General features: G+C 40.7%; 4 protein-coding genes and 1 pseudogene across 5 annotated transcripts; 3 read left to right on the forward strand and 2 right to left on the reverse strand.

Moving 5' to 3' along the window:
* Positions 1-21867: 21867 nt before the first annotated feature.
* On the forward strand, positions 21868-61969 carry SNRNP200 (small nuclear ribonucleoprotein U5 subunit 200). The gene is made up of 45 exons (XM_020988505.2): positions 21868-22090; positions 22800-22963; positions 26635-26806; positions 27350-27542; positions 29579-29634; positions 34021-34119; positions 34521-34673; positions 35403-35502; positions 35669-35805; positions 36216-36299; positions 36405-36578; positions 36978-37115; positions 37573-37728; positions 38600-38770; positions 39915-40108; positions 41341-41464; positions 41928-42077; positions 42440-42550; positions 42919-43050; positions 43216-43404; positions 43677-43874; positions 44288-44440; positions 44578-44658; positions 44927-45010; positions 45652-45758; positions 46041-46159; positions 46498-46652; positions 47318-47507; positions 47737-47910; positions 49234-49394; positions 49850-50077; positions 50665-50856; positions 50954-51132; positions 51428-51579; positions 52069-52177; positions 53546-53654; positions 54110-54299; positions 56138-56302; positions 56508-56629; positions 56842-56985; positions 57073-57249; positions 57601-57761; positions 57894-57975; positions 61288-61380; positions 61521-61969. Exons 1-45 carry the CDS (start codon positions 22046-22048, stop codon positions 61662-61664), a joined length of 6411 nt encoding a protein of 2136 aa, XP_020844164.1. The 5' UTR covers positions 21868-22045; the 3' UTR covers positions 61665-61969.
* Positions 61970-63136: 1167 nt separating this feature from the next.
* On the reverse strand, positions 63137-67224 carry CIAO1 (cytosolic iron-sulfur assembly component 1). Its single transcript, XM_020988494.2, has 7 exons — positions 66724-67224; positions 66008-66156; positions 65524-65635; positions 65322-65410; positions 64631-64832; positions 64432-64519; positions 63137-63639 (listed from the first exon to the last, which is right to left on the reverse strand). The coding sequence occupies exons 1-7, from the start codon at positions 66860-66862 to the stop codon at positions 63399-63401; spliced, it is 1020 nt and encodes a 339-aa protein (XP_020844153.1). The 5' UTR covers positions 66863-67224; the 3' UTR covers positions 63137-63398.
* Positions 67225-67309: 85 nt separating this feature from the next.
* On the forward strand, positions 67310-82727 carry TMEM127 (transmembrane protein 127). The gene is made up of 4 exons (XM_020988486.2): positions 67310-67475; positions 67678-68007; positions 79717-79881; positions 80156-82727. The coding sequence occupies exons 2-4, from the start codon at positions 67764-67766 to the stop codon at positions 80461-80463; spliced, it is 717 nt and encodes a 238-aa protein (XP_020844145.1). The 5' UTR covers positions 67310-67475; positions 67678-67763; the 3' UTR covers positions 80464-82727.
* Positions 82728-102524: 19797 nt separating this feature from the next.
* On the forward strand, positions 102525-124156 carry STARD7 (StAR related lipid transfer domain containing 7). 2 transcript variants are annotated; one of them, XM_078149663.1, is made up of 9 exons: positions 102525-103348; positions 103818-104012; positions 115008-115216; positions 115554-115603; positions 116978-117088; positions 117171-117253; positions 117981-118080; positions 119784-119868; positions 120945-124156. In XM_078149663.1, the coding sequence occupies exons 2-9, from the start codon at positions 103948-103950 to the stop codon at positions 121127-121129; spliced, it is 888 nt and encodes a 295-aa protein (XP_078005789.1). In that variant the 5' UTR covers positions 102525-103348; positions 103818-103947; the 3' UTR covers positions 121130-124156. The 2 variants fall into 2 exon arrangements, with proteins under 2 accessions (XP_078005789.1, XP_020844123.1); XM_020988464.2 differs by having other exon boundaries at positions 102525-104012.
* On the reverse strand, positions 113064-114975 carry LOC110209787 (ubiquitin-conjugating enzyme E2 L5 pseudogene; annotated as a pseudogene).
* Positions 124157-144179: the final 20023 nt, after the last annotated feature.

Raw genomic sequence — 144179 nt, forward strand, 5'->3', positions numbered from 1 at the left:
TTGCTTGTTATCTCCCCAATTAGATTGTGAGGGCAGAAACTTTCTTTTGCTTCTTTTTGTGACCCTGGGGCTTAATAAAGTACCTGGCACATAGTAGGAACTTAATAATTACTTGTTGATTAGCTGTTTATTGATTGACATACTTCAGTCAAAGTAACTTACTACAGTAGATTGAATGTAGAAGCAGATATGAGAATCAAGTTATTTTCTATTAAGTCAGACAGTAAAGAGATTTGAAAAACATGTAAAACAATGGTACTCTTCTCCCTTAATTTTGTTTTAGAAAATATTGTTATTTTTCTCAAAAAAAGCTATTTGTGTTAGCATTCAATGGGTTTATTATTTTTAGTGAATTAATAAGTATTTTAAAATTTTATCAATTTTCAGTAATAATACAGTAAATATCAATAGATGTAACCCTTGCAAACAAAAGCCCTTTGGAGTTCTCAATAAATAAAGGAGTCCTGAGACCAAAAGCTTTGAGAACCACTGACATACTAGGCATTGGCTATGATGGGGCACTAACGATGAACCCCCTAAAAGGCCCTGGACATTCCCACATGGCCCAATCTCTAGCATTTGCCTGGGACATCTGGCCCACCCCAGCCCACTTAGATTACTTAATTAGCTTACTTGACACTCCTTAATCCCATCCAGATCTTCCTATAGTCTTTCTGTATAAAAGTGTCAATCTTGCCCCCACTAAATTGCTCAGATTCTTAAAATCTGGCCTGCCTGTGTTGGCGTCACAAATAGCACAGACTCACTAGGAGTCTGGCCCACTTTTACTGATGTTACAATAAACTCAGTACTTGGACTGAAAGAAGGCTTGAGTGGTTGAATTCTTTCGAGGCGGACCCTCACCTTGTATCCTTGGACTTCAGAGTTCCTACCACCCCTAGACCCCAACAGTTAGGCACTGTTGAACAAAAACACAAACATGGAAAACAGTCCATACCTTAAAGGAGCTTAGCTTGGGGGGGTGGGGAGTGGGGAAGGGAGGGGAGAGTGTCTTAAGACAATGTATACACAGTTAAGCATATACAAAATATATACAAAGTAATTGGATGATACTTAAACCCCTGAGCCTGGAAAAAAATCTAGGGACTCTAAGGCAAAGAAGAGGGAGTACATTCCTTGCATGGGATTTAGCCTGGGGGTCAGGGGTGGGGAACCTGCAGCCTCGAGGCCACATGTGGCCTTCTAGGTCCTTGGGTGCAGCCTTTTGACTGAGTTCAAGTTTTACAGAACAAATCCTTGTTCTGTGAAGTTTGAATTCAGTCAAAGGGCAGCACTTGAGGACCTAGAGGGCCACATGTCACCTTGAGGCTGAGTCCGCAGGTTCCCCACCCCTGGCTGGGCAAATACATAGCAAAAGGAGATGGAATGCCTTATATGAGAACAGCAGATAGACCAATGTGACTGGAACATAAAGAACATGAAGAGGAATAATGTGCAATAATCCTGGAAAGGTCAGATAGGACCACAGTGTAAGGGACTTTAAAGGACAGATGAGTTTGTAGTCTATCTACAGATTGTAAGGGGCCTCTAGAGCCTCTTGAGTAGGGAAATGACATGGCCCATGGTCAGACCTGGGCTTTAGGAATATCAATTTGTCATCTGAGAAGAGAATGTATTAGAGAAAGGAGAGGCCTCGGGCAGGTAAGCCAATTAGGAAGCTATTAAGAAGAATGTGAACAAGAATGGTGGCTGCATGAGTGGAGAGAAGATTGATGTCAGAGATGTTAGAACTGACAAAACTTGGCAATTGGGATGGACATAGGGGGAGAGAGACACAGACAGACAGACAGAGACAGAGACAGAGAGAGAAAGACAGAGAAAGACAGAGACAGAGACAGAGACAGAGACAGAGAGAGGTGACCAGAAAGATGGTGATGCCTTCAAAAGAAATAGGAAAATTAGAAAGAGGGATGAATACATTGTGACACCATTTTTAGTAATGGAAAGATTGTCCTGGCTAATGGGGGTAGGGGGAGGAGTGATTTAGGGGTTTGAGAAGAATCTTACCTGTCTCAAATTCCTTTTAAGGTTGTAACAGAATAATCTAATCAGACAATTTTAGGTAAATAAATTGCCTGGCCAATGTTTATTGGCACTGAAGAGGAAAAAATCATGAGGGTGAATGGTAAAGAAGAAATCTAAGTGGTAAAGAAGACAAAAGGAAACTTGGGGAAATTCTTCTCCTCTGTGTTCTGCATCTCAAATCTCTTGGCACTTTTCTGTCTAAAGCACTCAGACATTTAAGAATACCAGTAATTTGAATATAGTCCTTCAATCTTTCCATTGCCTGTAACAAGAGTAAAACAAATGGGTTACACCTTTTGCTTATCTTTCCACCGCTTCTACAAGTCAGACAATTCTAATAAGTCATATTGCTATACGAGACCAGCAATAATGTATTTCCCCCACCTGCTTCCTGATGCTGATTAATAATAACTCACTTCAACACGCTGCCTTCTGACACCTCAGAAAGTAACCTTCTAGCAGTAGAATGTCAAGTGGGAATGTGGGAGGAAGGTGGGACATTTACTGGAAGGAAGCAGTAGTTCTATCCTAGGCCTAAAAAAGCTGTTATTCAGTGCCTTATTTCACATACACTTAACCACACCTGACTGATATTTGAAATTGTGAATCCTGAATCCAGATTCAATGAATTTTCTGGGTATTTCTATCTTGTGCATTCAAATTAGACTATAAGCTCCAGAAGAACAAGGATTGTGTCTTCTGTTTCTTTGGTAGCCCTCTCAAAAGTGCCTGATGCAGTGCTAAATCTGTGGTGAGTATTTAATATCGTTCCATGATAATCTGGAGTGAAGTTATTCTAGAACAAAAGCTGGGAGTCTTTATTCTTAGGGGGAAAATAAGCAAAATTTTACATTATCTAATTCCAAAGATTCAATTATCTTTATGTAGATAACTCCAAAACTATCCAGATATATCCAGATTGTACTCATCTTCTGAACTCTAGTCTTGTCCTACCAACTGCCTGCTGGACATGAGAGATGCATTTCAAAGTCAACATGTCCAAAACAGAACTCATTATATTTCTTCCCCTACCCCCAATCATCCCTCCTCCAATTTTTTTCCCATTTCTGTTAAAGACACAACTATCCTAGTCATCTAGATTTTCTTTTTTTAATGGTATTTTTTTCCAATTACATGTAAAGACAATTTTTAACATTTATTTTTTAAATTGAGTTCCAAATTTTCTCTCTCCATCCCTCTCCTCCAAGCAATTGATAGAGTTTATGTAGGAGTCATCCAGATCTTTCTTCTCCCTCAACCTCCATATTCAATCAGCTGACAAGTTTTGTTGATTCTAACTCCCCATCTTCTCTAGTTTCTGTCTCCTTGTCTCCATTCACATAGCTACCACCCTCGTTCAGGCCCTAATGTCTCTCTAGCCTAGACTATTGTAATAGCTTCCTAATTGGCCTTCCTCATAGTCTACCCCTTCTCCAATCCATCTTCTACATAGCTGCCAAACTGAAATTCTTAACAAAAGGTCCAGAATATCAAGGCAACTAATGAAAAGAAATGCAGGGGAAGGTGGCCTAGCTGTTCCAGATCTTAAATTGTATTATAAAGCAGCAATCATCAAAACTGCTTGGTACTGGCTAAGAAACAGAGTGGTGGATCAGTGGAATAGGTTAAGTATGCAAGTTGCAATAGTCAATGACTATAGTAATCTATTATGTAATAAACCCAAAGACCTCAGCTTCTGGGATGAGAACTCACTATTTGACAAAAACTGCTGGGAAAACTGGAAAAGAGTATGGCAGAAACTAGGCATAGATTAAAATCTCATACCATATACCAAAATAAGGTCAAAATGGGTTCATGATTTAGATATAAAGGCTGATACTATAAGCAAACTGAGAGAGCAAGGAATAGTTTACCTATCAGATCTATGGAGAACAGAAGAATTCATGACCAAACAGAAGATAGAGAACATTATGAAATGCAAAATAGATAACTTTGATTACATTAAATTAAAAAGGTTTTGCACAAACAAAGCCAATGCAACCAAGATTAGAAGGAAAGTAGAAAATTGGGAAATAATTTTTACAACCAGTGTCTCTGATAAGGGCCTCATTTCTAAAATATATAGAGAATTAAGTCAAATTTATAAGAATACAAGTCATTCCTCAATTGATAATGGTCAAATGATATGAACAGGTAGTTCTCAGATGAAGAAATTAAAACCATCTATAGTCATATGAAAAAATGCTCTAAATCACTATTGATTAGAGAAATGCAAATCAAACTGAAATTCTTACAGCAAAATTTTTCACTCAAAAATTTTCAATGACTCCTTAAAATTAAAAATAAAACCTCAGTCTGGAGTTCCAAGATTTCTACAATCTGGCTGTCATCTTCTTTCCAGTCTTATTTCTTATTATTTACCTTCTCTCACTATCCATTATTTTCATCAATGTAGCCTGCTAGCTATCCCCCATTTGTAACATTCCTCCTCCTGCCTCTGGGTCTTTCCACAAGTGGCTCCCCGTGTTTGGATGGCCCTTCTTCCTCCTTGATTCTGCCACAAAGAATCCCTCCCTATCTTCCTTCAAAGAGTATCTCAGGTACCACCTCCCATCTGAGATCTTTCCAGATTCTGCAGAGTGTTCTCCTTCTTGAAATTACTTTGTACTTATTTACTGATACACATGTACCATGTCCCACCTCCCCTAGTAGAATGTAAGCTCGTTGAGGGGAGGGAATATTTTATTTTTGTGCTTTGAATGTAGATAGCACTTAATTTATGAATTATGAGTTAAATCTAAAAACACCAAGAAAATGTTGGCCAACGAGAGATGTCATCTTAGCTTGGGGCCTTCGGGTAACTTTGGATTACTGTGATGATGACATCAGCAGAGTACATCAGCAACTTTTGGCCGAGAAGGAGGAGAGGGGTCAGAAGTACGAGCTGCCTGGACCATACCTGTACCTTAGTCATAGCTTCCCAGACTCTGTTTGATCAAGACTATATCAAGACTAAGTGCTTATGAAATTCCCCGAAGTCAGAACCTATGATTAGACTAATAAAAGGAATGTCTTTTTTTTTTTAAATTTCTCTGTTTTCCACCTCCCTTCCTTAGGCAACCTAACCACCACCTGTTACCTGAGAACCTCCATATTAAAGTTGAACTTAGTGTGGACACCCAAACCACTTAGCCCACTGCAGCTCAGAACTCCTAACCTCAAGAGATCCAGCAGCGTCAGCCTCCCCAGTAGCCAGGATTACTGGTGTGTACCACCGTACTAGGAAAGAACATCTTTTTGTTAATGAAGTTGAGAAAGAATATATCTCTCAGTTTATCAGTGACTGAAGAGACATATCAATAAACATGTGTCTCTGATGAACTGGCTAAAACCTAAAAGTAGATTGTTTTTCTTCCACATTGGTCAAGTGTACTCATGTCCACCCACTGGTAATGCAGAAATCTGTGAGAAAGTGTTCTCCATATGTGCAGGACATGTGTGAGAGGGAGATCCTTTCTTTTCACTTTGTTTGCTATGCCATCTGATTAAATATCTAGCTACAAACAAATGAGTCCACTGGCTGGCTTGTAAAAGTAAACATGTCAATGAAGACTTCGGAGCTATGGTTTTCAGACTGTACTCACCCACAGAGTGTCTTAAACCTAGAATAGAATTTCTGGAGTTCTATATATGAGGGGGACCCTACATGCTACCTTTTGGGGACTAAGTCAAGAATTTCATCTTTAGATTCCCTCATACTATAGGCATCCACTGAAGGTGTCCTTGCTGTCTTCCTGCTATACTATGTACTGCTCTCTCTTATCTGCCTCCTCCCACCCCCCCAACCCTCCCTCTCTTTCTAACTTTGGCTCTGAGAACTATAACCAGATCAACCCTACCATTTCTAGAAAGGATCAATCAATCATTTCCCCTAGAACACCAATCACCATCCCTCTGACTTCCCTTTCCAAAACAATCCTTCCTGGTCACCACTCCTCTTTGTGTGTGTGTGTGATCATCTCTTATTAGAATGTAAACTTTTTAAGAGCGAGGACTGTCTTGCTTGCTTGCCTTTTTATCTTTAGTACTTAGCACAATGCCTGGCACATTGTTGCTGTTGTTCAGTTGTTCAGTTGTGTCCAACTCTACATGACCCCATGGACTTTTGTCTATGGGGTTTTCTTGGCAAAGATATTGGACTAGTTTGCCACTTCCTTCTCCAGTGTGCCCCCATTTTACAGATGAGGAACTGAGGCAAGTAGCAGTTCAGTGATTTGCTAAGGGTCACATAGCTAGTAAGTGTCTGAGGCTGGATTTCAGCTCAGATTTTCCTGACTCCAAGCCTGGTGCTCTATCCACTGCACCACTTAGCTGCCCATCTGGCACATAGTAAGCACTTAATAAATGCCCTTTCCTTAATTCATTCAAGATTTTTCTTTCCTTTTACATATTTTTTCCTTTCATAGGCTATGATTGGAGCACAAGATTTTCTGATGCAACTTTTACGAGCCAGACTAGCTGTTCTACTGCAACTATTATATGATTATGTGATCAATATTCACATTTGTTGTATTCCTGTGTTCAATTTAAACAGAGAAGAAATTAGCAAAATGGGTGTTATATCAGTAGATAACTGGCAACTAGCAGCAGGCTTGGAGCCTCACAGTGGACTCAGTTTTAGGGATATCCACTGATGATGACAAATATATTGAAAATGGTAACGTGGTGCTATGGACAATTTAGGGAGATATGAAGAGCTTACCCACGTGTACAAGGAGGTAGGTAAAGCCCTGTCTGTCTTCTATAGATTAGTTGAACCACTAACATATCTCAGCATTCCTAGAGAGACAGAAATAAAAAAAGGTATCTAGAAAATGATCACTAGGCCTTTCACTGAATATGGGTAGTTCTAAAAGGATTTGAAACCCTCAAGGGCAAAGTAAGACTAACTGCCTGTGGATAAACTGCTTATGGGAAGAGGGAGAGATTGACACTTGAGCTGAAAGCAGCTAAAATTGGAACTCATACTATATTCCTACCAGTACACGCACCTCACTACCCCAAGCTAAAACACGTCTTGGATGACACACATGTCCCACTGTGGAGGAATTATATAAGTCTAAAGCACTGCTTATTGCTACCACTTCATAGCAGTGGTCAGGAACGGACATGGAGAAATGTGGGAAACTCTTGGAGGACCAACATTCAATCTCATCCTTGCATAAAGCCACTGGACCTCTGTATGATGGAACACTACAAAGGTTAGAAAAGTGATTTGGTGGAACAGCAAGCCTAGGTCCAGGTCATCAATATCTACCTGCATGAAGGGCTTTGTGTTGCAAGTGGATGAGCTGCTTCAGACAGTCAAAGGATCAGTGAAGATAGAAGAAGTGGATGCTGCCAAAAGTGGGCAATAGATGTAAATTTGTCCAGTGCATTGGCACAAAGTGAGCAAAATATTCTGCCTATGAGAATCTATTCGTTTATCTGGCCATCCATGAAAGGGATAGAAAGCAGGAGGTATGTGGCCAGGTGCTTCAGAGAAGTTATCTGAGGAAAAAGTCCCAGGACGAGAATACAGGTCTGTAACTGGGGAAACTGACTTTAACCAGCTCTAGAATACCTTCTCATGCAAATAGCACAGAAGCAAGGTAAGTGACTGCCCTTCATCATCAGACTCAGAAACAAGAGCTTATGCAAAGTCTGCTGAGAAATAGAATGACAGGAAGAAATTCTTCTCCTGGAAATGCAAAGGATCATGGGAACAGAAGTTACAGGAGTCTGATGTCATAAGCAGAGCACAGGTGGAAAAGCAGAAATATAGTCTGTTGAAACCACAGCCGAGACGGACACGGGCATGCTGAGTGTATTCAAGAGGCAAAGGAAGACTTGGCAGAAGTTTCTGATAACTGCCAAACCAACATCAGAAGATGGCAGCATGGTCCAGGGGTAAGGACTGACCTAGACCCCAAAGAACTTAATTAATACACCACTACTAACCATCCCTGGGTCCTTTTCTACCTGGAATCACAGGACCTTGTGTAACAGTGGCAGGGAAAATTGAAGATATGAAGTGTCCTGCATATTGGACAGTATATCTCAAGTAATAAATTTCAGAAAGGAAACTTGCAAAAGATATCAATGCAACTATATATGCATAGGCCTCTGTGGGCTAAATGAGAAGGATTTCTATTGTTTGTAATAATCAATAGGAGTTCAAAATTTCCTAATAAAATCATGAGGGTCAGCAAAAAGGTAGACACTGTGGCTGTGGTTTGTACAGACCCAGTGAACATCTCTGGAATGTCAGCACTGATTATGACCTAGCCTAACCTATTCAAAGTATTAGCTGAATACTGCAGGCAGTGAGTTGAAGGCCAATATCTGAATATCCTCTCTATCCATGCTTCCTGTGTGGAAGCTTGTAATTGTCAGAAATGAGAAGTGGCAAAGAATATCAAAGAGGCACATAATAATCTTGATAGACCATGCTGGCTGGTACTCATTATTTTTCTTCCTTTCTAAATGTTCAAACATTCTCTTTAATAAAATAAAATATTGATATTTCTAAAAATGAAATGTAGCAATAAAAACAGAGGATGGCATAAGATCTACAAATGCAATAGCATATAAATGGGATAGAGGAGATAGTTGAAATATTGTACTCCAGAAACTCTACCTTCATAAGCAACAGAGAAAATAAAGAAGGAACAAGTAAGTGTATAACCCAAAACTGAATGGAAGGAAAAAGGAATAATGGGAAAGACAAAACAAAGGAAAACTTGTTAGAAATGATGATGACAAAGAAACGTTACTCTAAATAAGAGACTGGAGAAAAGAGGGGAGAAAAGATTTTGAACCAATGTTCAATTGAAAGAGTGGTGTTAAGGGGTAGCTAGGTGGCGCAGTAGATAGAGCACTGGCCCTAAAGTCAGGAGGACCTGAATTCAAATCTGGCCTGAGACCAAACACTTGACACTTACTAGCTGTGTGACCCTGGGCAAGTCACTTAACCCCAGCTGCCTTAAAAAAAAAAAGAATAAAAAAGAAAGAATGGTGTTAAGAGACAGGAAGAAAGATAAAGAAATGAAAAAAAGCAAGGAAGGAGGGAGAGAGAGAGAGAGAGAATTAATCATTTAAATAAATTCAACAAACTTCAGATAGGAAAGGTAAATGGTAAATAAGGAAAAGTATGTGGGAATAGACTCACTTCAAAGTAGTGTAAGCAAAACTAATCACAGGGATAAAGTACTAACTTAAAAAAAAAAATGGAAAGAAAACATAAACTTAGATATGAAGAAGTAAGTAGTGCAATAAAATGAGAGTGGAAGATTGGAAAACAAAAGAAAATCCAACAATTTTCTATAGATAAGATACAGTTCTATAGAATAAAGACACATAGAATGGGAAAATGTATATTAAATTCCTTGACAAATGCAACCTCAGATATGATCAGGAGGTACCGAACAAGGTGAATCATAAAAAATGAAGATGTATCTATCTATCATAAGGTTCTTTGCCACTGTCCTATCTTGCACTGAGATTGAAGAGTATTTCCCACAGATGGTGAGGATTGAAGATGATCCTATTTGAGAATGATATTGTGCTAATTGCACCAAGTCCCAGAAAACTTCAGGACCTCCTCAGTAACACCTATGAATATTCAGAAGAGATTGGCCTAATCCACAGAGTAAATAACAAATAGATGAAAATTAGGACTTGTCTAGACCATAAAAAGCTTTTTGATGTCCAGTTCATTGAATTATTACATCAGTAAATATATCTAGGACCAGGCATTGCAGGTGAACCATGAATTTGTCCCATGAATTAAAGAAAGAGAGCAGATTGGATTACATTTGAGAAATTCAGCAGTGGTTTTAATGATCCCAAGGTATTCCCCAGTACAAAGACCCGTTTGTTCTATGCACAAATCCTAGCAATGCTCTGTGGTTGTGTGTCTTGGAACATTATGGTTTCAAAGGAATTAAAGTTATGAGTAAGCTAAAGAACAATGAAGATAAAGTCGTAACTAAGAATGCAACATGAATCACACCCTCATTTGGGAGGCAAATATGGGACACTGCTCCTATTGGATGAAGACAGATTCTGGGATATTGGTGTGAGGCTGATTCTGAGGAGGTTGTAAGGGTGTGGGTTGGGGATAGGGGAAAGAACTAACCCACAGGGAAAGAACTAACCCATAGGAACTGGGCTTCCTATTTTAACTAATCATTTTTACAAACTAAGCACTAAGCTCTGTAGTGTTTCCATACTGCTAAAGGCTGCAAGTCTTGAACATCCTCTAAATTCAACCTTCTCCCCAGTCATAGCTCTAGAGTGACACATAGAGAGTTCAAGTAAGCTGCAGCTTGTTCATACTGATGAACTATGTTTAAGAAGTAGCATTAAGGCTATCACTGAAAAATACAAATATGATTTGAAAAAATAGATGGGCTGGTCCGTGGTACAAGCAACACAGAGCAAATGGATAGCTTAAGATCTCCGGTGATAACTTTAAGGTTGAAAAATATGTAGAGATAGGCCTCCAGCCTGGTGGATAAGCTGTCTGTGGGGGCTCTAGGAAAGAATATGGATGAGAATAGCACAAGATAAGAAGGCATGAAGGGTTTCAATCTGTACTAATGGAGGGAACATCTACTTTGATGAGGGCACAGGTTGATAGAAGAAGGTATCTAAGGCATAGAAAATAGTATACAACTCTGAAATATGAGCATTCACAAATTCAAAAGATCTATATCATGCCAACATTTAACTTTTTCTACATGCTTTACATGGAGAGGCAGCATAATATATGTGTGTAAACATGTATATGTGCATATATGTGTATACAGTGTATACATATGTGTGCTGATAGATCTATAGATCCATCAATAGATAGATGGATGGATAGGTACATAGATGCGATAGAACTAGCCTTGGAATTAGAAAGACATGAGTTTAAGTTTCTACTACTGGCTATATAGATGGAACTCTGAGCACATCGCTCAATATCTCAATACTCTAGAGGCAATTCTCTAAGGTTAAAAGGTACAGAAAAGGTACCTGCATAAGTAGACATCTGGAAGTTCCCTACACCAATTAAATCACAGCTCCAGTTCCTAGCCTATGAATTGAAAATCTTAGCTACCAGGCCTTAAATTTTTTTTTAAATTTGCTATAAATTTCTGCCAGGAATTGAAATTAAATTTACTGGCCTGTAGTTTGAAATGTTTCCCTTCCCATTTCTGAAGATCAGAATATCATTTGCCCTTCCCCAGTCTCAAGACACTTCTGCTACTTGGGAGAATCCCTCAGAGATCGCAGACTTTCAGTTCAACAATCATATCTGCAAGTTCTTTCAAAACTCAGAGACGTAATTAATTTAGGCCAAGTGAAGAACTCAGGGTATCTCCTTATTTATTTGGGTTTCTTTAGTCTTTCCCATTCTGGTAGAGAAGACTCATTGAAGAAAAAAAAGAAATGAAATAAAAATTAAGCAGTTCATCATTTTTCTTGCCATCCACTACAAGGTAAGGATCCTATCATTTCCTGATTCTTGTCTCCGATACAACCCAAAAAAGCTATTTTGGTGTCCTAGTGCTTATCACAATCCTCATTATACTGGTCTTTAGCCTTCCTGACATTAATCTTTCTGGACCTTGTCACTCTTTTATATTCTTCTGCTGTTACTTGCCTTGGCTCTCATCTCTTATATATATGTCCCTTTAAAAACAATTCACTTTTAAGGTTTGCAGAGCATTTTCCTCAAAACAATCCTGTGAGATAGGTAGAGTAAGTATTTTTATTCCCATTTTGCAGACAAAGAAACTGAGGCTCAGAGAAAGTTGTTTGCTCAAGGTCATATAAGTAGTTATCAGTAAATAAAGATTTAATTACTTAAGGTACTAGAGACTGCTAAGCACTGGGGATAGAAAGAGGAAAATAAAAGTCACTTCCCTTGAAGAGCTTACAGACTATCACCAAGCCAACACGTTCGTGTGTAACAGAGACACAAAAAAGCTATGAAGCAGTTCAACCATTTTGGAATGTAATTTGGAATTATGCAAATAGAATGATTATAATATGTATACCCTCTGACCCAGAGATTCTATGACTAGTGGCTGTATACCGCAAGAAGACCACAGATAAGAAGAAAGTGCCCCTATACACCAAAATATTCATAACAGAACTTTTTGTGATAGTAAAGAATTGGAAACAAAGTAGATGCCCATCAGTTGAGGAACAGCTAAACAAATTGTGGTACGTGAATGCAATGGAGTATTACTGTGCTATAAGAAATAAATCATATGGTGAATACGGAGTAGGGAAAGACTTACATGAACTGATATAACGTAAAAGTAAGGTGAGCCAAGGAAAGAGTATACACAAGGACTAAAGTGTAAATCATGGCTCTGCTACTTACTACCCATGTGACTTCAGGCAACTTGCTTAACTTCTTCAGGACTCAGTTTCTTCATGTGTAAAATAGGAAAGCTGGACTAGGTAGCCTCTCTAATAATAAAAAGAGTTTTAAGACTTGCAAAGCATTCTTGTCTGTAAAATTGGGATAATCATAGCACTTACACCGTAAGTTTATTGTGAGGATCAAATGATATAATTTATGCAAAGTGCTTTGCAAACTCTGAAGTGCTACATAATTGCTTGCTACTATTATTGTTGTTGTTGTTATTGTAAAGACTTGTAGAAATAAGAGTTTTCCTCTCCATAGGAACATTTATATTGGCACTAAAGTGAGAAAGACTGATAAGATCTAGGGAAGGCAGTGCTTATGATCATAGGCTCCTCTTGGACATAGTCCCCATTCACAAGAGCCAATAAGAGATTACTGCATCCTTTATCTAAAAGAATGAACCCTTCAGTAAAAGGTCATAGCAATATGTCCACTGGCAGCAACCAGGCCAGAGGACCCATCCATCCCCCTCCATGTTTCATAAGAAGCGCTCCAATCAGAGGGCAGCTAGGTGGCGCAGTGGATACAGAGCCAGCCCTGGAGTCAGGAGGACCTGAGTTCAAATCCGACCTCAGACCAAACACTTGACACTTACTAGTTGTGTGACTCTGGGCAAGTCACTTAACCCCAATTGCCTCACCCCCCAAAAAAAAGAGAAGAGAAGAAAAAAGAAGCACTCCAATCCAATCTTCCATTAAATAAATGAATCCCAACTAAGTAATTAATAAAGTAATCTCTGGGAGTAGGAAACTGGTTTAATATGAAGGCAGTTTGTTAACAACAGAACAGGTGTTCTGGAATGCACAATGGAAAGTTAGGGACAAATTCAATGGGGACATCGGAGGGTTAAGGTTGACATATGGGAATAAGGAAACAAGGAGAGTTGACCAGAAAATTATAGATAGAAAGGTGAATACTTTGTACTCTCCTTTTAAAGACTACTAAGTGGGTCTCACTGCCCAATCCTCTCTGGCATCAGACTCCCCTACAATTGAAACCTGTACATATGAATCCAGAACAGGAGACCACTGTGGGAGAGGGGCACTCAGCAGGCTGCAATGTGACTTTTATATGTGTACATGTTGTTTTCCTCAATCTAACATAAGCTTCTTGAGGCTAGGAGCCATTTCATTTTGGCTTTGTGTCCCTTGTACCTAGCACAATTCCTGGCCCAAAGCAGGGATTTAGTAAATGCCAGTCTAATTGAATTGACTTATACCTCTAAAGTTCCAAAGTAAAGCTACTCCACATAGAATCCCAGGGAAAAACAACATTAAAATTTGAAGGGGAAAGGAGATAAGCTGTTTTCTAGTGAGCAGCATTGTTTATAAACATCTGGAGAACTGATTAACATTGCCAAGGGTAGCTATAGGTTATTCTGTGCCCATACTCAAAGTCCCCACTTAAGTGTGACAAAAATCATTTAATTCAGACTGACATTTCACATTTACTTCAGAATCTTCTGAGCTTCCCTCTGCCTAGTCCTCCTACTCTTCTCTATTCCATCTCCCACCCTATGTTTCTTTAGATTTTGGCCTCCCCCTGTCTCAATCTTATTCTCCCTTTTGTCTTACTCTCTCCTTTTTTGGTTAATTCTCTGTCAGCAATCACAAGGACAATAAAGAACACCAGGATACATATTTGTAGAGATTGAGAATTAGAAACTAGTAGTGTTATTGAAAACAAAGGATGATAAAGATACAGAAATGGACTGACCCTGAGACTGGATCCAGAATAACATGGTAAAGGCAGTCAGGCCCAATTAAGACATATTAAATGGGGATATGCCCAACTATGTAAGGTTAGATCAAGATGACAGATCAGAATGAGGTAGAGAAGACAGAATCAAGTCACTTATTGATGGTAAAAAGTTGGTCAGAGACTAGTCAAGTTGACTGGAACTTGAAGATATAAATATTTTTGGGCAGGGTCAAGAATCCTGGCATCAGAAGCAGCTGATTGATTTAAGATTGGGAAAGGAATATAATAAGCCTGTATATTGTCACCTTGTTTATTTAACTTATATGTGAAGTACATCATGTGAAATGTCAGGCTGGATATTTATCCAAAAGTCAGAATTAAGGTTGCCCAGAGGAATAACAATCTCTATATGTAGATGATACCCTCTGATGGCAGAAAGTGAAGAAGAATTCAGAAGCCTCCTGATGAGAGTGAAAGAGGAGAGTGTGAAGCTGGCTTAAAGCTTAGCATTAAAAAACAAGCAAACAAACAAACAAACAAAAACTAAGATCATGGCAACTGGTCCCATCATTTTCTGGCAAATAGAGGGAGAAGAAATGGAAGCAGTGTCAGATTTTATATTCTTGGGCTCAAAGATCACAGCAAACACGAAATGAAAAGACACCTGTCTGGACAGCATAATAAAAAGCAGAGACATCACTTTGTCCATATAGTCAAAGCTATGGTTTTTTCCAGTAGTAATGTAAGGATGTGAGAGTAGGACTATAAGAAAAGCTAAGTGCCACACAATGGATGCTTTCAAATTGTCGTGCTGGAGAAGATTTTTGAGAGTCCCTTAGACAGCAAGGCAATCAAATCAGTCAATATCTCTAAAGAAACTAATTCAGGCTGTTTATTGGAAGAACAGATACTGAAGCTAAAACTAAAATACTTTGGCTACATGGTAAGATGACAGAAAAGACCCAGAAGTCAGGAAAGATTAAAGGCAAAAGGAGAAGGGGACAGCAGAGGATGAGATAGATAGATAGAATCATGGAAGCAATGAACATGAGCTTAGATAGACTTCGGAAGATGGTGGAGGATAGAAGGGTTCTATGGTCCATGGGGAAACAAAGAGTTGGACATGACTGAACAACCGAATAACAAATTTCTTTTGATACTTGTGAGATATATATGTGTGTAAATTTCAACATACTTCAGCTAATTTTGTAAGGGACTGCAAAATTTCTGGCCCCAAGAAAGATTGTAATCTGCCTTTTGAGCCCACAAAAGCTTGATATAGAAGACTTGAAGAGTGAGACATCTTCCTGCTAGCAGGGAGTGGTATTTACCCAGCTTCTTCAAGTTCCTGGAGTCAAGCCCCTGATTTTGAACATTAATGAACTTCTGAGAGAAGCCATAGTGGGTGGCAACATAAAAGGAAGCCATTGAAACCATCTTGCCAGACTACAAACTAATAGATAGTTATCTCAAACACTTTATGGAAGATCAGGATTGAGAAACCAAGATGGTCTGATGGAGGTCATGTATGAGCTGAGGACAGCATGAGCACAAGTATGCAAAAATGGTAGGCCCAGGCTGGTGAGACACATAAAACCTGAGCCACAATGCTTTCCTTCCCCTTCTCATCCACAAAGGATATATGGGGGGGGGAGAAATCTATTTACCATTTACTTCCTGACCGTTCACTTCCTGTTTCCATTGTTCCCTTCTAATCTCTTTGTCAGTACCTTATGTGTTTTGTGTGTGTGTGTGTGTGTGTGTGTGTGTGTGTTTTACCCTAAATGTTTACTTTGCCATTTTAGCTATGATAAGCCATTTTAGCTATGATAAATTTGTTTGGCCAGCAAACTTAAGCTATTTGCTGTAGTTATTGAATAAATTACAGAAGAAAGGAAGAATTCCATTTCTTAAAGATGGGAAATACTTTTTTTGTTAAGTGAAATTGGGTGGGGAGTGGGGAAGGAAAGGGAAAGCGGGGAGAGGGAGAAAGAGAGAGGGAGAGAGAAAGAGAGACAGAGAGACACAGAGAGAAAGAGAGAGAGAGAGAGAGAGAGAGAGAGAGAGAGAGAGAGGGGGAGAGAGACAGACAGAGAGAAGAGAGAGAGAGAGAGAGAGAGAGAGAGAGAGAGAGAGAGAGAGAGAGAGAGAGAGAGAGAATGAGCACCATACTGGAGTTCCGTAGACTAATTAAATAAAGGTACCAGAAATCACAGACTCAGAAAGTCTATGGATTGGAAAAGAATAGCTGCTTTTAGTCCAAGAGGCTTTGAGTGGCTAGTTCCTCTCTTACACCTCAATGCCCCCTCCCCTACTCTCATTTAAAGCCAAAATTTCTAGTTCCAGGGAGGAATGTTGAGGATATCCAATCCATACCCTCAGTTGGAGTTGTATATGTGTCAACTCTACCTGGCTGCTAGCTCCTGGGTAGGAGGATACCTATCTCCACTCACAAGCTCCACCTTGTGGTTAGATATATTTTCTCCCAAATCTTTACCCTCTCCCTAGTTACTGGCTCTTTACTTAATGAACTCAAACATACCCAAGTCTCCCCCATCCTAAAAACCTTCACAAGACACCACTACTTTCTCAAGACATTATCCTCTCTCTGTCCTCCCTTTCTTGGTCCAGGTCCTTGAAAGACTTGTCTGTACTTGCTGCTTCTACTTCTCTCACCCCTCAATCCTTTTCTGTCTGGCTTTTAACTCCATCAACCAACTAAAATTATTGTCTCAAAAGTGACCAATGCTTTCTTAGTTGCAGATTTGATAGCCATTTCTCAGTCAATCCTACTCAAGCCATTTGCTTCATTTGACACTGTCAGTCACTCTCTCTTCCTGGATACCCTCTTCTCTCTGGGTTTTCATGGCACTCTCTCCTGCTTCTCCTCTACGTACTTCTAATTCTTTGCTGATCCATCTTCCACACCATGATCCTCATCTGTAGGTGTTCCCCAAGGGTCTTTCCTAAGCCCTCTTTTCAATTCTCTCTGCACTCTCTAATTTGATAACCTCATTAGCTTCCATGGGTTTAAATATCATTTCTAGGTTGGTTGGCTGGTCGTTGTCCTTTGTTCTTGAAGAAGACCAAATTGACATCATTATATTGGAGTCAAGGTACAACATGTTCAGCTATGGCCGATCAGAGTGATACAAGCTCAGAAGGCTCTACCACAGGTCAGACATAAATAGTCCACATGAACATCTGGAATGGAGATGCCTCAAAATTCACACATCTCATGTTTCTTTCAAGCTACTGCAATTCTGCTTCACTCATCAGTACCTTCTTTGATGTGAGCACGCCATGCTGGGTGGCCCTTTGCCAGTGTCTCCCATGTCATGCAATCAATTTCAAAGTTCTTCAGAAAGACCTTGTAATAGCTTCTTCTGACCTCCATGTGAATACTTCCCTTGCATGAGTTCTCTGTAAAATAGTCTTTTGGCAAACATACGTTTGGCATTTGAACAACATGGCCAGCCCATATGAATTGGGCTCCCTGAAGGAGAGTTTGAATGGCTGGCAGTTTAGTTCAAGAAAGGACTTCCATGTCTGGCACCTTATCTTGCCAGATAATCTTCAGACTCTTCCTAAGACAATTAAAATAGAAGCAATTCAGTTTCCTGGCAGGGCGCTGATAGACTGTTCAGATTTCACAGGCATACAACAATGAGGGCAACACAACAGCTTTGTAGACTTTCAGTTTGGTAGGCAGTCTTCTTTCCCACATTTTCCTTTGGAGACTCCCAAACAGAGCTATCTAGGGCAATATGTACATCAACCTCATCATCCATATGTGCATCCCTGGAAAAACTGCCAAGGTGAGCAAACTTATTCACAGCATTCAAAATTTCCTCATTTGCTGTAACCAATGACTCACAGGTCTAAATATCTAGCTTTAGGCTGGAGCGCCAGTCTTGTAGCACTAATTCCATTTTGTACATTAAAACTGGATGTTCCAGAGATACTTCAAACTTTACATGTGCAAAACTGAACTTATCTTCCCATTCAAACTCTCCTCTCTTCTAACCTTCCCTGTTTCTATTAAAAGACACTGTCATTCTTCTAGTCTCCCAGGTTCACAATTTTGGTGTTATAGTTGGTTCCTTACTCTCCCTCACTTCACATATGCAATCAGTTGTTATATCTTGCCATTTCTACCTCCCCATTAGAATCATTTATATTTGACACGTACGTTGTTTTCTCAAAAAAATTTTTTTTCACTCCAGTTGTGTACTCTAGTTATTCACTCTAGCTGCCCACTCTCCCCCTTAGGAGAATGAGATGCTAAGGATCTAATCCTATTGGAAACACATAGGTAAGAACATTTTTTGTAAGTAGATGACTTCTATGCTTAAATTTAATGGCCACATAAATGAATTTACTTAAGAGATGCTTATTTTACTCCAATTATAATGAAAGCTGTGGAACAGGGTGTGTAAATAGACTAAGTAATTAAGACTACTGCTCTTAAATCTTCTCTAAAGATAAAGGCATATTTAAGGTAACTCATGTAATTTGCTTGCATTTCAGAGTGTTAACATACACAAATATATAACTACTAGCTTGCAGATGACAACCCCAAGTACTCATCTACTTAGTTCTTTAGGGTATGGAAAGGACTATAAATTCAGTCTAAATAACTTAGATTTTATATATTTACATCTTCTTATAGTAACTTAGATGTATTCCAGGATCAATCTCTTAAAGATTTAATATTGTGTTCATGTCTTCTACTGACCACCTGCCATGATTATAGAAATTTGTCATAAAAGGAAAAAGAAGGACCAGAATTAGCCAAATGGGAAATTTTTCTATTCAAGAGGAAATGTTGCACTGGGGAAATCAGTTGGGATAGTCCTACTTCAGCTCACATAAAATCTCCTGACTTTTTCCTGGGACAGAACTCTACCAGCAGTAAGTGCCAGATGTCACTCCCACAGGGCAGCTGAAATTATGAATCATTAGCTCAATAACATTTCCTGATTATTATATCTGGAATCAAATTCAGACTACCAATTACGGTCCCATGAAATTCAACCTTGAGGCAGCTAGGTGGCACAGTGGATAGAGCACCTGCCCTGGAGTCAGGGGGACCTTAGTTCAAATCTGGCCTTAGACACTTGACACCTACTAGCTGTGTGACCCTAGGCAAATCACTTAACCCTGACTGCATCACCAAAAAGAAAAATAAAATCAGCCTTAATAGGCAAGTTTCATTAATCCTTGCTTAGAGCTGGATTCAGTTATTGTTACTCTCATGTTGTTGAGAATAAGTATTGTAGATTAACCTTTTAATTAAGTCCCTAAGACTGCAGTCTGTTAAGATTAGGTTGATTCAAGATGTGATTTCAATATATACCATTCCAGGTATAACTTCATAAATTTCATAATCACAAATCATCTCCCAAACTTCATAAAAGGATGTTAGTAACATATGGGGAGCTCTCATTTTCTTAATAACCATAATCTGAAGTTTCATAGCCTCTACAACAGCAGAATCATTCCTGGCAGAGTTGCTGTTTGTTTGTCCTTCGTTTTTTTCAAAGAAGACCAGTGATAGCACCGGTGATGTCTTGCATGTGAATTGGATTTAAGTGGGGCAGAGTTATACAAAGTCATCAACTTCACTCTCTTCCAGAGTCACAGAAGTCCAGTGGCAAGACAAAAGTCAAGAAGACTGGTGATGCCCTGGGACGTAGTGGATGAATTGGCATCTTTGATGCCTGACCAAGCTCTAAGTACTCTACAATGCCTGTTTCAGCTGCCTTCATGGCCATTAGAACAAGTTATTCCCATCTGCCCATTCCCCTGGGAGAAGTCTTCACATGTTTGGAGTAGACATCCCTCTAACACGCCAATGGATTTGAGGTCTGTCAATCTGGTTTAGTCCATCTGCTGAGATGGTTTTACTGATGTGTGGCTGCTGTGCATGCAACAGCTTCTTGGAGACACAGGTTAAAGACAGGTGAAGGTGGACACCAAAGGCGGATGAACAATCTTGGAAAGGGCTCAGTAAGGCCTTACATCAGTGGTGCTACTCTCCTGAACACCCCATACACCTGGGTTGTCTAGAAAAACAAAAGTCATTTTAATCAGGCTCCCCCTATTTGGTCTTTCCCCTGTAGACCATGTCACTCTTAACTCTGATGAAGGAAAAGCAAGGACAAGAGACTTGTCCCACTTGGGAGAGGTCCAGCCCAAGCTGGTTAATAAGCAGATGCCTTAGGGGCTGAGAGTGATTACATTACTTGATCTTAGCCCTTCTGAAACTTCCTGGTGAGCTTAGACTGAAAAAGTGAGCTCTGACCAAATAGTGAAAAGGATGGATTTCAAATTAATATGATACAGCATGATATTAATTTTTCTCAATAGTGAGACATGTTCTTTAAGACGATGAGATCATAGACTGAGAGCTGCCTATAGACTAAATAGAGGCTATTTAGTCCAGAGTCCATTCCAGATTTAAATCCTATGTCCCTAAGTCACATCACCCAGGTCAGCCCTGGAGCTTCCATTGTGACTCACCAGGTATGCCCAGTATTGATTTACTGGAGGTCGCCTGGAAGCTCACACCACCTCACATTGGAAGCTCACATTGGAAGTACCCTCCTGTCCTTGCAAGTCTCTCTCTCTATTTGGCTGTTTCCTGCCAGAACTTCCATCTTAAAGAGGAGACCCAGGCCCATCAATAAAGATTCTCCGGATTCTTTTACACAGAACTTTCTCTACCAAAACAACACCCCACTCCTATCTCCATTCCCCTTCCCTTCCTTCTTTGTCTTCTCAATTAGACTATAAACTCCTGGAGGAAGGAGCTTTCTTTCTGCTTGTATTTCTATTTCCAGGGCTTAATGCAGGGCCTAGCATATCCTAAGCACTTAATAAATAACTGACTAAGCCACACCTAAGATTCATTCCCCCAGGGAGAGCCACAGAAAAAAACTCCCAAACTTCAGAGGAAGAGCAAGCATCCTCATAAGGTAGTCTTCTAGCAAAATCACTGCAATGTGGACACCTCTGTAATCACCTCCGTGATACAGAGCAAGCACTTAACTGTTTGTGGACTAATTGGGGGCACACACAGTTCATGAGCTTTTTTCAATAATTTTTTTTAAAACAGCCAATATTTACACAACTATCCACTTTAGAGAGGAAACTGAGGCACAGAGAGGTTGTTACTTGCCCTGGGTCCCGCAGCTATTGTATTTTAAGAATCCGAATTTTAATTTTGATAACTTTAAGAATTCGAATTTTAAGAATATTAAGAATTCTAACAGAGGTCTTCCTGACTTCAAGAGCAGCTCCCTCTAACCACTATATATCCCTTAGTTGTCCCAGTCAGGGAAAAGTTTGCGATATCGGTCTTGTATAAGGAATGACCTGTTTTTATTGATATGTTTATTTTAAATTTGCCTCCAAGGCGGAATAAGAGAGCGTAACATTCACTGCGGTTGAATTTCGGCTCCGTTCGAGGTTAACTATTGCACATGCGCACGGGCAAGCTATTCGTCGCAACGCTGCGTGCAAACAGCAACCCAGCAGGGCAAAACGACCGACAGCGACGTCACGCAAGACACGTGACTCTCGTGAGACATAAGAGAAGCCTGCTTTCTCGTTCCGGGCTCTTAAGAGACTTGGGGTTTTGTGCACATGCGCACTTCCCTTTTTACCACCTCCCAACTGAGGAGGTCGAGTAAACTGGAAGCGGAAGTGATCTGCTTTCGGCTCCTTCCTTCCCTGCTTCTATCAAGCGTTTCTGTGGTGTGTTCGTTGTGCTGGAAGAGTATAGTAGAAGGAAAGCGGGGCTTTGAGAAGATAGAGTCGACCCTCTGGGCGTCTTGCCGGAGCACTTGAGCAGGCTCAGCCATGGCGGATGTGACTGCCCGGAGCCTGCAGTATGAGTACAAGGCTGTGAGTGTCAGGCCCCGGCTCGGCCTGGGGTGGGGGGAGAGACGGGAAGAAATCCCTGCGAGTCTGGGGGAACTGAAGGAGGGAGGAGTAAAAGGAGGAGAATGGGTTTTAGAGTCGACCACGTTCCAAGGAGTCGTGAAGGGGAGTCCCTGAAACAGAGTCTGAGTTTGGAGACTACTAGGGACACTCATACATACTGAAGGAATAGGAAAAAGAAGGATGGGACCAAGAGACTGGACTCTTAATATGTTATCTTCCGCCGTCAGACACACCTGTGTGCCTAGATTCCAAGTTGTGTACTTACTGTAGGTGCTACTTTCAGGACGCATTCCCGAGAATGGGGAATTTTCTTATTTGGCAAGTTACAGTAATTTGTAATTTGCTAATTTAAGCCAGTAGGTACCATATCTACGTGTATTGTTATGAAGTATCCGTGCACAAGTGCGTAGTTGTTCTCTCTTTAAAATATTTTTGCCTATCTATTTTTAACATTCATTTTAAAAATTGTTTTTGAGTTCCACATACTCTTTCTCTGACCTTCCCCCACCCATTGAGAAGTGCAAGCATTACGATACTCATTATACGTGTGAAACCGGTACATATTCTCAAGAATTATCATCTAGGTAAAGGGAAACATTTACAGGAATTGGGTCTACCTGTGCCAGCTCCCACTCTTGTTCTAGCTGTGTTAATATTGTGATTATTCCAGAACTCCAACCTTGTTCTCCAAGCTGACCGCTCTCTTATTGACCGAACACGTCGTGATGAACCAACAGGGGAGGTACTTTCACTGGTGGGGAAACTGGAGGGTACTCGAATGGGTGATAAGGCACAAAGGACCAAACCTCAGATGCAAGAGGAAAGAAGAGCCAAGTGAGTATATAGAGAATTCCTTCCTCTTCCTTGAAACCACCTTCTGGTTTTCACATATCTTCTGTTGAAATGCTTGAAGCTTGAGTATAGAACTACTTGACTGGAAATCCCCAGAGGATTTAAGGGATCCTTCTAAACTTTATGTCACATGTAGGTACTTCATAAGTGTTGTTTTACAAGGGAATGAAATATAGAATGCTAGCAGTGAAAGATGTATTAGAGTTCTTGTAGTCTATACCCTTCATTATACAGAGTTAGTCAATAAGTTTTTATTACCTATTCTGTGACAGGCATTGTTCTGCAGGTGCTATACCTACAGCTCCTGAAGATCCGTAAAGGAAAGTTCTTGCCACCAAAGTTCTTGGCATTGTCAAATGACAACTGCTGAAACTGTTATAATTTTATTGATAGACATGACATTAAAGATGCAGACATTAGTTATATGCTTTGCTACTGCACCCAGCAGACCATGGGACCGTTCTGTTTGACTTGAAGCTGAGACTTTCTGTATGTCTTGTTTCCCTTATCAAGTTGAGTTTTTCAGGAGCAGGGACTGTTTACTGTTTGTATCCCAGCACTTTATATAGTACTTTGCACATAGTAAGCCTTTAATAAATGCTTCTTAAAATGCACTTATTTATTCACTAGGGATATAATTTTTTTTTTCAGCCAAAGACAAGGTTTATTGAAGATTCCCCATGTTGGCCAGAGTCTTAAGGAATCTGAACGTTTGTGACACGGTATTGGCTAGATTTTGAGAATCTGAGCCAGGGGATATAAATTTTGAAAAATGAAACAGTCCCTACTTAAGTTTACAGTCTGATGGATGACACTCATATGATATGTACAGAATAAATGTAAAGATAATAAATAAGAAATAGTTAAACACAAAGTAGCCTGGGAGGGAAGACAGTAGTAGTTGGAAGCTCAGGAAAGGCTTCGTGTAGAAAGTGAAACTTGAGCTACATCTTGAAGAAAGAGCGAAATTCTGTGAGGTCAGGAAGGGGTGCATTCCAGAGAGGGGGATATGGAGGGAAATGCAGTGTCTCTTGTATGAGGAACAGAGAAAAATTGAGTTTGTCTGGATCTCAGAATTCAGAAGAGAGAGTAAAGTCCAGTGAGGTAGGAAAGATAAGTTCAGGCCACTTTGTGGAAGGCTTGAAAAGCTAAACAGAAGTTTTTATATTTGAAACTAGAGACAGCGAGGAACTCCTGGAGGTGGTTGAGTAGGTGAGTTACATGGTCAGATTTGTACTGAAGGAAAATCACTCTCCCAGCAGTATAGATGATGGACTGCAATTGGAAAAAGTTTGAGGAGGATGTTGCAATAATCTAGGTAAGATGATGAGGGCAAACTAAGGTAATAGCTGAGTGAGTAGAGAGAAGGGCTCAAATGCAAAAGATATTGTGGAGCTGGAAATGTCAAGATTTGACAACTGACTGGATATGTGGAATGATAGTGAGTAGTCTAGGATTATACTTACTATAAACCTGGGAGACTGGAAGAATGGTGGTGTCTTCAACAGAAATAGGAAAGTTTGGAAAAGGGAAGTATTGGGGAGAATTTAGGTTCAGTTTTGGGCATGTTAAATATGACTTATCTCCAGGACAGATTTTGTAACATTCACCAGGTACTGCAAGACTGAAGCTCAGAGAAGACTGCATCTGAACATATAAGGAGAAAAGAAAAGAAGGCCCAGGACAGAGCTTTGAGGAATGCCCACAATTAGGGGCTGTGATATGAATGATGAGCCAATGAAGTAGACTTAGAACAAGTGATTCGAAAATAAGAAAACCAGAAAAGAGTAGTGTCACCAAAACACAGAAGAGAGGGTATCAGGAACAGAGAGTGGGCAATAGTGTCAGGCACAGCAGAGAGGTTGAGAAGATCAAGACTGGTTAAATTTGGCAATTAAGAGATCAATGGTAATTTTGGAAAGAGCAGTTTCTGTTGAGTGATCAGATCAGATGCCAAATTGCAGTGATTGAGAAGAGGAAGTAGAAGTATAGGGAGTATGTAGAGCTTTTTTATTTACTGGGAGGAAAAGGGACATTGAAAAGCTTGTCTAAGAAGGGAGTCGATACAGAGGATGATAGCTTGAGGGGATGGTAGGGTCTAACAAAGATTTTTTAAGGATAATAAAGACATGAGACTGTTTGAAAGCAGTAGTGAAGAAACCTGTGGATAAAAAGAGATTGAAGACTTGAGAGAGTGGGGATATGATTGAGATTGAAGTCTGTTAGGGAGGATGGGAAGGAATCGGATCAAGAGCAAATCTGGAGGGATTGGCCTTGCCAAGGAGGACCGTCTTACTCTCAAACTGGGGGAAAGGAGTAGAGAATTGGAGATGATTTGAAAGGGAGAGAAATAGGAGCTTACATCAAATGGCCTCAATTTTCTTAGTAAAATGATGGGAGGGTCTTCATCTCGGAGCAGGGAAGCAGGCAATATGGGAGGTTTATGAGAAGAGAATATTTGGAATAGTTTCTATGGTGAGTGAAATAGGAAACCAATTAGGGAGGAATGGAAGGATTACCTTGCCATGGTGAGGGCCTAGTTGGAATTGGATATCACGAATTTATAAAACCAGCTTGTCTGCATGACTTCCCCAAGCTTCTTTTCCTCTCAGCTTATCTTCCTCTCAGAAGATGTAACTGATAAAGTGACTTGCTCATAGAGAGGGAAGTACTTAATGACAGAGCTGATATTAGAATCTACGTCTTTATCCCTGTTGCTTTACTGCTTCATATTTGGCAATGAGATGATTTATTGAAAATGAAGACAGGGCAGCTAGGTGGCTCAGTGGATAGAGCACCGGCCCTGAAGTCAGGAGGACCTGAGTTCAAATCCGGCCTCAGACCAAAGACTTGACACTTACTAGCTGTGTGACCTTGGGCAAGTCACTTAACCCCAATTGCCTAAAAAAAGAAAAAGAAAGAAAAATGAAGACAAAATAGTTTCCTGCTGTAGCAAATGTTCCTACAGAAAACAGTAACCCTTCATTAAATTTTTAAAAAATATTAATAAGTTGGGGCAGGTAGGTGGCACAGAGGATGGAGCTCTGGCCTTGGGGTCAAGAGGACCAGATTCAGATCTGGCCTCAGACACTTGAACACTTGCTAGCTGTGTGATCTCAGGCAAGTCACTTAACCCGAATTGCCTCACCGAAAAGCCAAAAGATATATATAATATGTTTCTTCTGTAGAACTGGTTCTTTTTTCCTAGCACAGTGTCTTCAGGCTTTTTCCCTTCTCAAAGATACTTACTAGATCATTTAGTTAATTATCTTTTGCTCTCAAGTTTTCTGATTACAAAAAATAAATTTCCCACATATGGGAAAAAGTGATCAAAATAAAATTGCTTTATGTCACTGAGAAAAGGGATCGGAAAATATGAGTAGTAATCGAGTGTTGAATATTTAAAATTTTAAAGCATTTGGTGAAAAGCTGGCATGGAAATTTACTGGCTGTCATTAACCATAGCAGGATGATTCCTGAAGTTAAATGAGGCCAGTTTGATTTACATTGGGAAGACAAATTCTGTTGTGTTGTTTCCACAAAAAGAAGCTGAAAGGGAGAAGGATGTGTTTTTTAATTAGTCTTATCATGTGGGTGAGAAAGTGATAGGGATAGGTCTTGATCAGCTTTCTTTCTTGGTTCACCCCACTCAGACGAAGAAAGCGTGATGAGGACAGGCATGACATCAATAAGATGAAAGGCTATACATTGCTGTCAGAAGGCATTGATGAGATGGTGGGTATCATCTATAAACCCAAAACCAAGGAGACCCGTGAAACCTATGAGGTGCTACTCAGCTTTATCCAGGCAGCACTGGGGGATCAGGTAAGTTTCTAGGCAGAGCAACTGAGGGAAGATGCCATGTTTATGTTGAGAAAATCAAGGCACCTGACATTCTGTTTTCTGATAGGGCTTCTTCCATATCAGACTGTCTCAAATTAACTGCCTCTTTAGGTTGGGGGCCATCATATGTCTTTAAGACAGTGCATTGAAGTAGATGGTAAAATAATTGCCAATAAGTGTTTTGGAGTTTTCTAGGGACTAAGTATACTTAATTTACAGAAGACATGGGGTAAATTGGTTAGGGGAAGCTTCTGTCCAACTTGCCAAAGCACTTACCTTTTCCCTTCTAAAAGCAGTTTGTGCTTCCCTTTAAAAGAGCAATAGTCATATTTGTGCGATTTTGAAACTGTGTGTATGTCTTTAACCAAAAGAACCACAACTGCTTTATGTCCTACAAAGTATAGTTTTATAGAGAAATTTTAAAAATTTAATGAGCTATAGGTTATTTGTTAAAGTTTGTAGTGGCTTGTTGGCTAGCTTACGTATCATGACTCTAAAACAACACGTTTCTTTTTCTTCCATCAGCCACGGGATATCCTTTGTGGTGCAGCAGATGAGGTCTTAGCTGTCTTGAAAAATGAGAAACTCCGTGACAAGGAAAGAAGAAAAGAGATTGACCTACTGCTGGGCCAGACAGATGATACCCGATACCATGTGTTGGTGAATTTGGGCAAAAAGATCACAGATTATGGTGGAGACAAGGAAATCCAGAATATGGGTAACATAGCTCTTTAAAACCTGTGTTCCAATCTTGTTGGTTGATTTACTTGCTAACCCCTGGTAACTACATTCCTGAGGCCATATATTTTCCTAGGATCTAGTAATGATTCTTTAGTTTGGTTGTTCTTGTGATTCATCTGTATTACAAAATCGTTGTTTATTGTCCCAGAGGTTTAAGTATGATTAAGACTTCAGATATAGTCTGGGTAGTTAGGAAAACAGAACTTAAAAGCAACCCCACTGGATAGCTGTTGCCTGGTTGGAATAGAAGTATTTGGGCATAAAAGAAGGCTTGCTTAAGTGGAATGTGATAGCTGCCTTCGAGTATTTGGAGCATTGTTATATGAAAGACTTGTTTTGCTTGGTCCTAGAGCAGAGGTTCTCAAACTAATTTGGCTTACCACCCCCTTTTCAAAAAAAATTTGCCTCATTTAAAAAACATATATATATATATTTTTTTTTTAAAAGATGCATCTTACATATAATAATTTATTGTAAATTTGTAGGTTTTCTTTCCTGCATTGCAGTTTTGATGATGCAATATTGCATCATGTAACCGTATAGTATTGTACTGAAAACAAATCATTACACACACATATTCCTGCTGATGCATGCTGGACTTCTCAGCAATGTGCAACACACTTGCCTGCCCCAACACTTACTCGTTAAGTCCTGTCATCAGATTTGACCACTGATTGGTTATACCTGGCATTTTGTGTGTTTATTTGGAAAATAATGTAATCACTATGACTTTAGCTCTGTAACACAACCGATGAAATATGTACGAATGTTTTTTCAAAAATGTCTTCTCTTTCCTTATGCTTCCACCACACCTTTATTTTTGTTCGATGTCCCCCAATTGCACCTGAGGCTACTACCCCTTCCCCACCCCACCCCCAATCATTCCAGCACCCTGCAGGGGGAAATATCACCCACTTTGGGGACCCTTACCAGGTAGAACTAGGAACACTGGGTGAAAACTGCAGAAAGGCAAATTTCACCTGAATATTAAAAAAAACCATTTCTTGATTAAGAAAATTAGTGCTACCCAAAAATATAATGGCTGACTGAAAGGTCATGTGTTCTTCATTAGACATCTTCAGGCAAAGGTAGCATAACCTCTTGTTGAGTCTGTTGTAGAGAGTGTTCTTACTCAGGTCTGTTGAGACTAGCTTTCCTTTTAGGTCTCTTTAAACCAGCAGTTCTTAGCCTTTCTTGTGTCCTGGACCACTTTGGCAGACAGGTGAAGCTTTCTCAGAATACTGTTTTGAAGGCATAAAAATAACATACATAGCATTACAAAGGAAACCAATTATATTAAAATAGTGATTAAAATATTTTAAAAGGCAAGTTACTGGATTGCAGGTTAAGAATCCCTGCTTTAAACTCTTAAAGAGGCAGCATGGTATAGTGCAAGAGTAGGAAACCTGTGGCCTTCTAGGTCCTCAAGTACAGCCCTTTGAAAATGCAGTCCTTTTACTGAATCCAAACTTCACAGAACAAATCCCCTGTAAAATTTGGACTCAGTCAAAAGGCCACACTCAAGGACCCAGAAGGTCACATGTGGCCTCAAAGCCACAGGGTCTCCATCCCTGGTGAAGTGGAAGGAACACTGGAAGGAGTTGGATGAGATCAGGATTCATTCCCACCTTCCCCACCTCTTGAAGCTTGCTTCTTTATCTACAAGATTGAAACAGTTATGCCTGCAGTTTTTGCCTCAGAGTATTTGTGAAGGTTAAGTGAGAATGCATGTAACGTATTTTGGAAACTTTAAGCTGGTATATTAAATTGTTATTAAGAACATTTCTGAAATTTTGGGATTCTGCTCTTTCATGAAGCTTGGTGACTTTTTTCTTTCTGGTATCTATAGGGTTGAAGTTTTTACCTTGAAGTGATAAATAATGGTGAATTCCCAACCATTGTTCTAGCATTCCTGAAGATAATTAAGGATACTGTGAAAGGCACAGACTTACTGTCTTATCTCCCTGTCTTTCCTTAGACACTCACTCTTAATTCTTTCATTTTCCTTTTTAGATGATAACATTGATGAGACGTATGGTGTAAATGTGCAGTTTGAGTCAGATGAAGAGGTAAGTGATGAGCTGTGAAACTAATTAATAATAGTTCTGCACTTTTCTATCTTTCATGGTATTGGCCTAATGAGGTGGCTAGGTGGCACAATAGCTAGAGCACTGGACCTGGAGGCAGGAAAACCTGTCTCAGTTTTCTCATCTGCAAAATGGGAATAATATTAGCACCCACCTCCTGGAGTTGTTGTGAGGATAAAGTGAGACCATATTTGTAAATTGCTTTGCAAAGTTTAAAGTGCTGTATAAATCCTAGCTGTTATTATTACTGCTACCATTAGTATTATTATTAGCTTCCAGGGAGTCTCCTGTCATGGAATCCTTTTTAAAATTTTGAGCCCCTTTCTTATAGCCTACAAACATGCCTATTTCTTCACCCATACTCAAAAAACCCTCACTTGATCTCTCTATCACTTCTAGGTATCATCCCTTATCTCTCCTATCTTTTGTGTCTAAACTCCTTAAGAAAGCCATCTACACTAGGTGTCTTCACTTTTTCTCATCTCACCTTTTTCTTAACTCTCCATAGTCTGACTTCGAACCTCATTCAAATGAAATTTCTTTATCCAAAGTTGCCATTGATCCCTTAATTGCCAAGTCCTTCAGTTCTCATCTTTCTTGTCTTCTCTGCAGCCTTGGACCCTGTCCATCACCCTCATCTCCTTGATGTTTTCTTCACTAGGTTTCTGTGATACTATCTTAGTTCTCCTACCTGTCAGAACACTCCTCAGTCTCCTTTGCTAGATCTTCATCTAGATCATGCCTGCCTACCCTGGTTGTCCCCCAAGGCTTGATCCTGAGCCATTTTCTTTGTCTCCCTCTATTCCATTTTGCTTGGTGATCAGTTTGCTCCCGTGGATTCAGTTGTCTCTATGCTAATGATTCTCAGATCTGCTTAATATCCAATCCTAACCTTTCTTCTGACTTCTAGACTCACATTTCCATCTGCCTCTTAGACATCATGAACTGAATGTCCCATAGATAACTTAAACTCAGCATGTCTGTAACTAAACTTATTATCTTCTTCCTCTCCCAGCCTTGCCTTTCCTTATCTTTCCTATTACTGGAGGATGCCATTATCTTCGCAGTTACCCAGGCTCGCAACTTGTGTGTCATCCTTGACTCCTCACTTTCTTGTTTTTTATATTAATTTTTGCCATGCCCTGTCAGTTTTACTTTTACACTTTTCATGTGTACTCTTATCTTTCCTCTGACACTGCTACCATCCTAGTGCAGGCCATTATCACGTCATGTCTGGATTATTTTAAGAACCTTCTGGTTAGTTTCCCTGTCTCAAGTCTCCCCATTCCAGTTCATCCACCATTCATCTGTGAAATCGCTCTTTCAAAGGTGGAAGTCTAACCATGTCACCCTGCCTCCTTCAGTATATCCCCCTGGCTACCTATTCCTGCTAGGATCTAATCCAAAATTATCTGTTTGGCATTCAGAGCTCTTTATAATTTGGCCCCCTCCCATATTTCCAATTTTCTTAGATCTTACTACCCTAAGGTACTCTGCAGGCCTGAAACACTTGCCTTCTTCCTGTTCCTTGTTCAAGACCCTCCATCTTCCAACTCTGTACATTTTCACTGGCTGTCCCCCATGCCTGGAATGCTGTCCTCTTCATCTCTGCCTTCTAGCTTCCCTGGCTTCCTTTAAGTCCCAGCTAAAATCTCACTTTCTGCAAGAAGCCTTTTTTTTATCTCTCTTAATGCTAATACCTTCCTTCTGTTGATTATCTCCAATTTGTCCTGCATACATCTTGTTTGTGTGTAATCGTTTGCATGTTGTCCCCCATTGACTATGAGCTTCATGAGAGCAGGGATTGTCTTTTGCCTTTCTTTGTATACCCAGTACTTTGCACAATGTAGACACTTAGTAGTTGCTTAATAAATGTTTGCTGCGTTGGTAATAACTTGCTGCCTGTACTCATACTCATGTATCTTAACATTGCTCTTTGATTCACCTGAAATTGAGTCCTGAGATCATGTTGCTCCATGATTCACAGCCATAAGTATTGCTAGGAGAATACTACTGTTAAAAAGATTGGCTTTTGTGGAATGGAGCAATTTGGAATTACTGAAGCACCATGCTGTTGACTGACTGACTTTCCCAAATGCAGTCTGTCTCCCTCCTCTTCTATCCCTCCAGCTTGTTGTTTTTTGGGAGCACTTGTCCAAGATACATGGTCTAAAAGGATAATTCAGTGTGCTACCTATTCAGCCACATTATCATCTGGACAGTGCATTTTTTTGGGTGACCATGAATCTTATCTCATTGAAGGCGTATCTGTAGTGTTCTAACATTCAGTGCAACTAGCATATTGTTATCTGCAAAAAAGAATATTAGGTGACTCTCACCATTTATAGGGAATCTTCTGTTTTATACTTTGCATTTGAAGTGTTCTATGACACTCACACATACCATTGACAAGCATCTCTGTTTGGTGGTAGTGCTCAGGCTCTTTGAACAAAGTTATCTCTGTATTATAGACAGGAAATACTGCATTGAAGGAAAGCTTTAAAGTCTCTGTTTGCTCTACCCAATCTAGTGCTTTTTGGGTAATAAGCAATAACAGTGACATCCTTAATTCTCTATACCTTTGAGACTGAGAATGTCATCTGCTATAGCAAAGCTTCTGTGAAAACTTGCTGGTTCCTTTTCCCATTGTTTCATGAAGTTTAACCTTAATGTGTGCATAAAACATTTCCGTATGATTTCATAGCAGTAAGAAAGTAGATGTCTATTAATAGTTGCTGGGGGGAGTGGGTCATTTTATTTTTTGCTAATAATACTTTGTATACCCCTATCTTTTTCTTTTGGAATCATCTCTTTTTTGATACTTTCTGAAAATTGATCCCTGTATTGCCTCTAGCCCAGGTTATTTTTACTCTGCTTCTTTGGTCAGGTCTAACTGCTCTACCTGAGTTAATCTTCAGTGTCATTTTCACTTATCCATACCACTTGGGTTCTACACCTAGTTTTTGTTCTTTCCAGTTACGTATATAAAATCTATCAGGATTGATCTCTTGGCTTAGTGGGTTCTCCCTTCAAGCTTTATATGGCTTTGCTTTTGTCTTCACTTCTTTTTTCTGTTTTATGAAGCAGTACTCTTTATAATCTTCCATCCTCTTTTATAATATTTTATGATTAAGCTTTTATTCCACACTGTACTGCTTTTGACTGTCATGGCTCTCCTTGTGGCATCTCATGTCATGAAATGAAGTGCCACATCGTATAGTTCAAGAAGCTTGTAATTTTGAGTCTGGGGACCTGCTTCTAAACATTGTGTGGGGCAGCAACCCACAGACCTTCTCTTAGCTTCAGTTTCCTTAACCATACAATGAAGGTATTGAAGTACGTAATCTCTAATATTCCTTTCAACTTTCAACTTTGAATTCTAGTGCACATTGCTGTCGTTGATTTTTAAAAAAATATTTTAACATTTTTATTAAAAGTTTTGAGTTCCAAATTCTAGGTCATACGTGTACATTTATGTAAAATATTTCCATAGTAGTCATCTTGTACAAGAAGACTCGAATAAATGAGAGAAGGAAAGTGAAAAAATAGGATGCTTCCCTCTGTATTCATAACAATATCAGTTCTTTGTCTGGAGGTGGATAGTATGCTTCATCATTACTCCTTTGAGATTGTCTTGAATCATTGTATTGCTGAGAATTGCTAAGTCGTTCACAGGTCTTCATTGAACAGTATTGCTGATACTGTGTACAATGTTCTTCTGGTTCTGTTCCCTGTGCTTCACAGTTCATGTGAGTCTTTCCATGTTTTTCTGAAATCTTGCTTGTCATTTCTTACAGCACAATAATTTTCCATCACAATCATATACCATAACCTGTTTAGCCATTCCCCAGTTGATGGGCATCCTTCTGATTTCCATTTCTCAGCAACCACAAAAAGTGCTGCTATAAATATTTTTGTACAAATAAGTCCTTTTTTCCTCTTTTGGGATGTTTTTGGGATGTAGATCTAGCAGTCACTGATTGTTTTGCTCTTCCAGGTGTATTACTGTAAGACTTTTCATCTCATGTTACCTGCTTATTCTAAAAAGCTTCATTAGTCCAGAATTTTAGTATTGGAAACCCACACCATTAGAGACTGTCTCTTTTCATATTACCCCATTGAGGTGATTACTCCTTTGAGGAATGATACCCTGTGGATTAAGTCATGGGTTTGGAGTAAGAAAGAGATGAAAAATGAGATTAGTGAACTCATATGACTCTGTCTTCTGTGCTTAATATAGTTTTGTTGGTTCATTTGGTATTTTCATCCTAAGGATTCTGCTGTAAGAAGCTAATTTGAGTGATTTAGGACTGGTAGACTTTTATAGAACCATCAAGGTCTGCTCTCACTCATTAAATATATCTACAGGAAGGTGATGAGGATGTGTATGGGGAGGTGCGAGAAGAAGCATCTGATGATGATATGGAAGGGGATGAGGCCGTTGTGCGTTGCACCCTCTCAGCCAATGTGAGTACAGCCTCTCTCCTCTTTTCGCAATCAGTGGAATAGACTGAAAGTAGGGCTGATGATCAGTTTATTTCTTGGTGTAGCATGCTATTCTCACCCCCTAGGTTATAGAGGTAAGCTTTTAATGATACCTCTTTGAGGGTGAACCCAAAGGTGAACAGCTAATCTCTTGATTCTCATAATTTTTCAGGAAGGGGAAAAAAAAATAATTGCCTAGAGCCTAGGATTGATGAGCTCCTACTTCAGTTGACCATAGGGGAAAATTACTTAACTGTTTTTGAAAAGATATCAAAGGCAAAGTTGACTTTGTGGTTGGGAGTATGGCTTGATTTCAAACATTGGAGAAAGTAGTTGGGACGTGTTAAGAAGTATTGAGTTAATGATCAAAGTTATTTTTGTAGCTTGTAGCCTCGGGTGAGCTGATGAGCTCTAAGAAAAAGGATTTGCATCCCCGGGACATTGATGCCTTTTGGCTACAGAGACAACTTAGCCGTTTCTATGATGATGCCATCGTATCTCAAAAGAAGGCAGATGAAGTACTAGAGATCTTGAAGGTATGTTGGGGGTAGTTAAGAATAGTGCCGTTATTTTAGATAAGTGGCTACCCAATCAATCATGCTTTTTATTCAGTGGTGTGACTACATAGGGAAAGTGTATGGGATGTTCAAGGAAGACTAGCACCTCTGGTTTGAGGGCTTGCCAGGCCCTTTTCAGGGCTGCTCATCCACCTTTGATGTCCACCTGCTTCACCCAACTTTTACCTGTGGCTCCAAGAAGCTGAAGCAGGTGCAGTGGCCCCTCCCTGGTGAAACAGTCTTGGCAGTTGGGCTAAACCAGGTTGAGGGTAACTGACAGACCTCAAACCCATTTGTGTGTTTGGGGGATGTCTGTCCCAAGCAAGTGAAGGCTTCACCCAGTGGAATAGGTGGGTGAGAACAATTTCTTCCAGTGTCCATGAAGGTGACTAAAGCAGATTCTGTGGAGTGCTTAAAGCTTGATCAGACATTGAAGACACTGAGGTCATTCACTGTATCCCAGGTCATTACCAGTCATACTGACTTTTGTCCTGCTACTGGACTTGCATGACTCTGGAAGAAAGAGTGAGGCTGACAATTTTGTGCAACTCTGCCTCATTTAAATCCAGTTCACGTGCAAGTGAATACATCACCCATGATGTTGTTCGTCCTCTTCAAAAAGACAAGGCTGAAACAACAACATAGGGAAAGTAATGTGGTAAGAACAAACTGCTATGTCAATTCTAATCATACCTTGTGTCTATGTAGACAGCCAGTGATGATCGGGAGTGTGAGAATCAGCTGGTTCTGCTCCTGGGTTTCAACACATTCGATTTTATTAAAGTGCTGAGACAACATAGGATGATGAGTAAGTATTCTTGGGGTTCTGTCTTTTCATTTTATATGTGTGTTTGAGACTATTGTTTTCATCTCTATGATTCCCATGACATAGTAACTTGGATTCCCCATTATCCAGTTATTCCTTCTCTACTCCATTTATTTATGTTTCATCTTTTTTATTTTCTGTTTGGCAGTCTTATATTGTACTTTGCTGGCCAGTGCACAGAGTGAAGCTGAAAAGGAGAGGATCATGGGAAAGATGGAGTCTGATCCAGAGCTCTCTAAGTTCCTCTACCAACTCCATGAAACTGAAAAGGAGGATCTGATCCGGGTAAAGTTTTGGCCGTAATTTTTTATCTGCTTTCTGACTTCGGTGATTGTCTTTGAAAGAATTAAAACATTAAATGGTTCCTAAAGAGCTAAAATGTGGAGTAGAATGTTATTCTGGCCACTTGAGTACATATTAGTGGGTTCACATTAGATCTGGTGAGTTCAAATAGGCCATAGTGAAAAGACCATAAATGCTTTACTGACACTATATGGTTCCTTTTACTCCAGACTGCCATACTGGCTAGAGGCTGTCCACATGCTTTTGTGAGCACGCTGTGGCAAGTGTCTGAAATGAGGACCTTTCTATTTTAAATTGTTATCATTGACCCTTTTTGAGCTAAGTTTGGTTTAAATAGGTGCTTTATAAAGAGCGTAAGGTTGAAGGTGATATCTGTCTTTTATACACTCTAGGAAGAGCGGTCCCGGAGGGAACGTGTACGTCAGTCCCGAATGGACACAGATCTGGAAACCATGGATCTAGATCAGAGTGGGGAGGTAGGTCAGCAAGGCTGTTTCAAACAGCTGACACAATGCAAGTATTGAAATTTAAGAGGGTAAAAGAAGCTTTCTGGTGAGTTGTGCTTTCTTTGATCCTTCTAGGCACTGGCCCCAAGGCAGGTTCTAGACTTGGAGGATCTGGTCTTCACCCAAGGGAGCCATTTCATGGCTAATAAACGCTGTCAGCTTCCTGATGGATCCTTCCGTCGCCAGCGCAAGGGCTATGAAGAGGTACACGTACCTGCTCTGAAGCCCAAACCCTTTGGCCCTGAAGAGGTGAGTTCCTTTATTGATAAGCTATTACCTTGGTCCAACCTCATGTTTATTTTTCAGTTTGAGTGTTTGGGCCCTTTCTGGGATCGTGGTTTTCTTTTAGTTTTGTAGCAGACTCTGAGCTGAGGACAGTGTTAGGACTTATCCATAATGACACTACATTTTACATGGTTGAGCTTATTAATGTTTATGCTTTGAAAGTGATGAAGTCATTTGAAATTCAAACATTAAATGCCATACCTGGTATATTTGCCCATTTTGACAAATTAATGTCGTCTTTCCAGAAGCTAGTGGTTCAAGGAAATTGTGGCGTTCAACAGAGTCAGGTTCTTTTTAGCAATGTAGACTACCAAATGTTTGAGACTTTTTCAACGCGATGTGTGTGCCATTTTGTCTTCTTAGCAATTGCTGCCAGTGGAAAAGCTACAAAAATATGCCCAGGCTGGATTTGAGGGATTTAAAACACTCAATCGGATACAGAGTAAACTCTACCGTGCTGCCTTGGATACTGATGAGAATCTGTTGCTGTGTGCTCCCACGGTATGAACCCCACAGATTCTTCCTCTTTCTTTTGAGATCAGCTATACAGTTTGGTCAAGATGCATCTGCATTTTATTAGTGGAGGGATTTTGAACCAAAAATGAATAAGGACACCTAGGTGGTACAGTGCACTGGCCCTGGAGGCAGGAAGACCCGAGTTCAAATCCAGCCTCAGACATTTATTAGCTGTTGACCCTGGGCAAGTCACTTAACCTTATTTGACTCAGTGTCCTCATCTGAAAAATGATCAGGAGAAAGAAATGGCAAACCACTCCATATTCTTTGCCAAGAAAGCCCCAAATGGCATCATGAAGAGCCCGATAGGACTGAAACAACTAAACAAATGACAAAATCCAAAGTAGGATACTGTTATATAGTCACCTGAGATGAGGACAGGAATGAATTTAGCTTACTTTGCCCTCTTACCCCACCTCATGTTTTTTGCTGTTTGTCCTAGGGTGCTGGCAAAACTAATGTGGCATTGATGTGTATGCTCCGGGAGATTGGGAAGCACATTAATGTGGATGGTACCATCAATGTGGATAACTTCAAGATCATCTACATTGCTCCCATGCGTTCGCTGGTACAGGAGATGGTGGGCAGCTTTGGAAAGGTAATAGTATAGAGCCTTACAAAAAGTTAACTCTACTCTGGACTCTCCCAAGACCATTATTGTAAAGACTTAACTACAGATTTAAAACCTGCAGACCAACTTGATTCTTTTATTTACTAATAATAGTGAAATGTGACTTGGTATTGTTAACCTTATTTCAGAGTCCGTGGAGTGGATAGAGGTAGGTCATGAAGCCAGTCTGACAGAAATTAGTTTTGAGCATTTAGATTCTTGTTTGTGGTTTTACAACTGCATCACAAGCTTGATGTTCTGTGATATGAATCCTGTCTTGGAAATTTTTGGGTATCAGCAGTGAAAATTGCTTTGTGATTGTCTTTTGCCAAGGTTTTTCCCACTTTCTCATTCTCAGTCATTTTTTTTCTTTACTAGTTGATTTATTTTCATCACCACAATATTTGTTAAATGCTCATATCACATGGCAATTGGATAAATGTTACCTAAGCTGTTTATAGGTCCTCAGTTTTTTTTCTCCTTTTGATTGAGATGTATAGTGCTTCCAAAGGTCCTACCTTAGCTTTAATTTTTCACATATAGACATAGATTTAACAGTGAGGGTGTGAATAGGGTCAGGAAAACTGAGTTTATGCCCTATCTGTGTGACCATGGACAACTCACTTAACCTTGAATTGCTGATCTGTATTGGTGGAGGGAATTTCCATGCCAGGGGTACTTGTACAGGTCTGGGCCAGAAATTCAGAGGTGATCTGCTTTGGCTGACAGCTTAGTCAGTAGATTAATTGAGCTGCCTATATCCCAAAACAAGATTTGCTCTGGGTTGTGACGTATGTAATATAATAGATCACCTCTGAACTTTCCTCTCTGAGATTCCTCTTGATTCTTATTTCTTCAGCGCCTTGCAACATACGGTATTAATGTGGCTGAGCTGACAGGTGATCACCAGCTGTGCAAGGAAGAAATTAATGCCACTCAAATCATTGTCTGCACCCCCGAAAAGTGGGACATCATTACCCGAAAGGGTGGGGAACGTACCTATACCCAGCTAGTACGCCTCATCATCTTGGTGAGTAGAGAGCCCCTTCTGGATTTACCTAGGCCTATACTTACTAGTTTTGAAGGAATAAGAAACAATCTCTAATCAGAGAAAATAAGGTGAGTCTAATATTGTGGCTAACACAGGCCTTATGCTCTTAATGCTATTAGTATGAGACTGAGGCTGATAGAAAATCTTGAGCTAAAAGTAGAGTCTTCCAGTTGTTCAAGTGCAGGATGCCTCAGAAAATGACAGGGAGAATCAGTAAAGGAACTCAGAGTGAGGGTGTCTGAATTGGAAGCAAATCCTTTGCCTAGTCCATCCCTGAATCAGAATGTCCTCAGCTTCTCTTGATAGGAAGTGGCCACCCAGCCTTTGCTTGGAGAGCTTTAGAGTAGAGAAAGCCACTCCCTCTTAGAAAGCTATAAAACTGCTTTTTTTGTAGCTTCCCCTTCAGGTCGTCCTTTCGATCATGTAAACCTTTTGCTTCTGATGAATGAGCATATTTATCTTCGAAAATACTAACTCCAGGAGTGTAAACATTTGGAGAAACAAAGTAAACTTTGGCATAAAATTGTTTGATACCATATGTCTAGTTAAGAAATTTACCTCTCTAAGTACATTAAGAAATTTGTTGCCAAGGATGTTATCTTTCCTGTTGGGAAGTTTTCTTTCTTATAAATAAATGGTAGCTTTATCCGTGCCTCTTCTAACTTTTTTTGCTCTCTTTGGTTCAACGAATGTTTGTGAAGTACAGATTACGTGCAAGACATTGTGCCATGTACTGTGTACATTTTTCCTCTTAAAAATGCAGGATTCCCAGGGACAGCTAGGTGGCGCAGTGGGTAGAGCACTGGCCCTGAAGTCAGGAGGACCTGAGTTCAAATGCGGCCTCAGACACATAGCCCTTACTAGCTGTGTGACCCTGGACAAGTCATTTAACCCCATTGCCTAGCCCCCCCCCAAAAAAAGTTCAGTATTTCCTCTGATATTACATGATGATTGATGCCTGTGCCCTTTAGTGAGAGATTGAGTAAGATACCCCATTTCTTCTTAATACAGGCATTATAAACAATTAGTTGGTGGTATAATATGTTTATTAGAAGGAAAAAATTGAGTCCAAGGGATTTTTTCTCTTGTAATGAGGTTAATCTGGTTTGCATCTCATCTCTAGGATGAAATTCATCTTCTCCATGATGACAGAGGTCCTGTCCTGGAAGCTTTGGTAGCCAGGGCTATCCGAAACATTGAGATGACCCAAGAACGTGTTCGGCTCATTGGGCTCAGTGCTACCCTCCCAAACTATGAGGATGTTGCTACATTCCTTCGTGTAGACCCTGCCAAGGGCCTTTTTTACTTTGACAACAGGTATGGAATGGGAGAAGACCTTGAAGCTGTTACCCAAGACTTTTCCCTCTACTACTTCACATACAGTCAGATATTTGGACAGGAGATCCCTTGCTTTGGGTCAAGGAGGAGAAGCTTTGAGGGGAGTTGTGGAGTAAATATGAAAGGCATTTTGGGAAGTGGAATTTAACATTTGTTTTCTGAGAATGAGGGAAAAGACTTCACTTTGCCTTCTCCCCACTCTCCCAAAAAACAAAACACTTATATCACTATTGCTTTTTTTTTTTTGTTAAATTTTAAGTTCCTGTCTCCCTCCCACCCTGCACTAGAGAAGGCCACCATCTGACACAGATGGATGTGTGTATGTGTATGTATATGTATATGTATATGTATATGTATATGTATATGTATATGTATACATAACACCATACTATGCATATTTCTGCTTACCAGTTCTTTCTCTGTAAGTGGATTGCATCTTCCTTCATGGGTGCTTTGAAGTTGATTTGAGTATTTATAATACTCATAATAATTTAGTCATTCACAGTTGTTCTTTGAACAGTATTGCATTACTGCATACAACATTCTCTTGATTCTTTTCATTTCACTTTTCATTATTTCATGCAGGTCTTTCCATGTTTTTCTAAAAATCAAACAGTTCATCATTTCACAAAGCACAGTAATATTCTATCATGATCATATACCACAATTTGTTTAGCCATTCCCCAATCAATGGGCATACCCTGAATTTCCAGTTTTGCCACCACGAGAGCTGCTATAAATATTTTAGAACATATAGGTTCTTTTCCTTTTTACCTGATCACCTTGAGAAACAGACTTAATAGTGAGATTTCCGGGTCAAAGGGTATGTACACAGTTTTATAACTCTTGGGCCATAATTTCAGATTGCTCCCCAGAATGTTTGGATCAGTTCACAGTTGTACAAACGATGTTTCAGTGATCAAATTTTTCCATATCCTCTCCAGCATTTGTCTTTTTCCCCTCCTAGCTTTTAGCCAATCTGTTAGATGTGTATCTCCAAGTTGTTTTAGTTTCCGTTTCTCTAATTAATGGTTTAGAGCCTTTTTTATATGACTATAGTTTTGATTTCTTCATAGAAAAGCTGCCTATTTATATTCTTTGACCATTTATCAATGGGGGAATGACTCATAGTCTTATAAATTTGACAAAGTCCTCTATATATTTGAGTTATGAGACCTTTGTCCGAAAAACTCTCTACTGTTGTTTTTAAGCTTCCGTCCAGTACCTCTTGAACAGACATACGTGGGGATCACAGAGAAGAAGGCAATCAAACGTTTCCAGATCATGAATGAGATAGTTTATGAGAAGATCATGGAGCATGCTGGGAAAAACCAGGTCGGTTGCATGTTCCTTAATTTGATTTCAGATTTAAGCAACTTGAGTCCTTTGGGTTTTCTGCAGACCTGTTAATAATTGTAGAGGACTGAGATGCATTTAATCTTCCTAAATCCTAGATTTCTGATCCTGCCGCATTCTAGGGTCAGTTGAATTCCAACTGAATTCATCTGGGAAGATGCCAGAATATTAAAAGGTAGTTGAGACACAGTGGATAGAATGCTAAGCCTGGAGTCAGGAAAACCTGAGATCAAATCAGGCTTCAAGACACTTACTAGTTGTTCTCAGACAGACAATATTATTGCTTTTCCTTAGTCCTTCTCAGAAAGCCTTGACTTACTGTCTTTTTGCAGTATTGGGTAACTCAGTGTTTACTGTGCTTCTTACTGAGTTTTCTGGAGGTGGTAAAGGTGGCTCTTGGCATTGCACCTCTTGACATTGACATCATGTAATTTCCTTACAGGTGCTAGTATTTGTTCACTCTCGAAAGGAGACAGGAAAGACAGCCAGGGCCATTCGGGATATGTGTCTAGAGAAGGATACACTGGGCCTGTTCCTCCGAGAGGGCTCTGCCTCCACTGAGGTTCTTCGGACAGAAGCTGAGCAATGCAAGGTGAGAAGGAAAAGACAGGCTCCACTCATGGCTTGTACCTGCTGGGCCAGATCCTGGCTTCACACAAGCAAGTCAGTAGTAGTATCAGCAGCTATTCCATGTTGTGTCCTAAGAAATTGTTGAAATGGTGACCCTGCCTCACTTATGCTTGGGATCTTGCCCTGAGTATTTTTCTTTCCAAATGTGGAGTTACTGTGTAGATAGGATTGTGAAAACTCAGTAGTCAACTTTGCCTTCATCTGTGTGCAGTGTGTGTTTGGAGGTTGCAAAGAGAGTTTGGTGACATGGAATGGTTATGATTTCAAATCAAATCAGAACAAGAAGATGGGGCTCACCTACTAACTGTTTTTATTGTGCCACAGAATTTGGAATTGAAGGACCTCTTACCTTATGGCTTTGCCATTCATCATGCTGGTATGACCAGAGTTGACCGAACACTTGTGGAAGATCTTTTTGCTGACAAACACATTCAGGTGAGGGAAAATATGGCTGACATACATACCTCAGTGGTGACCCAGCCAATTACTTTGTAAAGGCCCTGTCCTTTTTTGGCTGGTGAGGGGGGGAAAGGGGGGGGGGGCAAGGCGGGAATGGGGTAGAGTCACATTTTTAAAGTATCTCACAACTTCATTTTAACTAGAGACCTCATTGCTCTGGTTCCAGAAGCCATCCATTACCTGGACATTGCCAGGCATGTGAGATACCAGAAAAGGTGATCATCCCTTTCCTAGGGCCAATTCCCAGGTATCTAGAGAAGTTAGAGCTGCATATTCTGGTGTTGCTGCCTGTCACTAACAAGACAGCCTTCGGTTATCTTTAAAGCATTGTCTTTCCCCTGTAGGTTCTCGTCTCTACGGCAACTCTGGCTTGGGGTGTAAACCTCCCTGCGCATACAGTCATCATTAAAGGCACACAAGTGTATAGCCCAGAAAAGGGGCGCTGGACGGAATTGGGAGCATTGGACATTCTGCAGGTACTGGGCCTTTAGCTTAGGAGTATTTCTGTTAGAAAAAAGTGCTTTGTACAAGGGTGCTAGGAGGATGCCAGGATAGTAAAAGCCCAGAGTTTTGAAACCCTTAAGCCGAATAAAAAAGCTTTCTTCCATCCTCAACTCAATTTCTTTTTCTGATTGATCTAGATGCTGGGTCGTGCTGGACGACCACAGTATGATACAAAAGGGGAAGGCATCCTCATTACCTCTCATGGGGAGCTGCAGTACTATTTGTCCCTGCTCAATCAGCAGCTGCCTATTGAGAGCCAGATGGTATCAAAGCTGCCTGACATGCTCAATGCTGAGATCGTCCTGGGGAATGTCCAGAATGCAAAGGTAGGAGTTGCTCTGCCCACTAGATATTACTTTCTCATATCCATCCTGAACTCAAAGGCAGAAGAATAAGCTAGCACCTTTAATCTTGATCCTACTGATTGATTACTCAGTATTCAGTGATGCTTTCTCCTTTACTCAATATTCAGTGATGCTTTCTCCTTAACACCTCTTTATTTTTTTGTAAGTGCTCACTTAGAAGATTTTGAGGCTACCAAGATCTTGGGGATTGACAACTACTTCTCTTCCTAAGATGAGTGCTTTTCTTTTTACAGGATGCAGTAAATTGGCTGGGTTATGCCTACTTATATATCCGAATGCTCCGTTCCCCAACCCTCTATGGCATTTCACATGATGATCTTAAGGGGGATCCCCTGCTGGATCAGCGCAGGCTAGATTTGGTGCACACTGCAGCTCTCATGCTGGATAAGAACAATTTGGTCAAATATGATAAGAAGACTGGCAACTTCCAAGTAAGGAGGATGATTTTTAGGCCTAATGGATTGGGGAGAGGTTCCAGACCCAGGGAAATGTTACTTTATTCAATGTGGACTTTAACTTGGGTTGTACCCACTTCCTATCCAAAAACATAGATTGTCTGGTAAAGTACAGAAGAGCATTTCAATAGTGTGGTTGATTCTTGAACTCAGAACCTCCTGATCTCATTGTGATGACTTCTGAAAATCTTTCCTTTTGTATCAGTTGAATTAATATGGAAAGCTTGTCTTTCTTTTCACTGTGGGCATTAGAAATGTGTCCACTTGATTCAGCTAGCTCAGGCACACTGGTGAACTCATTGTCCGTGCCTGTGGCCCTCTCTGCAAATGTACCACAAAAAGGGATTTAAACTGTTTACCAACATTAAATCAAACTTTCCTTCTCATAGGTGACAGAGCTTGGCCGTATTGCCAGTCACTATTATATAACCAATGATACGGTGCAGACCTATAACCAGCTGTTGAAACCAACTCTGAGTGAAATTGAGCTCTTTAGAGTGTTCTCACTCTCTTCAGAATTTAAAAACATCACAGTGAGAGAGGTGAGTCTCTAAAAGTCAGTCTGAAAATGATTGAGATTTGATACTCTGTGCATTGGGACCTAGAAGATTACTTTCTGTGAACATTAGTTTTCTTTCTGACTAGTTTTCTTTCTGATTCCTTTTCTGGCCTATAACAGGAAGAGAAGCTAGAGCTTCAGAAATTACTAGAGAGAGTTCCTATTCCTGTGAAGGAGAGCATTGAGGAACCCAGTGCAAAGGTAAGCCTCTTAACACTTAAACTAAAGCACTTGCCCAGGGATGAGGATCACATGGTTTTCATAGCTCCCAAAAGAAATGTTAAGATTTAGGATAACTGTTTTGGTAACCTGCTGAACTCTAACCTAATGCCTTTTACCTGTCCCTTTTGTACAGAATAACTACTGTCTAGCATTGGGGAGGATGCCTAGAGTAGGAATGTAATTCACTTGATACTGTACATCAGACCACATTGGTTATATTGCTTTCCTCTACTTTTCCCTTCTACAGATCAATGTGCTTCTCCAGGCCTTTATTTCACAGCTAAAGCTTGAGGGTTTTGCACTGATGGCAGACATGGTATATGTTACACAGGTGAGTTCAGAGTTGAATTTCGTTGTAACAGGTAGAGTCCAGCAGTTTATAATTTCCTGATCTCCTATGTCTGTGGGTGGGGTGGGGATGGAGCTTGTCAAAACTTACTGGTTGTGGTTCATTGTTGCTGTGATGACCTAGTTTCTTATGCTTTGTTGACCCTGAGGATCATGAAAGGGTGAGGCTGCTAGAGGAGATGGTAGTGGTGGGAAAAGGTGGGGAAGTAGTCATATAGCTATGCCTCTTGAGGGCAGTTCCTTCTTGCTAGTGTCACAGCATTTATTAATGACCAAAGGATGACAAAAAGCCTCTCCAGTTTTATTGTTCCCATCTGTTAAAGTCACTCCGTAGCCTCAGGCTGCTGGCAAGAGACATCTTTGCTACATCAAGCAGTGAACCTTGAATTAAGCTACTTAAGATTTTTACAGATCAGCTGTCACAGAGATCTGTCCTTCCTCAGTAGCACCTCAGTAAGCATGGAAAAGGAATAAGAACTATGTTATAGCACAGGAAGAGGAGAGAAGTGAGATTTTTTTGTGAGCAGATACGGGTGGTTGGATCACAGGATGAGCTCATCCCTACATAAGCCTGCCAAGTAGATCCGACACTAGTAAGAGCTAACCATAATTTTCTTTTTCTAGTCGGCTGGTCGGCTAATGCGTGCCATCTTTGAAATCGTCTTAAATCGAGGTTGGGCACAGCTGACGGACAAGACTCTGAATCTGTGCAAGATGATTGACAAACGCATGTAAGGAGCTTGTAGGCTGGAAAGTTAAATATCATGGATTGCAGTAAAGAGTAAATCACCAGCTGTGATTTCGGTCTGTGAATCTGGTATCTGTTGGTTGGAATGGATATGAAGCAGCACAGTTTATATCATCTTTGGCTTCTGCGGACTTATTGGAGCTTGTGGAATTAGGATTAACTGTTGGGTAGCAAGTGTATTTGTCAGAGCTTAGATGTGTCTTCTATAACCTTGTCTTGTCTTTTGGGAATGTGACCCAGTGGCCTTCATTTCCTTCCTGGATAGGTGGCAGTCCATGTGTCCTTTGCGCCAGTTCCGGAAGCTCCCTGAGGAGGTGGTAAAGAAGATTGAGAAGAAAAACTTCCCCTTCGAGCGGCTGTATGATCTGAATCACAATGAGATAGGTGTGTGAAATTCTGGTCTTTTTTGCCACATTGGCAATAAATATGAGTTGAAATGGAAATAACATTCTTATATCTAAGCCCATCCTAACTCATACCTCTTTTCCTGTACTCTGACCTAATTCTGTCCCTATCACTCACCTCTCACCTGACCACTAGGGCTTTGTCTTTGAGCTTTTAAGTGACTGAAGTGCAAATTTGCATTGTGATCAAAAGAAGCCAGCCAACCAATACATAAGCTGCTGCTGCTGATCTATAGTAGTCCTTTGGTCCCTGATTATATAGTGCATCAGGTTGACTGGGCCTTCATCCACTGAGCCACTTCTTGGGTCTTTTCATAGGTGAGCTTATCCGCATGCCCAAGATGGGGAAGACCATCCACAAATATGTCCACCTGTTCCCCAAATTGGAACTCTCCGTGCATTTGCAGCCCATCACTCGTTCTACCCTGAAAGTAGAGCTGACCATAACCCCTGATTTCCAGTGGGATGAAAAGGTGAGGTTTTACTTTATTATGACTGATTGTTCTCAGAGTGATTATGAGGAGATTGAATGAACACAGAAACATTTGTTAAGTACCTACTATGTGCCAGTCACTTTGCTAGGCTCTAAAAATACAGGGTGCAGCTACTAAAAGCTTAGATCTGCACTAGGACTTTTGGGGTGCCTTGTATAGCTACAAGAGTGAGTCAGTCCCTGCCCTTGTGGTTGGAGCTTCCGTTCTACAAGAGGAGAAAACACATTGGAGAAGGGAGGTGTGGACTAGGGGACCAAGTTTTGATCTGGAGAGTCAGAGGGTTTATGAATGGAGCCATAGGGCAGTCAGTTGCCGTGCTCTTTCCAGTAGTAGTGTTACTATTGATTTCATTAGTGTACATGAGGCTAGAAAAAAGGTGGGGATGTGTGTGTGTATGTGTAAATAGTGGCAGGGCATATGTCAGAGTTTGAGGTCAAGTCAGCAAGCATTTATTAAGTTCCTACTATATGCTAGGCACCATGTTAAGCAATGATGACACAAAGGAAGGTCAAGGCAGAATCTGCTCTCAAGGAGCTCACAATCTAAAGGGAGATTACAGTTTCCTGGAGTGGCTACTGGATGGGATGCCAGCCAGTGAGTTCAGGGCATTATCCTCGGCTGACCCTGTGCCTCTCTGTTGGAAGGTTCATGGTTCATCTGAGGCATTCTGGATTCTAGTAGAAGATGTCGACAGTGAAGTGATCCTGCACCATGAGTATTTCCTGCTCAAGGCCAAATATGCACAGGATGAACATCTCATTACGTTCTTTGTTCCTGTGTTTGAGCCACTTCCTCCACAGTACTTTATTCGTGTGGTGTCAGACCGCTGGCTATGTGAGTACTGCCTTCTTCTGAAAGCCAGCTCCTTCAACAAGAATATGTCCCCTTTGGCCACTGATCTCACAGTATCTTTTTTTTTTAACTGTTCCGGGGAGGATGTGGTATTACATATTGTGATAGTGCAGAATTACAAACCTGGAGTTTCCTCTGCTAACTACTGGCTTTGAAGGGGTGTGTAGTGGAGATTGATAGGAATTCTAACTCCTGATTTCTTATATGGTAGCTTGTGAGACCCAGTTGCCTGTCTCCTTCCGTCACTTAATCTTACCTGAGAAGTACCCGCCTCCCACAGAACTTTTAGACTTACAGCCATTGCCCGTGTCTGCCCTGAGGAACAGTGCCTTTGAGAGTCTCTACCAGGACAAATTCCCATTCTTCAATCCCATCCAGACTCAAGGTGGGTATCAAATCACCAGACAGTACCTCCTTAGTTGAACCCTGTGTTGAGATTAATTCAGAAATAAACCTATTTTTGCCAAAGAAGGCACATTTCTCTTGAGACTTGTTTTTCATGAAAGCTAGCTGTTGGGAAGACCCAGTAAACTTTCTTTCATGGTAGCACTTGAATCCAGCATCAGAATTTAAGAGTTTCAAAAGCTTTGCCATCTCAGTAACCAAAAGAACCATCAAACTTTTGCTGCTTTCTGGGATTTATTACAGTGGATCCAGCTTTTCTTCAAGTGCTTTGTTATTTCTTTGGTTCTCATAGCTAATGCCAAAGACATGTAATATTCATCAAATTTAGTGCTTGACCACATACCTAGGGTGCTTGAATGGTTTATCTTGTAGGGTAAATGAGGGTTCCTTACCTCCCTGTCCAGTGGTCCCCAGAACCATTATAATAGCCCAGATACTCAGAAATATTTCTAATGACCAGAGTTAGGGATGCAATTTTTAGCAGCTCTCCCCTTTTCAGTCATTGATCTTTGGGGTAAAGACAGTGCCAGAAAAGCAGGATAGAAAATGGCTTATTTGGGTTTTTTACTTGCTTCGGGGTTCATTGTTAAAATGGCAGAAACTCTCTCCTTGGATCTTGAGCTGTTTCTCATTCTCATCCATTGTGTCTCTGGTTACCTGAGTTTTCTTCTCTTCTTCATTAGCAACTGCAAAAAGGAAAATAGCTAGCATTTATATGGCTCTTTAAGGTTTGCAAAGCACTTTACATATGTTTTCTCATTTGATCTTCATAAGAACCCTATGAAGTGGTTGCTATTATTTATTCTCATTCTACAGATGATGAAACTGAGGTACCAGAAAGAGGGCATGAGGGGGGCAGAGCCAAGATGGTGGAGTGAAAACCAAAAAGAGGGGATATGACTTTCCCAGTGTAATAGTGTCTAAAGCATAATTCAAATTCAGGTCTTTCTGAGTCCAGCACTGTATGCACTCTATCTCCTACCTGCCTTGAGAGGGACAAAAGATGAGGAAAAAAGTGGGATAAAGTAAAATAAGTTGATTATTTTTAGTTTAGTATGCCACTTGACAGCTGAGATTTCTAGCCTATCAGTATTGGCAGTTTGCTTCCACTGGTTTTGTGTGTGTGGTGAGAACTTAGTAACTTCTTATTGAATGAATGAACCAAGTACTATTGTACTAGTGATGATATAGCACAACTTGTCTTGCAAGAGCAACATTTTTATACAGATTTTATGGCCAGTATTCTGCCTGGTCCTCCCTTCTCCTCTCTTAGCCTTGACATTGCCATTCTTTTGGCTTGTAGTGTTTAATACAGTGTACAATAGTGATGACAACGTATTTGTGGGGGCCCCCACGGGCAGCGGGAAGACCATCTGTGCTGAATTTGCCATTTTAAGGATGCTCTTGCAGAACTCCGAAGGTCGCTGTGTCTACATCACTCCCATGGAGGCTCTGGCAGAACAGGTAAAAATATTGCTAGCCTTTCTCTAGTCATACCCTCCCTGGAAGCTATTCATAGGATCAGAGAAGGACCCTGGAGACCTGCCCCTGAGCCTCATTTTGGATAGATGCTCAGACACAGCTGGATCATAGGTATCAAGGATGGGTTTGAAACAAGGTCGTCAGACTTCATATCCAATCTTTCTGTTATTCTGTGGTTTTTCCCTTGTTAATCCTCATGAAGGTTCCCCTACCTCTGAAACCTTCAGCTGATAATTTCCCCCTTTTATGTTTCGTTTTCTTCATTTGTGCACTGTGGGAGAAGGGATTCTTCGGTGAATTGGTGAAGGTTTGTAAAGTACTTAGACACCTGTAGCTAAAAAAGTAATCTTGTGACCTGTTTGTCTTCTGAACTTTCTCTCAGAATGATTGAAGTGATAGCTTGAAGAGTCTTATTCCTTCTGCTCTTCCCCCGCCAGGTGTATATGGATTGGTATGAGAAGTTCCAGGAGCGACTTAACAAGAAGGTAGTACTACTGACAGGAGAGACTAGCACAGACCTGAAGCTTTTGGGCAAAGGCAATATCATTATCAGCACTCCTGAAAAGTGGGACATCCTCTCCCGCCGCTGGAAGCAGCGCAAGAATGTCCAGAATGTCAACCTGTTTGTGGTGGATGAGGTCCACCTCATCGGGGGTGAGAATGGGGTATGTACATTGTCTGTTAACAAAAATGGGGGGCTAGTACATCTCAGTAGGACATTGTGGTTTTGGGATGCCCATACAGGCATGGGGACAGTTTCCTCATCTGATGATATTTGTCATTTGTCTTCTTAAAAATTCACTGGAGAGGAGAGGACCTAAATACTTTTTGTAGAGGTCATGGAATATGATCTGGAATGTTTTCTAGTGAAGAATGACTGCTTTGGGGGATAAATAATGGAAGAAATGAGACCCTTAGCTTTGAAGAAAGGATTAATAGTAATTGTAGCATATGTTTATTTAGAGCTTTGTAAATATATAAAGTGTTTTACATACTCATTCAAACCTGTGATTAGCATCATTCAGTTATTGGTATACTTCTTTTGCAGATGGTAAACTGAGGCTTGGGTATAGCTAGTAAATGATGGAGGGAGAACTCAAATCTAGGTCTTTGTGACTCTCAGGTCCATTGCTTTTTTCCATTATGGATGGATTTGAAGCTGTTGGAAATGAAAAGATGGGTTTCTAGAGGATTGACTGGAGTAGTAAGTTGATAGCCCTTTCCTGAATTCATTGTCTTATTTCTCTTACAGCCTGTACTTGAAGTGATCTGCTCTCGTATGCGCTACATCTCCTCCCAGATAGAGCGACCCATTCGCATTGTGGCACTTAGTTCCTCCCTTTCTAACGCTAAGGATGTTGCCCACTGGTTAGGCTGTAGTGCCACTTCCACCTTTAATTTTCACCCCAACGTACGTCCTGTCCCCTTGGAACTGCATATTCAGGTGAGAACTACTCTCATCATTCCCACCTGCCATTACATATCCAGGGAGCAGCAGACTTTATGACATCCATCTTTCCCCTTTTCCTTTTGGTTCTTAGGGCTTCAACATTAGCCACACACAGACTCGCCTACTATCTATGGCTAAACCAGTGTATCATGCCATTACAAAGCATTCGCCCAAGAAGCCTGTCATTGTTTTTGTCCCGTCACGCAAGCAGACACGCCTGACTGCCATTGACATCCTCACCACGTGTGCAGCAGACATTCAGCGACAGAGGTACGCTTCTTAGGTAGCAGAGCTCTTGTGGGCAGAGGCTGCTTCTGCTACCTTGCTTGGGGCCAGCTCTGCATTCCCACCTTGGTGCAATGGTGTCACGTTCTGTAGAACTGCCAAATTTCCTGGAAAGTTCTATGTCCCTAGGTAGGTCTTTGTAGAGGTGTAGGCATTCCTTCCATTCCTTTCATGGTGTTGGGCAAGACTACGAGTATACTGACCCACCACCAGAGGCAGAGAATGTGAAGCTTCATGCCTGAGATATCTTTTGCTTTCTTCCCATTGCTCCTATGGGCAGATTTTTGCATTGCACAGAGAAGGATCTAATCCCATACCTGGAGAAGCTGAGTGACAGCACCCTCAAGGAGACACTACTGAATGGCGTAGGCTACCTACATGAGGGGCTTAGCCCTGCAGAACGGCGCCTGGTGGAGCAGCTCTTCAGTTCAGGTACGGAACAGAAAGAAATCACCACAGGAACCATCTTGGACTTCATCAGCCTCCCCTTAACCTTGTCTTTGTTCACTTGGCACTTCATTGCTGGCTTTGGTTTTAACACTTGCTTTTCTTATTGTTTCTCCATCTATATCACTTATTATTTGTTCTTCACAACAGGCCTTGCAGCCTTTAGGAAGCAGCCTGGTAACTCTTCCTTTTTTTTGTCTTTAGAATCTATTGCTGGCCTCCATTATTAAGTTATGAGATTTCCTCCTTTCTTTCCCTCTTCCACCCACCAAACCAGGGCAAGGGTGCCTTTGAATTAAATATCTGTGGTGCTGGGCACGTTGCCCTGAAGCAGTGGTCAGTTTGTCGAAGAGTAATATGTGGCAAGTCTGCCTTGGTGTCTCTAGGTCCTAAATGTCATAACATAGCATGGAAGCCACAGGTCCTGCCTCAAGGGAATCCTTGGACTCATCTCTACTTCCCTGTGCTCCTCAGGTGCCATCCAGGTGGTCGTGGCCTCTCGAAGCCTGTGCTGGGGTATGAATGTGGCTGCACATCTGGTGATCATCATGGACACACAGTACTATAATGGCAAGATCCATGCGTGAGTACAGTACTTCTCTACCCATGGGTTTTACCTCCCTGCAAAGCAAAGAGAATACAAAATCAGTAGCTACGGATACATAAATATCATGGAAGAAATGTAATTAGTGAAGTGAAAATGCAGCCCAGTTAGTACTCATTTTAGTCAAGTTACGGTGATAATTGTCTCTGTCCTTGTTTACCCTAAGGGTCACTTTTGTGATGATAGCCACTGCTGTGCTGCATTTTGAGAAATTGTGGAGAAGATTACAAGGGATCAAGACATAAAGAAATGCTGAGAATGTAGAAATAATATATAAACCTTTTTCTAAAAAAAGAGAAAGGAAAAATAGGACAGAAGATGTGAGGGAACAATTTTTTGGGGGGGAAATCTGAACACATTTGTAAACTAATATGGACATAGGAAAAAGAGAATGAAAATGGATCACTTTTCAGTTCAACTGATAAAATGGTACAAGACAGAAAAAGGGATGATGGCTTAAGCACTGTCCCAGAGGAGTCAAGAAGGAGATAGCATTTAAGAGCATGGGGTAGAAAAAGTATTAGCTTTAGCAAGGAGGTAAGAATACCTTATCTTTTGAGACAAGAGAGGAGAGGACAGGCGAAGATCTTGAGAATTTTTTTGTGGATGTTGGAAGATGAGCAGGCTCTTTTTAAATAGCTTCTATCTATTGAGTCAAATGGGAGACTAGGTTACTTGCTTTGGGAGTAAGGGGTGAGACTCTAAAGATAAAAGATTTAAGACAGTTACTATGAGGAATGAGATAGGGAGGTAATGAGATTGCTGAACTCACACTAAGGGCATTTTCATTTGCATATAAAGTGAATTAAATGATATAGTTTTGTAACTCGTTCCAAAGATCTGCAGCAGCCCAGGAACAGAAATGGAGGAAATGGATGATGGGGATTAATTACTCCAGGGTTTTGAGGTTATTGGGAATGGAAAAGGGTCAAGGGATAAAGGATCCTAGAATGGGGGGGTCTAGTGAGTCCCTAAGCAATGGCTATCCAAAGGGTCTATACTGATTGTGGAGTCCGTTAAAGGGAGTTTTGTAGTTTTTGGTTTGGGGTAATTTTTGCCACTTTGGTTGAACTCCCTTGGAACCCTAAGCCATGAAAATGTGAAATTTACCCTTAAACATTTTATTCTTAAGTCAAAAATTGCTAACATAAATTACATGCAGATAAAAGAAACTGTAAAATGTAAAACTCATAAATAATAGCAGTTTTACCTGTAACTTTCATCCTACTGTGGGAACATTTTAAATCTGACTTGGCATTCAAGGGAGAATGATCAGGATTTTTCTTTTTCATATTATCTCTCTATTTATACCTGTTTTATTTCCCTTCTTGGCTTCTGTCCTGTCAGTTATGTGGATTATCCCATCTATGATGTGCTGCAAATGGTGGGTCATGCCAATCGACCTCTACAGGATGATGAAGGACGATGTGTCATTATGTGTCAGGGCTCCAAAAAAGTAAGTCCTGGGGATATGAAGAACTCTGGAGAGTTAGGTCTCAGAGCACCCAGTCACATTGTTAGTTCTCTTCTTGATGATGGCTTCATTCACATCCCAGATATCTCTGGTGTTGTCTACTCCCCAAACTCCTTTTGAGTTCAGTTCCATGAAATCAGATCAAGATGTTGGATTCTTGCCTCTCATGTTTTCTGCTGCTGTTTAGTGTTCCCTCATATTTAACTCTTACCTCTAGCTGGTTCTGGCTGCTTCTGTCCGTCATCATCTGTTTCTCAATGTTTCAGTGCTGCTGCCTCCTACTTCCCTAAGAAGGAGATGGTTGAGTCAGTGATTGCTACTTGCAACTTTAGCTGCTTCTGGTCTCTCTTATCACCGTCTCACAAGCAGAGTTCATGCCTTACTGATCAGCCCAGTAGGGTTCTTATTTTTCATTCTACTGTTGCCTTTTCTCATAGGACTTCTTTAAGAAATTTCTGTATGAGCCACTGCCAGTAGAGTCTCATCTGGACCACTGCATGCATGACCACTTCAATGCTGAGATCGTTACCAAGACCATTGAGAACAAGCAGGATGCAGTAGATTACCTCACCTGGACATTCCTATACCGGCGCATGACCCAGAACCCCAACTACTACAATCTGCAGGGTGAGCTCAATGTTTTGAAGCCATCTTCACCGTGACATTTCTAGCAGTAGTTCTGAGCATCTAGCTCATTGGCCCTTTCTACACATCTTTTTTTAAAATTGATTTATCTTTTGTTTTTACATTACCTAAATTTCCCCTGATAATCATACTCCCCCCCCCCCGAAAACTATCCTATACGACAGAATTTTAAAATTGAAAAAGAGAAATTCAACAAAAAAGTGATCAGTACATTGGGAAAATCTGACATCATATGCAGTATTCCATACCTGTTTTATCATTCTCACCCCCCCCTCCCCCCCAGCAATTTCTGCAGAGAGGAGAGGGGTATCTTATCATACCTCTTCTTTAGAGCCAGCCTTGTTCTTTATAATTTTGTAATAGTCATTTTAAATAAGTTGTTATTGATACCTTTTGTTCTTCTTACTTCACCATAATTTCCCCCAGTATCCCTCCTGTTCCCTCTCTCAGAGAGCCATCCCAGATCACAAAAAATGTTTTTAAAGGAAAATAAAAGGTAAAAAAGGAAAATCAGTGTAAGTGATCAGTATATCAAAAAAAAAAGAGTTTGAAAATGAAATGATTAACACTTATGGACCTCCCACCTCTGTAGAGATGTTGATATGTCTTTTTATATCTTTTTGAGCCACACTTGTTCTTTAAAATTGTGCCACATTTACTTTTGATTTATGTGTTCTTTCTGTTAACATTGTAGGCATGTATATTGTTTTCTTGGCCCTTCTTATTTCACTCTGCATCAGTTCATGTAGATCTTTCCATGTTTCTCTGTATTCATCACTTCTGAAAAAAATTCATCATTTCTTTTATAGCACAGTAATATTCCATTACATTCATGAACCACAGTTTGTTTAACCATTCCCCAATCAATGGGCATATACTTTGCCTCAGTTTCTTGGCTGTCACAAAAAGTGTTGTTGTAAATATTTTGGTTTATATGGAGGCTTTCTTCTTATCAGTGGCCTGAATTGATATACCTCGGATTGTAAACCTGGTAATGGAATCTCTGGGTCAAAGGGTAGGGATATTTTAATCACTTTTTATACTTAGTCCCAAATTGTTTCCAAAATGGTTATAGTGATTCATAACTCCACCAACAATGCACCGGTTTGCTTGTCTTCCCACAACTCCTTTAACATCGATTGTTCCCATCTTTTGTCATCTTTGCCATTTTGCATGGTGTGAGGTGAAACCTCAAGATTGTTTTGATTAATATTTCTCTTATTAATGATTTGGAGCATTCTTTCCATTCATGTGGTTGTTAGTAATTTTCAGTTCTTTTGAGAACTGTTTATTCATAACCTTTGACCACTTAACCAACCTATAGTATTCAGTTTCCATTGTTTTTTAATTATTATTTTCCATTTACGTTGTTGTAGTCATAGTGTGTATTGTTTTTCTGTCTCTGCTTACTTCATTTTGCATCAGTTCATTTTAAGTCTTTCCATGCTTCTTTGTAGTCATCATTTCTTACAGCAGAGTAATATTCATATTATACATTTTGTTTAGCCGTTTTCCAATTAATGGGTCTCTGATTTGTTTCCAGTTCTTTGCCACTGCCAAAAAAAATACTACTATAAGCATTTTGGTGTTTGGGGAGCCTTTTTTTTTTTAAATTCTTAATCAGTAACCTCCTTGAGATATATACCTAGCAGTGGAATTTCTTCTCAGTGGATGTAAACATTTTTGCCACCTTACTTGGATAATTCCAATTGCTTTCCAGAATGGCTTTCCCTATCCACAGATCTGCCAGCACTGTTAGTGTAACGTCATCCAATACAATCCCTCCAGCATTGACTGCAACTGATCTCTTAAATCTATAGGCATCTCCCATCGTCACTTGTCAGATCACTTGTCGGAACTGGTAGAGCAGACATTAAGTGACTTGGAGCAGTCCAAATGTATCAGTATTGAGGATGAGATGGATGTGGCACCTCTGAACTTGGGCATGATTGCTGCTTACTACTACATCAACTATACCACCATTGGTAAGGGAACCTAGAGTCATCTGAGGGAAAATTGTGCAGGAAGAATCTTGCCTAAGGAAAAAAGGTGGCCACAGGTGCCTTACCCAAGACCTTTAGATGTGATAAATTATGTGAAATATCATTGTAGTTCCAGGGTGTTGGGAATTTCTTTTCTGTTTCCCTCTCCAGCTGTCCTTGACTTTCTACCAACCTCTTCTCTCCCCAGAGCTTTTCAGTATGTCTCTGAATGCAAAGACCAAGGTGCGTGGGCTCATTGAGATCATTTCCAATGCAGCAGAGTATGAGAACATTCCCATCCGACATCATGAAGACAACCTGCTACGGCAGGTAAGGATATAGAGAATACTAGGCACAGCTTTGAGGGTGTGACTCTGAAGTCCATAATAACCCATCACAGAAAATCCCATTTGTAGAAATTACTTAGTTATAAATCTGGGGCTTAACCATTTAACCAGAGGGCTGAATGTTTCTACATGGCTACTTTGAGTAAGGAGCAATGACACTTAAGCATCACAGTATTTCTTTTTCCCTCTTACCAGTTGGCTCAGAAAGTGCCTCATAAGCTGAACAACCCCAAGTTCAACGATCCCCATGTTAAGACCAACCTGTTGCTTCAGGCCCATTTGTCCCGTATGCAGCTAAGTGCTGAATTGCAATCTGACACTGAGGAGATCCTTAGTAAGGTACTGTGGGATTGAAGGGGGTGGGTAGTGGAGGGAAGTAAGGCCATAGTTGCTGTGCCTGATGTGCTCTTGTTTCTCCATCTCTAGGCAATCCGGCTCATCCAAGCCTGTGTTGATGTCCTCTCTAGCAATGGTTGGCTGAGCCCTGCTCTGGCAGCCATGGAACTGGCTCAGATGGTTACCCAAGCCATGTGGTCCAAAGACTCCTACCTGAAGCAGCTGCCACACTTCACCTCTGACCACATCAAACGATGCACGGACAAGGTAATCTGAGACTCAGACTGGGAGCATTAAGGAGATGCCTGAGGTGGGAAGCACCTGACATCTTAGCTGAATTTTCTGGACTTAAGCTTTATCCAAAGTCAAAGGGAACCCAGCTGTAATATAAAAAATCTCTGGTCCTCGTTTGGCAATGAAGGGGCCACACATTAAGATCTTAGATGAAGAGAGGTAACATACTTACCTCCCAGCTGTGAGCAATGTTTCCTGTGGTTAAGAAGTAAGACCTGGTGCTGTTAGTGAAATTAATGAGTTCCTACAGTAAGTTTTCCTTTTTATTGGTATTTTTTCTCCTTTTCTCCTGGATCTCTCTGACCCTCCATTGTTCTCTTATAGGGAGTGGAGAGTGTCTTTGACATCATGGAGATGGAAGATGAAGAACGCAACACACTTCTTCAACTATCAGACAATCAGATTGCTGATGTAGCTCGCTTTTGTAATCGCTATCCCAATATTGAATTGTCTTACGAGGTGGTGGAAAAAGAGAGCATCCGCAGGTGAGTTGGGAGGGTCCAACCCCTGGCCCCAGAAATACTAAGGACTACACAGTCCTGGGTGGGTGGGAGGCAGCCCTTAGGTTTGCTCTGAGCCCACTGCATGGGTGGTGATGTCCTTTTTATTTCTTGCAGTGGTGGGCCAGTTGTCGTGCTGGTGCAGCTGGAGCGAGAAGAGGAAGTCACAGGTCCTGTCATTGCTCCTCTTTTCCCGCAGGTAAGCTTTTCAGATTTTACTAACATACAAGTTTGAATCCCTTTTTACTAGCCAGAGTCCAAACATACATTGAGGAAGAAGACATTTAGACTTAGTAATATTGCTTTAAGAAGCAGAACTGCATAGTGCTTAGAGAGCCATCCTTGAAGCCCCGATGTCCTTTTGGGTTCGGGTCTCACCTTTAACATATACTTTGTTGACCTTGAGTAAGTCACATAACCTTAGCTTCTCTAAAACTGGAAGTTAGAGAATGGATACCAGTCTGTGTTGGCAGAGATATTTTCTTGCCAGGAGTACCAGGCAAATTTTTAAAATACAGACTTATGGTGCTAGAAGTCCCTTGGGGTCATTACAAGCCACCCCATGGCATTATTCTGTCTCTTGCACCTGGAGCTGGTCCTTTATCTTTCCTTCAACCACATTTCTAGAGCTGGTTTTAGAACCAAATATTGAGTGGGGAAAGTTATGGAAAGTATGGTAGGACTGGTGAGTAGACAAGCCCTTTTTCTAGGGTTCTAGAAGCCATCCCCCTGCTTAATGAGTGTTTCAGACAAAGGACTAATGCCTCTTTTTTCTCCTCCAACCTCATTCTGGGAAGGTCCACTCCATCAGAGGTATTAACTGCATGGCTGTACGATTGCAGAGTGCCACTGGAACCAGATTAAAATGTAATCAGGATGTGTTTACCAAAATGAGAATACAACCTAGATACTGTTAATGTGTGGTTTTCTAAGTCACTATGCAACTTCAGGAATCTGTTTCTATTTGAATTTGATACCCTGGCTCTACGTGATAGCTTGTCATCAGGAAGCTTTGTCTTGTATCTGATTTAACATTGGTGGATATGGAAAGTAGATGATTGCTGTTATTAATACTTCAACTACCTGACAGTGTTAGAAACTGAAGTATCTGGATTCATGAGTTTCTAGATAACTGAATTAAATTAAGTTCAAACATTAAGTTTTGCTAGATACTCTGCCAGGTATTGGAGTTCTTTCTTGTAAGCATCAAAAACTGTTTTAATGGTTTTTGATGAAAATTTGGAAGTGATTTTAAAAAAAAAGTTTGAACACTTTCCTGCCTTGGTGACTTAGGTTAATTGTAAATGTTATCGTACTTTGCTGTAATATACATGGACGATTGGGGGCTAGTAAGATATGTTGGGTCTCAACCTCTTCACACCTTATTAAGACTCTTGATGAGTTTTTGTAGCCAAAATAACTCTTCACCTGACAACCACACTACTCAAGATGAACCTCTCTGAACTTAGGCCGGCCTTTAGACAACACATCCCATCCATTGTTAGGCCTGTATCTAAAGCCATTTTCAGCTGCAGTGCCAATGTCTTCGCCTTCACCTTTGAGAACCCAGTCATCTCTATCCCATTGAGTCACTGGAGTAGAACTTGAGTGGAGGACCATAATAGTCCTCATTTTGATTTCTGTACCCAACTGAGTGTGTGTGTTATTCTCTCTTTGAGTCAAATCTTATGAGAGTAAGGTTCAAATAATAATTGCCTCACTCTCCTTTCCCTCCACTGTAATAGGTCTTTCATTACCCCATTCTGCCTCTCTTCCCTCTTCTCCCAGTGCTGTCCTCTTTCTCACTCTTAATTTTTTTCCTAATGTATATTCCTTCTAACTGCCCTAATAGTGATACAGTTCTTAAGAGTTACAAGTATCATCTTCCCATGTAGGGATGTAAACAGTTTAACCTTATTAACTTGTTGTTTTTTTCCTTTTTATGCTTCTCTTGAGTCTTATATTTGAAAATCATATTTTCTCTTCAGCTCTCGTCTTTTCATCAGGAATATTTGAAAGTCTTCTGTGTTTCATTGAATTTCCTTTTTTTTTCCCCCCAGAAAGATTATGCTCAGTTTTTCTGGATAGTTGATTCTTGGTTGTAATCCAAGCTTCTTTGCCTTCTGGAATTTCATCTTCCAACCCCTCCAGTTCTTTTAATGTAGAAACTGCTAACTCCTGTGTAATCCTGTGACTTCTTGATATTTGAATTCTTTCTTTTCTGGCTGCTTGCAGTATTTTCTCCTTTATCTGAGGGTGCTGGAATTTGGCTATAATATTCTTGGGAGTTTTCATTTTGGGATTTTTTTCAGAAGGTGATTGGTGGATTCTTTCGAATTGCTATTTTACCCTCTGGTTCTAGGATATCAGGGCAGTTTTCTTTGATAATTTCTTGAAAGATGCTGTCTGCTTTGGGGTTTTGGGTTTTTTTTTTTATCATGGCTTTCAGGTAGTATAATAACTCTTAAGTTATTTCTTTTGGATCTCGGATCAGGTCAGTTGTTTTTCCAGTGAGGTATAAATTTTACATTTTCTTCTGTGTTTTCATTCTTTTGATTTTGATTGATTTTTTTGTATCTCTTAATTGGCTTCCATTTGCCCAATTCTGACTTTTAAGGAATTATTTTCTTCAGTTGGCTTTTGTACCCCCTCTTCCATTTGGCCAGTTCTGCTTTTTAAGGGGAGTTATTTTCTTCAGTGAATTTTTCCAGTTTTTGGTGCTTCCTTTACCAAGCTGTTGACTCTTTTCATGATTTTCTTGCAAACTCTCATTTCTTTTCTCAATTTTTTCTTCTACCCCTTATTTGATTTTTAAAATCTTTTTTGAGCATTTCCAGGAAGACTTTTTGGGCCTGAGACCAATTCATATTTCTCTTATGAGGTATTGTATATAGGCCTTTTGACATTGTTGTCCTCTTATGAGTTTGTGTCTTGATCTTCACTGTCACCACAGTAGCTTTCTGTGGTCAGGGACTTTTGCTTTTTGCTCATTTTCTAGCCTATTTCATGACTTTTAAAGTTGAGCTCTGTTTCTGGGGTACAGAAGTCACTGCCCCAAGCTTCTTGTCCTGGGAACCAGGTGACTGGTCACTGGCTTGCTGCATTGGAGCCTCTGGGACTGGTAGCTCACTGTATTGGGGTGGGGGAAGGGAATTAGGGGCTAGCAGCTCACCTGCTGGTGCTAGAGGCCTCACAGCTGGCGTGCTGAACCAGGAGGCTCCAGAATTCATTTGGAGGCTGGATTTAAAGTTGTTTCAAGGGAAATTGAGGAGAGCTCAGGCAACTTCCTACCTTTTCTCTGATATATTCAATAGCCCTCATTTATATAGCACTTTAAAGAGCTATGTGCTTTCCCTTTAACAACCTTGTGAGGTGAGTAGCCTTTTATAGACAAACTGAGACTTAAAAGACAGGAAGTAACTCATCTAGTTATGGTTAGTAGTACTACAATAAATGGTGACCACTGAATTATCTTTGTTTATTAAAGTCCTTACTTTGTTCACTTTTATAGAAACGTGAGGAGGGCTGGTGGGTGGTGATTGGAGACTCCAAATCCAATAGCCTCATCTCCATCAAAAGGTTGACACTGCAACAGAAGGCCAAGGTGAGTGAATTGTTCGGGCCTTTCCTGGTGGGGAAGGAGCAGACTCAGGGGAGGTGGGAAGAAGGGCAGGATGGGACAAGACTAGGTTTTCTAAATCCTAGAACTGCTCATCTTCATTCTTGCTTCCTTTCTCCCTCTAGGTGAAGCTTGATTTTGTGGCTCCAGCCACTGGTGCCCATAATTACACTCTCTACTTTATGAGTGATGCCTACATGGGTTGCGACCAGGAATACAAATTCAGTGTAGATGTGAAGGAAGCAGAAAGTGATAGTGATTCTGACTGAGTCCCAGGGCATTCATTTACTCTCAGAAAAATGCTAAACTGGGATTTGAAATGTGTAGTTGTCTGAAACCCTGGATTTTCAGAGATCCAGTAGGTGAGGGAATCATGCTAGTGTTGGCTTAGCTGTCAACATTTTCACCCTTTATTATTTTGTTTAACTGTAGGTCCCCTTAGTAATTTGAATGTCTGCTGGTTTTTGTTGGCTATGCTGAAGAATGGAACTTGTACAGTATTTTTTAATGTGGTTCTTTGTAGGTCTTTTCTGAGTTTTGAATATTCTAGTAAAATAAAGACTCCCTGACTTGACTATCTTTACTTTTTGAGGTGATTCTATTTAGTAGTAAAGGTTCAGGGACAGCCCCTTGGCTAAGATAGGTCTTCCATCCTGTTCCATTGGCCAGACGAAACTCCTCAACACAGCAAATAAGTGCCTTACAAGGCCAATTGCTACTCCCAGATAACCACTCCAGAATTTTTGGTCAGGGTTCAAGTTCTCATTACATTCTTCATTAACTGAAAAAAAGTGATGGCAGAAACTGGGTTCATGGTTTAGGAGATGATGGGGGTGGCTAATTCTAATCAAGCTAACATGTTGGCCAGTAGTACCCCCAACTTCCTTGGACCAGCCATCCTACAGGCTGGTCAGCATTATGAAGTCTTGTAGTTTCTAAGCACCAGGGGGCAGTATAAACTGCCCGGTGAGACAATGAAGTCAGCTGTTATTCCAGAGAGCTTTACACACAGCTTTCTTCATTTCTTTTCAAATCGTATGCACGGTATCATTTTAAGCAGGTGATCCAGGCAGGCTTAAGAAGCCAAAGTTGCATGTGCTAAATCTGTGGGTTTCCTTGAATTGCTGCTTCTTCAAAAGCATGTGGAAGCTGGAAGATATGCTAAATCTAATCTGAAGGAGACTTGAACATTTTTTGGTAGTGAGTTATTACTTGGGTTCCAATTAAAACAGGTTGTGGAATGCAAGGCAAACTTCAGTTCTGGCCCTGCCTGCCTTCTGCAAAAAGCCTTTCCTGGTCCTCAACCTTCCCTCTGAGATTACCTCCTAAATTTATCCTTTATGTAACTTGTTAGTATATAGAGATAAATAGACATGAAAGTGCTAATAAGAATATAAGTCACTCATTCCTACATCTGAGCAGGACCAGCTCTACTGGGTGGTCTATTCCTAGTTTTCCTGTAGTCCCTGGAAATTTTTCTGTGGGTCACAAATAGTTACAGTGATCATAAGACTGGCAAAAATGTCTTGGGAAACAGAGATACAGAGCTGAAATGAGAAGTGACTTTACTGAGGGGTATTTCTAGCATACAGTACTGTCACTGTCTCTTAAATAGTCAATTTAATTCACACACCTGGGTGAGTTTCTCAAAATGAAAGCCATGAAATTGGATGTATACACAGTATAGATATTTAAATAATTAACATTCCATACCCACCTTAATGCAGAAAAAAGCTGAGGATAAGATTTTTAAAACATTTATTTTACACAAATGAACTAGGGGCCCAAGTCAAAGGATGGAAATATTAGTGATTCTGGAGCAAGGCTAAATGAGTAGGGGATTAAGTTCAGACATGAAGAGAGTGAAGCTAGCACTGTGCTCCTTCAGACTTTTTATGTAGTCTGAGGAAACTGACTCTCATAATTTTTTTTTCCCCTCTGGGGAAAATCAACATTATCCCTCTGCTAAAAGGTTCAAGGGATGTGTGTGGGAAAGAAGGGCCTTAGAGACTTTCCGGTTGTTGGTATTTCCAGAAAGCCATCTCACCATCATCACTGCAAGAGGCCAGTAGTCCTGGCTCCTTGGGGTTCCAAGCTACGCAGTTCACATCCTGGGAGTGGGCTTGGGGTAGGTGAGCTGTTAGGGAAAAAGATGGCTGCTGAGGGTCAGAGCTGGGGTCTTCTTCAAATACCCGGATGGCATCATCACCACAAGCTGTGGCCAGGGCCCCTGTCAGGTGGCACCTAGAAAGAAAGGGGTTGCTTTTCAATGCACAGATAATTTTTTTTTTTTTGGCAAGGCAGTTGGGGTTAAGTGACTTGCCCAAGGTCATACAGCTAGTAAATGTCAAGTGTCTGGTCTGAGACTGAACTTGAACTCAGGTCCTTGTCACTCCAAGACTGGTGATCTACCAGCAGCGCTACCTAGCTGCCCTGAATAGGTCAATTCTAAGCAGAACTGGAATCATGATGTTGGGAGAGACACTAGTTTTCCCAACTTGGACTCAAAAGTCCAGTCTCCCTTTAGGATTAAGGTCTTGTCTTCCTTGAGCAGACCTAGAGACCAACCCATCTAATCCTAACATTTCTAAACCTCTATGAACATGCTTACATGCAATTTTAGAGGTAGCTTTAGCTTGGTAGAGATTGAAAGAAAAGTCTCCTAAGCTATATTCAATACAGAGACTGATTACTGAGCCAGAATTCATGCTGAAACTACTTTCCAGTCTTCCTTAACACATACTTCATAAGGGGAAACTAACTCCATATACTCCAGACACAGAGGCACTCAAATATTTCTTGATAGTAAGATACTAAATAATGACTAAGAAATAGTGTTCATATCATCACAGCCCAACTTAGGCTGATCTCCAGGCCTACCCATCTTCTCTCTAAATATTCCCAGATCATCGGTTAGTGCGCACTTGTTACATCAGGAGGTACTGGCCAGATCTGGCAAAATCAAAAATCCAGCTCGATCCCAATGAGTCAGTGCAGGCTACGTGTATACGCGCTTCATGAATGAACGTGACTTACCAAGAAACGTCATAGACAGTTCTAGAATGGAAGCCAGATAAGGTGCAGATACACTTCCACGTAGGGTCAGAGCCATTGCAGGCCACTCCTGTTACAGAAAGTCTCCAGTTAGCTGGAAAAACATCCAAGTTGCTTCTTGTAGCAGAATGTTTTCCAGAGGACTCTGATAGAGAAGCCATTCTCTGCCTTGGCAACTCACCTTGCTCGTTGCCTGGTAGGTACTGGCGCCAAATGCGCACAGTTCGGTCATCACTGCAGGATGCCAGGCGCTGGCCACTGGGGTCAAAGGACAAGCTCCACACTGTGGACTCGTGGCCCTCCAGGGTAGCATAGCATACCCAGTCATCCTCCTCCTCCCGGTATAGCTTTACTGTGTCATCATAGCTGGCTGATGCCAACAGCTAGAAGAATACACAGGATATATCAATACTGCTAAGCCAGTTAATGATAGCGAGCATTTGTATAGTGCTTTCAGATTTGCAAATATCACCAGTGTCACATTTACACACATTTCTTTTGATCCTGACAGGCAGCATCACTCCTATTTTACAGATGATGAAACTAAGGCACATCACATAGCTTGTAGAGGTCTGAGACAGCTCTGAACTCAAGTTTTCTGACTCCAAGTCTATCCACTGTACCACTTAGTGTTAAGGAGTTATGGAATAACCACACTGTCTCTTCCCACTAGCCCCACACGCTCTTACAGCCTAGAGGGGTTTTATTATGTGTTTCTAAGAGTAGTTTCAAGGTTTCCATTTACAGCATACAACAGTTTAGAGTCCAAGCTCAAGAGAGACAGAATTAAGACTGTTTAACATCAGAAATTCTCAAAGTCTCATATCTGGGCACTTTCTGTCCCAAGAGTTGCCCCTACCCCAGACTCTTACCTCTTGGTTAGGGTGCCATATCACATGTTTAACATCCTGTGTATGTGAATTCAAAACACTGACACACTCATATTCATCCTCTTCATCAACTGTAGGAGGTAAGGACACTATGAGCCCAACATCCAAACCCATAAAGGCTACATTAACAAGGATACAACTGACTACCTTTCTTAACTATCTCCACACAAGCCATGCTACTCACCTTCCCAAACCCAGACACTCTTGTCCCGGCTGCAGGTAGCCAAAAGGCTACCAGATGGGGCCCAAGCTACTGACTTGACTTCATTTTCATGTCCTTCAAGGGTGGTTACACACTGTGGAAAGTATAGTGGGTGAAAGTCAATAGAAGGAGAAGGTCCAGGGAGGCCTTTCTTGATTCCCTCAATCACTATTGTTTCCCTCCCCACCCCCATCCTAGATAATTATTTGTATATGTTCTGCATTTATCTGTATTTACATTCCAAACTCATGGAGCGCCCCATTTTTGTCTTATTGCCCCAACATGCAGCAAAATGCCCAGCACCCATATAATAAATAATAGCAATAATAATAATTACTTGTTCAATGATAATAATAAATGCTTAATGGAAATGAACTAAAGCCAAGCACAGGTGGACTCAGGATTTAATCATCCTCAGTCAGAAAGCTAGAAGAAATCCTACACACCTACTCTCCAGCCTAGTTACCTCGAAGTCATCCTGGTTCTTCTTCCAAATACAGGTGGTAGCATCAAAACTTGCAGATGCCAGGTAGTTCCCACAAGGGGACCAGGCCACCTTCCTCACAGTGCGCTGATGACCCTCGGCCAGAACAGATTTACACACCCAGCCATCACCTAGAGAGAAAGATAATGCAGGTCACAGCACCAGCCGAGGAGCTTGATGTGGGGAGGAAGGTGGCAGAAGGAAGACACAACAGATTGCTTATCTTAGAGAAAACAACTGATGCATTAGCACCAGGGATACCTCCCTTACTTTTTTGGGGGTAGGGGGAGATTAAACTTGTCTCCAGTGACATGGCTGGTGGGATGGGGTAGGGGAGGGGAAGAATCTGGGAACAATTCCAGGACGGTGGATGGAGGAGGGTAGCATGACACGCAAAAACTTGGAGCCAGGAAGACCTGGATTCGAATTCTGCTGATACTAGGCATCAAGAGCAAGTCACCATAACCTCTCAGCCGAATTTCTAGCCTTTAAAAGACGAGGATCACACCTGTAATTTTCCCTCATTCAACTAGATAAGGAATGCACTGCGTTTCGCAAACTTTGAAATGCTGTTGGTTACTATAATTATGCAAGGCCCCCGATTGGGGGGCTTCCTCTTGGGGTGACACCTAAAGAGGGGCGGGGGAAAGGGGAGGACGGGGACAGCGTCCAGGACCAAGGGCGTGCGGGGCCCTTACCCTCCTTGCCCCAGATGCGAATGCTGCGGTCGCCGCCGCACGAGGCCAGCAGGGTGCCGGCAGGGTTCCAGGCCAGGAACCAACAGCGGGAGTCTGGGTGGGCCGGCACGCGGGCCAGGAGCACCAAAGAGTCCTTCATGGCGGGCGCTCAAGCTCGGCCGGACCCGGGGCCCCCCGCCCCCTTGGAGGCCGAGTCAAGGTCCGGTTGGAACTCCAGCAGTAACTCAGCTCCAGAGTCCCGCGGCGACCCCCAGGTCCCGTCCACTTCCGCTTTCGGGCCCCGAAATCTCCTGGGAACTGTAGTGCCCGCTGGGTCCGGCTGCCGCACTACCTTCTGGGTGTTGTAGTTGTCTCCTGGGGCCTCGGAAGCACGGTCGGGTCTTCTACAGCCTCGAGCCGCAGCGGGCTCGCATCCCGTTCGCGGGTAAGCAAACAACGGGATCTGCCCGACCCCAAATGGTCCCTGGAAGCAATACAGGAGCAGCAGAGGCGGGGCGGGGGGAGGGGAGAAGAGGGGAGGATGCTTACGAAACACGTACGCGGCGTCATGACGAGTGGGCCAGGGAAAGGAGGGGTGGGGGCGGGAGGGGGGAGCGGAGGGAGGAAGCCGGAAGTGGACCGGGCTCTGGCCGAGTCCGAGCGTTGTGGGTTCGGGCTCCGGGATCGCTCGGCCGGGGAACCTGGCGAGCGGACCCGGGGCGAGGAGCGGAGGGGACGGGCCCGGAGCTGCTTGGCGCCACCCCCAAGCGGAGGTGAGCGGAGGGTTGAGGAATGGATGGATGGTCTAGGGGGTGAGGGCTGCCCTGGGATTGCCGGTTGTACCCCCCCCCAGCTGGAGTGACGGTCTCCTGCCCCCTCCCCGCCTAGCGCCGGGTCTCCGGCCCCCCCCCCCGCTGTGCCGGGGCTTGAGCCGGGCCGCCCCGCACAGCGTCCTCCTTCTCTCTTCTCACCCAGGCTTTCGGTCACCCGAAGGTGGGCAGCGGGCGAGCAGCGAGCAAGCAGTCCCAGAGGATCGGGCCCAGCCCGGCGGGCTCCCCGGCATGTACGCCCCGGGAGGCGCAGGGCTGCCTGGTGGGCGCCGGCGGAGAGGCCCAGGGGGCAGCGCCCTGCCCAAGCAGCCGGAGCGTAGCCTGGCCTCGGCGCTGCCGGGGGCCCTCTCCATCACTGCCCTGTGCACCGCGCTGGCCGAGCCGGCCTGGCTGCACATCCATGGGGGCACCTGCTCTCGCCAGGAGCTGGGAGTGGCCGACGTGTTGGGCTATGTGGACCCAGACCTGCTCAAAGGTAAGGATGCTCCAGGATGTCCCGGGGGCTGCATCCCTGCGCCTGGGGTTGGGGGAGGGGGCGGGGGATGGACAGAGCGGAGCATCTGGGGTCTGAGGATGGGCAGCCTATTCAGCCGTCCTTTTCCAGTGCTCATGCCCACCAGGTGGCTCTGTTTGAGACGTCTCAATTCATTAATTTTAATTTTATTTAGCTAACCTCGATGGCGTACTCCATGCTAGGTTGGGAGATGCAGATTTTGACTCCATTGAAAGAAAACCTTACAATTTCAGAATTGTCATTATAACTGTCAGAAAGTGAATTGGGCTGCTGTAGTAGGTTCCGTATTCTTGGCGGTCTCCACAAGAAGCTGAGTGACCACTTGTCCAGGCTTCTGTAGAAGGAATTCCTGTTAGACTAGGGGACCTCAGAGGATTCTTCCAGCTCCAAGATTCTGATTGATTGGGATTCTTCCTAAGGGTATTTATGGTCAACAAAGAGAGATAATTAGTAAAAAGAGAACCCGGTTAGTGGGGTTCTTTCTAAGCATAATTAGGAAATTGACAGGGTACAGGAAGGCTTCCCCATGGTAATCTGATAGTGAGGTTAAGAGTTTTAATCTTATTCATTACTTGAAAAAAATTTCAGTGTGCTTAAGGTGTCTTGTAGGTCAGTTATTTGCCTCTCTGAATGCAAGGTCTTTTTCCTCTTTTCTATATAAATTCAGTCAGACTATTGCTGCAATTGGAAATATTACATTGTGCCTAACAAGCTCAGCTGATTGATTCTTTTCACGGAACCTTTTACCTTTCTTGTGAGATAGTTAGAGGGAAAGAGAGTATTCTCCTGTCTTTGTTCTTAGAAGAAAACCAAGGCCCACAAGAGGATGTTTGTGTCTGTGGTACATATGCCTGTGATTTGTGTGCTCCTGTGGCGGAGTCTTGAATGGAGTTTGGGCATTCTGCTTTTCACTCAAATGCTGGAAGCCAGATCTGTAAAAAATGATTCATTGACAGTAACAGTCTACAATTTTCAGGACAGCCAGTTGTCCTCCTAACCTTTACAAAGTGTCCACACACACTGTCAGACTATAACAAATGGTATATTGGATTTTGCTAGTAGTCTGTTTTGACCATCATTGTCTCTGATGGTGGCATTAAGGACTGTTTGGTTTGGAAGCACGGACATCTTCCCTTTGACTTTAATCTTAAAAAGCTATTAATGATCCCCAGTGTCCCCAGCTTTTAACACATTGTGGACATAAAGTCCATGAATTTTTAAACCTGTCTTAAACTTTGTTTTATTTATATTTATCCCATAACACTTTAGCAATCTGGCTCTTTCAAACTCAAGGGGTTGTTTCCTCTATTTTGAAAAATATATAAATGAGTTTCTCCACTAGTCTTTGCATATCTTTGTATGTTGCCCTGCCCTTTGCCCCTTTTTTTCTTATCAAGCTGAAGAATCTTCCCTTTTTTCACCGCCTTTCAGTTCTCTTGATTGTTTTAGTTGTCTTTGGATCTTTCCCCAGCTTGATTATATCTTTATTTAGGAAGCCCAGGCTTCACACAGTTGTCCAGGTATAGCCATGCTATGATTTTCTACATATGCTGCATAACAGATTCAGTTTTCTTCCTGGTGCTACACAGCACTGCATTGGCCCATTGGATCGATCAGTTCAGGGAACAGTTGTATGACAGCATCTAGATCTCTTTCCTGGTACACATCTGACAGCTCAGATCAGAAACTAAGTATGTAATGTGAGTATGTTTGTATAATTAGTCCACATGAAAAATCATCTGCCATTTTTCCAGCTTTGTGATCTTTTCCTCTAGTTTATTGTTTTGTATTTCATTAATTGGGAGAGCTTAGCATCTGGTTGTCAATTAGGAAATTTCATTTTCTGTGCCCTGTATACTATCATTTGTAGAAGAATTATGGAATAAAATTTTAGAACTGGAAGTGATATTGGGTAAAAGTGATGTGAATGCTTTAATCCTGACTTCTCATTTTACAAATGAGGAAACTTAGACCAAGAGAAATTGTAACCTGCCTAAGGTCACACTCCTAATTAGGACAAGAATAGAGCTCCTAAGTGTTTTGACTCCAGTATTTATTCTAGTATGGTACCCTATGCCCTTTTTTTTTTTTACATTTCATAATCCATTTCTCATTACCCTTTAAGACCCTGCCAAAAACAAAGCTTTCCCATTGCCATCAATTCCATGTTAATTCAGTTTGGTTGTGGATCCTTGTCACAGGCCTTTTGAAGGTCTACTACATTTAGGTACACAGGTTTTCCCTTGTTTACATGTTTATTTGTCTCCTCAAAAAAGAAATATATAATGCAGTATGATTTCATAAAAAGAAGGTGGTCCACTTATGTCCTGATAATGAGAAATCATAAACAGAGAGCCCCAAGGCTTCACTGATCCCTAAAGAGTATTAAGAGAAAGGCCTGTGGTACATTGGGTAGATCTTCTATGGAAGATGTGTGTGAGGTCATAGGTGCCACTCACACAGGATAAAAGGTATGAATGCATTGCTTCCTGCAGTATTAAAATTACAAATCTGTTGAAATATTGAAGACAGATTCAGTATTGAATATCAGTTTAAAATTGGTTCAGATTGAATAGCAATATTAAAGACTATTGCAGTGAACTTTTCCTTTATTATAGTTTCTCTATATAATAACTTGGTAAATATTTAAAATATCTTTTTATCTTGTTCGCTAGAATCATGCAAGGCTTATGTTGGTGAATAAATTTGACCTTGGGGACAATATCCCGCTATCCACTCATAGACATGAGGGGAAAAAAAAAGCATAGAAGAGATCAAGAAAGGACAAAAATATGTAGCCTAGTCTTGGTTCTGGCTCTTTTGTGGACCCTGAAAGATTGTCCTAGTATGTCATAGAGAGCCAGGAATTCTCTTATCCCTGAACATACCAACAAAAGGCAAGGTTATTAAAGCCTCTGGTTGGAAATCTATTTTCATTTAATTGATTCCTGAAGGAGGAAGAAACCTTGGGAAATCTTTGTAGATGGTTGGGGAAAGATGGACAGTTAGCCCTGGCATTGAGTCAGAAGGGGATTCTTCTTCATTAAATTAGAGCTGTCCAGGGTTTTTCTTTTTCAAGTTTAGTATCTTCCAAAGCCAGCCAAGGGTGTATTCCTTATCTTCTTGAATACTTTGATGTTGAGGCTTAGTGTTTTAGAGGGAGAAATATTCCACTTTAAGCAGTGGTTCAGGCAGCTTTGGAGATTTTAGCAAATACAGGCTAGCTTGATCTCATTCAGGTCATCCTAAATTGCTTCAAATCCCCTAATCTAAGGCCTGCCTTGTATAGAGAGATCAGCTCAAAGAATATTTTCAGCTTTCCTGTGCTTCAAAAGGGTTAGGGTTTCCTTCAAAGAAAGACTAAAGTGATGATAACTCTCAAATGTAAACAGCTTTTTAAAATTTCCAGGTCTGTATGCTGGGTGGCGTATAGGATGGCAGCTTCAGGAATAGCATCTTTTAGGAATGCGGGAGGTTGAGATTTGGTGCTTGATGAATCATTGTTGATCATCCTTTGGAATTTCAAGTATCTTCCAGGGATTTGACAGTGCATCTGAGGTTGGCGTGTGTGCAGCTAAATCCTTCCAGGTGCCCTCAGTTCATTCAGGACCCAGTTTATACATTTCCCTTTGACTTTTTGGTTACTATGGTGACAGACTCCCCCAGAGAGCTATTAGGATCAAGCGTCAGCTGCCTGTCATGGATTCAGTCAAATCAAGGTGGAGGAAAAAAAGACTAAGCAGGTGGGTCTTCCTAGTGCTAAGAGGGATTGAGTCTGTCAGAGGTTTTTCCCATCTGTCAGGGAGTAACCTGGAGTGGACAGGGGCACCAGTAAGACAGAGGGAAGAAGAAAAGGGAGCTACTCTGAAGCAAAGTTAGGCATTTAGCCTGCAGCCTGTCTGAGGAAGGCAGTGGCTGGAGTGATGAGCAGGCAGACAGGAAGAGCCAGAGCTTTCAAAACAAGGCCACATTGGTGACTCACCAGTGACCTTGGGCAAAGTCAGTTCCCCAGGATCCTGTTACAGATGACAACAGACCTTTTTGTGTGGCCAGAGGTGGCAGTCTAGTTATACCCACCAACTTAAAGAACTCAAGAACAAAATCTGATGACACCCACTAGGGACTTCTCTATGTCAGAGTAGAATGGAATAGAACAATTGGTTTAAATTAAAATAAAGAAGCCTCCTTCAAGCCCCACTTCTCTCCTTTTACTTTTTAAAAATTAAATTTTTGTCTCTCCTCTTCTTCACCCTGCTCCAAAGTAATCATTTGTTCTAATTTTTTCCTTTCCTGAGAGGACTAGATTTTATAATAATATACCATCTTATACTTCTATAGTCATTTCAAGTTTTCATAACTTTTCTTATTCATGAGCTCATTTTAATTCCAAACGACAGCACTTTAATTTTTTTTATTCTGAATTTAACAAATGCCAAAAAAGAATATTTCCATATACAAAATAGAAAAAGAGAGTTATGTGTAAAAATGCAAATATATTATGTACAACTTGTTCTTTAAAAGTATGTAGTAAAATGGTCAAAGGATATGAATAGGCAGTTTTCAGAGGAAGAAATAAAGCAATCAGTAGCCATGTGAAAAAATGCTCTAAATCACTTAATAATTAGAGAAATGAAAACTAAAATAACCTGAGGTACCACCTTATACCTATCGGGTTGTCTATTTGTTGTTGTTGTTGAGTCCTGTCTGGCTATTTATGACCCCATTTGGGATTTTTGGGGGGCAAAGATAGGAGTGGTTTGCCATTTCCTTCTTGAGCTCATTTTACAGATGAGGAAACTTGAGGCAAAGATGGTTAAATGACTTGCCCAACTTCACACAGCTAGTAAGTGTCTGAGGCTGGATTTGAACTTGGGTCTTCCTGACTCCAGGCTGGGTACTCTATCCACTTCACCACCTTTCTGCAGATTGGCTAAGATGACAAAAAAAAAAAAAGACAAATGCTGGAGGAGTTGTGTGAAAACACGTACACCAATGTGCTGCCTTCTCATTGAGTGGGGGAGGATGAAGAAGAAAATTTGGAACAGAAGATAAAATTGAATTTAAAAGAAAGTTTTAAGTATATAATGAAGTCATCATGTTATTTTCAAAGCCATCCTGATTATCTGTTTCCTTCTGGGCTTCCTTCATTTCTTTTCTGTGCATTTTAAAAATGCTTCAATGACCCTGAGGTTTGTTTTTGGGGTTTTGGTTTGGGTTTTGTTTTTTTTTTGGTACTCTTAGAATTAGTTCCTTTCCCCTCCCCTAAATTATATCCCATCCATAAAAAAGGAAAACACAATCCTTATGTAAAATAAACATAGACAAATAAACTAAATATACAATTTGCTATATCAAAAAAAATGTCTAATTCTGCACCCTTAAACCTGCCTCCACCCCTCCACTGGAGTTGGGTGGCATGCTTCTTTGATAGTCTTTGGAATCATGATTGGTCAAAGTTGTTTTGCTTTATTATGTTGTTATTGTATAAATAATTTTGCATCAATTCATACAAGTCTTCCCAGCATTCTCCAAAACTGTAATATTGTATTACATTCATGTACTATATTTTGGTAAACTATTCTCCAGTTGATAAGCACCTACTTTGTTTCCAGTTCTTTGCTGCAACAAAAATATTTTCATACATATGAGTCCTTTTCCTTCTTAATCTCTTTGGGATATAGACTTAAGAGAGTTATAACTGGGTCAAAGAGTGTACATAGTACAAATATGTATTTGGGGGCATAGTTCTAAATAACTTTCCAGAATGGTTGGAGCAGTTCACAGTTACATGAACAGTGCATTAGTGTATCTGTTTCCCCAAAGACCCTCTAACAATTGTCATTTTCCTTTGTCATCTTCAGTGCCAATCTGTTAGGTATGAGCTGGAACCTCAAAGTTATTATAATTTGCATTTCTTTAATTATTAGGCAGTTGTAGCATTTTTTCATATGGATGTTGATAGGTTGGATTTTTTTCTTTTTAAGAACTGATTGTATTCTTTGATTGTTTATCTGTTGGGGAATGACTGTCATTATGTTTTTGAATTAGTTCCTTATGGATCTTTGATATCAATATTTATCAGAGAAACTCTCTGCAAAGATTTTTTTTTCCCCAGTTAACTATTTCTTTTCAAAATTTAACTAAATTGATTTTGTTTGTTGTATCACTAATAGTAGGGCAAAGATTAATCCCATAAGGAGAGTGTACCTCAGAAAGGTTAAGTGATTTGTCCAAGGTTATGCAGCTTTTCAGAAGCAGAACGTTTCTTCCTTTGAGGGTCACTCAATCCAGATTCAAGTGTCTATTCCCTACCAGTCCCAAGGACATTTTCCCTCCCTTCTCAGTTCACTGTCTTCCTCTCTACTCCAACTGTTTCCCTCCTTCTAGGAGATTTCAAAATAGTTGTTCATGTTTCCTCATATATCTTAACTTCTCAGTTTGTCACTCTGCTCAGCTCCTGTTACCTGTTCCATTTCATTTTAGCTATACACAGCATATCCTCTTGACCTTGGTCATCCACAATTCATCTACCTCCACGTCAGGGAACTCTGAATTTCCTTGATCCGATCCTCTTTTATTTTTCCAGCTCTCCCTATGCCTCACTCCTCCTACCATTGACATCCAGTCACTCCATTCCAGGTCATCTCTCCTGCTCTGGCTACATAGTCCTCCCTTCCCAATCTGGACCCCTTAGCAAACCAGTTTAACCTTATCCTCTGCTCTTGCATCCCTAGCTCCCTTGTTCTTTTGCCAATTGCTCTCAGACCTGAACCTTGGATTACTTACTCCCATTGTCTGTGTCTTCTGTATCTATTCATTGGCTGCTGCTCAGAGCTAGAGGAAATTTAGAAACTGTGCTAACTGGGTCCACTATAAATTTATGCTAGCTAATCTCAACTGGGCCCTCAAGTTAGAGAGCCAGCTTTTCCTCTTCCTTAGATGTTTCCCTGTTCTACTCACCACAGTGGTTATTCCAAACATATTTTCTCTCCTCAAACTTCTCATACCACTCCCTCTTCTCTCTCATCTCTGCTGAGGTCCTCACCTCAGACTTTACCAAAAGAATCAGGACGATTCACCAAGGCAACCCTCTTCTCCTTTCCCTCTTCTCCCTCTGATGGGGTTCTCCACTGTCTCCTTTTTCACTCCAGCCTTTGATGCAGAGGTGGCCCTTCTGCTTGCCAAGTCAATCCCTCTACCTGCACCCTTGATTCCATCCCTTACTGTATTCTCCAGCTCCCACCATTATCCCTGTTCTTTTCTCTAATCATCGGTTTCCCCTATCTACTGGCTCTTTCGCTGCCACCTAGAAACATGCCCAGAGCTTTCCCATCCTTGAAAAACTCTTACTAGATCCTACCATGCCTGCCAACTGTAATTCTATATGTCTCTTCCCTTTGTGGCTAAACTTGAGAAAGCTACATAATTGGTGCCTCCACTTCCTCTCGTCATTCTCTTTGAAACCCTTTGCAGTTTGGCTTCCAATATCATTGTTCAACTGAAACTACTCTTTTCAAAGTTACCAGTGATTTCTAAATTATTAAATCTAATTGCCTCTGTTTAGTATTTATCCATCTTGACCTTGGCATCATTTGACTCTGTGCATGATCAGTGTCTTCTGAATAGCCTCTCCTCTCTGGATTTTTGGGACTCTGATATCTTTTTGCTCGATCTTCATGTTACACTTACTAAGGTGTAGCATCTCCAAAGGGTGTGTTCTGGGTCCTCTTCTCTTTTCTCCCTAGCCTCTCATTTGGTGACCTCATCAGCTCCCATGGGCTTAGTGATGATTTCTCTGCAAGTCTATTTATCCAGCCCTAGCCTCTTTCCTGAGCTCCAGTCCTGTATCATCAATTGCCTGTTAGTCATTTCAAACTACATGTCCCATAGGTGTCTTAAACCCAACATGTTCAAAACAGAACTTAAGGGCTTTCCCACCAAAGTATTTCCCTTCTCTTGAGCTTCCCTTTTACTGTCAAGGGAACCACTGTCTTTCCAGTTACTCAGAATTAAAACATAAGTGTTCTCTTCAGCCCCTCACTATCACATCCCACCCCATCCAATCAGTTGTCAACTTCTGTCATTGCTACCTTCTTAAAATCTCTCCTGTATACCCCTTTCTTTCCTCTAACACTGCCACCACCCTGGCGTCCAGGTCTTTATCACCACATGCCTGCACTAGTACTATAACCTTCTGGTTCATCTCTTGTGCCCCAGATCTCATGACCCTTCACTCCATCCCCCAATCAGCTGCCAAAGTAATTTTCCCAAAGTGCAGGGCTGACCATGTCTCTCTCCTACAACTCTGTACAAAAGTTCGTTCTCCTTTTGGAATCTGAAATGTGGTCACCATGATAGAAGCTCATGCTAACCACAATATAGCACTTCCTGTGTGACAGACACTGCTGAGCACTTGACAATTATTGTTATCTCATTTGATCGTCACAGCAGCCCTGGGAGGGAGGTGCTGTTATTGTCCTCATTTTATAGATGAGGAAACTGAGGCAGAGGTTAAATGATTTGCTCGGGGTCACACAGCTAGTAAGCATCTGAAGCTGGATTCAACTATGCCACCTAGCTGCTTCCAGCTGGATTAAAGTGTAACCACTCCAGGTTAAGCCAGCCTCTTAGAACTGGCTCATAATATGGAAATGATGCTGTAAAAAGTAGTCAGCAGACTTTAGCCTGAGGACCAACTCTGGCCTGCTGCCTGTTTTCGTACAGCTGAAACAAAATGGTTTGGGGTTTGGGTTTTGGGGGTTTTTTTTAATATTTTTAAATACTGTAAAACTTCATTTAAATGCAGAAAACCATTCTTTTTTATTAATTTATTTTGATTTATCAGCAATCACTTCCATAAGCTTTTGAGTTTTAAATTTTTCTCCCCCTCCCTCCTCACTTCCTTCCCCAAGATTACGTGCAATCTGATATGTGCTATAAATATACATTCCTATTAAATATATTTTCACATTAGTGATGTTGTAAGTAAGAATTAGAACCAATAGGAGGAACCACCAGAAAGAGGAAACAAAACACAACAGAAGGAAAAAAATAGCAAATAATATGCTTCGATCTGCATTCAAACTCCATAGTTCGTTCTTTGGATGTGGATAGTATTTTCCATCATGAGACCTTTGGAGATGTCTTAGATCCTTGTATTGCTAAGAAGGGCTAAGTCTATCAATGTTAGTTATCATACAATGTGGTTGTTACTTTGTACAGTGTTCTTCTGGTTCTGCTCACTTCACTCTGCATCAGACCATACAGGTCTTTCCAGGTTTTTCTGAAGTCTGCCTGCTCATCATTTCTTATAGCACAATAGTATTTCATTACATTCGTATACCACAACTTGTTCAGCCATCCCCCAATTGATGGGCATCCTCTCAATTTCCAATTCTTTGCCATCACAAAAAGAGTTGCTATAAATAGTTTTGTACATGTGGGCTCTTTCCCCAGTTGTATGATCTCCTTGGGATACAGCCCTAGAAGTGCTATTGCTGGGTCAAAGGGTATGCACATTTTTATAGCCCTTTGGGCATAGTTGCAACAGAAAAGCATTCTTAGTTTACAAGAAGCTGGCCAACCTCACATTTGGTCCATGAGAAGTGTCCTGCTTTAAGAAAAGTTAATTCAAAATTTGAATTTACAAACTAGATCTATTCATAAGTAACTAGTCACATATAAGAAGGGTAGGAATTTTAACCAGAGGTTCTGATGCTTTCCTACTACTCTTAGATCTTACCCCTATCTTCTTTCTAATTATTATTAATTATTTGACAGAGAATGAACAATAAAACTTAACTCAAGCATTAAGAGCCACTGATAAAGATTGTTGCCATTTTAAAAAATCCATTTCTGTAAGTTATAGAGTAAGTTATTTGGAAAATGGATTCACTTTACAAATGTGAATTGTGTGAATTTCACACAACTTTTCAAGAATACATCTGTTGCCTGAAAGAAAAGTCACAGCTGGATCTTTAATTGGAGTGAAAGGATTTGCTGATTTGGGGAGGACCCCATTGCTGCATCTGCTGGGTGGTGTCCACTTGTAGTAGAATCTCCTCATCTGAAAAGATAACCTGTATTTCAGGTTGTGGAGGCTTGGACTGCTTTTTACTTTAAAGATTCTCCACTGGAATATTTAGACGAGGCGTATTAGAAAGACAAGTAGTTGTTAGAAACTTTGGTTTCTGGTTGATATTAATTGACCTTTGTCCTCAATGTATCCTGGGCGGAGCCTGAGGGGCTCTCATTTGGACCACAGCCTGGGGCAGAGTTCTTTCTGATTAGCTTGGAGGAAAGAAGATTTAGAAGTAATAAAATAATAGCTCCAAGCTCCTGAAGGGCTATCATATGAGAGTGAGATGAGAGACAGTTAGAACAATTCAAATTGATTATTCCCAAACCAATCTGACTCACTGTTATCAAGGATAAAATTAAAAAGCCTTCAGGCTGGCATTTCAAGCTCTCTACTGTCAGGCTTCTGTCTGCCTTTTCAGTCTTGCCTTGTTTTGCTTTCTGTCCTGTATTCTCCATTCCACCCAATCTGTCCAGCTAGTGTCCATTATTGATGACATTCCATCTCCAACCTCTGCCTTTGCACAGGGGGTCCTTCATGTTGTGTCTTCCCTTTCCCACCTCCTCCCTGTAGAATGCCTGGCTCAAAGCCCAGCTCAGGTGTGTTAAGTCAAGTCAGCAAGGATTTAGTAAGCACTTCCTGTGTGCTAGGCACTGTACTGAGCACTGGGAATACAAATATAAGCTGAAAAGCCAGCCCCTGCCCTCCAGAGAAGATGAAGGTACCAGCCCAGAGGCATTGGAGAGAAAGCCTAGAGAGTCAGGGGTACAGCCTGGAAAGCACTGAAGACCTGGCCAGCCTGGGCATCCTTAAAGTGGAGGTTCATGGAGGTTCTCAGAGGAGGAGAGCATAGGCAGGGACAGGGTAGAGGGAGCTTCCCACTGTTTTCACTCTCTTCCTCTTGAAGTTAACTTTATATACTTGTACGTGTCTATAAGCTCTGCCACTTACTACCTACGTGCACAACTTTGGGTAAGTCACTGCCTCAGTTTCTTCATGTGTAAAAGGAAGAGTTGATGGACAAAGAATGAACAGAAGGAAGAAATCTAAGCTGCCTCACAGCTGTCAGGTTATCATGATGTAAGAAATAACAAAAGGGATAGTTCCAGAGAAACCTGGAAAGACTTGTATGAATTGATACAGATGAAGTAAGCAGAACCAGGAAAATTATTTCAATTCAGTGAGTCAGTAAATGTGTGTTAAGCAACTACTATGTGCCAGGCACTGTAATAAGCACAGGGAATACAAAGAAAGGCAAAAGACAGTACCTGCCCACAAGAAGCTTACAATCTAATGGGGGAGATAACATGAAAACAGTAATGTACAGACGAACTATATTCCAGATAAATTGGAAATAATCAACAGAGGGAAGGCACCAGAATTAAGAATTCTTGTAGAAGGTGGGATTTTAACTGAGACTTAAAGGAAGCCAGGCAGTAGAGAAAAGGAGGGTGAGCATGCCAGGCATGGGGGACAGCCAATACGATAACTACATCACAAAGAAAAACAACCTTGAAAGTCTCCATGGGGAAGTTGAGGAAGGAGCCTAGAGATGAGGGTCTGATTCTCATATCACTTTTTTCCCCAAACAGATTTCTGCATGAATCCCCAAACGGTGCTACTACTGCGTGTCATTGCTGCCTTTTGCTTCTTGGGGATCCTGTGCAGCCTCTCTGCCTTTCTTCTTGATGTATTTGGGCCCAAGCACCCCGCTCTGAAGATCACCCGCCGCTATGCCTTTGCCCACATCCTTACAGGTAATCCTTTTGCCTGGCAGGAGAGAGGACCAAAGAGCTAACAAAAACTGAGCAAAGAAATGTTCCTGCACACTGAATGGTGCCTGTAGTGACTAACTGGCTTTCCACACCCACTACCCCTCCTCTTCATGAGGGAATGCCAGTCCTGACCACCAAGTCCCATACTGCACTGTCTTCTCACAGCATAGTGTCGTTAGTCAGCAGCTCAGATCTCAGGGGCTAAGGGCTCCAGGAGAAGCATTAACTGTCACTTTTTCTTTCTCTTCCTGTCTAGTCCTTCAGTGTGCCACAGTGATTGGCTTTTGCTATTGGGCTTCAGAGCTCATCCTGGCTCAGCAGCAGCAGCACAAGAAGTACCATGGTTCCCAGGTCTATGTCACCTTTGCTGTCAGCTTCTACTTGGTGGCAGGAGCAGGAGGGGCCTCCATCCTGGCCACCGCTGCCAACCTTCTACGCCATTATCCCACTGAAGAAGAGGAGCAGGCACTGGAGCTGCTATCAGAGATGGAAGAGAATGAGCCATATCCAGCCGAGTATGAGGTCATCAATCAGTTCCAACCACCCCCTGCCTACACGCCATAATGCGGTTGGCTGGGCTTCTCTCTCCGGTGCCCTATTCCCCTGACCCCATTATCTTTACTCCCCCTATAAGCAGAGGAGCTCCCTTCTTATAGCACTTAGTTCTGATGTCTGAGAGTCTCCACCAACTCCTCTAAATGAGAGATACTACATCGAAGACTTTTCATCAGTCTCTTCTATTGAAAAAAGAAATGCATTCATTTAAAATCTTGTCCTCTTTCTCTCCCCTCCCCCTCCAACTCCAGGTCTTCTCTACTCACCATAGCCACTACCACTGGGGTGATCGTGCCAGTTTTCTCTCTTTTTGGGTCATGTTTTTAGGACTCAGATATTCCTCATGTGGCTCAGAGCATTTGCCCCTCCTAGGTAGATTTGGCCATGTCTGTGAAAAGAGATATGTGTTCAATGGCCCCTGGGCAAAGGTGAATGCATTCTGCCGACTTGCTTGGTACAGATACTTTTTTCCCACCCCACGGCTATAGCTTTGGGAACAACTGTATCTGTCAATCCACCCAAACCTGTTCCTTCTTTTGATCCCCCCCAATCCGTGATGCACACTATGATGGAAATCTTTGCACTTTAGTCTTTGGGTTTCCTCCTCCTTCTTGGCTGCATTTGGTGGGGAAGGTGAGACACTGGTAGAAATCACAGGAGTCTCTCTCTCTCTCTCTGTGTACCCCTTGGTGCAGAGGTGGCAGGAGCTGAGCAGATAAGAACAGAATCAGTGAAGGGCCTGATGGGAGCCTGCCTCTTAGGAGAATGAGAGCCTGCTGGACCAAGTCTCTCTACCTTTCACCTTTGAAAATGTGGTGATTTTTAAGGGGGGAGTGGGAAACTATCTTTTTAAGGAGGGACAAGAAAGTTGTAATTTTTCAGATTTTTATTCTGGTCCCTTTGGCCTCAACAGTATTTCAGGCCTGATCCCCTTGTAAGCCCACCTTCCTTCCTCCTAGAATCTTTCACATCCAAACCCACCCTTCCACCCTCTCTGTCATTGTTTCACCTATTTTGAGGAGGTGGAGTTATTATTAGGTGAGACAAGATATTCTGCCTTCCTCGTGGGGTGCCAAGGACTAAGCAGCTGCAGGGACCTGGTCATCATGGTGCTCCTCATGACTCAGTGATGTTGAGCCCTGCCTCACATCAGGAACAATGACATCAGAAGGCCACAAGACCCCACCACCACCACTTTACACGTAGGAACTGAAACCAATGGGGGGCCGTAAAGTGAGGCTTCAGAACTACCTTGGAGGCCAGGTCAATGAAGGAGCTGACATGGTTACTGGAACTACAGCTTGGGGTGGAGGCACTACAGCTTGCCGCATGCCCACTCTTCACCCCTTCTTGAATGTACCACTAGTTTTGCATTGTACAACTGGTTCTTTCTTGCCCTGCCCCTTACTTTTGGCCACTGCTGGCCACACACACACATCTTTGGCTCTGGCTGAATTTAGTATCCAGAAATCCAAAGTATGGAGTGGGGAAAACTCAAGAGTTTCTTCCTTACAGCCCAACTTGTCAGGAAGATAATAAAGGCAGCTTTCAGAGTGGATTACCAAGCTATTATCTTTAATATATGGGCGCCTTTGAAATCAGTGTCCAGATACTGACCTAAAAAGGAAACATTCAGATTGCCTGCCTGTCTGCCTTTTCACTGCCCAAGGCGTGGGTAGTTCAGAGCAAAGGATTTGGGGAGTGTCCAGCTCTACTGGGTGTTTGGTTGCAAGAGGAATGTCAGCCTGTTCCAGCATCGGGCATCCCTTCAGCCTGGAATGAACTGAGGTCAGGCTAATCAGAACTTGTTTTGATGATGAAGATCATGTCCTACATCCAGGCTTTCCAGCTGCCTAGAGTTCCTTACTCTGGTGTTCAATTGTAATTGCAGTGGTGACTCTTGCACTCCATTGGACTTTTTCTTCTTATGAAAGAAAAAGTTAAATATAAATAGCCTGTGCATAAAACAGAGGAACTGTATTAAGTGTATTTCTGTCAAGTACTTTTATTGTTGGCATATTTCTAGAGCGTGGCCAACTTTCTGTGACCATCCATTTTAGAGAAGGCAGCCTGGAAAACCTGGCATAGATAGTATTGGGATGCCTAAGGATCCTGGGCATGAACCTCTTGGACTCTTCCCTGTGGTCTGCTTTTTATTAGTTTTCCATTCATTCTCATTCTTCTTACTCTGATACCCAGTACTGATGGTTTGCCATGTAAATTCCCCCTGTGTTTTTTTTTCTAAAGAAAAATAAAAAAAAAATTCAAACAAACAGGAATGTAAAAAGCTATCCCCATATTCTCATGATTTGTTTTCCAGATTTGGTCTGTGTGTTGCCTACTTCTGAAGAATCTGTAAGTCACTGATAGGAATCAAAAGAGCCCCATATGAAGCTGAATGCAAATGATCTTTAGGCCAATGGGACAGAGAGGCACTTTTTCCTTGAGCTTTGTTGGAGAAGTCTCATTTTTCTTTTGAAACCACGAGAGACACCCAGTAGAAGAGGCAGAGGGGTTGAGTGCACATTAGGGCAGAATGTAATCTCAGTGAGCAGGCCTAGCATGGCGGTCCTTGGCTGGAAGAGAGTTCAGAGTGAGTGCTATGACTTGCTGTTTGCCATTAGGCCAGAAAGCCTATTCTGAATTGTTGAAGCAGCCCATTCAGTGCCAGTTTTTCTCCTGAGGAGTCATAAAATCACTGGATTTAAAGCAGGATGAGCCCCAAACATCCAGGCCCCACATTTTATAGATGAGGAAACTGAGGCCTAGAGAGCTGTTCAAACCCAGGTCTTCTGACTCTTTTCCCACTGCATCACCACAGCCCAGAGGCTGGAGGTCTGTGGTATGCAGTCCTGTGCAGGCCAGTTTTCTTAAGGTACCTAACTGTTGGGTAATAATGTTTTCAGCTAATGCTACCCACAGACTGTCTGTCTCCAGAACCATGCCTACATACATGCATATTTGTGAACTCTTGAAGTAGGTCTAGAACATTTTACAAGTTTCTGAAATGGGGTATTAAGAATATAATATTTAATATACTCCATGGCCTCAATCTTCCACTTCTTTATATGCTTTAGGTTTGAGATTGAGGTGTGGGAATTTGGCAGTAAGTGAGGAATATAGGAATGGCTCCTTATTGCATATATACCTATAATTAGGAAGAAAAACTTTTGGCAGAAAATAAATCTGGAAATGGGCACCAGAATCTTAGTGCTCAAACCAGTTTTCCCACCAACATTTTGAGTTCTAAAGTAACTATGCTAAATTATCTATACTCACCCTGTTACCTTACATACGTTAACAACAACAGCATGCATTTACTTGAAGGTTTACAAATCACTTTATATGTCTTATCTCATTTGATGCTGACAACAGCTCTGGGAGGGAAGTGCTGTTATTACATGTATTTTGCAGATGGGGAAACAAGCTAAGAGAAATTAAGTGACTTGCTGAGGCAGGGCTAAAAGTCAAGTTTTTGGCTGCAAATCCAACCTTCCCAAGCCACCTAGATGGTCTTCTCACTAATAACTTGTTGAAGTTGTTTGCTGGCCTGGTCTCATTTGGTATGACATCATGATGGTACATGATGAAGCCTCTGCAAAATTAAATTCTTCAAACAATGGAACCAGGTTCTTTTTCTATGGTTACAATCAGCACGTTGCTGTTAGATAAGCATCTTATCACCAGAAATAAACAAATGAACTGAACCTTTCAGAACTTGGTGGTAGCAGATAATACTTTTGTTTTTTAAAGTCCAAGTTGTTACTCACATCAGCCATCAGCCCCTTCCTCCCCAAGGGATAGGCCTCACACTAATTTAGCTTTCAGCAGCCAGCATTCTTTGCAACCATAGCAGGTCCAGACACACATCCACTTCCTCTTTAACCTGCTCTCATGCAAATGCGAACCCCTTCCTAGTTAAACAGCAGTTTGTGAGCTAAGGAGTAGCATGGCCAGATATATACATGAGATAAATTCCTCCAGAAGGAAGCAGGAGAGAGTGAAGAATGGTAGAGCTCTCAAGGGGCTCTTAAGAAGTCTAGGAGAGTGGTACAATGAAGGCCTACGCTAAGGAGCTGACAGTGGGAACAGAGATGCAGATGAATGTGGGAGATGTTACAAGTTGTCCTTGATAGTCGATTGGATACTGGTGGTAAGAAAGAAAAAGTCAAAAATAACCCCAATTTTGTAGATAAGAGAATCTGGGTGCTGGTGGTGTATTTATAGTATAGAAGTAGTATAGTGAGGAGGAGGAACAGCTTTAGTGGGAAATGAAATAAGCCATTAGGGATGTTTGAGATGCTGGTAGAATATCCTGGTAGAGATATCCTAAAGGCAGCTGTAGATGTAGAAGGGAGGGGTCCTGAAAATAAAGATTTGAGGATTGTAATAGAGTTTGATGAGGCCAGTAATGATAATAGTTTATCCCACCTGATCTTTATAACAGTCTTTTGAGATGGGCAAGTCAAGCTTAATTACCCCATTTCAAAAATGAAGAAAGGAAGTCTAAAGCTGTTAAGTGATTTGCCCAAAATCACACAGCTAATAATTAGCAGAACAAGGATTCCAACCTAGCTCTTTGGACTGCCAAATCCAATGATCTATCAAAGGCCAAAGACAGGGCAATGGTCCACATTTATGTAGGAACTCCAATTGCCCCATCTGACATGGCATACCTGAAAAGGCAGTTGGGTCTAATAAAGTTTGATACCATTTAATATCACCCAGTACATTATCCCATGCAATTTTTAATTTTTTCTGTCTCAGGAAATGAAACTTTATTTATATTTTAATTTTTTCTGTCTCAGGAAATGAAACTTTATTTATAATCTACCTAAAAATAGCATCACTGCAGTAGTCCACAACTTTAGGTATACGTAGAGTATTTAAGACACAGGAAAGAGCATCAGAAAATGATGAAAGGGTTGACCAGATCTTTGAGGAACTGCTTAAGGTATTTGTTTACAGAAAACTGAGATGAGAATGGAATGGAAGTCCTTCAATCTACAAAGGAAGAATGAACTGGATTGCTACTATCTAGCTGTGTGTCCTTGAGCAAATCATAACTTCTCTGGGACTCATTTTCCTCATCTGTAAAATAAAGGAGTTGAACTAGAAGATCTCTTAAGGTCCCATCCTGCTGAGTCTATGATTCTGGGATCATAAAGCTCTCCATTTCCACTAGAGATAGGACAGGGGGATGTTTGAAGCAATTCCACAAACACATTCATGTTGGTGTTCAGAGCACTGGAACATTTGAGACAAATTACAAGGAAGATTTGAAATCATATCTGGTGATTTAAAAAAAAGTTAACATCTTTTGGAGGCAAGATTAGACATAGTCCTGGCTGGAGGCAGAGGCATGAATTCAAGGGTGGAGAACCTCTGGGTTCTCAGGTCCTTCACAAGTTTGGATTCAGTCAAAGGACTGTACTTGAGGTCCTAAAGGGCCACATGAGACCTCAAGGCCACAGGTTTCCCACCCCTGAGTCAGAAGATCTCAGAAAATGGTAGAGACCAGGGGATGGGACTAGAGTGAATCATAGGTTGAAAAGCTTTCTTGGTACTAACCTGAAACAGATAGATGATGCCAAACCCTACTTCAAGTTGCTGAAGGAAAAGACTTCTTCCCAGAGTCTTTTCCCTTAGCAACCTCAAATGGGATTCGGCAGGTATATCTTCCCTCTCCAAGCTGGAGGGAATAGACTACAGACCTGAAGACACTGGAGCTCTCCTCTCTCCCATTCTCACCAACTCTGCCCTGCCTTGCCCGTCATGCATCAATCTCCAGCAATGAGAAGAGTCCTTTTGGTCTTGGATTACTTTAAAAAAATAGATGGTAATTGCCAATCGGGAATTTAGGGATGCTTTTTAACATAAGAAGTAAGCATAGATTGAACATTTAACACATTTTTGCTGAATGACTGAATCATGAGTTTGGGTGAAAATAGGAAACTCAGTAAGTAGTAGTAGTTACTTAAGGAGTATTTATCTCACATCCCATACCCAAGGGTCAGCAGTCTGGGTCCTAGGACTGCATATAGGTTTTTACATGTATAGTGCTTGAAGCAAGTGTGTAAGAAAGAAACAAAAAAGCCCTAGCCATTCCAAATAGTGCTGATGTCATAAGGGAAAGTGGAGGTTAGCTTTCTAAAAAGATACTTGTCTCACACCCAAATCGCAATGGAGTGAATGCTGTATTTGTTGCTGAAGGACTTGGATTCAAATTCTGACTCAGCCACTTCACGAGTCTTCTCTGGGTCTCAGTTTCCTCACAAGCAGAATGAGGGGGTTGGACTAAATGATTTCTGAAGTTCCAGTTCTAAATCCATGAAATGGATAAATAATGTGTCAGTTCTGTTCAATATGATAATTAGGTATTTATTACTAAGATGTCATTGAACCTGTTATGTCCTTAATGTGGGTACTGCCTCCAAAGATGCTCATCCTATGTGACTTTTATCCATGCCCTCTCATAAAACCACCAAAGAGGGTCCATCCAGTGAGCTTAGAACCTTCTTATAGTTCTCTTAATGTTTATGTACATCCTGGTAGACTATGTGTGCATCCATCAGTTATCCACTGTTCTTGCTAAATGATTAGTTTGGGTATAGATAAGATATATAGATATGGAATGTAATTAAATGACCTCTTAGTATTTTTTTAAGTGTTGATTATGGCCCCCTATTGACCCTGATGAATTCTGGCTCTGCCTCTTACTCAGGTCTGTGAACTTTGTTATGAGAAACAATGTTACGTAGTGGAAAGAACACTGAATTTGGCATCAGAATGAATGAGTAAATAAATGAATATGTATATATGGATGAAAAACATTTATTAAGTGAACAAAGCACTAGGAATACAAAGAGACAAGCAAGACAGACCTGCCTCTCACAAAGCTCACATTTTGGTAGCAGGAGAACACTTAGAGCTTCATTCATTCAGCTCTGAAAGTCACATGGAATGACTCCATGCTTCTGAGGGTATAGCTGCAAAGTGAGTGGTAGTACGTCGTCTTTAACATTATTTCCATTAATAAAATCATATTGGTTTCTGATATTGAACCATTTGACAGTGCCAAGGACTTGAGTGGGGAGAAGTTTCTTTTCCCAGCCTTTAGCAGACGTGGCTGCTGAGGAAGTGGGGCCCACAGCACCTGCAGAAACATTGGCCAGGTAGTGACTCTGCAAGGTAGTTACTCTTCCCTAGACTATGGCTGTAGGGGGCCAGATTGGAAGCAGGCCTGATGGTCTGGGAGACCCAGCTTTTGGGTTTATCTGCCCATTAATGGCAGTCAGTCAGTGATTGGTATTGGTAGTGGCAGGCCCCTTCTCCACAAGTCTACACCCCATGCTGATAGCTGCAAGGACCAGGTTGGAAGCAGAACCAGTGGAAGATGGAGTCATTGCTTTTCCTGGACTCAGAGTCCTAGGCCATCTCTAGTCAGCTTTGAGGGAAGGTGGAGGTCAAGGCGGTTTGACTCACTTGCATCCTGCCTCGTCTTCAGGGTGTCCTGGTGCTTCTGCTACGCCTGCCTTGGTAGTGGTAGTTGGTGGGAGGTAGTGGAAGGGATGATGAGCCCCTTCTCCACAAGGTTTGCTTCCCTGGGCTGTGGCTGTGGCATCCAGGCTAGTTTCGAATCTGGCTATACTGCTGAAGAATGATGTGGCATTGAACCAGTGACTTAGCCTGTTTTAGCCTCATAGTCACAGATTTAGAGCTGGAATGGGTCTCTGACAGCATCTAGTCCAAATCTGGTATTTTATAGATGAGGAATTTAGATCTAAACAGGTGGAAAGTGACTCACCTGTGGTCACACGGATAGCCAATGTGAAACGCAGGCCATCTGACTACAGCTCCAGGGCTCTTTCCACTACATCATGCTGTCCAAACAGCTTAGCTTGACATTCAGATCTTTGTACCATCTGGCCCTATCCTATTTTCCCAGCCTTTCTCTTTCACTCCAGCCAAACTGGACCAAAGTACTTATGTACCACCCTCTTCCTCCCATCTTTCTTCCCTCACCAGCTGTCCTCTCCTCTTTCTATCTGTCTAAATCCCACCCATCCTTTAAGGCCAAGCTCAAGCCCCACCTTCCCAGGTCAAAGCAAGTCTCACCTTCACCTGAGCTCCTATAGCATTTACCCTTTATTTGGCAGTGATATGCTTCCTTATATTATTGTTGGAAATCTTTTCAAATATGAGCATCTTGAATTCCCAAATTTAACTGTAAATTCCTTGAGAGCATAGAGCCTGCCTTTGTAGCTCCAACACAGTGTCTTGTATATATGTATATTTTAAAATCAGGTCTAGATTAATTTTTACCTGAACAAGAATTCTCTCTTCAACACATCTGACTATTAGTCTTTCAGCTTCCATTTAAAGATCTCTAGTGATGGAAAACCCAATACTCCCCGAGGCAGCCTATTTTGATAGCTTTTTGATGGCTCTAATTATTAGAATATTTTTCTTTGTATTGACCTGAAATCTACTCCTACAACTTTCATCCAGTGCTCCTACGGTTAACCCTAGAAGTTGGACTTTAAAACAAGTCTAATAATAACCATTCACATTTATATCCCTTTAGAAAATGTTGTTTTTGGTTAGTCGTTTTCAGTTGTGTCCAACTCTTCATGACGCTTTTTGGGGTTTTCTTAGCAAAGATATTGGAGTGACTTGCCATTTTCTTCTCCAGCTCGTTTTACAGATGAGGAAACTGAAGCAGACAGGGTTAAGTGACTTGCTCAGGGTTAGACAAGGAGTGTCTGAGGTCAGATTTGAACTTAGGTCTTCTTGATTTCAGACCCAGCACTCTTTCCACTGCGCCACCTAGCGTCCCTTTAGAAAATGACAACCTTCATATATTTGAGGATGACTATTTGTTGATTGATACATTGTGTTGTAACAAAGATGCAAATAGAATTTACTTAATGTTCTGAGTCATTATTTTCCTTTGGGCTAGAGCAGAATGCTAGACTCGGAGTCAGGAAGATCAGAGCTCAAACGTGACCTCAGACATTTGTTAGCTATGTGACCATAGGTAAGTCACAATCTCTGCCTCAATCTCTTCATTCATAAAATAAATATGATAACGGCAGCACCTACCTCCCAGGGCTATTGTGAAGAGAAAATGAGATATTTTAAAGTGCTTTGAAAACTGTAGAGTGCTATGAATTTGCTATCTATTATTATCATTGTTATTACATGCCCCAAACCTTCCACCATACCTCTCTTCACAAGAATGGCATTTGAGGTTGTTCCTGCTCTGTGGAATAGAGTGCTGGGTTTAGAGTCAGGAGATATCAAATGCTTCCAACATTTAATAGCTATGAGATCTCGTGTAACCCTCCCAGAAGTTTCCTCATCTGTTAAATGGAAATAATACCTCATAGTTATTGTCAGGATCAAATGAGATAGATTTGGTGTTGCAAAGCATTATACAAACACTAGTTATTTTTATATTTGGTAAACATGCACCTATTGCCGGTAATATTCACAAAATCCATGATCTTTTAAAAATTCTTTCTTAAAATATTAACTTTGAACATTAGTACAACCAACTAAACTTGCTTAGTAACTATGTTTAAATTAATTTCAATGCATAAAGTATCATAACTATGTTTCAAGTCATTCTCTCTAAGTCCTCATGAGGATTGTTTATATTCCCTTTTCCTAGGTTAGTGTTATAATTAATGTGTACTCCATTCGTCTAGTTCTGCTTTTCACTTTCCCTTATTTCATACAGCACTTTCATAGTTTCTTTGTAGTCCTCCTACCTGTCAGAATTGATTACATTCAAGTAGTATTGATCACATTCAACTAGTAAGTAGTATTCCATTACATTAATGTACCAAAATTTATTTAATCATTTCCTGCTGTTGGAAATTTAGGTTGTTTCCAGTTTATTGCAATTATCTATAGTACTGTTAAGGAAATCTTTGTACAAATCTCTCTTCTCTTTTTCTCTCCTTCCATCTCTCTCTCCCCCCTTCTCTCTCTCTCCCTCTTCCTCCCTCTGTCTCTCTGTCTCTGTCTCCATCTCTCTCCATCTCTCTCACTTACACTTCCATGGCATATTCCCAACAATAGAATTATTGGGTCAAATGGTATGTTCAGTTTTTTTACAAAATTTTTACTGTGTACCACCAACTGCTTTCCAAAAAAAATTCTACAAGCTTGCAATTCCACCAGCAAGGTTGATAAGTATAGCTGTCCTTTTATTACCTCATAAACATTGACACAAATTCATAATCTTAAAAAGAGAATCAATTCATTTTAAGAGTAGCATTCAAACTACTACACATAGCCTGTTTCCTTTTGAGCCTTCCATATATCTTGACAGAATAATATCCAGTTTTTTCTCCTACTTTGTTTTTCCATTATTGGACGTGCTTTGAGTAGGAGCTTGTGGACACTGTTACTGCCAAATTTCAGACACACTAATGCTTAGATAATAACACAATTGAGTACAGGGATGTGCTATTACTCAGGAAAGATGAACACTTCTGATTATATGTGTACTGTAGGTGATTGAAATGATGAAAATCTCTCCCTATCTGGTTGCTTCATTGCTGCCTATAAACAAATCTAGGATTACCCTAGCTTTAAAAACAAACAAAAAACCCTTCACTTGACTCTGACATCTCCCTCTACCTCCCTTTCCCCATGAAACTCATAGGAAAAGCCAGTTATACTTGTTGTCTTCACTTTCTCACCTCCTACTCACTTCGCCCCTTATGATCTGGATTCTTATTTCACTACTCGATGGAAACTGTTCTCTCCAAGGTTACCAATGATATTTTAATTGTTAAATATGATGGATCTTGAACTCTCTGCAGCTTTTGAAGCTGTTGACCATCCCTTCCTCTGCATAGCCTTTGCTTACTGAGTTTCCATGCTGCTGCTCTTTTTTGATCTTCCTTCTACATGTCTGAGTGCTCCTTAGTTTCTTTTGATTGATCTTCACTCATGCCCCACTCTCTAATTGTGGGTGTATCCCAAGGATCTATCTATGCCTCTCTTTTCTCTCTACACAGTCTCTCTCAATAAAATAATCACAGTTCCCTTAGGTTCCATGATCAGCTCCAATATCACCAACTATCAGCCGGACATATCCGGTGGCTATTTCATAGGCATCTTAAACTCGACACATCCAAAACTGAATTTGTTATCTTCCCCTCCCCTAACTCCTCACCTCTCTTCTAGACTTCCACATTTCTGTTAAAGGTACTACCACTCTTCTAGTCACTGTATTTGTATCCTCTGTGCCTTACACAATGCTTGCAAGATGGTAGGTGCTTAAATGCTTGTAGATGGATTGGTTGATCCTAGATTCTGCACTCTCTTTCACCACCCTGCTCCCCATCTAATCGGTTGTAATGTCTTCTCATTGCTTCCTTCATAGTATCTCACAGCTATATCCTTCTCTCTACCCACGTTACAATCATTCCACTTCAAGACTGCATCACCTCTTGCTTGAATTGCTCCAATAATAGCCTCCTAGTCTCCCTGCTTCCAATTTCTCCTTTCTCTTATCTATCCTTCACACAGCTGCCAAAATGGTCTTCCCAAGGCACATGTCACTGTCCTATTCCACAGAGGCATAACTGGTGCAGGACAACTGAGGCTTGGCTTTAAGAAATTTAAATGGCACAAAAATTCAGAATGTCCAGAAATGCACTCTTCTAGCAGAGTAGAAGGCAAGGAGGGCGTGTAAGCTCGGATGATAACTAAGGAGCAGGGCAGAGGAGTTTGGGATTCTGGGTGTCAGTGTCAATAGCAGACTGGTTATCCCCTTCCTTTTCCTCCTCACTTACCTCAGGGCTTCCTCTTCCCTCAGTCCTTTGATGGCAGGCCAGCTGTTTCCCACCCCCCTCTGTAAATAGTGACACTTCTCCATGAAGTGAGTAAGGTGAGTAATCCTAGTGATATCTCCCTTCCTAAGTGCTATATTGGAGAGACTCTAGCCATGCTCTCTGATGCAGTAAAAATGCATGGGAATAAAAAAATGTCTGTGAAATATTTATTTAAAAACCACACAGAACAAAGTGGGAAGAAATTCAGAAGGGTATGTAAATGGAGTGGTGTTGTTACTATCTTGTTAAATTTAATATATGCTTTTAGGCAAGTTATTAACAGAGGTTCACAATTTTATTTGCAATCCTCTTCTTTGTAAGTTGAAATGTTCATCAATAGAGTCAATAGGACTACTGGCTATATGACCCAAAAAAAGTTAAAAAAACAAACAATAATAACAATGGAAAATTCCAATATATGAGAGAAATATTTGTAGCACTTGTTTTGTGGCATCAAAGAATTGGAAACAAAGTAGGTGACCATTAGAGAACAGCAGAACAAATTGTGGCACATAAATGTGATGGAATATAATTAATCTGAGGAATTCAGAGAAACATGAGATTTCGAGCCAATAAAACCATGTAAAGTAAAATAAGCAGAACCAGAGTAACATATATGACTATGACAACATTAATGAAAAGATCACTAAAATAAAGCCGATTCTGAGGAACAAATAAAAGCCCTGAAGAATAAATGATAACATCTTTCCCTTCTCAAAGCAGGGGACTATGTGGCAGAATATTGAATAGTTAATTAGTTGCTATTTTTTGACTACTTTGCTTTGCAAGGTAGGGATTGGGGAAGAAAGGCGTGATATATCTTAAAGTGACTGTATTGTAAAAACCAAAAGATGTCAGTAAAACTTATTTTAAAAGAAAATCACGAAAGCCTATGGGATCCAAAAGCCAAGGGTTGAATTAGTGCCTTCCAAGGTCCCTTTCAACTTGGAGATTCATCTGAAGTCTACTAATTCTAAGTAACTAATTCTCCATTCCACTCAACTGATTTTTGTCTTAATTACTTAATTACTTATTTTCACGAAATAAATTACAAAGTTGATTGGAGAGTTCCTTTAATTGTGCTTCTAGTTTATGCTGTTGGCCCTGTGTGCTGAAAATGTTAGTTATGGCTCTGCTTTCAAGAATCTTTTGTGGCTCCCTATTGCCTTACATTTAAAGCCTCTTCTCGATCTGGCTCCAGCTTACTTTTCCAGATTTACCTTACATTGTTACCATGTACATACTGGACATTCCGCCCAAATTGACCAATTCATAAATCTCTGAATTTGGTATTACATCTCCTGCTGCCATGTCTTGTACAAGCTGTCTGCCTCTCCTGCCTAAGATTATATCCCTTCCTTATCTCTACATATTAATGCACTTAGCTTCCTTTAAGATTTAACTTGGGAGCCAACTCATAGGGCAAGCCTGCCTTGATTCCCTGTAATGGTAAGTGTTCTCTTCTTCCTCAAATTATCTTGTATTTGCCTATGTTTATATCTGCATTCTCTACTGGAATATAAGCCCCTTCAGTGCATAGAGTGTTTACCATTATTGTCTTTGTGTCTCTAGCACCAAGCAGGGTGCCTTACAAATAGTAGGCACTTAATAAATGCTTGTTGGATCACAAGTTCCCACAGTGGGTGATAGTGCCCCCTGGGGGGCACTGGAATGATGGAGGGGGGCAGTAGTAGCCTCTGGTGCAATTGGGAGACATTGAATAAAAATAGGAGGGCAGTGGAAGCATAAGGAAAGAAGATAAACTTTTTTTTTTGGTTTTTTTGGTTAGGCAATGGGGTTAAGTGACTTGCCCAGGGTCACACAGCTAGTAAGTGTTAGGTGTGTGAGGCCAGAGTTGAACTTAGGTCCTCCTGAATTCAGGGCCGGTGCTCTATCCACTGTGCCACCTAGCTGCCCCAAGATAAGAAAATTTTGAAAAACCATTCATACATGTTTCATCTGTTGTGTAACAGAGTTAAAGTCATAGTGATTACATTATTTTCCAAATAAACACACAAAATGCAAGTTATAATGGGATCAGTGGTCAAGTCCACCAACAGGTCTTAACAAGCAAGTGTTGGCAGGGCAAGCTTGTCACACATTGTCAGGAAGTCCAGCATGCATTGGCAGTAATATGTGCATGTAATGACTTGTTTATGATACTATACAGTTATATGATATAATATTGCATCATCAAAATTTCAATGCAAGAAAAAAACACAAATTTACAATAAATTATTAAATTAAGATGCCTTTTAAAAATAATTTTCAAAAAAATTTTTTGAAATGATGCAAATTTTTAAAAAATGTTAAAGAGTTAAAGAAAGTAGATTTCCAAGGGGGTGCTGAGTAATTTTTTTTTGTTAAAGGGGGCAGTAGGCCAAATAAGTTTTGGAACCTCTGGATTGTATTAAAATGGATTGGAGGAAGTTAGACCAGGATGAGGGCATTACACCATGCCTGGAAGGACCTAAAGTTCATCTAATGCAAATCACTCAAAAGTAAGATGAGGAACCTGAGGCTGAGAGGTGAGGTGATCTATCCAAGGTTGCAAAGATAGAAAGTGACAGATGCAGAATTTGAACCCACTTCCTCCACTTGCAAATCCATTACTCTTTCCTCTGTCTCTGGGCGGCAGCTGGATGGTGTAGTAGATTGAGTACTAGGCCTGGAGCCAGGAAGACCAGAGTTCAAATCTTCAGACACTTGTTAGCTAAAAGCTCCGTCTACTCTGCTGGAGGAGTGTGTAACCCTGGGCATATCACTTAACCTCATCCCACCTCAGTTTCTTCATCTGTGAAATGGGGTATAGCACCTACCTCACAAGACTGTGGTGAGGAATAAATGAAATCATATTTGTAAAGCACTTAGCACAGTGTCTGGCACATAGCAGGTACTTTGTAAATGCTTATTTCATCCCCTTCCCCCTCTTAGGTGATCTGTGAACTCTAAATCTATGAAAGTATGAAGTTATAATCCTCATCTTTAAGAGCTTATAATATAGTTGGGGTAAGGAAGAAAGGCCAATACACCAGTGGAAAACAAAGATAAATTTATAAAAATGGTAAGTTGTGATATAAATACTATAGGTATTCAGAGGTTAGGGAGTTTAATGAAATCAGGCTTCATGTAAGAGGTGACTTGAACTGGGCCCTGAATGATGGCTAAATGACTTTAAATAGAACTTTGTCCATGGACTTCAAATAGAACCTGATCTCTTGGGACCACCAACTGAACAGGTGGAGTGACTTGAGCATCAGGCTGGAAGCCAGGGATTCTGATTTGTTATTATGCTTTAGGCTTATTACTCAAACAGGAACAGGGGGCTAACAATATTTACTTTCTCTCTTATCTCATATTCAGTCCACAAAGATTTATTAAAATTGTAAGCCACTTGAGGGCAGGGACTCTCTTTTGCCTCTTTTTGTATCCCCAACACTTAGCACAGCACCTGAGTAGGTGCTTAATAAATCTTTATTTAATTGAATTGAACTTGCTATGTTCCAGGCACTCCACTAAATGCTGAAGATACAAAGAGAAGCAAAAACATGGCCCCTGCCTTTAAGGAGCTCACATTGTAATGAGGGAGAGAATATGTAAGTCCAACATATATGCACAGTAAATGGGAGTTTTATACTTATGGGGAAACACTCAGGGGATAAAGCCTGAGGAAGAGAACAACCTCAGAAGTCCAATTAAAACTTGAGAGGAAAAAAAAATGTCCTGGCTACAAAGATTGCAAGAGTATGTGGAAGAAATGAAATAAGAGATGCAAAATGGACTAGAGATAGGGAGGAAACAAATGACAAGGAAAACTGATACCTTAGAAAAGATGGTGGAAAACCTCACTCAAGAACTGAATACCTGGAAAAATTAGAACTAGCCAACAGAAAAGGCAAGTATAATCCTACAGTGGGAAAATGTATCTTTAATGCAATATAGGATTTCCAAGCATTCTTGGTCAGAATTGAGTAGATATTTTGAAATGGAAATGTAGGAGACAAGAAAAACAGAAAAGTACATTTGTTTAATTGGAAGGAAATATGTAGGGATGGATTGTTTATATGCTAATGGGAGATAAGAAAGTATAAACTGTTCTTCTTGTTCATGAGTTCATACAAGACTTCCCAGGTTTCTCTGAAACCATCCCCTTCATCATTTCTTAAAGTACAATAGTATTCCATCATATGTATAAACTATAATTTGTTCAGCCATTCACCAGTGAATCGGCATCACTTCCATTGCCAAGTTTTTTGTTATTCTTGTTGAGTGGCTAGCTGGTGCCCTGGATAGAGTTCTGGGCTTAGAGTCAGGAAGACTGAGTTCAAATGTGGCCTTAGACACTTACTAGCTATGTGACTCTGGACAAGTCACTTAACCCTGTCTGCCTCAGTTTCCTCAGTAAAATGTTCATTAATGTTTCCTTTTTTATATCTCTCTTGACTCCAGTGTTATTTCAAAGTTTCTACATAGTTCTGGCCTTTTCATCAGAAAACCTTGAAAAACTGTTTCATTAAAGGTCTATTTTCCCCCCCATAGGATTATACTCAGTTTTGTTGGTTAAGTTTTTCTTAGTTGTCAGACTATATTCTTTGCCTTCTGGAATACTATATCCAAGCTTTGTGTTTCTTCAAAGTGGTTCCTGACTGTGGTTCCTCTGTACTTGAATTCTTTCTTTCTGGCTTCTTGCCATGTTTTCTTCTTTGACCTGCAAGGTCTAGCTTTTGGCTATAATGTTTCTGGGAGTTTTCTTTTTGAGGTTTCTTTCAGGAAATAGCCATTTCTATTTCCACTTTGTCTTTTGGCTCTAACAACTTGGGACAGTTTTCTTTTAAGATTTCTTGAAATGTCATATGATTATAGCGGGGGGGGGAAGGAAAAGAAGGTTTTGACAAAATACAATACCCATACCTATTAAATACACTAGAAAGCAAAGGAATAAATAGCACATTTCTTAAAATGGTAAGTAGCATTCATCTAAAAGCACCAGCAACATTATACGTAATGGGGATAAACTAGAAGCCTTCGTAATAAGATTGGGGTGAAGCAAGGATGTCCATTATCACTACTATTATTCTATATTATACTAGAAATACTAGCTATATCAATAAGACGAGAGAAAAATTAAGGAATAAGAATAATATGGAAACAAAACTCACTCTTTGCAGATGATATGATGGTATACATAGACAACCTTAAGAGAATCAACTGAAAAACTAACTGAAACAATTAACAACTTTCACAAAGTAGCAGGCTATAAAATAAACCCACATAAATGGTCAGCATTTCTATATATTACACAAAAAAAAAACCCAGCAGGAAGAGATAGAAAAAGAAATTCCATTTAAGGTAACTGCAGACAAAAAAAAAATACTTGTGAGTCTGCCTGCTAAGACAAACCTGGGAACTATGTTATTACAAAAACACTTTTCAGGCAAATAAAAACAGAACTAAACAAGTATTAATTGCTCAGGGGTAGACCAAACCAATATAATAAAAAAGACAATTTTTCCTAAATGAACTTACCTATTTAGTGTCATACCAAACTACCAAAGAATTATTTTATAGAGCAAAAAAAAATAATAACAAAATTTGTGTCCAAGCTGTTTTTCTCTGAGGCTTCGCTTATAAAGTTTTTGATGTCATTCTTTTCTTCTGGGTTTGTGCCTTGAGCATTTTAATAAACCTAATAGCTTTTTAAAAAAAATATTGCTTATTCTTCCAGCCTACCTCCTGATTTTAGACTTTATGATAAAGCCATGCTCTGGGCACTTCTAGAATAAATCTCTAGGCTGGTTTTGCTATTGCTCTCCCGGTTGTATTGAGTGCTAAGTTCTTGCAGGATCACAGGGACAACTTAGGCTGGACACCTGTAAACTTTCAGTACTCACAAAGTGGTCTGACCCAGGGCAAAATTTGAGCACTGCTCTGCACTGCCTCCCCTTCCTGCTCCCCTCCTCTTCTCCCAGCTGTGCCAGTTCCTGATGTGGGTCTGAGCAAAAAGCCTGTGGACTTACCTCCTTTGGAGTTTTAGTAGACTCCTGCTGGGCTCAGCCACTATCAGCCAGCTGGAAAGCTGTACTGGTTCTGAGTCACAGAACTGCAGCCTCCGCATTGGTCTGAGATCCCTGCCCTGGTTATTCCCCTGTAGTTTGACACTAGGTTAGAGCTGAGCCCCTACTCTGCAGCTGAGCTCCAAGCCACACAGCTGCTGCTTGCTTCTGAACTTGCTCTTGGCTATATACACAGCCTACAGCTGATGAGGTCTAGAGGTTTAGGGGTTCTGGGACCCCGAGATCACAACACATGGGTCCTGTCCAAAGAATTCAACCCAAGCCTTTTTTCAGCCAAAGGCAAAGTTTATTAAAGATCCACCATATTGGCCAGACTCTTAAGGAATCTGAGCACCTGTGAGCTATTGGCTAGGTTGTAAAAATCTGAGCATTGGCTAGATTATAAGAATCTGAGCCCCTTAAATAGAGACAAGATGGACCTTATGTACAGAAAGACTGTGTGAGGGATCTAGGAGTAGCCAAGTAGTTTGGGGTGACTAGAGGAGGGATCTAAGGAGGATCTAGATGGGCGTGGCCAATAACCTGGAGTGAACAGAACCACCTTGTGGTCAAGGGAGAATGGAGTCTAGCTAGGATTAAGGGTGGGAAATGGCCAGGGGCCATAGGGAGGTAAGACAATGGAGGGCTAGGCTAGGTTAAGGGTAACAGAGAATTGGGAGATTGGGTGTAGCCACAATGAAAGTCCAGTAGATAGGAGTATAGACTCAGGCTAAAATCAGAGATTTGGCCCTGTGGGAAAGTCAGGGGTTTTTCCTTTTTGGGATCTAGATCCCATCCTCATGCTCCTTACCCTGGAAAGCCAGGGGGTTTCCATCTTTAGTGACCTGGGACTAGGTAGTGATCAACACAGCTTCCTATTGGCACCTGTTCCTGAATGCTATAAAAGTTTATGCCTCTCCTACTGGATTTTGGACCTCACATTTTCCTACCACACAGCCTTTCCCTGTGCTGGAATCTTCCACAAAGAGCTTTCCATCCCCAATGTCCACAGACCTTTGTCTCTTTAGGCTCACTTGGGCCAGAAAAATGACTTACTGTAATTTTTTCTTGAATTGTTTAATCAGGATTTGGTCTAGTGTTTTCTAGATTTGTCTGGAGGAGTTTTGTTGGGGGAAGCTCAAAGTCCTTTTCCCTGCTACTCAAATTATTGGCTCAATGGGCATTTTAGAATGTATTTCCCAGGAAAAGAGAAAATCCAAGAAAAGGTCAGTTCCCCCCCTCCCCCACTTCCCCTTCTTGATGTCCATCTATTCAAAGACATTTTGATATAATTTGCTGCTCTGGTATGCAAATGTTTTCAGTAAACTGAATTTTTGCCTCAACCACAAAAAAGTCAGGGGCAACATGTAAATATAATTGTAACATTAAATATTTTGGAGTCAGTCTCCAAGTATAAGTTTAGGGAGAGAAACACCAGATGTCAGGAATTTTCCTAATGGGGGCTTGTAGTGATTGTTACAACTAAAAAAAATGTACTTATTTAATCTAAAATAAACTTCCTAAAGCTGAAAAGGGAGGAAACCAAATGGTTCTTAGGGGCCATCTTATTGCCACCATGCTTATGTAACTTGGGCTGGTCTGGGCATGCCCAATTCAGTTACTGTGGAGCCTGGGGACACCCTTGAGGGGTCTTTTCCTACATGTCCAGTTTGCCTAACATGGGGCCTGCATCCCCTACCTACCCTATGGGTGTGAGTAACCTCCTTCTGTTGGTTGCCTTCATGTTATCCCCAGTTGGGAATTCTCAGACCAGCCCTGGTTACACTTAAAACAACTCAATTCTTACAAGAGGGTGTTAGAGCCCAATTTAGATAATTCATTTGAGAGGTGGTGATGGGCTGAGCTACCTGGTTGTAGTTTTGGTGTGAATGGAGAGAAGGGGACAGATGTTGATGGGGTGCTTGGATGCTTGTGTTTGGGTGCTTGTGCTTGGACCCCAATTTCTCCCTAGCCTCAGAAACACTATCCCTGACAGTTTCTCCCCAGCCCAAGGACACTGTGCCTAGCAATTACTCATGAGTGGGCCCCAGCAAGACCCTTATCTCTTTCCCTGGTGCAGTTACAAGCAGCACCTGAAGGAATTATTAGTTTAAACTGGCTTTGCACTGGGCCATAAAGATATTCTTACCCACTGGACTATCTATACTACTGCCCTACCTCATTATCTGTATTCTAGACTTAAGAAATATGTATACTCGCTACATCTATCATATCAAACAAGACATTGACTGGTGGCAGACTGGACAACTCTCAGTTACCCCTGAACTCTAGTTAATTTAGTGACATAACAGGCCTAAAACCACACCTCCATCTGGATCTCCTTCTGGGCTTTTCCTAGTGAACTCTGGGTAAAAGCCTGTGCAGTAGGTACAAGAAGTGCATGTTCTTTTAAGAACTGACCACTCCTTAATCCCACCCTGAATCACCTTGTTAACATATTTGGCACATGTTTTATTGTATTTTATCCTATATAAACTTTAACTGTACCCATCTAAGATCACAGGTTCTTTAAGAATCCTTGCCCACTGAAAAGCGTAACAACAAACTTTTTGCCAACTTGACTAAAAGAGTGGTTGAGTCTGTGAATTCACTCCAGACAACCCCGTCGTGTACTTCAGTCTTTGAGGGGTCACAACCTCTCAGACCACAACAATGTGAGGCATGTTGAGGAGGTAAAAATTACAAGACTTGGCAACTGTCTTGGATTTGAGGAATAAGAGTGGAAGATGTCTCTCCCAGGAACCTACAATAATGATGGTGCCCTCAGCAGAAGTAGGGAAGTGTCTGGCACATTTATTGTTTAGTCATTTTTCTGACCCATTTGGAGGTTCCTTGGAAAGATACTGGAGTGGTTTGCCACTTCCTTTTCCAGCTCATTTGACAGATGGGGAAACTGAAGAAAACAGGGTTAAATGACTTGCCCAGGGTCACACAGCTAAGTGGGTGAGGCCAGATTTGAACTGTATTAGTCTTCCTGAGTCCAGACCGGGTATTCTACTGCGCCACCTAGCTGCCAGTCTGGCACATAGTTGGCACTTAATAAATTGTTGTTTGTCCTTCCTTCTTGAAGATGACCATGACATCAGGGAGGTGATGCCATGACGTGCAAGTGACTTGGATTTAAATGAGGGAGGGCTGAGCAAAGTTACCAGCCTCACTTTCTCCTACTGTGCCATTTGGGTCCAGTGGCCAGATACAGATCTGGAGGACGACAAATGGCTCTGGATGAAATAGGAGACCATGCAGGCCTTTTGAAGCTGAAGTCTTTAACTGTTCTCTTTTTGACTGAGGCAATGCCCATTCAGTGACTCAGGCTAGGTGAGAAATGAGGCAGAGAACGCCCTCTTTTACCTACTTAAAAAAACCCAAAAAACCAAAAACAACAACAACAAAAACCTAAACAATCTAGGAGGGAAGACCCTCAGGGTTTCTGGCCAGGGAATGCAAAACTTAATATAAGCTTGTTAAATGAATGGAGGAGGAATGAGTTTAGGGGTAAAGATAATGAGTTCAAATTTCACACATTAAGTTAGAGATGTTTACGGTGCATGTTGCTAGAGTTTGGGAGACTGGAGCTCAGGAGTGAGATGTGGCTGGATAGGTGAATTTGGGGATAACCCGCATAGAGACAATGGTGGAATCCATAAGAGTTGATGAGATCACAGGATTTACACCCAGGGATGGGGCCTTAGGACCCTTCTGGTGTTCCTTCTGCCCTTGAGCCTTGAAGTGATGACGTCACCACACTCCAGTTCTGGAGTAGTCGCACTAGTGCCATTGTAGAGAACAGGTGAAAGAGAGATTTGTCTAGCGGTTGAGGGTCTCTTTCGTAACCTGCCATGGCTCGGGAATAGTCTTCCCTCCCATGAGCACTAGAAAACAAAAAAGTCCCTCTCGCAGGCACCTCCATAGACAGCTGCATGAGGAGGGCGGTGCGAGAAGGGTCCTGGGTAGTCCCTAAGACGCCCTTGACTGGTTCAGCCAGCACGCGGGCTCCACCTACCTTGCTAGCGGATGCAGAGGCTAGACGAATTGGCTCCGGGCTCCGTGACAAGCACTCCTCGGCTCCAATGAGTGGCGGGAGGGCAAAGGTTATGACCAATCAGAAGAGAGGTAGCGGTAGTGGGGGGAGAGGGGTGGGGTGGTAGGTTGCAGGGACGAGAGCGTGTGGTGGCTACTGAAGAGGGGTCGGGATCTCCGCAGCGGCCTGGCCAGACTACCCCCAGGAGAACCTGCCAGTGCCCGACCTCCATTTAGGCCCCTTCTGGCCAGCTGTGCACGGCGGCCCGCAGCTGTTGGTCCTGGCTCCTGCGGCTGCTGCGGAGAAGGCCGGAGGCCTCTGCGCGCAGGGGCGGGGCCGAGTTGGGCCTGTGGCGCCGGGAACCGAGACTCAGAGGTCGGGGGGGCCCAGCGAGGGGAGCCCAGGTCTACGGGCGCTAACGGACTGGTTACTCAGGGCCCAGTCTAACCCGTCCCGTGGGTCCAGCCTCCACCCGAGCAGCCCTCTCTTCTTTGGGACACCCCCGCCACCACCTGTCTGACCAGTCCGGGCATCCAGTTCGAGGTCGCTCTGCCCGTCGGCTGGGGCGGTTTCCAGGGGCGAGAAGTCGCGCTCGTCCCTCAGGCCTGGGCTGCATGAAGCTTCCCGGTCACCCACCTGTGCGCGCCCTCCCGCTCACTGCCTTCCTCGGGGCCCGCCTTCCTCCTTTCTTTCTTCCATCTCTTCCTGCCCCGCACACCCACGGGGTTTCTTAGCAGAGATCCTGGTATCTTCTCGGCTACCCTTAAATTGACTCCCTGATTTCCCAAGACGCTTCCACCCTTGTAGGGGATGCTGAGAAGTTCATCCGTTCTTCTGTAGCAGAGAGCTGGCCAACCATTTTGATACCCTTAACCCCTGAAACAGTCTGCCAAGTTACCTGTTTGTTCGCGGGATCTTCCCATTCCTCCTCGTTTGTGATTTGGGTGGGTTGCTTTGGGCCCAATTGTATAGAGAAAGAATAGGTTTTTCCCCCCCAGAAACTAAAATTCCAATCACTATATTTGTAAATCAAATGCTGAAACTGAGGGGTAACCCTGGAATTGATGGTTTGAGAAAGAGGCTCCTGGTGAGTCCCAGTATTGTAAGTGACTTGGTTTGACTAATCCTTTCCGTGGGAGGGAGTCGAGGGGGACAGACTGGTCGAACCGACTTAGCAGGAATGTTCCACTCACTGCAGAGGAGGTCGCCCTCCAGTGTTTATTCTTACTGTGTGAGCTCTGCACGGTTTGCCAGCCTTGCAGATGGGAGTCTGGGCTGGGGGCATCAGGTGAGCTCCCTGAAGGGCAGGGTACAGCAGGTTCTGAGTTGGTTCCAGAAGGAGATTGAAAGAGGCCCTAAGCAGAATAAGAGCCTGCTCTCGCTTTTAGCTAACCAGTGTAGCTATGTTACCAGCTTGAGGGTTCGCCGTGCCCAGCAGATCGGCCAGCTCTACAGCAACATCTACTCGGAGAGGACGCGCTGGAGCCTCTTCAGTAGACTTTGGCGCAAGTTTCACAGCCACCACGGGAATGCGTGTAAACTGATGGCTGCTTTAACTGGAATCTTTGTGTGGGAAGAGGAGAGGATCAAAGAAGAGGAGCTACAGAGGTGAGGTCCTTGGTTCCTGATTTGAAATTTTAGTTTTTGATGGTTGTCGAATGGAACATTGGTGGGTCTGTTGCTTTATAGTTGGTACTTTACCAGTGTGCTAATCTCTGTAGCAATGAACACAGTTGGCAAAAATTTCCCCCCCACCCCCATTTTTAAGTTCATTTTTGTAAGTTAGCAATAGGAGGCATGTTTATCCAGCGGGGAGAATTTATGTGGGGAGCTGGAATGCAAAGACTAGTGAAATAAAATTTCTTTTTTGTGCTAGAAACATTCATGCCATTGTTAAGTCTTCAATACAATCTACACTTCAAAACAGGTTTAATTAAAACTTCCAATCTAAGGGCAGGTCTGCAGTGAAGGAAAAAACAAAAAAAAAACTTCAGGATAAATACCTGTCAGAAAGCGGTACTGTAGCTTTCTATTTTTATGGAAAAAATTTAAGAGTCAGAATAGGAATTTCCTTCCAGTGTGAATTAGCAGCAAATTGATGAGCTTTCAAGCTTCAAAAATCAAAATCAACTCACACTTGTGCTAAGTAAAGTAGAACTTCATGATTGTTGAACATCATCAGTGTTAGACTCCAGTACTATGTCTCCCTTATGATTAGTTTTCGTAGGAGTTCTGAAGAAATCCTTGTTTGGGCCCTCTTTTCACTTTGTGCCTCACTGTGAGATTTGTTTTATGATTCTAGGGATACGAAAAAGTGCATCAACCTCCCCATAGTTTCCTTCATTTGTTTGCTGATTCTTGAAATTCCAGTAACAGGGATAAATTTTTATTTCTACAGTTAAGGATAAGGCTTAAAATACAGATACTTCTTCCAGAAGTGACTAAATATATGTATCTGAAGTGGCAACCATTAGCCGTCTTGGCAGAGATCTGGCCATTTGGTGACCAGAATAAGTATTTTATCAACCCCTCCCCTTTGGACCTCGTGAAACCATGTTTTGGTTACACTTTGGGCCCCAATCCATTTTTACTGGCTTTGGGATTTGTTTCTCAAAACAAAGGCTGCCCAGAAAACTTTTTTAAAATGCCTGAACTAAAATCTGGAAGAATTGCTTTTTCTTATGAATGTTGTTCTTATAAAATCACGTTAAATTTCACACACTCAAAATTTGGTCTTCATGCTACAGCCTTCTAGATTTAAGAACATAAGACAAAAAAATTTATTGTTAGCTTGATAAAGTAATAAATGTGAGTGAGATTTTTTTTCTTGAAGAGTTTGGTTGTACAGTGGTATTCTAGGTCTCTGTAATTGGTAACCTATACTTTTGATGTTTTGTTAAGTAAAATACTCTGAAGACAGATTAACTTTCTTTGCTTGGTGTTGAATATTATTCACACTTAATACATACTTGTTGATTGATTCCATCTGCTTTGAAATAAACATTTACAGGGATTATCATAGCCAGCTTACTAGGGATTTTTATTTCCCAGAATGTTTTTGGGTTAACTTAAATAATGAAGTACTGATTCTTTGGTAAGGAAGTACTGCATATACAACTATGTGTACTTCCCACAGAATTTTTATTCTTAGAGGGCAGTGTACTTGCTGCTAATGGAATAAAACCATTCTTTTTATGTGGTTCCTAAATCACAGCAGGTATTTTAAATTGAATATACAGGTTAAGCTGTCTTGTGTTATCATCACTGTTCTTTGTTTTCTACTCAGAATGAAGGCTCCCCCCCCCCATTCCTGTAATAGAAGAACGTTGGCACTTTCTGTTCTAAGTACTTACCTCCAGAGAGCTTAAAGGACTTTACTAACACTATCTCATTAATGTTAGCAGCATCAAGAGAACCTGAGAGAGGAAGGAACTTGTACAAGGTCACTTTGTGAGTCATTGCTGGGGCCAAAAGTTTATGGCGCATGTCCCTTAACTCTTAGCCTGGAGCTTTTATCCACTAAGCCACTTTGTATTTTTTATAAATTTTGATTATTTTTGTTGTTGTCTAGGCTTTCAAAATAGTGACCTAAAATAGTGACCTTTGAGTCTAGTGCCCTTTCTTAAGGGAAAATAAAACGTTTTTACTTATCTCCTTGTAACTTTGAAAAAATAAAAAAACAAAACCCCAGCAATAGGAGAGGAAGGAAATTAACAATATACACTGTGCTGAACAGACATGGGAAAAAACTATGAATGTTTCATTAGGCTCTTGCTTTAATTCATACCAGAAACAAATATATTTATAGATTGTAGGTTTAGTAGAGAATATTGTCTTTTTTTTTACCCATTTCTAAACCCAGAAAGAGAGTATTGTCTTTTTTTTTTAACCCATTTCTAAATCCAGAAAAGTGAGTACTTGAATATTTCAGTATGATATTTATTAGAGTGCCCTTAATTAAATGAAATCCTTTTGGCTTACTGGTGAGGCAGAAAGTGACTTTCTTCTGTCATTGAGATTAAAGCTTCTTTTGTGTAAGAGGCTCCTGTGTTCATTAAGGCCACCAGTTCAGGTTATATTTCTGATGGCTTTGTTTCATATTATCAAAACTAGGTGAAAGTTGACCTGCGATTTTTTTAGTTTTTTCCTCCATTCTACTGCAGAGCAACTAAATGAATTGGCCCATAATTAATAGTGAAATCTTTAGTATCTCAAGGTAGTGCCTGAAAATTACCAACTGTGATGATAGTTTGGAAGGCTGAGGTGGAAATTATGTGAAACCAAGTTAATAAGTCTTCTAAGGACAAAATCACAATCTCAGAGTTGGGAGGGCATCTTAAAGACCATCCTGAACAAACTATGCTTGGAAAAGAACTTCTTCAACAAAATCCTTTAGAAATAGGCTTCCAGTCTTCAGCTGAAGGCTCTGATGAGGAGGAATCTACTACGAATGAGTGAAAAAGTACTTAGTGTTTTCTACAGGCAAAACGCTGGGAATACAACTAGAAAACGCTGCTTTCGGCTCTCGAGGAGCTCACGTTCTAATGGTGGGGAGATGATAGAGAAGTTTCAGCTGCAATTCACATGGAAGGACCTCTTCCTTATGGTGCATTGGCCGAACAAATGTCAATGAATTTTCTTTAATGACATTTTTATTGATGATCGTATCGTTTTCTTTTTCTTTTGGGTTAAGCAATGGGATTAAGTGACTTGCCCAGGGTCACACAAGCTAGTAAGTGTTATTTATGTATCTCAGGCTAGATTTGAACTGAGGTCCTCCTGAATCCAGGGCCACTGTTCTTTCCACTGAGCCACCTGGCTGCCGCCAATCGTATCCTTTTCTGATGTTGAACTTGACAGTACTAAGGACTTTGGTGGCAAGATTTTCCAAATCTTTTGTATTTGTGGCTGCTTAGGAGGCAGGAACTCTAGTACCCACAGAAGCTCTTGTCAGGTCACATTTCTACAATAATTGTATTCCACTGATGCCCAAGGCAACCCATTCCATTCTTAGATAGTTCTGTTAGGAAGTTTTTGCTTTTATCAGCTTAAATTTGTCTCTGTAACCCCTATCTGTCTCTCTTAGTTGTACTATTGCACTCTGGGGCCAAGCTGAGCAAATTTCAAATATTTAAGACCAGTTAGTCATAATACTTTTTGCCTGGTTACTGTCCCTTGGATACAGTACAATGATTCTCAAACTTATTGGCCTCTTTTGCACTCTTAAAAACTGAGGACCCCTAAAGAACATTTGTTTATATTATGGGTTGTACTAATTAATGTCTAGAAATTAAAACTAGCTATTTATTAATTTTAAATAACAAAAACATTTCATGTTAACATAAGTAACATGTTTTTATGAGCAATAACTTTTCCAGAAACTAATTTAACTAGAAAATATTGTTTTACATATTTTTTTGCAAATCTCTTTAATGTCTGGCTTAATAGAATTATAACATAGCATTTATGTTATGTTATCTCATTTGATCCTCACAACAGTACTGAAAAGTAGGTCTGTTATTATCCACATTTTACAGATGAAGAAATTGAGACAGATTTAAGTGACTGGCCCAGAGTCATACAATTTACTACATGTTTGAAGCTGGATTTGAACTCAGGTCTTCCTGGCTCCATCTCCAGCATTCTGTCCACTGTATTACATAGCTTCCTAATAGAAGACTTTTGGATTCTCATATCTGCTTTTGCGTTTAATCTGTTGTTGTGCTGTTTTGTTGTAAATATGTGAAGAAAATCCAGCTTCAGATGTGTCCTTCAAAAAAGGAGGGACATTTTAATAGGCAGATAATGTCTTAGTAGTGTTATCAACATAGTTTTGACCCCACAGATTCTCTGAAAAGGTCTTGGAGACCCTCATACTTTGAAAACCAGATTATACTTGGAGAACTGATGTCCTACATCTTATCAATGTGTTTGTTCTTAATATGGTGCCCAAAATTAAACAGTACTCCAGATTGTGGTCTAATCAGGGCAAAATACAGCAGGATTGTCACCTCTCTACTTCTGGATACTATGACATTTGATTGAAGCCTAAAATCAGATTATTTTTCTTAGCTATTGTTGTATACTTTTGATTGACATTGAACTTTCAATCCACCAAAAATCCTAGATCATTAAAAATTATTGAAATCTTTTGTTTCCATATTGCTTTCATTTTCAAATATATCCTTCACCTTCTACTCAATGAGCCATCCTTTTTAACCAAAAAAAAAAGGAAAAAAACCAGTTCAATAAAATTAAACTTATCAACTGAATATAATGGTATTCTGCATCTTAGCCTTCCACTTCAATGAAGGCAAGGAGATGCATCCCAGATAATTTTCAGAAAGCACTGTTGTCTACTTGTGTTTCCAAAGCTCATGTTATGCTTATAAAATTGCTGTTTTGAACCTAAGTGATAATTGTGCTGTCTGTGTCACTAATCAAAAATGTTAACTCAGCATAAGCATAAGACCAAGCACAGATTTCTGGGGCACTGTATTAGAGACCTTCTTGCAACTTGACTTTGAAACATTACTGCTACTCTTAGAGATTTGCTAAGCAGTCGGTTCCTAATCCACTGAGCTGTATTTTTGTCTAGCCAGTATATGCATCTTTTCCATAAGAAGAGCATGAAAATTTGGTCAGATGCTGCACTAGCATCTAGGTGAACTGTTCCTGTAATATTCCCATGATTTACCAGTCTACTGTAAACTGTTTTGAGTCAACTCCAGAAGTTCAGGCTCAAGATTGAAATGACATTGTTAGATCCTCCAAAACTTTAAAAAGACATTTACTTAATGGAACTATACTCAGTAAGGATATAGTACTACTTCAGCCTGATGTAGCTTTCTCTTCTCTATAAGGAAACACATCTGGTCAGAGGGGTTAGTATTAACTTGCTTGGCAGCGGGATATTAGTCAAGTCTGAGGGGATGCAGAGCCTCATAGGCTGACTTTTTTATGTCCTCTGTAAGAGGGGCTGACCAGCTGGCCACAAGCAGGCTAGCAAAACTCCCAGAGTACAATCCATATTAAAATGTGATCGGGCAGTGTTTAACAAAATAAAACCAATAAAAATACAGTACAACATAGACAATGTTAATTTTTGGCTTTCTAAGTCACTGTGAGGCCCATAGGGATCCACAGTTTCTTTGTTTTGACTTCACTGCCTTAGGTAATTAGAAAGTCTCCTTAATGCCTTTGAGTTATGCATAGTTCCCTGAACCAATTGAGTCTTGGGGACAGCTTTCCTGCCGTTTAGGGAAAACTTAGCCCATCCTGCATGGCAAAGACCCCGGTAGATGTTTCTTGTCTCACTGTTGTATTCCATCATATTGTGAGCTCCTCTATTTCAGGGGCTGTCTTGTCTCTCTTTGGGTCTAACTCCATTCTTGGCGCAGTGCCTGACACTTAATAGGAACTGAGTACATGCTTACTGACTGACTGTTTGACACTGTCAACAAAGGAAATGGAGTTAATGACGCCATGCTGGCTTTTTGTAACGTTTAGCATTTTAAGGTTTTCAGGGTGCATATAACAATCTCTTATGAATCTTATAGTAACTTTGTGAGTTAGGGACAATATAGATATTAACCCCATTTTCTAAATGAGGAAACTGAGATCCAGAGATGCTAAATGAATTGCCCATGATCTCACAGCTAGTAAACCCAAGAGGTAGGATGCATCCCCAGGTCTTTCCCCACCCCAGGGCTAGCACTTTCCCTTATACCACCTTGTGTTTCTTTGTTCATGTTCTTTTTTAAAGATGTTCATTTACCATTTCTTTAACTGTCTGCTTTGGAATTTTGAAAGGAATTAAAGTCAAGCTCACTTGTCACAGTTGTTACTGGTACCTTATATCAATCTCAGATTGACCCAAAGATGAGTGTACAAAGTTGGGAGCATGGTAGGTAGGTAGGCAATCTGAACTACTCTTTATTCTGTTTGATAGTTGGATTTTTTTCAGTCTCCAGCACTTTTAGGTCTGCCTTTTTTTTTTTTCAGATTTCGAAATCACTTGTTATAAGTTGCCCTGATACTGAGATTTTAATGACTCCTTCATTTAGCCTTTAGCACTGCAGGCTAAACAGAGTTTATTGAATTTGCTGAAGGCCGCATAGGTAGTAGACTATCAGAACACTTACAAGCTGCCTCTGTTGTGAAATAGGTATTATAACTTGTAGTTTCTTTTTTCTTAAGGTAACTAATGCTGCCTTCCTATTGGAAAAGTTTTCTAGTGGTTATCTCACTTCTTGTGACTGACCTTCAGCACTTGTCAACATTTGGTACCACTCTTAATCCTTTACTTTGACATAGATACCCAGCAATGAGCTCAGTAACTACCTACCTCCTCATAAGGCTGTTCCCGATTCCTCCAGTTGCTAGTCTTCACCCTATCACTTTGTATTTTATATATATATTTATACTTCTGTGAAAGTGTTGTATGCTTCCATTAAAATGTAATTGCCTTGAGGAAGGAGCTGTTTTGCTTTGGTATTTATATTTCCACTAGCATCTGGCACTGTGCCTGTTAGATAGTAACTATTTAGTAAATGGTTGTTGTATCAACTAAAACATCTTTTAGGACTAAAGATGAAACACTGAAGGAATGCTGGGCAATGAGGTGAATTTTGGTTGTTGGGGGGTTTTTGGATGGCACTTTCTAAAAATGAAATCTACATATTAAGTTGATATCAAAGAATAAAAATGTACTTTTATAAGAAAAATTATTAAATGAATTATCTTTCTAATGGTTGCTTTAAATCAAATGTGGAATTACTTTAAACATACCATGTGAAAGGGCACTCTCATGCCATTTAAACTTTCCCCAGAAAATGTTTGATTCAGTGGAAGCTTGTGGATTTGTATCATGGTTAAAACCACATCCCAGAGATTATACTTTTGCTTTAAAGTTTAATTTCAAAGGATGAGCCATCTGATTAGATCTGTTAGCAAGTTTCTGAGGAGAGGAAAGTATCTCCAGTGTTGTTGTTATCCTCTCTGCTTGAAGAATAGAACATGATAGATAGGGATTATAATTCTTTGTTCTGACACAGAACACTCAAAGCAGTGCTTGATTTTATCTTGGACTAGGCAAGGAGAAGCACTGAATCTTATAAATAAACTGAATTGCTTTTTATCACTATGTCTTGGGAACCTGTTGTGTTATAGTTGGCCACCCCAAAGGCCTGGCCAGGAATTGAGTGGGCAGGATAGAATAAATGAAAAGTATCTCCTCCCTTTTATTTTTTGTGGGAAACAGTGGAACTGAATCTTTGCTAGACTAAGTTGGGTGGCTTTTTAGTTTAATTAAATAACTTGAATGATCACATAGGCCACTTTCTAGAGCACTGACTGCTTTATTGTGGAAGAGGGAAGGCTGATCCAGAAGCTTTTTATCAAAATTCTTTTGTAGAAGTCGAAAGAAAAGATTTACTTGTAGCATTTGGAGGTTTTGGTAGGCAAGGAAGGACAGCTGTTTATTACCACTCCAGCCAGACAAATTGGAAATCTGTAGATGTCCTTATGTCAGCAGCCTACTTAAGAATACTTAGCGTCACAAATGAGGCTTTGTCATGTCCAAGAATAAGGATTTGATGCTTATGATCTGAAATCTTTCTTGTTGCTTCTAGCTCTGGAAATAACCATTTGTGTGAAATTAATAAGTTAATTGGAGTTAATACTGTGTTTCTGAACTTCTTTGTGTTATAGATGACTTCTAGAATTTCCAGTTTTTTCTATCTTAGTAACGTGTTAACCTTTATTGAGCCCAGGGGGAACACTGGATTGGCTACTATAAGGAGTTAAATGGTTAGGTCTGTAGTGGATAGAGTGCTGGGACTTGCAGTCAGGATGACTTGAGTTCAAATGCTGCCTCCCATGTATTAGGTGTGTGACACTGGCCAAGTCACTTAATTTCTTTTAACTTTAGTTTTCTCATCTGTAAGAGGAGAATAATAATAGTTGGTATCTCAGAACGTTGATGAGAGGATCTAATGAGATAACATGCACAGTGTTTTGCAAGTCTTAAAGCACTATAAATATTAGCTATTATTATTGTTATCATTAAATAAATTAAATAGATGCTATAGTCCTTGGCGTTTATGACCACATTTTTGGTAATTGCATTATTTTTCAGGGTGACTATTTTAAAGTACTTTAGTTTCCTTCCATTTTTAAGATACTAAATATATGCTTTGGCTTTTCATTTAGTGCAAGGATTCAAATTCCAACTAATTTCATTTCAGAGGGCATTTTGATATTTTGGGTTTTTTTCCCCATTTTGGTGGCTCTAAAAAATATAGTTTTCATTTCTGAGTTGTATTTCTTAGGTTTTTTGGGTGGCTTTTTGTTTGTTTTAAACTTTTGGTTTCATTCATGTGCCAGAAAAAAAGGAGGAAAAAATAGGTTGAGTTTGGGTTTTAGTATGATTTTTAAAACAAAGAAATCAGAACTAGAACATCTTAAATTTTTTATCTTTTCTTTACAGGTTTACTTAGACCACTTTAGATTAAGAAAACTATAGAAAGTTAGTAACTGCTACAAGTGGACGCCAGGAGGTGACCCTTGTCAGTTTTCCATAGAGTCCTGATTGCAGGGTGTTGGAAATGCACTGTTCCATGTCTCCCCTTGCCCTGGTTGGAATCAGTCACGGAAGATTTAGTCTCCATGTTTCTTTGTAAACTCTTCAGCATTCTTACAGATTTTTTTATATTTTATATTTTTTTCAGATTTTTTTTATGGTCCTTAGAGGATGCTTCAGCTAAATGGGCCTGAAAGGGGTGCTCAGGCTGGGGGTCATTCACTAGGGCTCTGAGAGACTGGATGTTCAGTTTTGGTTGCTGACTTCTAGTTTTCAGCACTAATTACTAGCAGACAGACCTGCCCTTTTTCATCGATGTTGGGGTGGTAAATCTTTGTCTTAAAAGTGATCTACCTGGTTTGAATAGATACTTTGCTGGGACGCTGATTTTGATTCTGAAGGCTCCCTTGTTGTATGGAGGGTTGTCAGGAACAACGAGCCCTTGCCAAATCAATAAATTAGTTTCATCAACCTGAATGTTAGGGAAGTTTTCCTCCCACACTTGCAGATTTCTTCCAGCTCCTTCATCAGCCTCCTGCTAGCTATCGTCTTCAGTCTGGTGCTGCTTCTGTCCCACAGTGCATCGCCTGGGCAGCTTGAAACCCTCTAGTTATTAAATTCTCTTTTTTTTTAATTAATTAATTTCTAGTTTTCAACATTCACTTCCACAAGCTTTTGAGTTTTCAGTTTTCACCCCCTCCCTTCTTACTTCCTTCCCCAAGACGGTGTGCAATCTGATACAGGCTCTACATATACGTTCCTATTAACCATGTTTTCACATTAGTCATGTTGTAAAAAAGAATTAGAACCAATAGGAGGAACCACAAGAAAGAAGAAACAAAATGAAACAGAAGAAAATTTTTTAAAAAAAGAGCAAACAATATGCTTGATCTGCATTCAAACTCCATAGTTCTTTCTCTGGATGTAGATAGCATTTTTCATCGTGAGACTTTTTGGAGCTGTCTTAGATCCTTACCTTACTGAGAAGAGCTAAGTAGATCACAGTTGATTATCACACAATGTGATTGCTCACTTCATTCAGCATCAGTCCATTCAAGTCTTTCCAGGTTTTTCTGAATCCATTTGCTCATCATTTCTTATAGCACAATAGTATTCTACTACATTTATATACCACAACTTGTTCAGCCATTACCCAATTGATGAGCATCCCTTCAATTTCCAAGTCTTTGCTACCACAGAAAGAGCTATACATATTTTTGTACATGTGGGTCCTTTTCTCATTTGTATGATCTCACTGGGATATAGCCCTAGAAGTGCTATTGCTGGGTGAAAGGGTATGCACATTTTTATAGCCCTTTGGGCATAGTTCCAAATTACTCTCCAGAATGGTTGGATCAGTTCACAATTCCGTGAACAATGTATTAATGTTCCAATTTTCCCACATGTTCTCCAATATTCATCATTTTCTTGTTTTGTCATGTTAGCCAATCTGATAGGTCTGATGTGGTACCTCAGAGTTGTTTTGATTTGTATTTCTCTAATCAATAGTGATTTAGAGCTTTTTTTCATATGACTATAGATAGCTTTAATTTCTTCATCTGAAAACTGCCAGTTCATATCCTTTGACCATTTATCAACTGGGGAATGACTTCTGTTCTTATAGATTTGACTTGGTTCTGTATGTATTTTAGGAATGAGACCTTTATCAGAGACACTGGTTGTAAAAATTCTTTCCCAGTTTGGCTTTGTTTGTGCAAAACCTTTTTAGTTTAATGTAGTCAAGTTATTCAGTTCTTAATGACAACTTTTAAGCCCATCGAAAATATAATTGAAAGTGCTGTTTCTCTTCCTCACAGGTTTAAGTAGCTGTCAACCCCAGTTTAAGCTCTGACCCTTTCTGGGTTTTGAAATTATGTTTCTCATAGTAAAGAGGATTTCCACATATCTCCCCCCCCCCCCGGTTATGTTCTCATGGTGTTTTTTTGTTTGTTTTTACTGAAATTTCTTTTGGATAATGACAGTGATCATAAGGTTCTACGGGATCTTTTCCTTTTTCTCAGATCTATTGATGAGATGAAAAGAATGGAGGAAGTGTCTAGTGTGTTCCAAAGCAGTGGAGTAGAGTGCCACCCCCCTGAACTAAAACCCCAAACAGAAGAAGCAAGTGATAAAGCCACCAAAGAGCAGCCATGGGAAATGGTAATGGACAAGAAACACTTCAAACTCTGGAGGCGCCTGATCAGTGGTACTCATCTCTACCAATACAGGGGTGAGTCCTAGGTTTCCTTTCTGGCTTAATGTGGTCCAGGTGCCATGGTTGGCTAGGAGTACAGAATGCTAGCATTGCTGTTTGCTTCTTTTTCTCACACTGCTTTATTCCTACTGACTTCCATTTAGATCTGCCTGTCCCTTTTTCTTATATTCCAGACTTGTTTAATGTCAGTCTTCAGGTTTATAAAATGTTTCTTTCTTTCACCCCTGTTCCACTGTGATACCAGTTTTTGCTTCTGTCTTTAAATAAATACTCAGTGATACATTTGTACCCTAATCACAATTGAAATACAAGTCAATTAACAGTTGTGACACACCTTCTATTTTCCTTTTAGTTTTTGGAACATATACTGATGTGACACCTAGACAATTCTTCAATGTTCAGGTAGGTCAACTTTTTATCCCCAAAGCTTAAAATTAAGTACTGCTGAGTGGGGGGAGGGAATTGTCCAGGAAAATCTTCCTATCCAGATAAACACTACTTGTATCAGGATGTTGAGTTGGCCATTTTTGCTACAACAGAGTATCTCTGTGGATTTAGGCCATTTATCATCTTTCTGTGTTTGTTTCCCAGTCTGTCAGGTGGGTATAATATGATTTCCTCTGTCTGTATCAGATCACATGGCTCTTCAAAATATCAAGTGAGGGAATGTAATGAAGTTTAATTTTAAAAGTGTGAAATATTATAGGAGTGTTTTGATAATCATTATTATTGCAATATAATGTTGAGCTCTAGGTAATGGCCTTCTAAATAGATAAAATACAACATATGTTGAATATAGCCAAAGAATTTTGCTAGTTTTTTGGAGTTTAAGGTTTTTATTTTTTAGCTGCCGGGGAAGTTGGATGGATTGAGACTCTTGACTTTTCCTTGTGGAGCAAGTAGTTAACTTAAGTCATTCTGTAATCTTTGTTTTCCTCATAATTGGCTTTAGTCCCTAGTTATTAGTTTAGTTTCATAACTTGTTTTCACAAAATATTGATAGGTGACTTGGGAACCATGTGAAATATCAGAATTACATGCTATTTAGAAGTGCCTGTTTAATGTACCATGCCATTCAGAGTGCCTGTTTAATGTACCATGCCATTCAGAGTTTGTGATTGTAGTGGTCTCCCTTTTCCCTTCTAAGTCCCACTCTACCTCCTGTAGCTATGAGAGGCAGTATGATATAGTGGAGAGCCTGTCTGACGTTGAGATCTGCCTCTGACATTGGGCTTTGTGACCTGGGCAAGTCACTTAATCTCTCATTGCTCCCCAGGCAGCTGGGGAAGTTGTATTATATGCCAGTTGCCAGTATGCATCAGCAGAGGAAATTTCTAAATGGGGAGTTCCTATACTAATGAACTCACAGATCTGGACCAAAAAAATGACATATGAAGACAACTTTAAACAGCAGCAGAACTGTTTGTAGGGTGGTATTCTGTGAGAGTTTTAAGTCCTAGCATTTGAGTTAGGTTGACCAGATGTGACAATTTTCCACAAAAATATTTCATACCAATGACAAAAATGAGTTATTCTGTGCTCCTCATTTTCCTCCTTTTTTTAACATGATTTTTTTGTTGTGGAGTACATTGTAACTTCCCTTTTCTAACATTCTCTTAGCTTTTTTTTTAACTTACTATTCTTCTAGCTAATAAAAACAGAAGCAGTACTCAGTGTTCTATTTTCTAGTGGCTGAGGTTTGTGAAATTTTTTAATAGAGCCTTGCAAAACTTTATTTGGAGTTTCTTAGTCTTCATATGTTCTTTCTGTCTACAGCTGGATACAGAGTATAGGAAAAAGTGGGATGCTCTGGTCATCAAACTGGAAGTGATTGAGAGGGATGTGATAAGTGGTTCTGAAGTTCTTCACTGGGTAACTCATTTTCCTGTGAGTACTTTTCTTTTCACGGATGTTTTTACTTTAATCAGATATAGCTGATGCAGACACCTAATTCTCTCTCTTTCTTTAGTATCCAATGTACTCGCGGGATTATGTGTACGTGCGAAGGTACAGTGTGGATCAGGAAAACAATGTGATGGTGTTGGTGTCACGGTGCGTATAGTTGGCAGTGGGGCAAGTAGTAATTTTGAGTAAAACCTTCACTTTTATTGATAGATGCTTTTAAGTATCTTTGGGGTGCTTAACATTCTTCCCGACGGATTCTATACAGCAAATGTTCTGTTTTTGTCAGGGATGATTTAAAGAGAAAAAATATCCTAGTGATAATTATTCCAGAAAGACAAGTAAATTTCTTTAGAATGACACCTTCTAATTGGCTACCAAAAGAGAAATTGGAGTTGGGGGGTAGTGCAGCACATTTTGATGTCATTAATTAGTTTATATTTTACAAAGAGGCAGCATGGTATATTAGAGAGAGAGCTGACTTTGGAGTCGGAAAGACTTCCTGCTTTCACATCTGTTGACTTTGTGACCCTGGGTAAGTCACTTAATGTCACAAATGCTTCAGGAAACTCCTTAAAGACTGAATCTGCTGAGTAGGTACAGATATGCATTGGTAAGGGGATTTCCTTGCTGGGAACTCCCTGGACCAGTGAAATCACAGGAGCATTACAAAATTTTTTTCTTTTTTAATCTGTTTTTGTTCCTTGTTTGTCTGTTTTTAACAACAAAAAAAAAGGCTTCCTGCTTCCCCCCCCCCCCAATCATTAGCCTCATGAAACTTAATATTGTTTTAATGTACATGTTGCCAAGACAAGTGATATCTGGCATTATCCTTTCATCCTCAAAGTTATCATTCATCTTATCTTCTCTCTCACAGTGCGGTAGAACATCCTAATGTACCAGAATCTCCTGAATTTGTTCGTGTCCGGTCTTACGAGTCCCAGATGGTTATCCGCCCCCACAAATCATTTGATGAGGTGAGCTTTCTTTCAGCCATGAATGTCTGGATGGTTTTGACCTCAGGGTGGAAATGAGCTGCTGTTGCACAACTGGGCATTGATGGAAGGAGGCCCAGAATAAGGTGGTGATTAGCAGCTGCATTTTTTGTGTCCAACTCATGGGGTAATGGTGAGGCATTGTCATACTAATGGCCAAGTAGATGACTCATTGACTAGGTAGCATCCTTTTTCTCACCCCATAGAATACTTTCCAAACATCTTTATTTACTTAGCTGAATATCTGGAATTTTATTTATCCTTCCTTTTTGTGATTCTAATTTCTCCTATTCACTACTTGGTTTTAAAGGTATGTGAATAATTTGGGAGTATTATTTCAGTGTATTGTGTTTATCTTAAAGGGGAACCTGTCTGGGTAGTTGTTCATGTGAAGGGATCATCATTCTGCCCCTTGAATGGAAACTATTAAAATGAACGTTTAGTTCTCTATTTGAAATATGCCTCTTAACAGTTCTTGCCTTATAATAAAGTTTTAAGTTTCATGGGAAGTTTTAAAAATTCATATAAATGCTAGAAATGGGAGATGATTTAAACAATAATTAATATATTTTATTTTTATATCACCTTAACTTCCAAATAGTGAGGAAACTCCCCCTACCAATGCTTATTGGTACCTTCTCTGCAATGTAGAATAGCCTAGAGCAGTAAGAGGTTAAATGTCTTGCCCAGAGTCACATTTGTGTCTTCCTCTTCTTCTTGACTTTGAAGTCAGTTCTCTACCTTGTCACAAAAATAGTAACAAAGGTTTTAATTTATTTCATTAAATATGGGACCATAATTCTCCCTTTTTAAAAAAAATTATTTTTGTTCATATTTCCTGTTTTCACATCACTTATATTTCCCACTATATTCCCTTCCCTACCCTCTCTAAAAGAGCTATTCCTTGTAATAAAGTATCAAGAAAGAAAGAAAAATTCTGCAAAACAAAGCAGTATATCAAAAAAGTCTGTTATATTCAGGATCCCACTCCCATGATCCCTCACTTCTTCAAAGGATCAGGGTGAAGCATCATCACTTAAACTTCTCTAAAACTTTTTCTAAAACAATTAAACATTGTTGTCTTGGTTCTGTTTACTTCATACTGCAGATACGAAAAGCTTCCTCATTTTCCCCTGAATTCTTCCTATTGTTTCTTACAATACAGCAATAGTCTGTTGCATTCAAGTACCGCTGTTACTTTAGCCATTCCCTAACTGATGGGGACCCACTTTGTTTCTAGTTCTTTGCTACCATATAAAAAGTGCTGTAATTCATATTTGAGTATACGTATGACCTTTCTTTGTCTTTGGCTTCCTTGAGATATGTGCCTAGAATTGTATCAAGCTGTGTTTTTTTTAAAGCTTTTTCTTAAAACAGAGTATGCATAGGCGCTCTGGGAATTATTACTCTAAATGATAAACCTTCATTTTTTCCCTGTATGCACTGATACCACCTTGCCTAGCAAAGTCTTCTACTTATAGTTGCCCAGAACATATTCACTTAATTGATTATCATCAAAAGACTTAGACCTTCATCTAAGCTGCCGACATTGACCACTGGAGATAAGCATTTATGGCTGATGTACTCTCCAAAAATAGGACCTGGTTACTTTTTAGAGTTGATTGGGAAAGTTAAGATGATGAGTGATACAGAGTCCCTTATCCTATCCTATTGTTCTTTTTCAGAATGGCTTTGACTATTTGCTGACATATAGTGACAATCCCCAAACTGTGTTTCCTCGTTACTGCGTTAGCTGGATGGTCTCCAGTGGTGAGTATTCATCGCTTGTATGTCTGGGAATGTGACCTGGGTTGGGCATGTTATAGATTGTGTACCTGAACATCAGGGATATTCTTATTATTTCTTAATACGTCAAGGGCAATGTTGCAGCAAAAATTAAATCTTTACCGACTTAGAAATGAACTTGTATACTCTAACAATGTTGAGAATCTTGAAACACTAGTGATACTTCCATTAAGTAATGAGATTATGATATTTAAAAAAAACCTGAAGTCTTAGCTTGTTCAGGGAAGTGTTTTAAGGAAAACCATTGCTATTTACCTGAGGGGCCTTGCACATGGACTCCATGATATGTATTTACTCAATATATCTATGTGGGGGGATGGAATCAGAGTTAAGTGACCTTGCCCAGGGTCACACAGCTGTCAAGTGTGTAAGGACAGATTTGAGCTCTGATCCTCCTGACTCCAGGGCTGGTGCTCTATCCATTGTGCCTTCTTGCTGCCCCCATTTATATTTCTTAGATAGTATTGAAGGAAGCAAGATATGATGGGGAAGATGAACTTGTCAGGGAGATAAAGTTGCCCTGGAAAGATGCTACCAAAGCTTCATGTCATAGCATTCAGCTTGTTTCTCCTTCTTTCTAATTTCTTCTATTTAGGATTGTTCTCATGTCACTTTCTTCTTTTCTACTATCAACAAGTAGGTTTTCTAACCTCTTTTGGGTAGGGGAGAAAGGTAGAAAGGACTATAGGTAGAGATGAAACTTCACCAGTTGGTACATTTCCAAATACAGAGATGTGACCTGGGCTGAGCATCTCTTCCTTGAAGAAGTCTTTCAACACCAGAAGAAGAACTATGTCTTTGGGTCTGCTCAGGGAAGATAGTTACTGATGTACATAGAAATCCCCTTTTCACCTTCTTTGCCCACCTGCCTGCTTGACACACCTCCTGTGGGCAAAGCCGTGAGATACCTTCATCACTACAGTGTTCCCTAAGTTAACTGTCTGAGTTGTGATCTCAGGAGAGGAATAAATTCTTGCTCTTAATGATGTGAGTGCCTCCTTTTATGTGTCACTAATATACATTTTCCCTTTCTCTAATAGGCATGCCAGATTTCCTGGAGAAGCTGCATATGGCCACTTTGAAAGCCAAGAACATGGAAATCAAAGTGAAGGACTATATCTCAGCCAAACCCTTCGATGTTGGCAGTGAGGCCAAGGCAGCCACTCAGACCCCAGATCGAAAGAGTGAGGGCAGCTGTGGCCCTCCTCGCATTGAATATGCTTAAAGGGAATTAGGTTGGGGGGGGAGAAGTTGTTTCACACCTGCCTTGGACCTTTAACCCCCTGCTGCAGAACAGGGAAAAGCCAGGTATATTGGAAGAGGTCTGCTTTACTCACAAAGACCACCTAGTTTGATAACTGGAGTCTAATTCACCTGGCCCTAACTTTTCAGTGCTTCTGCCATCCTTTTATCAGAGCATTTGAGAAGATGGCATCTCTCCTGGGAAGCTGTTGTGTTCCTGGCCCAAGAATTTTAAATTCATTGCATCACTGAGGTACTCTGGGACAGATTTCTTATACCTCTGTAAGGATGAGAACATTTCCGTTTGTCCCCTTGGAACATTTTCCTCAAGCCTGGATTTTACTTTGTGCCATCAATTCTGCAGTGACTTGGCTTTCATTCACTTCTTGAAGACTCCACCTAACAAGGCTGTTTGGGTTTTTTCATCAGTTTGTGGGGGAAAGGGGTATTGAAAAATCTCTTGGCAGTAGGTCTTTGTATGTGCTGACTATAAAGGAAACGGTCCTATATGGCCCAAGGGCCTTTTCTTGATCTTTGTCTATTTAGGAACAACATGAAAGCTGTGCCAAGAAATGCCCTTCCCTCTACCAGAAAGTGTCATTTTTCCCTGTGAGATTCCCCTTTAAATCTACTTAATACCTTTGCTGCCCTTTGTGGTTTGAACTGTGTCTGCTTACCCATCATCTCCTTCCCATCCACCCCTCCATAGGGCCACAGGTAAAGGAAGCCCTTTTAGACAATAATACGTTAACAGTATTCAGGTACGATCAGGCAAGATGATGGTAAGGCAACTTACTAAAAATATTGAATTAAACTTGAATTTTTATTTTGTGTTAATTTTTGATTGAGAAAGTGGAATAGAGATTCACACAGTTGTTACTAGCTTTGAGGATTCCACTTTAGCTGCAAAAGATTGCTCCTTAACCTCACTGTAAAGGAAGTGCCAAACTTGTTAGCCCTCTTGGTTTGACTTTACTCAGTCTTATTTCTGGATGTTCATAAGGTTTGTATAGACCCTCTTCCTGTGGTGAAGCTTAGGCATGAAATCACGATGGAGCTATTCTCCAGGGACTTATCCTCAGTTCCCGGTTGAGAAGACTACACATAGGGAAGGGAAAATAATTTTCTTCCCATAGAGGTTTCAGAATCACAAGCTAAGGTAGGATGTTTAGAATGAAAAAGCTAGCCATAACCATAATTGCCATCGTTAAGAAATGCTGGCTGAGCTACTTATATACCTGTTCATCTGAACATTTTGCCTAGCATTGAAGCCAGGGAAGGAGTAAAACTAAAGAGAAGCCTCATTCCTTTACTTTTCCTCAGTCACTGCATTTTGACAAAAGTTCTCCCATTACCTCTCTTTCTACTTGTTGCATTGAAATGCTGTTGGCTCTTATATAATTGACTTGAATTTTGCTGGAATGTCTTGGCTCTGGCCCGATATATTAACCAGTGTGGCCAGAGAAAGGTCCAACTTGAAGGCTAACAGTATCTGCAGAGTGGAATGAATGATTTTAACTGGGTTAATTAGGTTTTGATTTTGACTAGAGTGCCTTGCTCTGGATGGGTGCATTGGCTATAATGACTGTGGAAGGATCCTGCCTGAAGGCAAGTGTGCCATCTCCAGATTTAGATATGTTCTCACGTATAGGGTATAGGAGTAGTAAGGGTGGTATCATCTGGGCTCAGTTACTATGGCAAAACTTCAGTCTATAAGGTGGTAGGTGATTTTGAAGTCTCCCTTGTCATCAGAACTTAGGTGGAAAACTTCTGTTTGCCATCCTTCACACCCTGTTTCTATCATGGGGGAAGGGATCTAGCCCTAAAAGTAACAATCGCTTCATAGTACCCTTGCTGTCTGTTCAACGGTCTTGTGCCAAGGTAGTGATCCTACCAATACCTTTCTTGGCATCTGTTCAGATGATATGACGCAGGTACGCTAAAGAGCCCAAGCTCCTTGATCCTTCTTTCCTCATTTCAGGATGTGATGAAATCAGGGAACAGTCGCTGGATTCCATTAGTATCCATTACCTACAGGAGTTACTGTCTGTATAAAGAGAGCAATTATAAAAGTGCTTAGGGTACTTGGGACTCTCTGTATGATTCCATGTTCTGATATGTGGCACTGTGTTTATGTCAGTGTAGTAGTTACTTTTGGGATTGTAATAATTTCACTAATAACTGGTATTTTTATCAAAAGTGTGAATAAATGTACTGATTGGTATGAAAGAGTGTTTGTCTTTGGAAGAGTGGTGGTGGGGAAACTTTTCAGTATTAGAATTATCTTTTCCTTCCTGGTTATAATTGAAAAGAGGAGTATTTCTGCTTGATGTAGGGGCATAGCCCTTTTCTTTTCTAAGTTTAGGTGTGGGGACAAAAATAGTTTGTCCTTTCTCAGTATCAATTGGCTTATACTCAGAGCTGAGCTTTCATGCCTGAGTTCTAATCCCTCTACTTTGGTCATCCAGTATGACAACCAAAAATAAATCACCCATTTCTACTTCCTTGTCTTGATAATTGCTGTGAACCTTTTCTGTTAAAGATATGTCATTATAGAAGAATGATGCTGAATTTATGTAAATGATAAAGGTACTGTTCTCAGAGCAAAAGTAGTGGGAGGTTTAAGATTGTTGAGAAACGGAGTCCTAAGGAATTCTAGAAGTAGGTTGGGACAAGCTTATCTGGAAAATGTTTTCTCATGGTGGAGGGAAATGTGATTGAGTTTTGCCATGCAAGAATTGAAAGAATGTACCAAATTAGGTTGCAGATATTTTGCCTTTTTTTTTTAAAGGCGTTGTAGGTTGGGGAAGTTATAACAGGAATTGATAAAACTTAGAACTGCTTATGTGGGATTCTGGATCTTCTCTTCATCCCATTAATCTTGATGCTTATTAAAAAAAACAAAAACCCACCACCTTTAAGCACCTACTATGTATCTCAATGCTTATGTTTTAATTAATTTAGCTTTAAGAGCCTTGTATCTTTGATTTTTAATAAATTAATAAATTCATACACGTGAGGGGCCTCCTTCAGTCTGCACAATGCCTTTGAAGATCAGAGACGTGAATGACTAAGGAAAAAACCTCAAGTAGGCACAGAATTTATGCTTGTGTTCCTAGAGTCAGAAGGGACCTAATCTCTTTTTTTACAAATGAGAGAACTAATGTCCCTTCTGCCTCTTCACTCCTTTTTTCCCCATTCCCATCCCCCTCAGTTCTTTACTTTGTGACACTTATTACAACCCATCCCTATTACAGAGCTTGAGAAGAACTAGTTGTTCTGTGGCTTAGGGACGTGCCATTCATCAGATAATTGTTTGGCCTTCGATTGCATTAGTTTTTAGCAGCCTACCATGCTTCACAGTTAGGTCAGTTAGGTCAGCTAAAACCTCCAGCTTTTCCTCACTGAATTTAAGACGATTGTTCTGTATGCTGTAGTTTGTATAATTCATTGTTTTTCGTTTTTTTGTTTTTTTAATTCTGAATTCAGCACCTTACATTTATCTCAAATTGAATTTTTAAAATTCGATTCCATTATGAGGGCCATAGGATCATAGAGCTAGAAGGAACCTCAGAGACCATCTTGTCTAACCTCCTCATTGAATAAGATCCTTAGATAAGGATCCCCAGGGCCCCTGGGGGTTAGGTAACTTGCATAGGATCACAAAAGCAGTAATCGTAAGTGGTGGGATTTGAATCCAGATTCTCTGAATATTAAAGCTTTTGCTTTTTCTACTGTACTACGCTACCTATTTCTAACCTGTCAAGATTTTTTAAAATACCAATTGACATCTACCATTATTAGCTTTGTGTCATGTGTAAAGTTAATAAGCAGGACGTCTTTTGAGTCATTGATTAAAAATTTCCAACAGGACCAGGACAAAGTTGTGGGGCATTTGGCTTGTAGCCTCCCTCCAGGTTACTATTAATCCATCAATTAACATTTTTTTAAATGCTAAATTGTTCAACCAGAGCCCATTTCATGTAACTGTACTACCATACTATTGTCGAGCCCACATTTTTCTATTTCCCTTGCTGAAATCAAAATACACTTTCTACACTGGTTTAATAATTTTATTTTTTAAAACGAAGTTTGTCATAATTTTTTTTTAGTGAATCCATGCTTGACATCACTCTTTCTTATGCTTATAAACATGCTGTTGAATAACCTTTTCACTAATTTTTGCCACAGCTCTGTAGTTCATGGAATAAATAATTTTCTTTCATTTTAAAATTAGGACACTTCTCTGTCTCTAGTTTTCTGACACATTACCTGTTTACCGTGATTTCTCAAAGACTATTGAAAAAGCTTGTAGTAGATTTGAAATATTTTCAGTTCTCTGAGATAAAATTTTTCTAGTCCTAGGGACTTGAAATAATTTTAAATTTTAGGTACTCTTAATTTCTTAGGCTTCAATACTTTTTTTTGTATATTACATTTTATTGATTTATTTTACATTTTAATATCACCTATATTTCCCAGTTTATCTTGCCAGAAAGCAGTTCCTTATAACAAAGAATTTTTAAAAAGGAAAGACAGTTCAGCAAAGCAAATATTGAAAATGTGACATATGCAGTGTTCCCTGCCTGTGGTCCCTTATCTCTGCAAAGAAGAGGAGAAAAGGGAAGGGAGAGGTACCTTTTCATCTCTTTGGTACCAAGATTGGTCATTATCATATTCTGGCCCCATTCTGTTTCAATAATTTTATGGTTGAACTTTGCATTTTATGTTGTTGTCATTTATATTATTTTCTAAGTTCTGCTTACTATACATCAGTTCTTATGTCTTCCCATATTTCTCTTGATAAACTTTTAGCATTTCTGACAGCACAATAAATGTTCCATTACATTCATGTATCACAAACTTGTAGAGCCATTCCCCAATCATCGGTCATCTACTTTGTTTACAATTCTTTGCTGCTATGAAAAGTACTGCTAAAAATATTTTTGTTTGTGCAGGATTTTCCTTTTAATCCTTGGGGTATATGCCTAACGGTGGAATCTCTGGGTCAAAGGGTATGGTGACTTAATTTGCATAATTCTAAATTGCTTTCCAGAATGGTTGTATCAATTCACAGCTCTACCAACAGCATGCTTGTTAATGTTAGTGATTTCACAATCCCTCCTAACGTCTCCTATTCCCAGCTTTTGTTATCTTTACCAATTTGCTATGTGGAATTCGAAAACCCAGAATTGTTTGATTTGCATTTATTTCTCTTATTAGTGATTTGTAACTTTCATCTGGTTATTAATAGGGTACAATCCTTTTAAAGAACTATTTGCTTATATCCTTTTCACGTCAATCGGAGAATGACTTTTGGTCTTATATGTACAGTTCTCTCTTCACAGTGTTTGATCTCTTTTAAATCTGCTTTTTACAATGTTGAGTGTTCTCTTTGATAAAGATGAAAGCAATGGCTATTCTGCTTTCTTCATTACCATTATATTCTTTCCTTAGACAGGAGTCCTTTCCCTTGCTTGTTCTAACTGTGAACATAACTTTTAAAAACTATTTTTATTGATGCCTTTTGTTTTTACATTACATCACATTTACTTATATCCCTTCTCCCTCTACCCTACCTAGCAGACAAATACTAAGTAGGACTAGGGCCTGGAGAAGAAAGTCTGAAATAGCTACATTGGGTTAGCCTAAGAGAAGAAAAAGAAACCTGGTTCAGCAAAACCAACCAAAACAATCTGAAAGCTTCAACTATGTCTGGTAATATTTCATACCCATAAACTATCACCTTTGCAAAGAAAAGAGGGAGGTACATTTTCTTGACTCTGCTTGGGGCTAAATATAGTCATTATAATTGCACAGCTTTTTTCAAAAAACTCTTTTAGTTGTCTTTTAGTTGTTATATGTGTGTTTTTGCAAACCTCAGCTCACTTTGGGCTTTTTGGAGCCTCTTGAAGCAATTCTTACAAGTTCCTTCCATTCTTTAAGATTTGTTGTTGGTTATGCATCCATCAGTTTTTTTGTATGTGTTCTTGTTTTTTACTTCTGAGCCTTTATTTCCATCATAGACCTTTTTTCTCCCATAAAAGTATATTGAGTTTCCTCGAATATCTTATTGATTTGATTTATAATAAAACCACTTATAATTGTGAATACAATGGCACAGAAACATTCCTATGCTGAACTAACTCTTAACATGGAACACTGACATTTTAAAAAATGTTATCTTCTAGAAAATACACCATGTTTTCCATGTATTCTCTATTAGAAGAAAGTATTTCCCCATCTGATAAAAAGTGGATGCTGCCTTCAAAATTTCCCTGTGTGGGTCTCTTAGACATTTTATTTTTTCTTGTCAAGAATTAATTTTCCCCCCTCTCACCTCCTCCCTTCCCCACTAGAAAAGAAAAGAAAAACTCAGATAAATTCCTGTATTGGCCAAAGCTGTGTGACTCATTCTGCTTTAGACTATCGCCTCTCTTCCCGGAGATAAGTAGTGTTCATCACAGTCCTCTGGGATCATGGCTGATTGTTGCATTGATGAGGATTCTTAAAGTGTTTCAAAATTGTTTGTACATTCTCTTAAATTCCAAGTCGGAGACTTTTGTGTAGCCCAGCTCTCTTGTACCCTCATGGTATTTGTGATTTTACAGATACTGCTGTGATGAATTAGCAGAGATTTTAACATGAGTAGTTTAGAAGCTGCTAAGAGGTTACACTGAGCTTGTGTAACTAGGGCAGCCCCCTCCCACTCCCTTGGGGCAAAATATGTAACTTCTCTGGGCCTTGGTTTTCTCCTCTGTAAATTGAGGGAGGCCGTTTGGACCAGATGACCTTCTTCAGTTCTAAATTTATCCATTACCCATGAAGACTCCACCCTGATGTAACTACAGCTTAGGTACAGCAGGTGGCAGAGTTGCATCACTCATCTAATAGCCCTGAGTTTCTTTTGTAGCTTCCCCTGCAGGGGGTAGATTTGGGCTCTATCGCCTCTCAAAAAGTTAAAAAACTTCCCAAATGCATAAGGTGACAAGCAAAGGAAGTAGGTCAGAGGACCTCAGCATGAGTGGGTGCTACATCAGGTGGCTTTGGTGGGGAAAAGCAGGGACTGGCTTTGTACTTCTTAGTGCTTGTTGGTTAGTGAGGCTAGAAGGATGTGAAAACGTGGATATCAAGGCTTATTTTCAGGTACTTATCTAGAACTGAGGGGGAGGAATTTTTTTGAGGGAGATGGGAAAGGTATAAAGATTCACATGTATAAGCCAGGAATGAGTTCAGTTTGTTTTTGCCTTTCATCCCTGATTCTATAGACCTATCTTTTCCTTACTTTTCCTTTGAAAAGCCTAAGAACTTAAGGGATTGGTCTAAGTGCTTCCATCCATCTTGCATCTCTTCTTTTTTCTCTTCCTTTCCTCAATCAGATCCATATATGAATAAATGGTTTGATCCAGGCAATAAAATAATAGAATTAGGATTGATTAATTCCTCCCCCAGCCCATCTCTCTTTGCTCTGTAATATGGGTTGAACCAGTGAATACTGGAAACAGGATGGAGATGGAAGTATTCCCTGGAGAGTCCCCTATTTGAGCTCCCCCAGGTTAACTGCTGTGAAGAATAATATAGTAAGTACAGGTGTGGTTTGTTAAGTCATTCTCCTTATTTTAGTCATACCTTATATGCTCATTGTGGCAATCCATCAAGTCGAGTTAGAGGAGCTGGGTTTGAAACCTAACTCTTACTGACTCACCACTGTGTGATCTTGGGCAAATCACTAAGCCCTGTGGGTTTTTATTTTTAGCTCAGTGGGGAACCATAAAATGAAGAGATTTGGACTATGTGAAGTATCCGTGGTCCTACTTCTAATTCCTATGATCCTGTTGTGCAAGGACTCAGTGTGAATAGACACTGATAGGAAAAGAGTTGGAACCTGAGCTGGCCTTGAAGGTTACATAAAATATGGATAAACTAGGAGGTGAGAGAAAGTTTATAGCTTGGAAAATCAGGTTAAATGGTGTAGAGGCTAGCAAAAGCATGCTAGGCGGCAAATACAACATTCGTCTATACGAATCAGAGATTTTTTGTTGTTATTGTTGTGGAATTTAGTAGTAGAAAATAGATAGGAAGCTAAGAGGCAAAGGGGGTAGCTAGATGGTACAGTGGATAGAGCACCGGCCCTGGATTCAAGAGGACTTGAGTTCAAATCTGGTCTCAGATACTTACTAGTTCTGTGACCCTGGGCGAGTCACTTAATCCTGATCGCCTTGGAGAAAAAAAAAAGTGAGCAAAGGAGGTAAGCTTGATGAAGTAGGTTTTGATGATGATGGTCAGTCTTTCTATAGGACTAACTTTATGTTGTAGGTTTCTTTGAAAGAAGAGAGTAAGAGGCAGAAAGGTGAACCAAAAGATAAATTCTGGGTAGAAGTTGAAGTTTTTTTTTTAAGAAGTTGAGGTTTTAAGGAGGTCTGAAATAGCCACGTGGAGGTGACTTAGGAGTAGAGAAGAAGTAAATAAAAGGAATGTTGAACAGTGTTGAGGCAAGATGACGTTGGACAACATGAATTTGCATTAAGTCATCCCAGCTCTATACCTTATAGCAGTGCACACTGGGACCAGAGACAGTGGAGGTCACCTAGGGTTGGGGGCTTCCATGGCAGGTTCAGTGGGCTTGTCTTGGGAATAGAATTAATGGAATGGACAATGTTTGTTTTTTTTAAATTAATACAACTGTCACCAGTGAGCTGATGTCTCAAGGTGATGCCAACAAAGAAGAAATTGTACACCTCAGAAAGAGAAGCCAGTATGGCTGTGGTAGTATATAAATCGTCTAAGTGGTGGAGGAACTGAGGGAGGGCAACAGCTCTGAAGGAGAGAAGGGCCACCACGGGGGTATACCAGGTGGCTTCTGAAAGTCATAGTTCAGTGCTTGTTTCCTTTGCACCCTAGTGCTATGAGTCCTGATCTCACTCCTGTCTAGAATGGCCATGCCCTACTCCATGTGCCTTGACTGCTAGAAAGGAACCTTCAGCTCATCAGAAAAACCTCAGTGCCTATGTAGGGAGCCACATTCTGAAAGATTCTAATGTCAAGACCCTCCTAGACGGAAGTACACATTTCTACAGTCCCTCCTATTAAGCTAAAAATAAAAGCACAATACCCCCAAACTAACCAGAATGAGGTGATATTAAACCATTATGGGTCTGCCTAGGAGTGAGAGGTTTCAAAGTGGTGGAAACAGGATGTGAGCAGAGGAGGTGAATGGGGAAGGTAAAGGTGGCTTTTGTAGTACTTCATGTTCTGAGCCACAGCAAAGGCTCAGGGCTGGTGTGGGAGCCCCTACATCCTGCCTCCCCACAAGGCCCCTTACTCTTTAGTGACTAAACCAAACCCTGCTGTTAACCTCTCGCAGGCTTGTAGCCATTGGTTTGATGAATCCACTGTTCACACACCAGGCTCTGTGACCTGCCTTCTCAGCCATTTGGATGGTTGGGTGGTGGGGATGAGGTAGAGTGCCTCTTGCCAGAGCAAGTCCATCAATGTCTCTGGGATTGTTTCCTCATCCCTAAAATTTGGGGCGATAGAATTGTGGATGGAGTGTGTGGATGACATGATCTCTAAGATCTCTTCCAGCTAAGGTACTATGATTCTACTTTAATGATGGATCTTCTCCTTCCTAAGTTTCATAGGAGAGGCTGCATGATAATCATAGTGAATTGAGTGCTAGTTTCCAAGTTAGGAAGAACTGGATTCAAATCCTCCCTCTTCTGTTTACTATCGGACTGCTTAACCTCTGTTGAGTTCCAAACAGTCTCCAAAGTTCCTTTTAGGCCGAAATCTATGATCCAGTGATCGTTCAGAGAGACACTGTTATGTGAGGACCAATTAAAGAGGCCGGCCTGCCTGCCTGTTTCCTTCCTTCCTTCCTTCCTTCCTTCCTTCCTTCCTTCCTTCCTTCCTTCCTTCCTTCCTTCCTTCCTTACCTTCCTTCCTTCCTTCCTTCTTCCTTCCTTCCTTCCTACCTCCTTCCTTCCTTCCTTCCTTCCTTCCTTCCTTCCTTCCTTCTTCTTCCTTCCTTCCTTCCTTCCTTCCTTCCTTCTTCTTCCTTCCTTCCTTCCTTCCTTCCTGTCTCTCTCTCTCCCTCCCTCCCCCCACTCCCTCCCTCCCTCCTGTGGTAAATCTTTTTTATGTTTGTGTAAGTCTGGTGGCATGCCTGTGTATACATCATACTTGGAAGACAAATTTACACAGTGTGTGTGTTGTGCAGGGATTAGTTTTAGATATTCATCTTCATCTTTCGTGGTCTGGGTAGGTGAGTATGTTTGATTGTCTTAAAGTGATAGATAAAACTAGCTCTCACTGAAAGGTATTGAATTACTCCTCCCCTGGGCCTGGAATTGTGTGTTGTAGAGGCCCCAACTGGTTTTACTATGACAGGGGAGACAGTGATTCATGCTTCTTGAGTGTTGGTGTGGGTCTTCCCATCCCCCACTTTCCCAGTGTTGCCCTAAGCTTATCACCATTACCAGGCTGAACTCCCCTTGAAACAGTCAGTGAAAGGTCTACCTGTTACTTCCATTGCTGCCATCTCCTAGTCAGTTTCTGGTTTCTAGAAAGACCAGGAGCTGGGTGAGTTGGCATGGGGCTTTGGCTAAAAGCCTTATCCTTCTTAGCAAGATTGTCAGGGCACACAGCTGATTAACCCCAGAAGTGGCCAGTGGAGCTGAGCATAAAAAAAAACCAGCCAGGGTCAGGCTAGCATTTCTTTATGACAGGAGCACCCAGCATTATTTTGTGGGACAGCGTGGTAGTTTTCCTTCGAAAGGGTATCCTTCGAGTTTATGAATATCTCTTCCTCAAATCCCTGACTACCCCCTTAATCTCCTGTAATGGAGATTTTCCATTGTCTGATTTTTATCTAAATCCTTTCTCACAATCTCTTTATGTTGTCAGACTGTCACCCACCACCTGGCATTACTAATTCACTTTGCTACCTGCTTGTTTTCAGCAACCATTATTCATAATGCCATTCATTGTAGTTGCCCAAGTCCAGAAACTCCCAAGAGTTTCTTCCCTATCCTTTACACCCAACGTCCAACCAGTCATTGAGTTCTACTGATTTAATCTCCATGCTCTTTTATAGTCTTCTCTTCCTTACCATTTCCACTACCATGTTTTTTGTTTTTATCAGCTCACATTTGTATGTTACAACAGTAGTCTTCAGACTGAGCTCTCTGCTTTAAATCTCCTCCCCTTCCAACCCATTCCATATCCCTGATACTGGATTAACCTTTTTAAAACACAATTTTAATCATGTCTCTCCTTTGTCCAAATCCCATTAGGTAAAGGATGAAATAGGAAAAAAAACCTGACATTCTGGCTTTTCCGCAGTCAACTCCCAGCCCAGCTTTTCACTTTTACTTCATGCTTTTCTGACAGGAACTCTGATATAGCCACTGCTTCCATTATCCCAGTATGTAGTCTCAGCCTCTGAACATTTTCTCACATCATTCTCCAATACAGGAATGCCCGGTCCCCTTTTTCTTTCCCTCTGTCTTATTCTTCCTTCTAGTTCTATCTACTCCATGATAGCTTTTTTGACCATCCAATTCAAGCCTTTCTGCAGTCATTTCACATGAATACTTATATGGCATAAAAAAAAGGAGAGAGAATGGGAGCAAGCCATTTGTCTCCCTCTTTCCACCAGTTGGCTCTGGCTGAGCTGTCTATGAGCATCAGATCTTCCAGTAACAGTTGGAACAGTTTTAATTGGTTATAATACTGTTAGTGGCTGACAATGCCAACCGACGGCTCAGCTGACCAGTTTGTCTTTTATTTTATTTATTATTTAAAGAGGACCAGTGACATCATGGGACGATGTCATGACTTCCTCATGAATTAAAGTCAGCCTCACTCTTCCTGAGTCATTGAAGTGCAATAGCAGGACAAAAGTCAAGGTGATTGGAGATGGTCCAGGATATGATGGATGACCTTGGTGTCTCTGATGCCTGACCAAGCTCTAAGCCCTCCACAGCACCTGCTTCAGCTGCCTAAGTGGCTGTTGGAACAAATTGTTCCCCATTCTGCTGGAGAAAGTCTTCATGTGCTTGGGATAGACATTCCCCTGACTCACTGATAGGTTTGAGGCCTATCAGTTACCCTCCACCTTATTTATCTGGTCTGTTGAGATGGTTTTACTGGGGTGTGGCTGCTGTGCATGCTACTGCTTCTTGGAGCCACAGGTGAGAGGTAGGTGAAGGTGAACACTAAGGATGGATGCAGCCCTGAAAAGGGCTTGGCAAACCCTCACCCCAGAGGCACTAGTCCTCCATGAACATTCCAATCACCTGTATAGGGCAGCTAGCTGGCACACAGGGCTTGCAATCAGAAGGATTTATGTTTATGAATTCAAATCTAGCCTCAGACGCTTACTAACCATGTGACCCTGGGCAAGTCACATAGCCCTCAGTTTACTCCTCTGTAAAATGAAGTAAAGAAGGAAATGGCAGACCACTCCAGTATCTTTGTCAAGAAAACCCCAGATGGGGTCACAAAGAGTTGGAAACAACTGAGTAACAACAAAACAGGCCAGTACCAGGGTGATTGGAAAGCTGAACGCAAGAAGATAGCCCAGGAAGGATGTGAATTGTCTGTTGCTACTCTAGAATTTCCAGGGAAGCAGCATCAAATATTAAAGAATCCTCAGGCTGCTGACTGAAGTCTCGCCACTTCATAAAGATGTAGAGTAATGTCTCAAATTCCATAGGGTGGTATTAACCTTGCAGTGATCTTTTCTCTCCTCTGAACTCATAGACTTTATTATCTGTATCAGTCACTTGGCACTTATGCTGCCTTGTGACATCTCTTTGTATTTAATGCAGATGTCTTGTCACGTCTCCCTAATTATAGTGTAAACTCTGTGACAGCAGGGACCATGTTTTATTGCTCTTTTGTGTTCCCCTAAGCACTTGTCACTTTGCTGGGCATTTAGGAGGTATTCAATAAATGCTTGGTGAATAATTGCTTGGTCACAGCAACTCTTCTCTATTTGGGCTTGTTGGACCCTTCTAAAGTGGGGTTAGTAATAGAAGTATCCAAAAAAGAACTTAGTTAAAAGGTGGTTTCACCTGAAGGCCAGAAGAGTGAACTGAAAAGATAGCAATTTTTGAAAAAATGCCTGTTATCGATACCAAATAATGATTGAAAGCAAATATTTTCCCATTGGTTTTCTCTTGAACCTAACATTGTCATTAAGGCGTTCATTTGCTATCTTATAATTGGGGACACTTTTGGGTGTGCCCATTCTCATGAGATGCCTCACAGATCTTGGTGGCAGGTAGGGAGATTGAGTATATCACTTTTTTTTCCTACCAAAATCTTGACATTTTGTTTTTAAATTTGGTATATTTTTGTTTATAAATGTCTTTGTAATTTTTCTAGGACCATAGAATTTTTTTTTTAAGTCCTCACAAGTGAACCTAAGGGGCAGATAGCTGGCACAGTAGATAGAGCACAGGCCCTGGAGTCAAAAGGACCTGAGTTCAAATTTGGCCTCAGACACTTGACACTTACTAGCTGTGTGACCAATGGGCTTAACCCCATTGCCTAGCCAAAACAAAACAAACAAACAAACAAAAACTGAAGTAAACCTAAGTTGGAGGTAAGTTTGAATTATGTTTCTTCTTTATTTGGGATTTGCTACTCAAACTGTAATGATGAATATTTCACTGTCAGTCGTGATTATTAACACTGTGTTTCTTCAAACTTCCCATTTCTACTCAATTACACATAGTGGGCATCGACACCAAAATATTAATGGTTGAAAAAAACAATACTGGCTAATTAATTAAATAATTGTTGGCTAATTAATTAAATAAATACTCAATTAATGGCTAATTCTAGCCCAACTTGTTAGTACTGATCAACTTCAGTCATCAGTTTCAGTTTATGTCCAGTGGTTTTTCTCATCAGCTGAATGCTATAGGCGCTGTGTGATATCGACACAGACAGTAAGCTGATCTCCAGGACTACCACCATTTCCCCAGACACAGATGGAAATGTCTATAACTTCCTTTCTTAGTCAAGATTCTTCTTTTTAGTCATGCGATAGATTTGGTTTTGATCTTCTTACTTTCCCACACTCATTGAGGCTGACCAGTTACCTTCACTCAGAGAAGGAGGAGGTATATGCATATACAGATAGCTAGAGCTAACTGATGGAATTGGGAAGTCTGAAGGGAGAGGAAAGCAAAAGTGATAGTAATCAAGTGATTGAATGCCTGTGTGCTTCTATGGCATTTAAATTTTTTTCTTTGTAGAATATCAGGGTTCTGTGGAACACAGTTTGAGAAATATTGTTGGAGATATATTGAAAAGAATATTGGACTGAGAATCAGCAGAACCCTTGGGATTCTGGTCTTGGTTTTTTTCTGGACTCCTCTCTGGAACTAACTTTCTTTCCCCCTTCAGACCATGTCTGTACAATGATGGAGACTGGATTATAGCACGAACGTTTTGGGAGTATTCTGGGATTTGATGAATCAATCATGTTCACCCTATCTCTAATTCTACACATGGTTCTGAAATTCCTATCAGACTATGCTTTTCCCACCCCTTCATCTTTGACACTGGTTCTTAGAAATAGGTCGAGTCTTGAAAATGGGGTTTTTAGCTAAATTATAATTAGAGGAGTGAGAAGTGGAGTAAAAAAATGGATTGAAAGTGAGTTCTGGGTTCACACCCCAATTCTGCATCTGGTCTACTCTGTGGTCCAGCTTAGGCCTCAGTTTCCCCATATGTGAAAGGGAGGGAGAGGAGACTTCATTCATCATCCTTTATGCTTGGATATGAGAAGGTAGGAACCTTTCTTAATCTCCTCAGGAGGAAGTAGGAAGAATGCAGCCAAGCACAAAGGACCTTGGATCCCTAAAGGGGCTCAGCTGAACTTCATTCCTTCTCATGCCCATATACCTATTCTGGCACCTGAAGTGTGTAGTGGAAATCATGGGTCTGTGGGAATCAAAACACAGTGGAATTCTACATCTGTCACTGCTTGGTTGATACCTTGATCAAATCTATTTAACTTTAGAATTGGAAGGTACTTTAGCCCTTCATTTTTACAAATGAGGGAACAGGCTCAGCAAAGCTAAGTAGATTGCCCCAGGATAGCCTTCTATACTGCTTCTATAGCATTTCTAAGGATTTCTTCATTACTCTAGTCCCCAGTCACTCTCTTCTGTTTCTTTCAAGGAGCTGAAGGAAAGGAAAGTTGCAGCCCTTGGGGAACAGTTTATGTTTTTGGCTTGACTTGAGGGCCCTCACTTTCTGAGCAGTGGAGCTTGGGGCATGGTTTATTGCTGGGGGCGGGAGTAGTACGTCAGCTCCTTTACATGGTCTGGCAGCTGTGATGCTCTTCTGTGGGGAAGTCTGTGTAATACAGAAAGGGTGGGCATGTGGGAGGTGAGTCACCATCTGGGTCTTTCCCTCATGATTTTCTGGCTGCCAGCTTTTAATTTCTGGGACCTCTCCTCTCTACAACCAGGGCTATCTCCCCCATTCATCTGAAACTCACCCACCCCTCTCCCACATCTGAAATGCCATAGTCGCCTCTCCTTCTGTTTCCCCTTCTCTGTACGGGCTTTGCCTGAGTAATGAGGCAGGGAAATAGGGGAAAGGATTCAACGAGGCCCCTTTCCTGCTACCCTCTGAGTGAGGATACCTGGGTTTGACTCCTAATTCTAAGGCTTGGAGGATGATCAGCTAATGGGTAGACAGAAGTGGTACATGTATGCTCATTGTCTGGCTCTGATTCATTGGGTCTCCTTCCTTTCTCTGTGCCTCAATTTCCCCATCCATGAATCCATTAAATACCACAGGCCTTGGGATATGAGTCAACACCTCATCCCATCACCTCTGCAAATGTGTCATTCAGGTTCAATTCCAAAGATTCAGTCTTCCACCCCTTGACCCCTGAAAGCCTTTAGCCTTGCTAAAATGAGGAGGTGGTAGCTGGGATCTCCAGGCTACAGGGCATGTGACTGTCTGCACAAAGCTCCAGAAGCAGCCTCATGTCAACTGGCATAGACCTCTGCAAAAGTCCCAGAATCTCAAAGTTATTCCTTTCCCTGGAAACCAACTCTACTATTCTACCCAAAGTGTAAGGTTTGTTTTTATATCGATGTCCTAGAATCCTAGAATGTGAGAGCTCTCCTTAGAAATCATCTCATCCAAATGTTGTATTCTACAAAGAAGGAAACGGGCCTAAAGACATCTTTTAAAAATCATCTTTTGCTTTTATATCACCTTCATTTCTGAATATATCCCTGCCCTCACCCAGTGAACCTTGTAAGAAAGAATAAAAAGAGAGGACAGTTCAGCAAAATCAGCCAACATGTTCAACTTGCCTAACAGTAGATACTGTATTCGACACCCATAGTCTTCCCTTCTCTCCCCCCCTACCCACCTCAGTGAAGAAGCGAGGGAGATGCATTTTTTAAAGTCTTTTTCCAGGCCAAGGTGGGTCACTATAATTATATAACATTTAGTTTCATTTGGTAGGAAGGGTAGTTGTTTTTTGTTCCATTTGCATTAGGGGTTCTTAACCTGTGGTCTATAAACTTTTAAAATATATTTTTGATAACTATTTTAATATAATTAGTTTCTTTATAAATCTATGTATTTTATTTTGTGCATTTAAAATATTCTGAGAAGGCATCCATAGGCTTTACTAGAGTGCTAAAGGGGTCTGGGACCCAAAAAGTTTAAGAATTCCTGATTTACATTGTAGTCATTGTTTAACCAGAGTTGAGAGGATGGAAGATGGAAAAACCAACCAACAAACAAACCACTCATCTCCTGGTGGGCCATTTGCCCAGAATCTAAACCAAAGCTTGAGGGTCATCAAGGCCTTTGGGTGCTTCCTGTCCCAAGAGAGAGGCCACCCATCTGGCCATACAACGGGTACTTTGGACAAGACCAAGTCTAATATTGGGGGCTAGAGAGTTATGGTGATGTTTATATTGGTGGGTAGGGTTAGACATGGGTAAAGTAGACTTAAAATGGCAAATAGGGGCAGCTAGGTGGTGCAGTGGATAGAGCACCGGCCCTGGATTCAGGAGGACCTGAGTTCAAATCCGGCCTCAGACACATAACAGTTACCGGCTGTGTGACCCTGGGCAAGTCACTTAATCCCATTGCCTAGCTAAAAAAAAAAATTAAATTAAAAAAATTAAAATGGCAAATAAGACATACATTTTTGGACATAGGTCAATGTAGGGATTTGTTTTGTAGGACTCTGCCTATTTATTATGATGGCTTTCTTTTTCTTTTTAAAAAAATTATTGTTCAGTGGGGAGTAGGAGAAAATAAATACTCATAAAAATGAATATAGATAAACATTGTCATCATTGTGTATTTTTCCCCTCGATTGGCTTATTTTGCTCTGAATCAATTCTTAGAAGTGTGCCTAGGCTTCTCTGAATTCTCCATGTCTATTGTTTTTTCTTGTCTATTCAGTCATTCAAATTATGTCCAACTCTTTGTGACCCATTTGGGGTTTTCTTGACAAAGATGCTGGGGTGGTTTGCTGTTTCCTTCTCCAGTTCATTTTACAGATGAAGAAACTGAGGCAAACAGGGTTAAGTGACTTGCCCAGGGTCACACAGCCAGTAAGTGTCTGAAGCTAGATTTGAACTCAGAAAGATGAGTCTTCCCGACTCCAGGTCTAGCCCTCAGTGCACTGTGGTGCCATCTAGCTGCCAATATTTTCTTATAGCTTAGTAATATTCAGTTGCATTCACATACCACAGTATATCTAGTTTTTCCTCAATCAAAGCTACTTCAGTTCCACCAAAAAAAAAAAGTGGTACATAACAATATGGGAGACATTAGTTAGTTCCCTGATGTGGACCATGGGGATGATCAAATGTTTCTCTTTCCCACTACAATGAATGTGAAGCCTTCCATCCTCCCCAATCTGTTACCAAATTCTGATGTGTTAGGAGAAGGTCACTTCTGAAGCTTGAAAGAGAAAATTAAAGAATCATAGGATACCTCTGGTATCCAGAAACTTGCATTGAGAGTGAGCTGGAGAAAACTTGCCCCTAGTACTCAGAGGAGGCAGAAAAAAGACATCCCACAATTGCTGCTAAGATGAAAGGGGGACGAAGACTGGGCAGGTCATGCCTTTGGCTCCGATTTGAAACAAAGATGTTCAGCCATTTTCAGTCATGTCCAACTCTTCATGACCCTATTTGGGGTTTGGTTTTTTTTTTTTGGCAAAGATACTGGAATGGTTTGCCATTTCCTTTCCCAGCTCATTTTTTTTAACAGAGGAGGAAACTGAGGCAAACAGGATTAAGTGACTTGCCAAAGGTCACACAGCTAGTAAGTGTTGTGTGTCTGAGGCTGAATTTGAACTCAGGTCCTCCTGACTCCAGGGCTGGTGCTCTATCCACTGTGCCACCTAGCTGTTCCTACATACACATACTTTTAAAATTGGTGTAGGACCCCCTCATGTGAGACTACTTTGGGGAAAGGCAGAAGAGCAGTGAGGATAGGAAATTCCCTTTTTCAAGACCCCACAAAGAGGGAGAGGGGAACTTGAGGCTGGACCCTGGTAGTCTAACTCCTTTTTACCTTTACAAAGGAAAAAGCTGGAGCACACAGAGGTTAAGTGACTTGCCCAGGGTCACACAGGTAGTAATTATCTGAATGAGGATTTGAACTCAGCTCTTCCTAGAAGATAGATGATTTTCCCAAGGTCACAAGGCAGTGTCAGAGATGAGATTTGATCCCAGTCTCCTCACTCTTCCTACTACATCCCATCACCTCCTAAGCCTCCTTTCCTGCTCCTTTTATCTCCTTCATTTCACTAATCTTCTGGGGAAAGTTTCTTTCTGCTTATTTTCTGGAAAAAGTTATCTACAACTGATATTTCTATTTCCTCATTACCTACCTACTCTTTTCTGAACCTCTGCTCCCACCACTGCAGAAACTTCCCTCTCTAGGGTCACCAATGACTTCTTAATTACTAAATCTTTTTTTAGTCCCTGCTACCCTTGACCTTTTTGCAGTTTCTGACAGTGTTGACTTCCTCCTACTGCCAGACACTCTCTTCCCTTGGCTTTGGAGACATTGTACCACCTGTTTAGCCTCCTAGCTCTCTCTGTCTCCTTTTTTGGCTTCCTATCCTCTTCCCAGCCTGTTAATGGCCCCACTGATTGTTTCACAAGAGGCTGTCCTCTCTTGTCTTTTCTTTCTCTACATTCTTCTGTTGGTGGTTTCATTTGCCCTGTATTTTCAAATACCACCTTTCTGCGGATGACTCAAGTCTTTTCCTCTATTTTCTCATCTTCCTTCTGAGATCTAGACCTTCTTCTCCTAAAGGACATTTATACCTAGATGTCCCAAACAAGAAAAAGTCTTAAACTGGAATCAATGTCTTGACCCCCAAACCTGTTTTTCCTACTCTTCTTCCTGGTCTCATTATTTCTGCCTGTGTCAGCTTTATTCCTTTATCACCCACATTTGTAACCTTGGGTTTATCTTTGACACCTTTCTTTCTCACGTATCATATTCATGTTAGATCCTATCAACTCCACTTGTGAAAAATCAGTCACATCTGTGCTGCCTTTTTTTTGTCTAAAAAAGTTTTATTGATAACTTTGTGTTTTTATAACATAATCATTTCCTGGTACACCACTTTCTCCACTGATTTCTGCCTTGAAACAAAGAAAAACAGTCAAGCAAAATTGACCACCTCATCTTATAGCATATGGAACATTCCATTCCCATCGTCTCTCGCCTCTGTACCAAGAGATGGGAAATGTATTTTGTCACTTTTTCTGTAAGATAATCACTGCAAAAAATGTGAACCTGACTACCTTCTAATATTGTTTTCATTTACATTATTATGGTCATTGCATATATTATTCTCCTGGTTCTGTTTGCTCTGCATTATTTCATCTAAGTCTTCTAATGTTTATCTGAATTCCTTGCATACACAATTTAATATGGAGCAATAATAGTCCATTATGACTTAGCTATTCTCAGCAATACAATGATCCAAGACAATCCCAAAGAACTAATGATGAAGCATACTATCCATCTTCAGAGAAAGAACTGATATTGTTTGAATATAGACTTGAAGTATGCTATTTTCCATTTTTTCTTTCATTCTTTTCCTTTTATTTGAGTCTCCTTGTACAATATTACTAGTATGGAAATGTTTTACATGATTACACAAGTATAACCTGATTGCTTACCATCTCGGGGAGGGAGAGAAGGAAGGAGGGAGGGAGGAAGGGATAGAATTTGGAACTCAAAACTTAAAAAAATTATAAAAAACCTTTTAGCATGTAACTGGGGGGGAAAATAAAATATATTAAAAATTATAGCCCATTCTTTTCATGTACTCCAATTTGTTCAGCCATTACCCAACGAATGGGTAACTACTGTGTTTCCAGTCTTTTACTCCTACAAAGAGAGTTGCTGTGAACATTTTGGTATACATGGTTTCCTTTCTGCAGCCTTGGACTGGCACATGTGCAGAACCTAATGGCTCACTCATGATGCAGCTTCCCCATGTTGAGAGACTGGGAAGCCTGTTTCTGGGAAAGTAATGATGAAATTTAAGAAAAATGCCTTGGAGAAGCTGGGGAGCATGCATAGATATTCCAGAAGTCTTATGATTTCTCTTTCATATTTTCCTTTTCATATTTCTCTTGAGTCTTGTGTTTGAACATCAAATTTTCTATTTGGCTCTGGTATTTTCATTAGGAATGCTTGAAAATCCTCTATTTCATTAAATATTCATTTTCTCCCCTGAAGAATTATACTCAGTTTTGCTGGGTAGGTTCTTCTTAGTTATAATCCTAGCTTTTTTGCCTTCTGGAACATCATTCCAATCTCTTTGCTTCTTTAACATGGAAACTGCTAAATCTTGTGTGATCCTGACTGTGGTTCCATGATATTTTAACTCTTTCTTTCTGGCTGCTTGCAGAATTTTCTCCTTGACCTGGGAGCTCTGGAATTTGCCTAAAATATCCTGGGAATTTTCATTTTGGAATCTCTCTCAGGAGGTGAGCAGTGAATTCTTTCAGTTTCTATTTTATCTTCTGGTTCTAGAACATCAGGGCAACTTTCTACAATAATTTCTTGAAATATTATGTCTAGGCTCTTTTTTTCTTTTTTTAAATAATGGTTTTCAGGTAGTCCAATAATTCTCTCTCTTCAATCTGTTCTCCATGTCAGTTTTCTTTCCAGTGAGATATTTCACAATTTCTTCTATTTTTTCATTCTTTTGACCTTGTTTTATTGTTCTTGATGTCTGGTGGAGTGATTAGTTTCCACTTGCACAATTCTAATTTTTAAGGAATTCTTTTATTCAGTGAATTTTTGTACCTCCTTTTCCATTTGCCTGTTCTGCTTTTTTAAGGGTTTTGTTTTTTTTTGGGGGGGGGCAATCAGGGTTAAAGACTTGCCCAGGGTCATACAGGTAGTAAGTATCTGAAGTTAGATTTGAACTCAGTTCCTCCTGACTTCAGGGCCAATGCCCTATCCACTTTGCCACCTAGCTGCCTCTTAAGGGATTCTTTTCTTCAGTGAATTTTTGTGCTTCTTTTACAATTGGGCCATTTCTGGTTTTTGAGGTGTTATTTTCTTTAGTATTTTTGTGTGTCTCTTTTACCAAGCTGTTAATTCTCTTTTTATGCTTTTCTTGCACCACTCTCATTTCTTTACCCAGTTTTTCCTCTACCACTCTTTCTCTCCAGGAATTCTTGTTGGGTTTGGGCCCAATTAGCACTTTTCTTTGAGGCTTTGGTTGTAGCTGTTTTCCCTTTTCGTTGTCTTCTGAGTTTGTCTTAGTCTTCCCTGCCACCACGGTAGCTTTTTATGATCAGATTCTTTGTTGTTGTTTGCTTATTTTTCCAGCCCATTTCTTGACTTTGAACTTTATGTTAAATTTGGACTTTACTCACCTGGGGCAAGGTGTGCACTATTTCAAGCTTTGGGCTGCTAATTCTGTGGGTCTGCAGGTTTTGGGTGCTTCCAAGGTGGTGTGATCCAGGGAAAGATATACTCACTGTTCTCCTCATCTGCACTCTGATCTTTACCCTGGAAGGGCCCCTACTTCCCTATAATTGCAAGTGCTTGAGCTTTTCTTGGCCCTGTAACTATGACCAGGTCCCCTGCTCTCCTGGAGCAGTAAGCACTAGTACACCTCTCTGCCCTTGAACTGTGACCAGAGCTCCTGCTGCCTTGTGACCAATCATAATCACTCCTCTCTGCCGGAGAGCTGTGCCCCAGAACTGCATATGGCCAATAAAGTTGCCAATCAGTTCCAGCTGCACCCAGTGCTAGCAAAGGGTCCCCTATAATCTCTTTCTGACTGCTTTACTATCTGTGAGCTGAGAGCCACCATAGCTGCTGCCGCCTCCCCTGGTGTTGTCACTGCTGCTGCTCTGGTCTGGCTCCCACCCTGGTGTCTCAGCCTCTTCTGCAGAACTCCTAAGTTGTGTTAGGCTGGAAAAGTGTCTCACCCTGAACTTTTGTTGGCCCTGCCACTCCAAAATTTGATTTTAGTTGTTATTTTAAAATCGTTTGGTGGGGAATGTTGGGAAAGTTTGGCTGAATTATTGCCTGTAATCCACCATCTTGGCTCTGCCTCTCTCCACCCGTCATGCCCATAAATTTATGAAAGGACATGGACAAGCTTTGAACAAGATGGTCCAGCATGGATGGGTCTTCACCTGCGTCATTGAACGGAATATGGATTAATGAGATCAAAGATCCAGTGGAGTATTTATTATAATCTGATTCCTCATTGTGATGTAGAGATATCTGAGTTCTGGAAAGCTATGTTAGCAGAATGTACCCCAGACTGGCAGGTCCTATTAACTGGGAAAGGTTTTGAATATGAGCCCATTGTTGGACCAGATGTCTTTTATTGAAGGATCAGTCTAGCTAAGTTCAGAGAGGCTCATCATAGGGTGATAGGGTCACAGCAGGTAGAGTTGGTCTTCAAACCTAGGGTTTTGGTTTTTTTTACTCCAAATCCAGAACTCTTACTACTACACTCT

The sequence above is a fragment of the Phascolarctos cinereus genome, unplaced genomic scaffold (assembly GCF_003287225.1).
Source record: "Phascolarctos cinereus isolate Bilbo 61053 unplaced genomic scaffold, phaCin_HiC Scaffold_2;HRSCAF=192, whole genome shotgun sequence".
NCBI lineage: Eukaryota > Metazoa > Chordata > Mammalia > Diprotodontia > Phascolarctidae > Phascolarctos > Phascolarctos cinereus.

Bases quoted from the DNA above. Each gene is read 5' to 3' on its own strand.
- SNRNP200 (XM_020988505.2), top strand. From the start codon at position 22,046: ATGGCGGATGTGACTGCCCGGAGCCTGCAGTATGAGTACAAGGCT. The intron at 42,078-42,439 runs GTGAGAAGGAAA...ATTGTGCCACAG, and splicing joins CAGAAGCTGAGCAATGCAAG to AATTTGGAATTGAAGGACCT. The intron at 47,508-47,736 runs GTGAGTACTGCC...CTTATATGGTAG, and splicing joins GGTGTCAGACCGCTGGCTAT to CTTGTGAGACCCAGTTGCCT.
- CIAO1 (XM_020988494.2), bottom strand. From the start codon at position 66,862: ATGAAGGACTCTTTGGTGCTCCTGGCCCGCGTGCCGGCCCACCCAGAC. The intron at 65,636-66,007 runs GTAACTAGGCTG...TACTTTCCACAG, and splicing joins AGAACCAGGATGACTTCGAG to TGTGTAACCACCCTTGAAGG. The intron at 63,640-64,431 runs GTAAGTCACGTT...CTTTCTTTCTAG, and splicing joins ACTGTCTATGACGTTTCTTG to GTGCCACCTGACAGGGGCCC.
- TMEM127 (XM_020988486.2), top strand. From the start codon at position 67,764: ATGTACGCCCCGGGAGGCGCAGGGCTGCCTGGTGGGCGCCGGCGGAGA. The intron at 68,008-79,716 runs GTAAGGATGCTC...TTCCCCAAACAG, and splicing joins GGACCCAGACCTGCTCAAAG to ATTTCTGCATGAATCCCCAA. The intron at 79,882-80,155 runs GTAATCCTTTTG...CTTCCTGTCTAG, and splicing joins CTTTGCCCACATCCTTACAG to TCCTTCAGTGTGCCACAGTG.
- STARD7 (XM_020988464.2), top strand. From the start codon at position 103,585: ATGTTCCACTCACTGCAGAGGAGGTCGCCCTCCAGTGTTTATTCTTAC. The intron at 115,217-115,553 runs GTGAGTCCTAGG...TTTTCCTTTTAG, and splicing joins TCATCTCTACCAATACAGGG to TTTTTGGAACATATACTGAT. The intron at 117,089-117,170 runs GTGAGTACTTTT...CTCTTTCTTTAG, and splicing joins ACTGGGTAACTCATTTTCCT to TATCCAATGTACTCGCGGGA.